The sequence below is a fragment of the Natator depressus genome, chromosome 12, assembly GCF_965152275.1.
Source record: "Natator depressus isolate rNatDep1 chromosome 12, rNatDep2.hap1, whole genome shotgun sequence".
Taxonomy (NCBI): domain Eukaryota; kingdom Metazoa; phylum Chordata; order Testudines; family Cheloniidae; genus Natator; species Natator depressus.
Window position 1 is genome coordinate 3,754,177 of NC_134245.1, and position 140,453 is coordinate 3,894,629.

Consider the following 140,453-nt stretch of genomic DNA (forward strand, 5'->3'; position numbering starts at 1 on the left):
AAGGAAGGAGATTCCACCACCTCCCTAGGTAACGCATTCCAGTGTTTCACCACCCTCCTAGTGAAAACGTTTTTCCTAATATCCAACCTAAATCTCCCCCAGAACCTAAATCTCCCCCATAATGCAGACCCCATCATTGTATACGTATAGTTGGGATGATGTTCTCCAATGTGCATCACTTTGCATTTATCAACATGGAATTTCATCTGCCATTTTGTTGCCCAGTCACCCAGTTTTGTGAGATCCTTTTGTAGCTCTTCACAGTCTGCCTGGGACTTGACTATCTTGAGTAGTTTTATATCTTCTGCAAACTTTGCCACCTCCCTGTTTACCCCTTTCTCCAGATCATTTATGAATATGTTGAACAGCACTGGTCCCAGAACAGACCCCTAGAGGACCCCATTTAGTTTTCTCCCTTCTCACCATTTATTCCTACCCTTTGTTTCCTGTCTTTTAACTGGAGTGCCTGGCAGTGCTTTCAGGATCATCTAACGAGCCTTAATTTAATATAATGACAAGCCTTTTGTTATCTTAATCACCCAGCCTCTGTGTATAAACAAACTCCCTGCCCCAAGGGGGAAGCCAGGAAGCAGCACAGAACTCATCACATATCACACTTGAGCTGTGTGGCAGTTATGAGCTCTCTGGGGCTAGGGCGTGCAAGGTGAGCAGACCTCCAGTCGGAAATTCAGGTGCGGGGAGGGTTGCCAACTTTCTAATCACACAAAACAGAACCCGGGGGGTGTCTCTGGAGCAGGCTCCTTGTCCATGGTCCCTGGGCTCTCTGGAGCTGTCAGGGTCCGGGTACCGGGGTGGGAGTGGGTTGAAAGAGGCTGCGTGGGGAGATGTGGAACTGGGGAGGGCTGACAGCAGCCTGCTCCCTCCTGCTCCTGAGCCAGGCTCGCAGCCCTACACCCTGCCCCACAAAGCTCCAGGTCAGCTCCGTGGGGTGAGTCTGGGAATGTAGCAGGACCCCCCAACCCTCTTTGGGTGGTTTCTGATCAGACAGTAACTACAAGGGGTCCCCCCAGGGCCTCCTGATGCGTTGGGGCAGTGGGTTAGGGTGTCTCAGGGAACACACACGCACACGCACCCAGCCACTCAGGGCAGCGCATGCACCCACCCCCCTCGGCCACGGCTCACCCCCCAGCCCCTCCCGCCCTGGCTCTGCAGAGGCCATGGCCTGGGCAGTCAGCTAACCCTTGCCCAACTGTTAGCGCAGGTCCTGCCAGGCAGTGTGGGTGCAGCCATGAAGGGCAGCAGGGGCCCCTGGCACCTTGGGCTAGCGGCCCGTTTGCCAGGCCCTCAGGTGGTAGCATCAGCCCCAGTTTGCAGGTGGGCAGTCAAGGCCCAGTCGGCCTGGCCTGGAAGCACACGGCCAGCTCACGCTGAGGGGCGGGGGGCGTGATCAGAGCAGATGGGTGCCGAGGTGGGTCTTGGGCACTACCCTGTCGATGGGCAGCGGTGCAGGGGCCTTGGGGCTGGAGTCAGCCAGCCCATAGGGGAGGAGGGCAGAGCGTGGCACACTAATCTGCTGCTGGCTCACTAGGAGTTCTGGGTCCTGTGCCGGCAATGGGGAGCAATGAGCGGAGAGGGCTCCTGCTGGAGACGTTACCGGTTTATTTTATGTTACTACGTATGAGAAGTCAAATCCCCAGTTGGCAGGTCCTGCTCTTCTGCCCTGGTGGGCTCACTGTGCTCTTGCTGCCCTAGGCAGATGCGGCGTCTAAGCCCGGGGCGCATACGAGAGCAGGGGAATGCAAGCTGGAGGGGCGGCCGGGACGGGCAGCTGGCGGCTGACACGGGACACCCTGGGGGCTCGTGCCCACGCTGGCTGTGTGCATGTCAGCTGGCCAGTGCCACCGCAGGCTGGGGAGCAGCTAAGCTACTCAGGGAGCCACCCTCAGCCCTGCGCTCCTAGGCACTGGCCATTGCGATTTCTCTGCCATCCACAGCCAGCCCCAGTGAGGCCGTGACATGCTATACGGGCAGGACACAAGGGGTGAGGTCTTTGCCAGGCGAAGAACAGGGGTCTCCAAAGAGGCAGCTCCCCCAGACGTTTGCTAGAAGCCAGCAGGGGTGCCCCAGACGGCTAGCTTGGCTGGATGCCCTGGAAGCCCCATCTCAGCTCTGAGGCGGGCATCTCTGCTGGAATGCGTGAGGCCAGCAGCTCGGGGGGCTCAGAACTCGTACTGGGAGATGAAGGCCGTGACCCTGAAGATGTGCTTCCCAAGAAGAACCTTCCGGGCGAGTTTGCTCATTTCCAGCTCCACCTCCAAGGTGGCCGGCCCCACCACCGGGCTGGTGAGGATCAGCTCGCCAGTGTGCCGGTCGGAGCGCTGCACGGCGAAGACGCCCTGGCCCCTGCCACCCACAATGGCGAAGCGCAGGCTGTTGCCCACCAGGTGGGTGGTGGACATCTTGAAGAGCACCCTGGGCACGGTGCGGTTGGATTGGAGCGGCAGGTAGTGGAAGGAGATGGAGTTGGCGGCCAACTGGCAGGCTCTGCTGTTCATGGGGCATGGGTTGCGCTCACACTGACTGGGGGGAGACAGAATCATAGAAGTGTAGGACTGGAAGGGACCTCGAGAGGTCATCTAGTCCAGTCCCCTGCCCTCCTAGCAGGATTGAGTATTATCTAGACAATCTCTGACAGGTGTTTGTCTAACCTGGTCTTAAAAATCTTCACAACCTCCCTAGGCAATTTATTCCAGTGCTTAACCACCCTGACAGTTTTTCCTAATGTCCAACCTAAACCTCCCTTGCTGCAATTTAAGCCAATTGCTTCTTGTCCTATCCTCAGAGGTTAAGAACAATTTTTCTCCCTCCTTGTAACAACCTTTTATGTACTTGACAACTAAACAACCCCAGTTTTTTTCAATCTTCCCTCGTAGGTCATGTTTCCTAGACCTTTAATCATTTTTATTGCTCTTCTCTGGACTTTCTCCAATTTCTCCACATCTTTCCTGAAATGTGGCACCCAGAACCAGACACAATACTCCAGCTGAGGCCTAATCAGTGCATAGTAGAGCGGAAGAATTACTTCTCGTGTCTTGCTTACAACACTCCTGTAACACTTACAACAAACCCAGAATGATGTTTGCTTTTTTTGCAACAGAGTTGCACTGTTGATTCATATTTAGCTTATGGTCTACTATGACCCCTAGATTCCTTTCTGCAGTACTCCTTCCTAGGCAGTCATTTCCCACTTTGTATGTGTGCAACTGATTGTTCCTTCCTAAGTGAAGTACTTTGCATTTGTCCTTATTGAATTTCGTCCTATTTACTTCAGACCATTTCTCCAGTTTGTCCAGATCATTTTGAATTTTAATCCTATCCTCCAAAGCACTTGCCACCCTTCCCAGCTTGGTATCGTCCACAAACTTCATAAGTGTGCTCTCTATGCCATTATCTAAATCATTGATGAAGATATTGAACAGAACCAGAACCAATCCTTGCGGGACCCCACCCGTTACGCCCTTCCAGCATGACTGAACCACTGATAACTACTCTCTGGGAACGATTTTCCAAGCAGTTTTGCACCCACCTTATAGTAGCTCCATCTAGGCTGCATTTCCCTAGTTTGTTTATGAGAAGATCATGCGAGACAGTATCGGAAGCCTTACTAAAGTCAAGATATACCACGTCTACCGCTTCCCCCCATCCACAAGGCTTGTTACCCTGTCACAGAAAGCTGCCCGGTTGGTTTGACAGGATTTGTTCTTGACAAATCCATGCTGACTGTTACTTATCACCTTATTATCTTCTAAATGTTTGCAAATCAATTGCTTAATTCTTTGCTCCACTATCTTTTCGGGTACAGAAGTTTAGCTGACTGGTCTGTAATTCCCCGGCTTGTCCTTATTTCCCTTTCTATAGCTGGGCACTAGATTTCCGCTTTTCCAGTCTTCTGGAATCTCCCGTCTTCCATGAATTTTCAAAGATAATTGCTAATGGCTCAGACATCTCCTCAGTCAGCCCCTTGAGTATTCTAGGATGTATTTCATCAGGCCCTGGTGACTTGAAGACATCTAACTTGTCTAAGTAATTTTTAACTTGTTCTTTCCCTATTTTAGCTTCTGATCCTACCTCATGTTCACTGGCGTTCACTGTGTTAGACGTTCCATCACCACCAACCTTCTTGGTGAAAACCGAAACAAAGAAGTCATTAAGCACCTCTGCCATTGCCACCTTTTCTGTTATTGTCTTCCCCCCCATTGAGTAATGGGCCTACCCTGTCCTTGGTCTTCCTTTTGCTTCTAATGTTTTCTTGTTTCCTTTTATGTCCCTAAATAGTTTGATCTCGTTTTGTGCCTTCGCCTTTCTAATTTTGTCCCTACAGACTTGTGTTATTTGTTTATATTCATCCTTTGTCATTTGACCAAGTTTCCACTTTTTGTAGGACTCTTTTTTGAGTTTCAGACCGTTGACAGTCTCCTGGTTAGGCCAGCGTGGTCTCTGGCCAGACTTCCTGTGTTTCCTACGCAGGGGGATAGTTTGCTTTTGTGCCCTTAATCATGTCTCTGAAAAACTGCCAACTGTCAGCTTTTGTTGATAGCACCTACCCAAGGGGCTTGCAGGGACTCGGCACTCCTCCCAGCCTGGGTGCCGCAGGGGAGCCGTGGGCTGCCGGCCTGCACGCATGGAAACACTTACTAGACGGAGGTCTTGACGTAGCTGGTGTTGAGCCTGGGCTGGGGGCACTTGGGGCGCACGCACCGGTAGCCCCCAAAGACATTGACACAGAGCTCGCCATGGCTGCAGTTGTGCTGATTGTCGGTGCATTCGTCCACATCTGGCAAAGCAAACAAAATTCCCCAGATCCTGGTGTGAATGCAACTGGTTCCCTTCCACGGTGGGGCCAGGGCCTCACCTTTCCCCGGCCTACCCAGCTGTGGCCACACACCCTGCCAGTGTCGTTTAACCCCCGGGTGCTGAGCTGGTGTCTGCCACAGGGGCAAAGATGGGGGCCAGTGGACATTTGCCTCTTCAGGATTAGGTTGGTGCCAAGGCAAGGGGTGCCCAGATACCCATGGAGCCCTGGGTCCCAAGGGGGGCACAGGTAACACTAGGCCTGGGTATCCTAGGGGGCTTTGGCAGCAGCCTGGCACTCAGGCAGAGGGGCAGAGCTGATCCCGGGCCCATGGGTACTGAGGGGGCTTTAGAGTGGGATGATGCCACAGAAGGGTCCAGACCTCCGAGTGGTGCCAGACCCATGCCCATGGGCACCCAAAGGGGCTTCAGCTCGCCATGTGGCTGAGCTGAGTGCACAGGCGGGCTCTGGGCAGGGGCAGGGCTGCACAGGAGCTCAGAGCTGGGTTCCATTTGCAAGCTGTGACGCGGTGACCCTGCAGGGCATGAGGTCTCTCTCCCCTCCCCTGATGCAGGTGCTGCTCACCAGTGCACATGTTCTGGTCGGCATGGAGCAGGTAGCCCTGGGGACAGACACAGTGGTAGGAGCCGGGCAGGTTGACACAATCGTGCACGCAGAGGCGGGTCTGCCAGCTGGCCTGGAAGAGCTGGCACTCGTCAACATCTGGCCATGGAATAGACAGTGGAGATTCTGGGGAGTGGGGGTTCAGGAAGAGTGTGACACCCAGACCACCCCCCAACCTTGGGCCCTCACAGCCTGGCCGGTGCTGGAAACCCCCCAGCCTCCACCCCACAATGGGTGGTCCAGGGTACCCCAGTGCCATGCAAGAGCCTCCCCTTGGGTTCCCTGGCTGGTGCTGGCCACTCCTTCATGGCTCTCCCAGGCCACGTCCCTGGGCCCCGGGGTGCTGACGCTGGGCGGGTCCCTTGTTGGGAGGGGCAGGGGCAAAGCTAGTGCAGGGCGCTGCTGGGGCGGCCTCAGTGGGGCTGGGCCTGCAGGGGGTTAGACACCGCCCCAGCCCGGTTTGCAGAGCGCGGCGAGGGAGCCAGGGTACCTTGGCACACGCCGCCGGCCCGCAGCTGGAAGCCGGTGTCACAGGTGCAGTGGCGTGAGCGCAGGTGGGCGTCTGTGCAGCGGGGCTGGCGACTGAAGGACGAGGGGCTCAGCGTCACCCAGGCTGCAGCGGCAGGGGGAGACAGCTGTTAGCTCCCCTGGTCGGCGGCAGGCGGAGCCCGGCCTGGGGCATGGCACGAGCTCGCTCATGTGCTCTGGGCGTCCCACAGCCCTGGGCACTGTGTGGGAGCCGCTCCTGAGGCAGGTGGCCTCCCACCTCCTGCACCACCCTGCCGTGGGTTGGGCAGGGAGCGGCGGGGTTGGCTAGGGGGCATGGGAGTTTGGGGTGGTGGTCAGAGGGTGGGGGTGTGGATAGGGGTCGGGGTAGAAACAGGGGGTTGAATGGGGGCAGGGGTCCTGGGGAGGGGCAGTCTGGAACGGAGGAGAGGGGGGTTGGTTGGGGCGGCGGGGGTGTGTGGATGGGGCGGGGTCCCGGGGGGGCCCATCAGGGAACGGGGGGGGTTGGATGGGGCAGGAGTCCGGGGAGGGGGGGGGCGGATAGGAGGTGGGAGCTGGGCCACGACCCCCTCCCCTAACCAGCCCTCCATACAATTTCCGAAACCCAATGCAGCCCTCAGGCCAAAAAGTTTTCCCGCCCCTGGTCTAGGTGGTGGGAATAAGGGTGTGTGACTTTTGTGGGGGTTGCTCCAGCTGCCTCCATGGATGCTATGGCTGCCCCTTCGTAACCTGAGACCCAGGAGGGGGATAGGACCAGGTGACTCTTGGCCCGGGAAGCGAGACACAGGCCGGAGGAGAAGCAACGGGCAGGGCAGGGACCAGGCTGCTGGCAGCGAGTCAGTCTCCGCTGGCTTGGGGCGCAGGGGGAGGGCCAGAGCCCTGGCTCTGGGCTCCCCTCCCCCCAAAATGGCCTTGGCTGAAAGTCACTTATTTCAGTGCTAACAAGTTCTGCCCTTCGCTGTGTTCCTGTCGACTAATAAACCTTCTGTTTTACCGGCTGGCTGAGAGTCCCGTCTGACTGCGGAGTTGGGGTGCAGGACCCTCTGGCTTCCCCAGGAGCCCCGCCCAGGCGGACTTGCTATGGGAAGTGCACGGTGTGGAAGGGGATGCTGAATGCTCCGAGGTCAGACCTAGGAAGGTGGAAGCTGGGGAAGCTTCTTGCCCTGGTGACAGTCTGCTCACAGAGAGGAGGCTCCCCCAGAGTCCTGCCTGGCTTCGTAGGGAGCAGTTCCAGAGCAGCGCCCCGGGACTCCGTGACACATGCACGCACACACAGCTCTCCCCTGCAGCATGCACTCCCACGCCCACACACTCACCCCCCCCTTTTCCCTGCACACACACGCGCGCACGCACTTCTTCCCTGCACCATGCACACATACACACCCATTCCCTGCATTGGGTGCACACACAGAAACCCCTTCCCTGCACCGTTTGCACACACAGACACATCCCTTCCCTGCACCGTTTGCACACCCCCCCTTCCCTGCACCATTTGCACACACACACCCCCTTCCCTGCACCATTTGCACACACACACACCTTCCCTGCACCAAACACACACATACCCCCCCCTTCCTTGCACATTGCACACCCCTCCCTTCCCTGCACCATGCGCGCACACAGACACCCCCTCTTCTCTGCATCGCAGACGTGTGCACACACACGACTGATCCTCTCTGCAGATGCCCCTTCTGGAGGTGAGAGGAGCGAGGGGCCGGGGCCTGGTCTGTACCTACAGGAGTAGATGGGGGTCTGGCAGTTACTGCCTGACCAGCTGCTGGGGCACAAGCAGGTGAACCGCCGCACGTCCTCCACACAGGTCCCGCCATTGGCACAAGGGCTGCGGGCGCAGTTGCTGGTAGCTGTGGGGAGAGGAGAGATGCTGGTTATCGATAACCTGGAACGTGAGGACAACGCTCAAATAAATCAACTCAGGCACAAACACTGGGATCGCTCAGTGTCATCTTTGACTCCTACTCACCATGCTACTCAGCTGTCCCCCCTGCCGTCCTGCCCCCCCATCCCCCGCCTCCCCCCGTCCTGCCTCCCCATCCCCCGCCTCCACCTGTCCTGCCTCCCCCCTCCCTCTATCCGTCCTGCCCCCCCATCCCCCGCCTCCACCCGTCCTGCCTCCCCCATCCCCCGCCTCCCCCCCGTCCTGCCTCCCCATCCCCCGCCTCCACCCGTCCTGCATCCCCCCTCCCTCTACCCGTCCTGCCCCCCCATCCCCCGCCTCCCCCCGTCCTGCCTCCCCATCCCCCGCCTCCACCCGTCCTGCCTCCCCCCTCCCTCTACCCATCCTGCCTCCCCCATCCCCCGCCTCCACCCGTCCTGCCTCCCCCATCCCCCGCCTCCCCCCGTCCTGCCTCCCCATCCCCCGCCTCCACCCGTCCTGCCTCCCCCCTCCCTCTACCCATCCTGCCTCCCCCATCCCCCGCCTCCACCCGTCCTGCCTCCCCCATCCCCCGCCTCCCCCCATCCTGCCTCCCCATCCCCCGCCTCCACCCGTCCTGCCTCCCCCCTCCCTCTACCCATCCTGCCTCCCCCATCCCCCGCCTCCACCCGTCCTGCCTCCCCCATCCCCCGCCTCCCCCCATCCTGCCTCCCCCATCCCCCGCCTCCACCCGTCCTGCATCCCCCCTCCCTCTACCCGTCCTGCCCCCCCATCCCCCGCCTCCACCCGTCCTGCCCCCCCATCCCCCGCCTCCCCCCGTCCTGCCTCCCCATCCCCCGCCTCCACCCGTCCTGCCTCCCCCCTCCCTCTATCCGTCCTGCCCCCCCATCCCCCGCCTCCACCCATCCTGCCTCCCCATCCCCCGCCTCCACCCGTCCTGCATCCCCCCTCCCTCTACCCGTCCTGCCTCCCCCATCCCCCGCCTCCCCCCATCCTGCCTCCCCATCCCCCGCCTCCACCCGTCCTGCATCCCCCCCTCCCTCTACCCGTCCTGCCTCCCCCATCCCCCGCCTCCACCCATCCTGCCTCCCCATCCCCCGCCTCCACCCGTCCTGCCTCCCCCCTCCCTCTACCCATCCTGCCTCCCCCATCCCCCGCCTCCACCCGTCCTGCCTCCCCATCCCCCGCGTCCACCCGTCCTGCCTCCCCATCCCCCGCCTCCACCCGTCCTGCCTCCCCATCCCCCGCCTCCCCCCGTCCTGCCTCCCCGCTCCCTCTACCCGTCCTGCCTCCCCATCCCCCGCCTCCACCCGTCCTGCCTCCCCCTCCCTCTACCCGTCCTGCCTCCCCCATCCCCCGCCTCCCCCCCGTCCTGCCTCCCCATCCCCCGCCTCCACCCGTCCTGCCTCCCCATCCCCCGCCTCCCCCCGTCCTGCCTCCCCCCTCCCTCTACCCGTCCTGCCTCCCCATCCCCCGCCTCCACCCGTCCTGCCTCCCCCTCCCTCTACCCGTCCTGCCTCCCCCATCCCCCGCCTCCCCCCCCGTCCTGCCTCCCCATCGCCCGCCTCCACCCGTCCTGCCTCCCACCGGGGCGGGTGTGGGGCAGGGATTGGGGCGGAGGCGGGGCAGAGATTGAAGTGGGCATGTGGGTGGGGCTTTGGGGCAGGCGTGGAATGGAGATTCGGGCAGGCAAGGGGGCAGGGATCGGGGCAGGCATGTGGGTGGGGACTCGAGGCAGGCGTGGAGCAGGGCAGGTGGGGGGCAGGGATCGGGGCAGGCATGTGGGTGGGGACTCGGGGTGGATGGGGCATGGGGCGGTGATCAGGGCGGATAGGGGCATGGGGCGGTGATCAGGGCATGGAGCAGGGATCAGGACAGGCGTGGAGCGGAGATCGGGGCAAGAGTGTCTGTGAGGATCGGGGTGGATAGGGGTGTGGGGCAGTGATCAGAGCGGGGGGGCAGAGGGAATGGGGCCAGCATGTGGGCGTGGACTCGGGGCGGGTGTGTGGGTGCGGACTTGGATCGGGGCGGGCGTGTGGGTAGGGACTTGGGGTGGATGGGGCATGGGCAGTGATCAGGGTGGGGATCGGGGCAGAGGTGGGACGGGGATCAGGGTGGGCATGTGGGTGGGGACTCGGGGCGGGCGTGGAGCGGAAATGGGGGCGGAGGTGGAGCAGAGATTGGGGCGGGCAGACATCGGGGCGGGCGTGGGGCGGGGATAGGAGCATGCGGGGATCGGGGCAGGCGAGGGGCAGGAAGCGGGGCGGAGGTGGGGCAGGGATCGGGCCGGGCATGGGTTCTGGAACAAAAGGTGCTGGCAGTGGCAGCTCTGCCCAGGATGGCTGCCGCAGTCCCTAGCCGTGGCTCCGTCCCTTTGCCAGTCCCTGGAGGCCCCTCGGCCCCTCTCCCAGCGTGGGGCTCTGCCCGCCCGGCGCGGCCCCGCAGCCGTACTCACTCTGGCAGAAGGGCTGCTGGCCGCTCCACGTCCGGTCCTGCAGGCAGGTGCGGGACTCGGAGCCCACCAGCCGGAAGCCGGCCTCACACAGGAAGTGCACCTCGTGCCCCACCGTCGCCTTCTCGCCCAGCTTCCTGCCATTGAGGGGTGCCGTCAGGTGGGGACAGCTGTCTGGGGAAGGGGAACGGGAACAGGGTTAGGGTTAATCCCCTGTCAGCGCCCTTCAGCATGCTGCAGCAGGGATCAGACACCGCAGGCCGACTCTTGCCCCTTTCCCAATACATCCCACCCACCCTGGGTGAGCAGAGTCAGCAGAGCCCCATGGCACGCCACCAGCTCCACCCAGTTAGATCTGAGTGCTCAGCTAACCCCAGCTGGCCAGCTAGCCCACGGAGAGCTAGGCAGGATCCAACCCGATGATGGCTGCAGCTCACCACGGCCCCTTTGGCCTCAGCCGCCCCGGTCTGGAGAATTCTTTGCCAACCTACCTACATCCCACGGGGCACGACGTGTTCACAGCCTCGAGCGATCTACCCGCTCCAGGTTGGCCTAATTTTTAGGCGTGGCCCAGGCCTCAAAGCAGTAGGTAGGGATGGAGCTGGCAGTGCAGTAGAGAGCCAGAGAGCGAGGGACACCCGTGCCCCAGGTGCAATGCAGGGGTGTGCTGGAGGCAACCGGCTCAGGGCAGCCCCACAAAGCCAATGTCCGCAGTGCAGCACCGGGGCACCCAACAGGGTTGCCAACTTTCTAATTGCAGAAAACCGAACACCCTAGCCCCGCCCCTTCCCCAAGGCCCCACCCCACTCAACACATTCCCCCTCCCTTGGTGGCTCACTCTCCCCAACCCTCACTCACTTTCACTGGGCTGGGGCAGAGGGTTGGAGTGTGGGAGGGGGTAAAGGCTCCGGCTGGGAGTGCAGACTCTGGGGTGGGGCTTGGGATGAGGGGTTTGGCGTGCAGGAGGGGGCTCCAGGCTGGGGCCGAGGGATTCCGAATGTGGGAGGGGGCTGCGGGTTGAGGTAGGTTGGGGTTGGGGTGTGGGAGGGGGTGAAGGCTCTGCGCTGGGGATGAGGGGTTTGGGGTGCAGGAGGGGGCTCCAGGTTGTGGGGTGGGGCCAAGGGATTTGGAGTGCGGGAGGGGGCTGCGGGTTGAGGCAGGGCTTTGGGGTGCAGGAGGGGGGTATGGATTCTGGGCTGGGGGTGCGGGCTGTGGGGTGGGGCCGGGGATGAGGGGTTTGGGGAGGCTCAGGGCAGGGGCAGGGGGTTGGGGCTCAGGCTTACTGTGAGCGGCTCGCAGTCAGCGGTGCAGCAGGTCTAAGGCAGGCTTCCTGCCTCTCCTAAGGCAGGCTAGTCCCCACCTGTCCTGACACCGCGCTGCACCCCGGAAGCAGCCAGCAGGTCCGGCTCCTAGGCGGGGTGAGGGGAGGACAGGAGGCTCTGCACGCTGCTCTCGCCCGCAGGCACTGCCCGCCCCAGCACCCATTGGCCGCGGTTCCCGGCCAATGGGAGTGCGGAGTCTGTTTTTGGGGTGGGGGCAGCGCACAGAGCCCCGTGGCTCTTTCCCCGCCCCTCCGCCTAGGAGCTGCTTCCAGGGCACAGCGCGGTGTCAGGACAGGTGGGGACTAGCCTGCCTTAGCCCTGCAGCACCGCCGACCGGACTCTTAACAGCAGTGCTGACCGGAGATGCCAGGGTCCCTTTTCGAGCAGGCGTTCCGCTCGAAAACCGGACACCTGGCAACCCTAGCACCCAGTGCCACCCACCAGAGGCGTTTGCACCAGCTCTGCCAGGGGAGACCGGTGCACCACAGCTTGCATTACCGTTGCGCTTCGTGGCCTGCTTGTGGATGTTGCTTTGCAGGACCGTGAGCTGCTTCTTGAGGCTGCGCATCCCCTGCAGCTGGATGGCCTCCTGCGTGGACAGCAGCTTCTGCATCTGCTGAATGGTGCTCAGCACCTGGCGCTTGCTCAGGCAGTCCTGGGGCCAAACACACGTGTCCCCCGGGGTCTGGCTGCGCTGCAGTGCAAGGCCAGAGTAACAGAACTCGAGTCAGCAGGCCCCGGGCATGCTAACCTAGGGTGTGAACAGCTATACCCATTTGTAACCCCACAGAGGAACTGTGGAACCCTGGGTCCCAACCTGGGGCACTGCCTTACATGGGCCCACATCCAGCCACCCATCTCCCCGACTTCCTAGCGCCCGCTCAAAACATGGCCCCTGGGCCCTTTGCTCGTGGTGCGGTGTCGGGAAACATGACAGTCCAGAGGTCACCGAAAGTCGGCCCACGGGATTGTGGGATAAGTTTGCGGGACATGAGTCCAGTGCGGCTGCATCTACACTGCAAAGCAAGAGGGTGCGAACCCTGGGTCCTGACTTGACACAGGTTTGGACCCTTCATCCTCTTGGGGTCCTGGGACCCTGGGTCTGAGCCTTGGTTTAGCATGATTTGTGTGTGGACGGAAGAAGGATAAAGCCTGAGTTCAAGCTCCAGGCTTACAGTGCAGTGTAAACGTACCCTTAAGGGCCAGTCCTGAGTGGAGTGCACAGAAATCTCCCCAAAGGCTGTAGCCAAATGCTGCTGAGTCCTGGGAGACGCCCCTGGAGCCAGGGCCCGTCCCCATCACCTCACACCCTGGAAAACCCCATTTATTGGAGCGACAAACAGCGGAGAGGCGAACAGAGGGAGTTTGCCTGGGATCTGTCTGAGAGGAGGTACGTTAAGGGCTGCATTAGGGAGGCTATGTTAGTGAGTATCTGAGTGTCTGTTGTGGGGACAGTTTGACCGTGTGCTTGATTGGTGGTTTGAAAAGTGTGAATTGGGAGTGCTTTGTTCCAGGTGAGCCCTGAGTGGGCCTGACTGCTCTAAAAAGCCAGTCAGCTGCGGACCAGCTGAGCGGCGAACAGCAGAGAGGCGAACAGAGGGAGTTCGCCCGGGGAGAGCCCACTGAGGCTTACATCTTGCCGGCTTCTCTGAGTAGTTACTACAACTCCTGAGGAAGCTCGTAGAGGGAAGGTAATATGGATGGGGGGTGTTCAGCTGTTGTGACCTGCACTGGACGTGCCACGTTTGGCTTTCTTCCACAGGACAGAAGAGACTTTGTCTGTACAAAGTGCAAGCTGGTCTCCATATTGGAAGAGAAGTTTCCAGGTCTGGAGCAACAGGTATCGACCCTGCGTTGCATAAGAGAAACTGAAGATTTCCTGGACAGACGTCAGGATATGCTTCTACGGGCACAATGTTCTGAAGATTCAGAGCAGGCTGCGCAGCGGGGACAGGAGGATGGTGAGGAAATTTGGCAGCGTGTGATCTCCAGAAGAAGAAAGGGGAGCGTCCATGTACCAGCAACGCAGATACAGGTAAGCAACCGTTTTCATGTTCTCTCCACAGGTACTAATGCAGAGAGTGGACTAGATGATATGTCTGAGGGAAGGGAGCAGAAGGAGACTCCGCCAATTGGAAGGCATGAGATGCACTGTCCTAGGGATGGGGGTTCCATGACCACCGCTCCCAAGAGGAGGAGGCGGGTGGTGGTGGTCGGGGACTCTCTCCTCAGGGGGACTGAGTCATCTATCTGCCGCCCCGGCTGGGAAAACCAAGAAGTCTGCAGCTTGCCAGGAGCTAGGATTCACAATGTGAGGGAGAGACTGCCGAGACTTATCAAGCCCTCGGATCGCTACCCCTTCCTGTTTCTCCACGTGGGCACCAATGATACTGCCAAGAATGACCTTGAGCGGATCACTGCGGACTACGTGGCTCTGGGAAGAAGGATAAAGGAGTTTGAGGCGCAAGTGGTGTTCTCGTCCATCCTCCCTGTGGAAGGAGAAGGCCTGGGTAGAGACCGTCGAATCGTGGAAGTCAACGAATGGCTACGCAGGTGGTGTCGGAGAGAAGGCTTTGGATTCTTTGACCATGGGATGGTGTTCCAAGAAGGAGGAGTGCTAGGCAGAGATGGGCTCCACCTAACGAAGAGAGGGAAGAGCATCTTCGCAAGCAGGCTGGCTAACCTAGTGAAGAGGGCTTTAAACTAGGTTCAACGGGGGAAGGAGACCAAGCCCTGAGGTAAGTGGGGAAGTGGGATACCGGGAGGAAACACGAGCAGAAGAGCGCGAGAGGGCAGGGCTCCTGCCTCATACTGAGAAAGAGGGACGATCAGCGAGTTATCTCAAGGGCCTATACACAAATGCAAGAAGCCTGGGAAACAAGCAGGGAGAACTGGAAGTCCTGGCACAGTCAAGGAATTATGATGTGATTGGAATAACAGAGACTTGGTGGGATTACTCACAAGACCACCGGACCAGTGGGATGAAGTGGATGAGGCTTTCTTCTGGCAACTCACGGAAGTTACTAGATCACAGGCCCTGGTTCTCATGGGAGACTTCAATCACCCTGATATCTGCTGGGTGAGTAATACAGCGGTGCACAGACAATCCAGGTCGTTTTCGGAAAAGGTAGGGGACAATTTCCTGGTGCAAGTGCTGGAGGAACCAACTAGGGGCAGAGCTCTTCTTGACCTGCTGCTCACAAACCAGCAAGAATTAGTAGGGGAAGCAAAAGTGGATGGGAACCTGAGAGGCAGTGACCGTGAGATGGTCGAGTTCAGGATCCTGACACAGGGAAGAAAGGACAGCAGCAGAATACGGACCCTGGACTTCAGAAAAGCAGATTTTGACAACCTCAGGGAACTGATGGGCAGGATCCCCTGGGAGAATATGAGGGGGAAAGGAGTCCAGGAGAGCTGGCTGTATTTTAAAGAATCCTTATTGAGGTTACAGGGACAAACCATCCCGATGTGTAGAAAGAATGGTAAATATGGCAGGTGACCAGCTTGGCTTAACAGTGAAATCCTTGCTGATCTTAAACACAAAAAAGAAGCTTACAAGAACTGGAAGATTGGACAAATGGCTAGGGAGGGGTACAAAAATATTGCTCAGGCATGCAGGAGTGAAATCAGGAAGGCCAAATCACACTTGGAGTTGCAGCTAGCAAGGGATGTTAAGAGTAACAAGAAGGGTTTCTTCAGGTATGTTAGCGACAAGAAGGTGGTCAAGGAAAGTGTGGGCCCCTTACTGAATGAGGGAGGCAACCTAGTGACAGAGGATGTGGAAAAAGCTAATGTACTCAATGCTTTTTTTGCCTCTGTCTTCACGAACAAGGTCAGCTCCCAGACTACTGCACTGGGCAGCACAGCATGGGGAGGAGGTGACCAGCCCTCTGTGGAGAAAGAAGTGGTTAGGGACTATTTAGAAAAGCTGGACGTGCACAAGTCCATGGGGCCGGATGCGCTGCATCCGAGAGTGCTAAAGGAGTTGGCGGATGTGATTGCAGAGCCATTGGCCACTATCTTTGAAAACTCATGGTCATCGGGGGAAGTCCCGGATGACTGGAAAAAGGCTAATGTAGTGCCCATCTTTAAAAAAGGGAAGAAGGAGGATCCGGGGAACTACAGGCCAGTCAGCCTCACCTCAGTCCCTGGAAAAATCATGGAGCAGGTCCTCAAGGAATCAATTCTGAAGCACTTGGAGGAGAGGAAAGTGATCAGGAGCCGTCAGCATGGATTCATCAAGGGCAAGTCATGCCTGACTAATCTAATTGCCTTCTATGACGAGATAACTGGCTCTGTGGCTGAGGGGAAAGCGGTGGACGTGTTATTCCTTGACTTTAGCAAAGCTTTTGACATGGTCTCCCACAGTATTCTTGTCAGCAAGTTAAAGAAGTATGGGCTGGATGAATGAACTATAAGGTGGATAGAAAGCTGGCTAGATTGTTGGGCTCAACGGGTAGTGATCAATGGCTCCATGTCTAGTTGGCAACCGGTATCAAGTGGAGTGCCCCAAGGGTCAGCCCTGGGGCCGGTTTTGTTCAAGTTTGCACATGACACTAAACTGGGAAGAGAGGTAGATATGCTGGAGGGTAGGGATAGGATACAGAGGGCCCTAGACAAATTAGAGGATTGGGCCAAAAGAAATCTGATGAGGTTCAACAAGGACAAGTGCAGAGTCCTGCACTTAGGACGGAAGAATCCCATGTACCGCTACAGACTAGGGACCGAATGGCTAGGCAGCAGTTCTGCAGAAAAGGACCTAGGGGTTACAGTGGACAAGAAACAGAATATGAGTCAACAGTGTGCCCTTGTTGCCAAGAAGGCCAATGGCATTTTGGGATGTATATGTAGGGGCATTGCCAGCAGATCGAGGGACGTGATCGTTCCCCTCTATTCGACATTGGTGAGGCCTCATCTGGAATACTGTGTCCAGTTTTGGGCCCCACACTACAAGAAGGATGTGGAAAAATTGGAAAGAGTCCAGCGGAGGGCAACAAAAATGATTAGGGGACTGGAACACATGACTTATGAGGAGAGGCTGAGGGAACTGGGCTTGTTTAGTCTGCAGAAGAGAAGAATGAGGGGGGATTTGATAGCTGTGTGACGAAGCGGGACTGTTCTTAATGTTTCCTCTGAATATTGTCGGGGTGCCTCAGTTTCCCCTGGGCAGTTCTTAAGAATCTAGGTGGTGGGATAAGGGTGTATGATCATTGCAGAGCCCTAGAGGGCAGGTGTGTGCAGGGGTCTGGACACAGAGAATGGCCGACACCCTGTTTCCTGGCAACTGATGGCCTGGGCCCTTCCCCCCCCCCCCCAAGGTGAGAGCTAAAGGGTTGGAGAACAAAGGAATCAGGTGATCTCGTGGCCCGGGAAAGGGACAAAGTCCAGAGGAGGAGGGGCTGGAGGGAGTTTCAGTTTGGGGCTGGCTGGGACATGGAGTGAAGTGCAGACGTGGTTTTCTGGCTCACTGCCCCCCAAAATGGACCCAGCTAAGGGGTCCTGTTCTCTGCACCTGCAAGTTCTGTTTTAGACCATGTTCTTGTTGTGTAATAAACCTTCTGTTTTACTGGCTGGCTGAGAGTCACGTCTGACTGCGGAGTTGGGGTGCAGGACCCTCTGGCTTCCCCAGGACCCCGCCTGGGCGGACTCGTTGGGGGAAGCGCACGGAGGGGCAGCTGAATGCTCTGAGGTCAGACCCAGGAAGGTGGAAGCTGTGTGAGCTGTGTGCCCTGGAGACAGGCTGCTCACAGAAAGGAGACTTCCCCAGAGTCCTGACTGGCTTCATGGGGAGCAGTTCCAGGGACTCCGTGACAAGCTGCTTTCAACTACCTGAAAGGGGGTTCCAAAGAGGATGGATCGAGACTGTTCTCAGTGGTAGCTGATGACAGGACAAGGAGTAATGGTCTCAAGTTGCAGTGGGGGAGGTTTAGGTTGGATATTAGGAAAAACTTTTTCACTAGGAGGGTGGTGAAACACTGGAATGCGTTATCTAGGGATGTGGTGGAATCTCCTTCCTTAGATATTTTTAAGGTCAGGCTTGACAAAGCCCTGGCTGGGATGATTTAGTTGGGGATTGGTCCTGCTTTGAGCAGGGGGTTGGACTAGATGACCTGAGGTCCCTTCCAACCCAGATATTCTATGATTCTATGAACAAGGGAAAGGCAGGATGTTGGGGCAGGATCCAGGCCCGTGACTGAGATTTTCAGCAGGGCTGTCAGAATGCTCCGGCCCAGGCAGGCAGCCAGGAGATTCAGCCTCTGCCCTAGCATCACAGGGAGCAAAGACAGGGACATGGGGCAGGATCGGGGGCACTGCAGAGGCGTCAGGGAATTTCCTGCCCTGATTTCAGCAGGCTGCAGTTCAGCATCTCTTAACACCTCTTTACGCACCAGCATTGAGTGCCGGGGGCACCCTGATGGGCTGAGAGGCAGGACAACAAGAGCCGGCCCTCGGGCCAGGTTATACCTTAGAGTCCGTGGGGCAGAGACACAGGTGTAGCTGATGCAGAGCTGGAATCCGCAGGCTGTGTTTTCTGAAGGGCGACTCCAGAGATCGCTCAGATACTTCAGCCAGGTAACTATTGCCCAGAGCCCCCAGAGCCCTGCATTCGAAGCCTGAGCTCGGCTGTCGTTTCAAGGGCTGCCAAGGCTTGCTGCGGGGCGGCTGGGAGCCCCTTTGGGGACGCTGCTGGTTGGTGCTCCTCATCACTAGCACAAAGCCCACACGGCCTCCTCCGTCTGATTGTCCTCTCTTCCGCATCGGATTTAAGACACTTCACAACTGTGCTTCAGGCCCACGTGCTCCAGGGATCCCCAGCTCTCCAGACCCACTGTCTGCGGCACATTCTTGGGACTGCTGCAGACAGAGCCCCGCTCCATAGCGAGGTCCTTCCTCGGGTGGGCTTCCTGCAGCCCGCTCCCCTCCTGCATACTGCGGCCACAGCTGCTGTACAGCTGCTCCGCAGGCCATTCCCCAGGTGGGGGGAGGTGTATGCGGACTGTAGTGCAGGGGACAGGGTGTGTCCTAGGGTTGCATTAGCCTTTTTCATGGCTGCATCATGTTGGCGGCTCATGCTCGTCCTGTGATCAACCAATACAGCCAGGTCTTTCTCCTCCTTTGTCACTTCCAACTGACCAGTCCCTAGCTTAAAGCAAAACTGCTTGTTTGTTGTGAGTCTCTGAGTGCATGACCTTGCATTTTGCACTCTTAAATTTCATCCCATTTCTATTACTCCAGTTTTCAAAGTTCTCCAGATCTTCTTGTATGACACTCTGGTCCTCCCCCGTACTGGCAATACCTCCCAGCTTTGTGTCAGCCGCAACTTTTATTAGCACACTCCCACTTTTTGTGCCAAGATCGTTAATAAAAATGGTAAATAAGACTGGTCCCAAGACGGATCCCTGAGGAACTCCACTGGTAACCTCCCTCCAGCCTTACAGTTCCCCCTTCAGTGTGACCCGTTGTAGTCTGCCCTTTAACCAGTTCCCTTCCCATCTTTCAATTCTCAGATTAATCCCAGTTTAACTAATAATTTCCAAAGTGGAGCTGTATCCAGTGCTGTACTGAAATTCAGACAGACTAGATCTAGTGCAGTTCCTTCATCTAAAAACATCTGTTCTCTTCTCAAAGCAGAGCAGGTTGGTCTGGCACCATTGTAGACCTGTGTTATATTTTATTCCAATTACCTTTCACATCTACGTCCTTAACTACTTGCACTTTCAAAATTTGTTCCAAGACCTTGCATACAATTGAGGTTAAACTAACGGGCCTGGAGTTTCCCGGATCACTTTTTCCCCTTTCTTTAAAAGCAGGGCTTTGTTAGCAATTCTCTGGTCATTCTCCTTACCTGGGTGCTGCTGAGTGGCAGGTGCAGGACACACAGGGCCACCAGGGCCTGCACCACAAGGAGCCACATCACGCGGGAGCTGGGCTGGGGGTGAAGATCCTGTGACACCCAGGGACAGCTGAGGGCTGGCTCCTTCCTGGCAATGGCTCAACCAACTACACAGATGGGAATGAGAGAACACACACAGTAATGGGGATAGCAGCTCATGGACCAGGGTCAGTTCCACTGGCCCCATCTGCCCTGGCACCAACCCCCAAGCTGAGGAAGGGGTGCAAGGAGAGGGAGGTGGGCCCTGGTCTTTCCCCCAGGTTTCCCTGTGGTTTGCATTGTCACCTGCTGCCCAATGCCCAACCCATCATCCCCATCCCACTGCAAGCACCACACCCTTCATGAGGCTTCCCCACCAGATGGGCCTTCAGAAATAACCTGCTGGAGGCAGAAAAATCACAAGAACCCCCGCCAAATACTGCTCAGAATTGACCAACCAGCCAGTCCCTAATGACATCCCCCCGGCAACCACCCCAGCGATGGCATCGCCCTGACAATGTCCCTGACAACCCCCCCCCCCCAGTGATGACATACCCCCGGCAATCCCTTGCGGTGGTATCCCCCCAGCAACGCCCCCAGGGATGGCATCCCCCTGGCAACACCTCTTGCAATGGCATCCCCACAGCAACCCCCAAGACAATCCTCCATCCCGTGTGATGGCATCCCCCTGGCAACACCCCCTGTGATGGCATCCCCCTGGCAACCTCCCCCTGGTGATGGCCACCCCCCTGTGATGGCATCCCCCCCAGCATTCCCCCTGTGCTGGCATTGCCCTGGCAACTGCCCCCTGCAATGGCATTCCCCCCCGGCTACCACCCCTGCAGTGGCATCCACCCAGCAACTGTCCCCTGTGATAGCATCCACCCAACATTACCCCCTGCCCGATGGCATCCCCCAGCAAACCCTCCCTCTCATGGCATCCCCCAGCTATGCCCCCTGCAACATCATCCCCCCCGGCAACCCCGCCTGCAATGGCATCCCCCGGCAATTCCCCTTGCAATGGCATCCCCCTGCAACCCCCCGCCCCATGATGGCATCTTCTCGGCAACTGCCCCCTGTGATGGCATTGGCCCAGCAGCCGCCCCCTGCGATGGTATGCCCCCAGCAACCCAGCCTGTGATGGCATCCACAAGGCATCCCCCTCATGACAGCATCCCCTGGAAACCCTGCCCCACGATGGCATCCCCCGGCAACCCTCCCCTGTGATGGCATCCCTCCCTGGCAACCTCCCCACCACGATGGCATCCCTCTGGCATTCCCGCTGTGATAGTATCCCCCTGCCATCTGCCCTGTGATGGCATCCCCCCAGAAACCACCCCCTGGTGATGGCATCCCCCTGGCATCCCACCCTTGCCATGGCATCCCCCCCAGCATCTCCCCCTGCGATGGCATCCCCCCATGAGGGCATCGTCCTGGTGAACCAGGAGGGTGGCCAAGAGCAGCCTTTGAGGAGCTGTGGCCCTTTCGCTCCATGCCCTCCACCCACCCCTGCTGCTGTCCCAGCCGCCAGGGCCTGTGGGAGTCTTCAGGGCAGTTCTCGAGGACCGGACCAGGCTGGCATACGGCAGAGGTGCTAGCACCCCAGTGCGTGGGAACAGCTCTGTTCCTTAGAAGGAGCCGGCACGGGGAAGATCCCAGCCTCCCTCCCCTGTCAGCGGCCATGCCCGCTGCATTGCTCCCCGAACTCCAGCCAGGCTAGGAGCTGCCCCCCACCGGGCCAGTGCCCCTGCAGACCCAGGAGGCCCCTGCACAAGGAGGCCTGTCTTCTCTCTCTCAGAGCCCTGCAGGGAGATGCTGCGCTCTGCTCCCATCCCTTGTGCCTGGGGCCCCTGCAGACCCTGCTTTAGCCAGTGGCAGGCAGACAGACCGAGCAAGCTGTGGCGGAGTCTCCGGGAAGGTCTGGCTCAGAGCCTCCTGCAGCCCCTGGGCTCTCTGAGAAGGGAGAGCTCCTGCTGCAGCAGTGGGGGCCTCTCCCTGGCACAGGGGAAGGCCAGCCCGCGGGCGGAAAAGCAGAGGTTGTTTGTAAGATGCAGGTTCCTGGCTTGCAACCCCTTACTCTTGCTCCTGTCCTCCACGGGCTGCAATTTATCCTCCCCAACCATGTGTTTGTTGGTTTTTCCCCGGGCTCCGGCGGAGGGAGGGCAGCGAGTGGTAGGAAACTTTTCCCTTGGCACCAGCACTCCCCCCCCCCCCCCAGCTAATGGTCACGCAATCAGCATATGCCGGCTTTGCCCGAGGAACTCAGTGCTCTAGGGTCCCTGGGCAAGGTGCTGTTCACGCCAGTGCTTGCAGCTAGAAAGCAGGGCCTGGGCTGGGGCATTCTTTGGGGCCATTCCCCGCGCTGCCCCTTCCCACGCCCTGATTTCAGGGGCAATTCCCACATCTTCCTAGCCCAATAGCTCACCCCAGCTCCCACCGTATAGCTGCCTACTGGGATCACACTCGGAGCTCGCAAGGCCTTCAAGGCAAGGACACCAGCTGTTATTTGTCTGTATAGTGTCATGCACACACAGTGCTGTATAAATATTGAAGAACTGACTTAAACAACAGTACCTCCCACTAGGCTGTGAGCCCCCAGGGAACCCGCTAGAGAACTGCAGGGAAACGATACAGGCTGCAGAAACGCAGAGCAAGTGAATGCAAAAAAGGGCTTTTACAAATATACCAAGTGGAGGCGGGGAGACGCAGTCAAAGGAGATTGGGTACTGAATAAATGATGAAGGGGGTCAAGTTAGTGACTCAGAGGTGGTGAAGGCACCCAGCCCCCATCTAAACTCTGTCCAGCAAGACAGAAAAAGGGACGGGGGTGGGGAGTGTTAAGCAGGAATGGACCCCCGGGAGCACCCCTCACTCCCAGGGGAGAGGCATAACTCATTATCGAGCTAGGGACCAACCCCAGCTAGAGTGTCACAGCTTTCATGAATTCCCTGACTGGCTCAGTAGCAGAGTGAAGGAGGGACTGGCCATGTGGGAAACCATATGGGCTGCATGGAAGCCCCAGGTTAGCCACTAATTAGGCCTTTTCAAGAAGTGGGCATAGAGGCCCCCAAACAGCCGTTTGGCACGACTGACACCCCTCCTCCAGCAGACACACTCCTGCCTATTCAACAGCCATAGCTGGGCAGCACCCCTGCGGGCAGCTGGCTCTCTGGCATGCCAGCATCCCCTCTGCAGCTGATTGACCAGGGCACAGTGGGTTTTCCGGAGTGTCTCCCTTCCATGTAGTGTCCAGCTTGGAGCCTGCTTAGCAAGCATTCAGCAGCATATCCCTAGGATGGGGTGGGTTTGTCAAGTGACCATGATGGTGTCATAGGGCTTGGCTGCCCCATAGCGCCCCCGCTGGCCGAGTATGGCTCTGCCTCAGTTTCCTCTCACCCAGTTCACAGCAGTTTTCCATCCTGTAACTCCCCTCACTTGGGGTTTATTGGCAAAACAATCTTCCAGGCACAATCCCCAGAGAACCCACTCCCAGCCCTTTCTAGCTGGAGTCCTTTCACAGGCCTCTGCCTGCCTTGTCTACCTCTAGCTCCAAGAGGCCAGCAGGCAAATGCCCTCTGCTGCTCTCCTGGCTTCCCCCGGTTTCTCAGGGTCTGACTTGCAGGCTGACTCCCTAGTGACCTTCCCCATATCAGCCGCTCTGGGCTGCCTTTGCAGCTTCCAGCCTCTGGGACAGGGCAGCTTCTTCCAGGCCTCCTGCAGGGCCTTCCACAGGAACTCCCTGGGCTTCCCCTCCAAACTAGGGTCTCTGCCCAGGGGTTTATCAGGCCATTACCTGAGCCCAGTTAGTCCTGCCCCGCTCCTAGCTAAGATTCTGTTAATTAGCAGAGGTGGGACTGATTGACAGGGCTAGTGGGAAATCAGGAAAGAGATCTTGGAGTCATCGTGGATAGTTCTCTGAAGACGTCCACGCAGTGTGCAGCAGCAGTCAAAAAAATGAACAGGATGTTAGGAATAAGAACATAAGAACAGCCAGACTGGGTCAGACCAAAGGTCCATCCAGCCCAGTATCCTGTCTGCCAACAGCAGCCAACGCCAGGTGCCCCAGAGGGAGCAAACCTAACAGGTAATGATCAAAAACCGGGAAATGACCGGGAAAACCGAGAAGTCTGCTGCTTGCCAGGGGCTAAGATTAGTGATGTGACGGAGAGACTGCCGAGACTCATCAAGCCCTCGGATCGCTACCCCTTCCTGCTTCTCCACGTGGGCACCAATGATACTGCCAAGAATGACCTTGAACGGATCACTGCGGACTATGTGGCTCTGGGAAGAAGGATAAAGGAGTTTGAGGCGCAAGTGGTGTTCTCGTCCATCCTCCCCATGGAAGGAAAAGGACGGGGCAGGGACCGTCGAATCGTGGAAGTCAACGAATGGCTACGCAGGTGGTGTCGGAGAGAAGGCTTTGGATTCTTTGACCATGGGATGGTGTTCCATGAAGGAGGAGTGCTGGGCAGAGACGGGCTCCATCTTACGAAGAGAGGGAAGAGCATCTTTGCGAGCAGGCTGGCTAACCTAGTGAGGAGGGCTTTAAACTAGGTTCACCGGGGGAAGGAGACCAAAGCCCTGAGGTAAGTGGGAAAGCGGGATACCGGGAGGAAGCACAGGCAGGAACGTCTGTGAGGGGCGGGCTCCTGCCTCATACTGAGAATGAGGGGCGATCAGCAGGTTATCTCAAGTGCTTATATACGAATGCACAAAGTCTTGGAAACAAGCAGGGAGAACTGGAGGTCCTGGTGATGTCAAGGAATTATGACGTGATTGGAATAACAGAGACTTGGTGGGATAACTCACATGACTGGAGTACTGTCATGGATGGTTATAAACTGTTCAGGAAGGACAGGCAGGGCAGAAAAGGTGGGGGAGTGGCACTGTATGTAGGGGAGCAGTATGACTGCTCAGAGCTCCGGTATGAAACTGCAGAAAAACCTGAGTGTCTCTGGATTAAGTTTAGAAGTGTGAGTAACAAGAGTGATGTAGTGGTGGGAGTCTGCTATAGACCACCGGACCAGGGGGATGAGGTGGATGAGGCTTTCTTCCGGCAACTCGCAGAAGCTACTAGATCGCACGCCCTGGTTCTCATGGGTGACTTTAATTTTCCTGATATTTGCTGGGAGAGCAATACAGCGGTGCATAGACAATCCAGGAAGTTTTTGGAAAGCATAGGGGACAATTTCCTGGTGCAAGTGCTAGACGAGCCAACTAGGGGGGGAGCTTTTCTTGACCTGCTGCTCACAAACAGGGAAGAATTAGTGGGAGAAGCAAAAGTGGACGGGAATCTGGGAGGCAGTGACCATGAGATGGTTGAGTTCAGGATCCTGACGCAGGGAAGAAAGGTAAGCAGCAGGATACGGACCCTGGACTTCAGGAAAGCAGACTTCGACTCCCTCAGGGAGCGGATGGGTAGGATCCCCTGGGGAACTAACATGAAGGGGAAAGGAGTCCAGGAGAGCTGGCTGTATTTCAAGGAATCCCTGTTGAGGTTACAGGGACAAACCATCCCGATGAGTCGAAAGAATAGTAAATATGGCAGGCGACCAGCTTGGCTTAATGGTGAAATCCTAGCGGATCTTAAACATAAAAAAGAAGCTTACAAGAAGTGGAAGGTTGGACATATGACCAGGGAAGAGTATAAAAATATTGCTCGAGCATGTAGGAATGAAATCAGGAGAGCCAAATCGCACCTGGAGCTGCAGCTAGCAAGAGATGTCAAGAGTAACAAGAAGGGTTTCTTCAGGTATGTTGGCAACAAGAAGAAAGCCAAGGAAAGTGTGGGCCCCTTACTGAATGAGGGAGGCAACCTAGTGACAGAGGATGTGGAAAAAGCTAATGTGCTCAATGCTTTTTTTGCCTCTGTCTTCACTAACAAGGACAGCTCCCAGACTGCTGCGCTGGGCATCGCAACATGGGGAGTAGATGGCCAGCCCTCTGTGGAGAAAGAGGTGGTTAGGGACTATTTAGAAAAGCTGGACGTACACAAGTCCATGGGGCCGGACGAGTTGCATCCAAGAGTGCTAAAGGAATTGGCGAATGTGATTGCAGAGCCATTGGCCATTATCTTTGAAAACTCGTGGCGAACGGGGGAAGTCCCAGATGACTGGAAAAAGGCTAATGTAGTGCCAATCTTTAAAAAAGGGAAAAAGGAGGATCCTGGGAACTACAGGCCAGTCAGCCTCACCTCAGTCCCCGGAAAAATCATGGAGCATGTCCTCAAGGAATCAATCCTGAAGCACTTACACGAGAGAAAAGTGATCAGGAACAGTCAGCATGGATTCACTAAGGGTAGGTCATGCCTGACTAATCTAATAGCCTTCTATGATGAGATTACTGATTCTGTGGATGAAGGGAAAGCAGTGGATGTATTGTTTCTTGACTTTAGCAAAGCTTTTGACACGGTCTCCCACAGTATTCTTGTCAGCAAGTTAAAGAAGTATGGGCTGGATGAATGCACTATAAGGTGGGTAGAAAGTTGGCTAGATTGTCGGGCTCAACTGGTAGTGATCAATGGCTCCATGTCTAGTTGGCAGCCGGTGTCAAGTGGAGTGCCCCAGGGGTCGGTCCTGGGGCCGGTTTTGTTCAATATCTTCATAAATGATCTGGAGGATGGTGTGGATTGCACTCTCAGCAAATTTGCGGATGATACTAAACTGGGAGGAGTGGTAGATACGCTGGAGGGCAGGGATAGGATACAGAGGGACCTAGACAAATTGGAGGATTGGGCCAAAAGAAATCTGATGAGGTTCAATAAGGATAAGTGCAGGGTCCTGCACTTAGGACGGATTAACCCAATGCACAGCTACAGACTAGGGACCGAATGGCTAGGCAGCAGTTCTGCGGAAAAGGACCTAGGGGTGACAGTGGACGAGAAGCTGGATATGAGTCAGCAGTGTGCCCTTGTTGCCAAGAAGGCCAATGGCATTTTGGGATGTATAAGTAGGGGCATAGCGAGCAGATCGAGGGACGTGATCGTTCCCCTCTATTCGACATTAGTGAGGCCTCATCTGGAGTACTGTGTCCAGTTTTGGGCCCCACACTACAAGAAGGACGTGGATAAATTGGAGAGAGTCCAGCGAAGGGCAACAAAAATGATTAGGGGTCTGGAACACATGACTTATGAGGAGAGGCTGAGGGAACTGGGATTGTTTAGTCTGCAGAAGAGAAGAATGAGGGGGGATTTGATAGCTGCTTTCAACTACCTGAGAGGTGGTTCCAGAGAGGATGGTTCTAGACTATTCTCAGTGGTAGAAGAGGACAGGACAAGGAGTAATGGTCTCAAGTTGTAGTGGGGGAGGTTTAGGTTGGCTATTAGGAAAAACTTTTTCACTAGGAGGGTGGTGAAACACTGGAATGCGTTACCTAGGGAGGTGGTAGAATCTCCTTCCTTGGAAGTTTTTAAGGTCAGGCTTGACAAAGCCCTGGCTGGGATGATTTGATTGGGGATTGGTCCTGCTTCGAGCAGGGGGTTGGACTAGATGACCTCCTGAGGTCCCTTCCAACCCTGATATTCTATGATTCTATGATTCTAAGTGATCTCTCTCCTGCCATCCATCTCCACCCTCTGACAAACAGGCTAGGGACACCATTCCTTACCCATCCTGTCTAATAGCCATTAATGGACTTAGCCTCCATGAATTTATCCAGTTCTCTCTTAAACCCTGTTATAGTCCTAGCCTTCACAACCTCCTCAGGCAAGGAGTTCCACAGATTGACTGTGCGCTATGTTTGTTTTAAACCTGCTGCCCATTAATTTCATTTGGTGGCCCCTAGTTCTTATATTACGGGAACAAATAAATAACTTTTCCTTATTCACTTTCTCCACACCGCTCATGAGTTTGTAGACCTCTATCATATCCCCCCCTTAGTCTCCTCTTTTCCAAGCTGAAAAGTCCTAGCCTCTTTAATCTCTCCTCATATGGGACCCGTTCCAAACCCCTAATCATTTTTGCTGCCCTTCTCTGAATCTTTTCTAATGACAGTATATCTTTTTTGAGATGAGGAGACCACATCTGTACGCAATATTCAAGATGTGGGCATACCATGGATTTATATAAGGACAATAAGATATTCTCTGTCTTATTCTTTATCCCTTTTTTAATGATTCAGAGAAGGTAGCAGGTTTAAAACAAATAAAAGGAAGTTCTTCTTCACACAGCGCACAGTCAACCTGTGGAACTCCTTGCCTGAGGAGGTTGTGAAGGCTAGGACTATAACAGGGTTTAAAAGAGAACTGGATAAATTCATGGAGGCTAAGTCCATTAATGGCTATTAGCCAGGATGGGTAAGGAATGGTGTCCCTAGCCTCTGTTTGTCAGAGGGTGGAGATGGGTGGCAGGAGAGAGATCATTTGATCATTACCTGTTATGTTCACTCCCTCTGGAGCATCTGGCTCTGGCCACTGTCGGCAGACAGGATACTGGGCTGGATGGACCTTTGGTCTGACCCCGTACGGCCATTCTTATGTTCTTACGTAGTGTATCCAAGTGCAGTTCATATAAAGCACTACTCTAGGCCCCAAATACAGGGACATGAATAGGGAAGTATCTTCCTCTTGTGGGCATGAATTGGGGGGCTTCTGGGATCTGACACCTCTCAAGCCAGGCTGGGGGATCCCTGCATGATCAGAGTCCAGGCAATCATTACACTGACCCCCTGCATCCCAGACTGAAAACATTCCAGCTTCATCTCAGTGCCAACGAGCACTGGACAGGCACATGGGATGGGGGGGATTCAGCCAGGGTGTCTCGCCCAATGCCCTCTGGGTACTGCTCACTATCTAGTCAATGGGAAATAACTAACACGTCCACAGGCCGCTCAGGTTGCGTCTGGGCAGCTGCATGTGGTATAGGAGAGAGAATAGTGCCCCCTGCAGGTGCCAGAGTGCCTAACACAAACTGGACACAAGCCGGTGTTGGTGTTCACGTTTTCAGTCTCCATGGCTTAGCCGTGGTACCTAAGAGCAAGGCCCCCTGCACGCTGTGCAGCAAGGGTGATGCTCCTTCTGCACCAGCCAGTGAGGGAAATGTCAATTCGGTTCCATCTGAAAGTTAATGCTACAGTCAGCAGGGTCCCCCTCCTGTTGTTTAATCTGCCACCCGAGTCGACTGGTTTCACGCTGCCCCGTGAATTTGAATTTGCCAGGGGCTGCAGAATTGTGCATTAAAACACACCACGGCCTTCCGGAAGCCGACAGGGGTAAGCTGGAGGCTTAGGGAAACAGCTAGTTCTGGCCTCTGGCCTTTGGGACTGTGAGATAAGCACATTGGCTGGATCGTTTGCTAAAATGATCAACAGGGAAACAGCTAACAGTGTTGGCATCAGCCACAAGAGCTAGAAAGGTAGGCCCGACACGCTGCTGGGCTACGGCAGCCTAGCATCGGCACCAATGGAGCCATGCCAATCACCCCAGCTGAGGAGCTGCCTAGCATTTCTTGTAGAGGAGACATTAGCTTCCGGGGCAAATTCTGCAGCAAGGGATGGATTCTTTGGCAAATGCTACAGCTTCGGGGACCTGCAGTGCCTGGGGCCCTGGGTAAAACAGGTCACCGTATGGACATGGACGTGTGGCAGCACCTGCTTCATGTCTTCCTTCTCTTCACACAGCACTGTGGCTGGGAGCCGCTGCTGCAGTGGAATTGGTTTTCCCTGGGAGAATTAAGAGAAAGGAATTGGTGATTCAAGGTGAGGCAGGGCATATCTGGAAGGAGTGTCATCTACAGGTCGTAGAACCCAGGGGTAGGAGTCAGGACTCCTGGGTTCTTTTCCCAGCAGTGCCACTGACTGACTGCATGGCCTTGGGCAAGTCACTGAGCGCTCTCTGCCTCAGTTTCCCTGTCATTGAGATCTTCAACTCAAAGGCACAATGGTCCTCGCAGTGGGCACAGGTGCCAGGGTGTAATGGAATACCCGGGGTAGCTACATTCTTCCCTTGTCGACGGGCACTAGGCAGGGTGCCATGCAGCTGTCTGCCCGGGGGCAACAAAGCAGCAGGCAAGGTCTGAGTCTGATAGGGAAACTCCATTGCTGTCCCTATGGTAGAGAAGAGGCAGGGCTCAGCTGCACTGAATGTTACAGGGACCCAGACAGACAGCCTGGTTCTCTTCGGCTAGACATGGAGTGCTGCCATGTGGGGCTCCCAGCAGGGCTGCTCACTTCATGACCCTGTCACTAGGCGTTTGTAGCCATTCTTGCTGGCCGGGAACACGGAAGCCACCCCAAGGTTAGTAAAGCCCCGAGGTGACCGGCCACGATGGCTCTGAGTCTGAGAGATGTGCAGAGTGTATTTTAGAACAGGCTGTCACGTGGGCACCTGTGGGGCAGCTGAGGCTAGACCCCGGGCTCCTGCCCACCACCCTGAGCCAAGCCATTGGCAGCCCTCCTGTGTGCTGGTGGCCCCCTCATCCCGTGCCGCGGGGAACCCCCTGCAGCATGAGGGCAGCTCCATAAGGAGGAGCAGAAATGGGCAGGCCCCAAGCCCCATTCTGTGACAGGATGCCCACGCGTCTCTGCCAACCCTGCGTTCCCAAGCCTGCCATGGGATTGCCCGTGCTTGGCAGAGACACAGGGCCATTTGCTGCCTCTGTCCCTGGCCTCCGGCGGGCCATCAGCCTTGCTCTGTCATGCTGCTGGGGGCCAGTCTTGCTGTGGGATGCCCTGTCAGTAGGAGCTGGCTCCGACCCAGCAGGCGCTGATGGGCAGTGGATGAGCACGCGGGGGTGGGGGTGGGGGTGCAGCTCCCACGCCAACGCAGAAGACCTTATCGCGCAGACTACCACTGGGCCTTCAACACCCTGACACCCGGGAACGTCAAAGGAGCTGCATCTGAACCCTGGGCTCCCTAGGGCCAGCTTGTCGGCTCCTTGCCCCTGTGAGCGAGGTGGGGTGGGAGCTGCGGGGGGTGGAGCAGGGGGCAGAGGAGCCGGCCTGAGAGGGAAGACGAGAGGTTCTGTGCTGGGTCTAAGGCGGTGGGACATGCAGGGCTTGCGGTGGGAAGGGAGGAAGCTGGTTTGGGGGAGGCTGCATGGAGGTGGGAGCTGGGGGACAGGAAGGGACGGGATCAGTGCCTGCGGCCAAGGACAGAACCTCTCGTCTTCCCTCTCAGGCCGGCTCCTCTGCCCCCTGCTCCACCCCCTGCAGCTCCCGCCCCGCCTCGCTCATGGGGAGGCGGTAAGGACGGAGGGGAGCATGGCGGCTGTGTGACCGAGGGACAATTGCAAGGAGCCGACAAGCTGGCCCAAGGGAGCCCAGGGTTCAGATGCAGCTGCTTTGACGTTCCCAGGTGCCGGGGTGTTGAAGGCTCAGTGGCAGTGGGTGAGGGGGTGCCCCAGGGGCGCGGCGTCTCTCCTAGCCCTCTGCCCTCTGATAATCACAGAACCTTGTGATCGAGGCCTCAGGCTGGGAGTCAGGAGACCTGGCTCCGCATGGCCTGCCCACGGGATGCTGGGGGGATCACGGAGGCCAGCGTCTTCAGTGGTGGCTTCTGACTCTGGGGGTGCCAGTTCACTGATGGCAGCGTGGACCTGATTTTGGAGGTGCTGAGTAGCTCTCTCTGCTGACAAGCACCGCTGGGAAGTCAGGCCCTCAGCGTCTCCTCCCCCGGCCAGTGGAAATCTCAGGGGTATTGTAGCCCCATTGGGCCCCTTCTCTCCTTGTGCCTCCATTTCCCCATCAGATTCCCCCTCCCACGGCGGCTGGGCAGCTTCGTTCTCCAACGCTTGGGTGGGCTGCCGAGCCCGCTGGAGGCAAAGGATGAGGTGATAGTTATTGCTTCCAAAGAACCAGTGCTGTGGGCCAGTGACCTGGGCTAGGACTCAGGAGATCTGCATGCTATGCCAGCTCAGCCAACCTGCTAGGCGATCTTGGGCATGCCCCTTCCCCTCTCCATGCCTCAGTTTCCTCTCCCACGCTTTGTCTTATTTATTTTACTTGTAAGTGTAACTCCAGTGGGCACTGTGTGTTACAGCACCCCGTCCGTGCTGAGCCACACAGGATGTGACTCCCAAGGATGGGCTGAATTCCCCACTGCGTGTGGAGTACTAACCAATTGCTGGTTGGCAGCCCCCTGCCACCCTGGGACGTGTCCCTGGGGGATCTGCACAAAGGGCATGTTATTTTAACAGATTCTCCCCTCCCCACCTGTGTCTCGTCCCAGCAGAGCACGTCCCCTTGGCCTGCAACCGGCCTTTTCCCAAGTAACCTCTCTGCATCGCCATGGCTTCCTGCCATGGGCCACTTTCCCAACAGTGTATATTACAGCTCCAGCAGGTTAATTTATGGGGCAAAACAAGGGCACGGGTGAGGCTTCCAGGAAACAAACCAGGTCCTACATGAGTGGGAGTTGAGGGCCCTCAGCCCCAAGCAGGATCATGATAAGCCCCATCCCCTGGAGTCACCCAACTAGTCACTGACTAGAGCATGGGAGGGGTAAGGGAAGGGGGAGGCACATACACCCTGGGGGGGCGGGTTGGTGGTAAACAAAGCTGCATGAGCTGAGAACAGCGCAGCATAAAGGGAGAGGAGATTCCCATTCATTAATCCGCCCCTTTGGAATGTTCCCCGGCCCAATCAGCCTGCCCCCGCGCGGATCAACGCGAAGAATAATGCTCCAGTGATCAGCAGGGCCTGCACAGCGCCAGGGCTCAGGCCGGGGGGGGCCTGTGAGGGAGGATTGCACAGGAGCTGTCTCTCCTTTCATGCCAGCGAGCAGTTGGCGGAAGAGTCTGGACAGAGCCATTACTCACCAGTCCCCCTTTTGTTTAACCGCCCAGCAGTGCTTGTCTGAAGTTTTGAATAGGAGCAAAACTTGGAAGCAGCCAGAGAGAGACACATCCCGGAGCCCGGGCTGCAGGAGCCCAGGATAACTGCGTGGCACAACACTCCTGCTTCATGGGGATCCGCCCCTTAACCTGGCAGAAGAGAGCACAGAGCCATCTGCATGAAGGATAAACGGATGCTGGCGTGCCAGCTCTTGGCACTGGCTTGCAGCTTGCTGGACTCTGCTTTGGGGGAGTTCTGGGTACACCAACACCCTGAGAAGCGGCCCCCCCTGGTGCTGCTGCAGCAAGGTAACTGACAAATTCCACTGAAATAACTGACTAAGGGGCTGGTCAAGATTTTCCAGCACCAGCTAAGTTGGTTGTGGGGGGCACATATCTGATCTCGGACCTGGGGAGCCATCGATATATATCCTTGCAGCCAGTGCTGACCCAGTGCTCATTACGCCTCCTGGTGCACCCTCCGCCTCTACGGAAGCCGATGGGAGCTGAGGGCACTCAGCACTCTCCAGCATCAGACCCCCACTCTGCTGGGCCAGGTGATGTAAATCGGCGCCGCTCTGGTGGCCTCTATTTACACCAGGGAAGGGTCTGTTGCACAGTGAGGTTAATGGATGGTTTGTTGGTGGGAGGGAAGGTCTTGGAGCTGCTGAATGAGGGAAGCAGCACACTGTAACATCTGTCGTTGACGAGAGTCCAAACCTCAGGCCAGCAGAGAGGCAGGGGAAATCCATTCCCTCGTGGGGGGAGTCAGGGCACGGCCAGGGTTTATCTGGGCTGGAGGAGAGTCCCCAGCCTGTCTCTCCCCAAACAGATCATGGGTTTCAATCATTAGCATAAAATATTATTTTCATTTTGCAATCTCTTTGCTCCCAGGGTCTGACTGCCACATTGCAGGGCAGTTAGCCACATGGCCAGGCCCAGTCAAGGGGGCCACAACCGGGGCCAGATTTTTTACCCAGCAGGTGCCAAGAAAAAGGGAATGATTTTCTAAAGGGTGCTGCTAACCAGGTGGAGCCATCCTGCCGGGACTTTTCTTTGTGCCTGAGATACAGCAGGGATACAGAGCTCCCCCTGCCCTTCCCGTCAGCCCCCCATGGACCTTGTGGGTGATCCCAGAAATGCCCCAGCAAACTTGCTGCGAGAGCACCCAAGGACGCCACTAGTTCTCCCTTTTCTCTAGCTATTCTCTCCCGCCCCCGCCCCTTTCATTGTGGGCTCTCAGCACTGCCCTTTGTCAGTTAAAGCCAGGGGGCCAGAGCCTGGTGTGGATCGCCCTATTTGTACCCAAGCAGCGAGACGCCCGGGCTGGCTCTGGAGCTGGTGTTAGTGGCTTGCAGGCCTTGCCTGCTTTGTATTCCACTAAAAGCCAGGCTTTCTGCTCTCCCCGTGTCACCATGGAGACCCGTATCCCTTCCTTGGCTGTTTGCAGGATTACCCTCCAGCCAGGGGCTGGGGCCGGGCTTGGCTTGGATTCCTGAGCTGCTGCTGATGGAGGTGTCCTGGGCCAGGAGGCTGCAACTCCCAGAGTTGACTGCAGGATCCCAGCCCAGACATGCTCTGCTGGGGACCGGGGGGTTATCTCGAACTCGTGTTCCCTGACTCCCTGCTTTGCTCCCCCTGCCCAGCTCCAGGCGTGAAGGAACGTTTCCTGCTGCTTTCGCTGCACAACAAACTGCGGAGCAAAGTCCAGCCGCCCGCTGCCAACATGCAGAGGATGGTGAGTCCCACTCTGCCTGCTTGCCCCCGGCCCCATGGGTCAGGCTCAGCAGGGGCCCAGCAGGGTCCTGGGTCAGGCTGCTGGTGATGGAGACGCACTGAGGTAGAACAGGGGACCCCATTGATCTCCTCAGGGGAGGGTGCAACTGCACTTTGGGGGATCCTCTGGAGAATGCAGGAGCCAGATCAGCTCCTGGCACTGGGCAACAGCTGAACCCTTCTGGCTAGTGCTCACACCCAGAGTCCCAGGGCGGGGCTGTCCATGCCCGCCTGCGCTCTCCCCAGTCCCTGTCGGGCACTGCTATGCCCAGGAGCATGAGACAGAACTGCAGAGTGGACCTGGGACTCCTGTGGGTCCCAGGGACCTGCCAGTCTGGGGCCTGGGTGGGGTCGGGCAGGGCATGGCTGAACCCTGGTGTGGGGCACAGACAGGAATCATAAACATCCCCCCCTCGGCCACCGTGTGCCAGCCTGCACGGGACTCCACGGAGATGTGGCTGAACTGCACAAGGTCCAGGGCTTGCCCAGCCGGCTCACCTCCCATTGAACCCACAGCTCCGGGGCAGGCAGGGCAGCAGAGAGTCAGGGCCAACAGCGGAAAGAGGGAGGGTCTCTGTGCTGCATGATGTCCCGTCCCCTCCTCCCCCCCGCTCCCTTCAGCTATCACAGACCCCCCCTCCAGAGGTCTAGCCCCTTGGCCGGGAGGCGTGACCTTCCCTAGGGGGCCCCACACAGCCTTGCCCTCTGCAGCCCCTTGCCAGCACCAGCTCTCTGAACTGATTCCCTGCCCACGGTCACCTCCAGCTAGTGCCACCCGCCCACACAGCTCCTGGCAGCACGGTTGGAAATAAAGCTGCACATTTCAGACCAGCCTGTTGATCAGCTAGATACCACGGGTGCATTCATGTGCAGCCTGGAGGGGTGACCCTGCTCAAAGTGGTACCAGGACACACACAGGCACACATCCTCACAGACACAGAGTCAGACAGACACACAGAGAGACAGATACACACAGAGTCTAACAGTGACTCCAGAGCAAACGAGCTCAGATAGCAGCTAGCAAGGTCGTTTTCTCCACCTGGCAGCCCGACAGACTCAAGCTGGGTTCATTCCCAGACTGAATAAATTGCATGTCACAGCCAGCCCCATGGACCATGGACTAGGCTCCCTCCCGTGGCTGGGCTGGCCCCGTGGGACAAAACAGCAAACCTGTCTCAGTCACTTAGTTGCGGGCTCTCACTCTGGGTTCCGGGGAGCAGGCACTGGCCAGACTAGAACCATGCGGATGTAGCCGGCATTTCTCAGGGGCAAGATGTCAGGTGTTGGGCCCTCTCCTGTGGCTCTCCTCTGCCCCCCATGGCCGGGGGCTGAGGCTGCTCTCCCTGCTCCTGCATGGGGCTCACTGCACAGCGGAGAGGCTGGAGCTGGGCCGAGGGGGATGCTCATTGCCCTAGTCCAGGCAGGAGCACTACGTGAGGGCACCAAACTGTATGCAGCATTTTCTGTCTTCCCCTCCCACCTTCCCGGACAGCACCAGAGATCACTGATGCTGTCACTGCTCGGGCAGCTCCAATGAAGCAGGGCACCAGGGCAGGGTTGCAGCTAGCCATGGTCTCCCAGGGAGCCGTGGGGGCGCCATCCACTTTGGGGGTGGCTCTTCTATGGGCAGCACCCTCCCTTCAGCCAGCAGGGACAATGCCCTGCTAGGAAGCAGAGAGCCATTCCCCACCTCCGTGGCTTTGAGTGTGGCTGGGGACAGTCTGGTCCAGAGGTCTGCCCGAGGCGGGGCTGGCCTCCCGCAGGGAAGTTGGGGCGCTGGCCCAGGGCTGGCTTCCCGCAGGGAAGCTGGGGCGCTGGCCCAGGGCTGGCCTCCCGCAGGGAAGCTGGGGCGCTGGCCCAGGGCTGGCCTCCCGCAGGGAAGCTGGGGCGCTGGCCCAGGGCTGGATTGCTACAACATGCAGCAGCTGCCTGTGTCTAGCCCCCATGACGGTGCCTGTCTACCAGTACGTCTGGGATCAGAACCTTGGGCCCGGTGCAATGGAGTGTCTAACATCCACCTCCATGGGACGCTGCAGACGGGAACTGTCCTGGTGCATCTCGCTCTTGCCTTCTCCTTCCTCTGCAGCACCAGGCCCATCCCCCCTCTGGTGGCACATGGGACTAGGGGCCTCTCAGGCTGGTCCGCTGGGGCAGGAGGTGGGCCCAGGTGCACCCCTGGGCTGACTCAGTGGGAGGTAAGGTCCTGCCAGCAGGAGGGAAACGACCCATGGTACATCAGCTGCTACTAGCACCGGCTGAGTATGTCACTTGCAAGCCCTGGGGCAGGGAACTGGGTGCCTGGGGCACTGGCTGGCGAGGGTGAGGTAGTATCTGCCTGGCCAAACACCTAGGATGCTTGCAGGCCTGGCTGATGGGCCCTGGGGAGACCCGTATTTGACACCTATTGGGAGGTGTTCTGCCCCCCACTGCGGCCCCATTTGTTGCTCAGCTGAGGCATAGGGGATGCAGATGTCCCACAAGGGGAGGGGGAGAATCACCCCAGCATAGGGCCCTCAGACGGAAGGGGTCATTTGGCTGTCACCCAGGCAGGGCACCACCTTTGGCAACCTAATTCAGCAACAGCAGGAAGCAAATCCAAACAGTAGCCCTGCCCCCGGCCATCTCCCCTGGGGCAGGTTCAGGCAGCCAGCCCTCTCTACCAGCGCCCCAGGCCCACCTGCCTGCTCTCACAGGGAGAACGTGGACACTGGAGCTGGGAGGGCCATGTCATGCCATGTTGAGCTCCCAGCAGCGGCGTGTCTGCCACTTGGGCAGCCAGCCTGAGCCATGCCCATGCCCTTGCGGACACCCAGCTGTACCTCACAGCATGTACCCCAGCATGCTTTGGGGCTATAAGGTAGATTTCCAGAAGACCCCAGGGCCAGACTTCCAAGTGCTCAGCTCCCACAGGGTACCCTCCTGCACCTGCCTCAGTTTCTCCTTCTGTTTGCCCATGAAAGGAGCGGTCTCTCAGTGCCAGATACAAAGCCCACCTTGGGGTATAGTCTATTCACATGCACCAGTGCAGGAATCCCCCCAAATCCAGCCAGTAAAAGCATTCTCGATAAACCCACAGGAACCATATAAAGGTACAACTGTTCTTCCCATTTCCCTCTCAGGGTCAGTGCCTCCCGCTCCCCAGTGTGCACAGCCGCGCTGCGTTCCCAGTTCCTTGAGCCCCATCCAGGCCCCCCTCTCCAGGCCTCCCTGCGGACAGTGACCAGTCTCCTGACTCCATCACAGCCCCCAGGGCTGGTATCCCACAAGAGAACTCCCCAAATTTTACTCTCGAGCCCCCCTGCCTGGGAGTCCTATGCCTGGCCAGGACACGCCCGTCCCCTTGCATCCAGCCTTGGCTTCCCCTGACCAACCTGGATCCTCCCTTTTGCTCAGGGGCAACTGCCCAGGCCGTCCACTCAGCAGGGCCCCAGCTTGGGGCACTTCTCCCCAGCGGTTCTGTGCTGAACCCAGCTCTCTCCACCAGGGCCTCCCAAGCAGCTCTCTGCAGCTGTCTCCGTCTCCGCTCAGGCTCTGGCTCTCCTGGTCTCAGGCCCGGGTCCTCTCTCTTTAGCCCAGCTGGGAGGCAAGTGACAAGTCACAGGTGCATGGGGCCTCTCCCCAGCTCTCCTGTGACAGCACCTAACGAAGGGTTGGATTTCCCAGCCTGCAGCCCGGGCTCACAGCGAGTGTGATAACCTGGCCTCCAGTGGGGATGCCAAGCCCCTGACAAGCCCAGCCACAGCCCGTAACGTTTAATAATAGTCCCATGGCAACATATCAAACTAGAGCTGGTCCCGTTTCCAAAGCCCAGGGGTGCTTCAGCCTGGTCCCAGGACTTGGTCCTGTCTGCACCGGGGGCCAGAAGTGCCGGGGACTGACGGAGCTTGGCTGGCTCTGAATGGTGGTAAAAGGCCGTTCTGCATGCACGGCCTAAGGTTCCCCGTAGGTCGAGCCATAGGCCCACACCAAGGCTCTTACCCGCTGCACCACAAGCCTTCCTGGCCTGGGCAATAGCACCCCGCCCCGCCCCCCCCGCCAGCGGGAGGGAACCAGCAGAGAAAGGGCGAGCCCACAAGGCCCTGGCTGAGGCGGGGAAGGACTCTGGATCCAGTTACTGTGGCTGCAGCATGCAAGGCAGCTCTATCCTGGTCACGAGCCCAAGCCAGGTGGGCTGCAGTGCGTGGCAGAGGGTCTGAACCAAGGGTAGGGGCAGGTGCGTCACTGCTCTGGTCTGTATCCTACTGGGCTCGGGGAGCAGTGGGACTCAGTCACACAGGATGACTCCAGATCCTGGTTGCTCCAGCATTGCAGGATGGGCAGATCTGGATTCCAGACTCCACCGGCTGCACCGCCTGGTGCTGGGGTTAGCTCTGGCCCGTCTCTGTCTGGCATGGGGCGATCTTTAAATGCAGACCCCTCCATGAGGGAGGAGAGCTCTTACCAGGCGGAAGTTCCTGGGCCCCCTAGCGGCAAGACTGGCCCCCCATTCTCTTCCCCCCAGGCATGCTGCAGGGGGTGGCAGGTGGAGGGGGCGGTGATGCGTGGGCAGGGCTGTGCCTGGACTGAGCCTGCCAGTGCGAGGGAGTAGCACTGGCTGGCCAGCACTGCAGGGTCTAGCGGGGGAGACAGACCCAAGCAGGGGACTCCCAACCTCCTCTTTAGCTTGATTCTCAGAATTGTCCCACCCCCCAAAAATGGGGCAAGACAGTGGCAGCCATCCCCAGCCACCGGCACAGCCTGGCAGCTGATTTGTCCTTACGGAAAAGCAAATATTCCATCCCCCTGCGCCTGCAGGGTGGTTTGGCCCCTCACCGGCGTCCCAGCACTGCCCTTTGCCCGGAGGCACTGAGCGACTTTCGAGAGCAGAGGAGCCCAAGCCCAGTGCCTGTGGTTTTATCTGGAGGGGGCTCAGAGACCCGGCGGGGCTGGGTCTGAATGGTGCCACGGGTCACTAAGGGTCAGATTTTCACGAGCCCAGCATGCTAAGTGCTGAGTGCTTGTAAATCCGTCCCTAGGTCTACGATGGGTCCAAGCAAGCCCCATCTCTGAACACCCGATCTCTGGGGAGGCTGAAATCTGGCTCCAGCCCCCTATTCCTGACCTCTCCTTGCTCCTCAGCCAGGGTGCTGCTTGGGGCAGCCAGGGGTGAGTGGGCAATGGGCAGGGAGTGCGTGGGGGCTGCAGGCACTGGGACGGGCACAACTGGGCAGGCCAGGGCAGCGCTCTGGAACAAAAGGCCATTAATCTCATTGTCCTCCCAGCCTGGCACCTCGTTAGCAATAATTAATGGAGCTGGTTTAATTTAGGCAGCGGGGAGGGGAAGTTTGAGCGGTGAGTGGGTGGGGGTGCTTTACAGCTGGTTTCTTGAAGGATAATAAACTCCCCCAGTTCTCCACATGGGTCTAGGGAGGAAACGGGCCATCACTCCAGCCCGGGTGGTCCCCTCTCCGCCTGGCGCGCCAGGAGATTTTCCCCACAGCTCGCTTCCCCGCCAGACCCACTGGCTGCTGCTCTGGGCTTCCAGAGCAGGCCTTGTCCTCCTGAATGGCTCTGCATAAATTCGCAGGGCACCCGGAGGCAACCATGGCCTGTTTCAAATGTCGCACAGGCCACTCCGCTCAGTCTGTGCACATGGGGCATGGGTGGGTCCATCTTTCATGTAGAACAGGACGGCAAGGGGTCCCAGGCAGGAGTGGTGAGGTCCCTTTAAGGATGCACGGTGGCGTCTCATGGCTCAGTGACAAGCTAGCAGGAGCCAGGCAGGTTTAATAGGTGGCTTTGTTCAGCCTGATCCTATTTGCATGGCAATAGCTGGGAGTTTTGCCATTACTCTCAACGCTGGCAGGAGCAAACCAGCAGATAGCTTGGCTGTTTGCTAATGGTCATTTAACCGAGCTGTTGCTAAGAAATGAAAATTGCCGCCATTTTTGTAGGACCTACCAAAACAAGCATCTGGGCTGCTTCCCCTTCTGGCTGTGCCCGGGGGGATGCTGAGCCCAAATCCGCTGTCATCTAGGATGCACAAACCAGGAAGCTAACGCACATCTGGGTGATTCTTAGCATTGCCAGCCCCTAGCTTTCCAGACTCAGGAGTCTAACCTCAAAAAATCATGAAATTGGCTTAAAAGGCAAGTGATTTTTTAAAAAGCAATAACTGGTAGGTTCTGTTTCTTTGCTGTCTGGTGTTGGAGACGCTTGCGGTCACCCGCCTCCTGTTTTCCAGCTTTTCCCCACAGCCAGCTGGGCTGGAAACATAGTTTTTTCAACGCAAAGCAAGAGTCTTAATATAGTCCCTGACTCCAGGGGCTGGAGCTTTCAGCTAACCCCCAGACATCGGCAGAGTCGCTAGGAAGTTGTTGGGGGCAGCAGCATTGGGCTCTCCTTCCACATTAGGAGCACACGGGCCAGGGCAGGGGGCAAGGATGAGCTTTCGGTAAATGGAAAAGGGAAAAGCAAGAGTGTCAGGGAGCCATGCCTTCCCAGCGCTGAGGAGAGGGGCGAAGAATATGGCGGTTCCCCAGGATTTAGTCCACGGCTAGCCCTTTAAAACTCCTGTAGCTCTGCATGGCAACTCCACTGACTAGCACTGTGCCCGCAGGGGGTTCAAAGGGCCAGGACTGAACTGAGCAGGCGCAGTTAACTCCAGTGCGCTAGCACTGCCCTGCCATCCGTCCCTGGAGAACTCTCCTGCTTGCCACCCTTCACCTCGAGGGTGTTCTATCAAGCCCCCCGCCCACGCCCAGCTCTGTGGCTGAGGAGCGGGAGCGTTTCCCAGCAGAGCCTTTTAACCCACCCCCTACCCCCCAGGGTCAGGTGGAAGGGTCCCACGGGCTCCCCATGTGCCATTCCCCGTCCCGGGGCTGGGAGCCTGGCATCTCTGCTGGCAGTGGTGTGGGAGGGTGACTCACCGCAGCTCCCATGTACGGCGCTTGGCTCCTGGCCTGTGAGAGGCTCTGTCATTTCCTCCTCTCTTCGGCTGCCCTGAGAGCCATGGAAATTGCAATTTTAACCGTCTGGAACAAGATGTTTTTCTGCCTGGGAACAAACAACTGCCTGGTCTTCCTCCCACCCCTGCGTGCCATCCTCCTCCTCCCACGCAGGCAGGGGCCGCCAGATCCAGCCCACTTTGGGGGGTTGGACATTGAACTCACTGATGCCAGGGCTAGACGTCGTCCCTGCCCCACTGCCCACAACAGCCCCTGGAAAGCCGCCACGTGCACGTCCTGGCCCTGCTGTGTCCCCTGCCCATTGCGTGGGCACAGAGGGTCAGATCCTCAGCAGGCCCCAGGTGGATCTCAGCTGCCTGGCACCTGCTGAGCTCTGGCCCTGAGCTCCTGCTCAGAGCCATCAGCAGTTGCAGGGGCACAGCGGTGCTGGCGAGCCCGAAGCCAGCGGGAGAACCTGCTGCTCAGTGGCTACCGCGGGCAGTCTCAGGTGGGCAAGGGCCCGACCTTGGTGTTGAAGAGCCACGCTGCTCTGTGCCGCCTGCTGCAGCAGAGGGAGATGGGGCACGTGGCGCCCCTCGTGGCATGGACTGAGGCAAGCGGTTTGGAAAGGAGCATGGCCTGAGCCACTGAGGGTGTGGTCTGCAGAGGGGATATGAACCTGCAGCTTCCTTTCGCAGCCAGCCAGCGGTGCTCCCCCTTTGCAGCCAGCTGGGGGGGGCGCTCCCATTCACAGCCAGCCGGGGGCACTCCCCTGTGCAGCCAGCGGGAGATGCAGGTGTTTCAAGCTGGGCCCCACATACCAGTGCCCACTTCTGTAAACGTGGCCGCACTCATCTGGTTTTGCCTCCCCCGGATCTGATCAGCAAGAGCCCGGGCTCTCCTGCCAGCTGTGAGGAGCAGCTCGTGGTGGAACAGGACTGATACCCAGCCTCAGTGCAGCAGATCCGAGGTCCAAGTGGTGGTGGGAGCGGGGCAGAGATCTGGGCCATCTCCTTTCACCGGTTATTAAAATGGACCCAGCGCCCGAGGCCCCCGCGGAGACCGTGCTGGCCAGGCCCTGGCGCCCCCGGAGGCTCTGCATGCTAACCCTCACTTTCCGCGCTGACAGGACTGGAGCGAGAAGCTGGCCCAGCTGGCCCAGGAGCGAGCAGCCAGCTGCCTGGCGGGGGCCCCGCCCCACCCTCCGCACCACGCCCGGCACGTGGGCTGGAATGCCCAGCTGCTCCCTGCCGGGGTGGCCAGCTTTGCCGCCGTGGTGGAGCTGTGGTTCAGCGAGGGACAGAGCTACAACTATCATGCAGCACAGTGCATGGAGAACGCCACCTGCAGCCACTACACCCAGGTAAGCCAGCAAGGGGCCCAGCTCTGTCTGCCCCCCCGGGCGCCGGGCACCAGCAAACGCCCCACAGGACCGCAGAGTTTGGTACAGTGAGAACAGTTCCCTGTGTGTATCAGAACCTCCACCACATGACTGGGTGCCACTGGGCCGCTCCAGGTAGCCCAGGGCTGGAGGAGCAGGCGGCCTGCAGGTCAGGATGGAGGCACGCTGGCAGAGCTGTGTGTGGCGAGCCACTGCTGGCCGCAGGGATTCATCGCTGCCCAGGATCCGGCCCCATGGCTGCCAGGGCCATGAAAATGCACCTATCTCTGTTTGTCATTGTCTAGTAACCATCACCGCCTGCTGTCCTCTGTCACAGGGAAAGCCAGCAGGGCCTGAAGGGCCTGGCTGCTCAGAGACAGGTGGCGCTGGTAATGCTGGGCCTGACAAAGAGGCCTCCAGCCCTGCCCATGTGGGCGAGGCCCTGTAGGAGGCCTGGACCCCGCGTATGCCCACATCGTCCCTGAGGCAGGCAGGGGGAGGGAATCGACCCTCCGGCAAGCAGCTGGGGATGGGACTGCTCGTGTGGGATGGCTGGGCCCAGAGCTGCAGGGCCTGGGGGAGGCTGGGCCATACCTGGGGATGCCCTACCCCTCCTCAGCCAGGGTGTGGGCAGGGCTTTCCCAGGCCAGGGGAGGGAAGGGAGGTAGGGTTGCCAACTTTGGTTGGACGAATTCCTGGAGATTTCATCACATGACATCGTCTTTAATTAAAGATTACTCTTTAATTCCCAGAGACTCCAAGACAATCCCTGGCAACCCTAAGGGAGGGGAGCTCTGTGGAACAAGCCGTGGCTGGGGTGGATCCAGCCAGGCCACGGGATTCCACTAGTGTGACCAGAGGGCCCCATATTAAGGGCTTCGTCTTACACAGGCACCAATTATCCCCCATCCCGTCCCGAGACGATTGTTCACACTGGCGGTCTGGGCTCCCTGCAGAGCGCTGGGCTGAGACTCTTTGGCCTGCCAGTTTAATAGTGGCAGGGGGGGTGTGGGGGGGAAATCTCCCCATAGGCCTTTCCCAGCCCTTCGCAATGTGACCCGGTGGGCAGCGATCACCAGCCCTACAGCCACCCTGCAACAGCTGGCAACTTAACGAAGCCAACTGCCAACCCCCACGCAGCTGGCACTGTGCCCGCAGCCCTGGGGAGGGGTGACCCTCGTCATGGCGGGCACAGGCTGGGCAGGCAAGCTGAGGCCTGCACCGTGTCTCTCTTGCAGCTGGTCTGGGCCACCTCCAGCAGGCTGGGCTGTGGGAAGCATGCCTGCATCGAGGGCCGGGAGAGGAGAGAGGCTTTCGTCTGCGCCTACTCCCCGGGGTAAGGCCTCTCGGCGTGCGCACGGGCAGCCTGGGCGGGGCCTGCCACCCTTCCCGCCGGGCAGGCACCTAGGCCACGTGCTCACCTCCCTCATCTCCCCCAGCAGCCCCAGTGAGCCCACACCACAGCCCCCACCCCCACCCACGTCGTCCACCCCACCCCGGGCCGCAGGCCATATGAATGCCATAGAAACTTGGTGGGTGGGGCTTATAATGGCAGTAGGCAGGGCTTTGCAGCACGGCAGCGGACAGTAGACGGGGCTTATAATGGAACATCAGAACAGCCAGACTCCTGTCTGCTGACGGTGGGCAATGCCAGGTGCCCCAGCGGGAATGAATAGAACAGGAAATCATCAAGGGATCCATGCCCTGTCGCCCATTCCCAGCTTCTGGCAAACAGAGGCTAGGGACACCATCCCTGCCCATCCTGGCTAGTAGCCATTGATGGATCCATCCTCCATGAACTTATCTAGGTTTTTTTTAACCTTGTTATAATCTTGGCCTTCGTAACATCCTCTGGCAAAGAGTTCCACAGACTGACTGTGCGTTGTGTGAAAAAAATACCTCCTTTTGTTTGTTTTCAACCCACTGCCTATTAATTTCATTGGGTGACCCCTAGTTCTTGTGTTATGATAAGGAGTAAATAACACTTCCTTATTTACTTTCTCCACACCAGTCATGATTTTATAGACCTCTATCATATCCCCCCTTAGTCGTCTCTTTTCCAAGCTGAATAGTCCCAGTCTTATTAATCGCTCCTCATACGGCAGCCGTTCCATACCCCTCATCATTTTTGTTGCCCTTCTCTGCACCTTTTCCAATTCCAATATATCTTTTTTGAGGTGGAGCGACCACATCTGCACACAGTATTCACACTGCACAGTGTGGGCATACCATGGGTTTATATAAAGGCAATATGATATTTTCTGCCTTATTATCTATCCCTTTCTTAATGATTCCCAACATTCTGTTCACTTTTCTGGCTGCCGCTGCACATTGAGTGGATGTTTTCGGAGAACTACCCACAATGATTCCAAGATCTCTTTCTTGAGTGGGAACAGCTAATGTAGACCCCATCATTTTGTACGTATAGTTGGGATTATGTTTTCCAATGTGCATCACTTTGCATTTATCAACATTTAATTTCATCTGCCATTTTGTTGCCCAGTCACCCAGTTTTGTGAGATCCTTTTGTAGCTCTTCGCAGTCTGCCTGGGACTTAACTATCTTGAGTAGTTTTGTATCATCTGCAAATTTTGCCACCTCCCTGTTTTCCAGATAATTTATGAATAAGTTGAATAGGACTGTTCCCAGTACAGACCCCTGGGGGACACCACTATTTACTCCCTGCATTCTGAAAACTGACCATTTATTCCTACCCTTTGTTTCCTATCTTTTAACCAGTTACTGATCCATGAGAGAACCTTCCCTCTTATCCCATGACAGCTTACTTTGCTTAAGAGCCTTTGGTGAGGGACGTTGTCAAAGGCTTTCTGAAAATCTAAGTATACTATAGCCACTGGATTCCCCTTGTGCACATGCTTGTTGACCCCCTCAAAGAATTCTAGCAGATTGGTGAGGCATGATTTCCCTTTACAAAAACCATGTTGATTCTTCCCCAACAAATTATGTTCATCTCTGTGTCTGACGATTTTGTTCTTTACTACTGTTTCAACCAGTTTGCCTGGTACTGAAGTCAGGCTTACCAGCCTGTAATTGCTGGGATCACCTCTGGTGCCCTTTTTAAAAATTGACATCTGTCATGGACTCACAGGACTTGTGCCCTCTCTCAGCTCTGTACGGTCCCTGGGAGGAACCTCTTTCAGTGCAACAGCCCTTCTCGGGGTCCACCCTCTCTTGGGGGTTAGGCCGTAGGCTCCTCCACCTTCTGGAACCACACCTCTCTGAGCCTCCAGCATGTCTGTCTCTCGCCGTTGGCCCCCTCAGGGAGTCCACTCACTCTGGACCCCCCGGCCTTCACTCCCAGAGGAAATAATGCAACCCCGATCTCTAGACTGGAGTGACTCTCAGCCAGCATAAAACAGGAGAGTTTATTGAGCATCTGAACACAGCATGGGAAACTCTCAGGGCCTCAGGCCTAGCCTCCTTCAGGACAGTACATCTAGGTCTCTCCAGCCCCCAGGTGGGCTCTGGCTGCTCTCCCCTCCCAGCCCTGAGACCCCCTCCTTCCAGGTGGGCACCCGATATCACCGTCCCCCAAGTCCCACCTCTGTCCTTTGTCTTCTGTCCCAGGTAAACAGGCCGTCTGGGCCTCCTCTCCTCTCAGCCTCGCCTCTCATCCGCCCTTTGTTTTCCCTCTGGCTGGAACCGGCTGGTCAGGTCACCCGGGTCCTCTCCCTGCAGCCCATTGTTCTACCACTGGCCAGAACTGGCTGTGACTCCCCAGCGGTGCCTCCCGGTCACCAGGTCACCAGGCACTGGGGTATCCATTCTCCAGGCCGTTCGCTGGCCCTCTGTAACAACAAACTCCCTCTCCCACCACCTCGTTAAACCAGTAACACCCAGGAAAACTGAGTCCCACACCCTCTGCATGCAAACCATTGAAAACAACAAGAAAACCCCCCACTTCATCACATCTTTCCCCCCTTCGAGTCTGAACTGAGCGGGGTCACTTAGCTAGTGACCTGGGGAAATTCAGGGCCCCCGCCCTGTAATAAAGCATTGGCTATAACATTGGCACTGCCCCTCACATGGACCACCTCCATGTCATAACCCTGGAGGAGCAGGCCCATCTCAGGAGCTTGGCATTAGCCCCTTTCATTTGGTGAAGTCACGTCAGGGGCGATGGTCAGTGTTCACAGTGAAGCACTTCCCAAAAAGATACAGCTGCAGCTTTTTAAGGACCCACACCATGGCCAGGCATTCCTTCTCTATGGCCGCATAGCCCTGCTCCCAGGGCAGCAGCTTCCTGCTCAGGTACATGATGGGGTGTCTCTCCCACTTAGTATCGGTTTGCATCAGCACTGCACCCAGCCCGGGGTCTGAGGTGTCAGTGAACACCAGGAAGGGTTTGTCAAAGTCTGGGTTTACCAGCACCGGGCCTTGGATGATTGCCTCCTTCAGTGCACAGAGAGCCCCCTGGCACTGCTTGGTCCAGACCACCTTGTCCAGCTTGCCCTTCCTACAAAGCTCCGTGAGGGGAGCTGCCAGGGAGCTAAAGTGTGGCACAAACCTCCAGTAGTGCCCCGCCATCCCAATGAAAGCCTGGACTTGTTTCTTAGTCTGGGGAACGGGCCAGTCCGTGATTGCCTCCATTTTGGCCAGCTCTGGATTTAGGTGGCCGCTCCACACCTTGTGGCCCAGGTATGACACCTCTGCCATCCCCTCCTTGCACTTTCCAGCTTTTATTGTCAGTCCTGCATCCTGGAGGCAACCCGGCACCCTCTTCACCTGAGACACATGCTCCTCCCACTTCTGGCTAAAGACAACAGATATCATCAATATACGCTAGAGCAGGGGTGGCCAACCTGAGCCTGAGAAGGAGCCAGAATTTACCAATGTGCATTGCCAAAGAGCCACAGTAATACGTCAGCAGCCTCCCCGTCAGCTCCCCCCACCCTACCCCCAGCTCCCACCCTCCAGCAGCACCACTGATCAGCACCTAACCCTCCATCCCTGCACATCCCGCCCGCCGCGATCAGCTGTTTTGTGGCGTGCAGGAGGCTCGGGTCCGGGGAGGAGGAGGAGGAGGAGCAAGGGCGCAGCAGACTCAAGGAAAGGGGCGGGGGCCTTGGGGGAAGGAGTGGAGTGGGGCTGGGGCCTGGGGCAGAGCCAGGGGTTGAGCAGTGAGCACCCTGTAGCAAATTGGAAAGTTGGCACCTGTAGCTCCAGCCCCGGAGTTGGTGCTTGTACAAGGAGCCGGGTATTAACCTCTGAAGAGCCGCATATGGCTCCGGAGCCACAGGTTGACCTCCCCTGATCTAAAGCAAAGTCCTCCATCCCCCTTAGGAACTGATCCACCAGACGCTGGAAGGTGGCCCCCTGAGGCTGAAAGGCAGGACCAGGAACTTGAAGAGCCCTATTGGGTGGTGAAAGCAGACTTCGCCCTGGCCTCTGGGTCCAAAGGCACCTGCCAATAGCCTTTGGTGAGATCCATGGTAGTGAGGTACCAGGCGCCCCCCAACTTGTCTAGGATCTCATCGATCCTAGGCATGGGGTAGGCATCGGACACGGTGATGGCATTGAGCTTCCGATAGTCCACACAGAACCAGATTGACCCATCCTTCTTGGGGACCAGCACCACGGGAGAGGCCCAGGGGCTGAAGGACGGCTGGATCACCCCTAAAGCCAACATGCCTCCGACCTCTGTCTCCAGGTCCTGGGCTGTTTTCCCAGTGACCCTGAATGGTGAACACCTGATGGGAAGGTTGGCTCCCGTCTCCACCTGGTGAACGGCAAGGTTAGTGAGCCCAGGCCGGTTGGAAAACAGCTGCCGGTATGAATGCAGCACCCCTCTGATCTCAGCCCGCTCGGCAGGGGTTAGCTGGTCAGAGAGGGGAATTGATTCCAGTGAGGGGTGCCACCCATCTCAGGGAAGAGGCCCACCAGGGGATCTTCTCTCTTCTCCTCCCGCTGCCCACACATGACCAGTACCAACTTCTCCCTGTCCCAGTACGGCTTCATCATGTTGACATGGTACACCCGGTGGCTGTGCGCCTGGTTGGACAGTTCCACCATATAGTTCACCTCATTTATCTGTCTGATGACCTTGACGAGCCTGTCCCAGGCAGCTTGCAGCTTGTTCTTCCTCATGGGGATGAGAAGAATCACCTGGTCCCTGGTGGCATAGGAGCGGGCCAGCTCTGAGCAGTCATACCGGATCTTCTGCTTCCTTTGGGCTCTGGCTAGGTTTCCCCTGGCCAAGCCCATGAACTCAGTGAGCTTTTCCCGGAAAGTCACTACATATTCCACCACCGATTCTCCATCGGGAGAGGCCTTCCCCTCACATTCGTCCCTCATCAAGTCCAGGGGTCCCCTCACTCTCCTCTCAACTCGAACAGGGAGAACCCTTTGGATTCCTGGGGCACTTCCCTGTATGAGAACAGCAGGTGGAGTAAATACTTGTCCCAATCCTGTGGGTGCTGGTCCATAAATGTTTTCAGCACCATCTTTAGGGTTCCATTGAACCTCTCCACCAGCCCGTTGGACTGAGGGTGATACACTGAGGCCCAGGTGTGCTGGACCCCACACTTCTCCCATAAGCACTGGAGCAAGGCTGCCATGAAGTTGGACCCCTGATCTGTAAGGACTTCCTTGGGGAATCCCACTCTGCTGAAAATGGTCAGCACCGCGTCCGCCACAGTGGCTGCCTCGATTGAGGACAGAGCCACCGCCTCAGGGTAGCGCGTAGCGAAATCCATCACCACCAGAATGTATTTCTTCCCAGCCCAGGTTGCCTTGCTGAGAGGCCCCACTATGTCCATGGCCACCTTCTCAAAAGGCTCCTCTGTGATGGGCAATGGTCTCAGAGCTGCTTTACACTTATCCCGGGCCTTCCCCACCCTCTGGCAGGGGTCACAGGACCTGCAATGCTGTTAGGCTGCGCCAAAGACCCCAAGCCAGTCAAAGTCCTGCAGCAGCCTCTGCCTGGTGGCGGATGCCCTGATGCCCCGAAAGGGAAATATCGTGGGCCAAATACAACAGTCTGCGGCGGTACCTCTGGGGAACCACCAACTGCCTCCTGGCTTTCCAAGGTTCAGTTTGCCCTGGGCCAGCCCATTTCCCATACAGGAATCCCTTCTCCCACAGGAATCTCTCCCAGTGGTCCTCCCCCTGGGATCCGGCAGCGCTGTGGCCAGCCAGGGCCCTCAGCTTCTCTAAGGAGGAATCCTCCTACAGCTCCTTCTGGAATTCTGCTGCAGGGTTTGGGGGCCACAGCCCTGGCTGGCTGTGCCTCGGTTTCCCCACCTTGGGACAGAGGTTCAGGCCCAGCCCTGTCGAGCCCTATCCTCAGTGCTTCGCTTCCCCCAGCCCTACACTGCTGGATCGGGACAGGGTGTCCCTTGCTGGCTCTGGCTCCAGGTAAGGACCAGGGCTCTCTGAGTGCCATCTGGCCAGTCCTCCAAGTCATTACTCATTAGTACCTCCATGGGTAGCTGATTGTGCACCCCAACTTCATTGGGGCCCTCTTTAGCCCCCCATTTCAGATGTATCCTTGCTGCAGGCACCTTGATGGGGGGCCCGAACACCCCTCTCAGGGTCAGGTATGCATCAGGCACTAGCTGGTCTGGGTCCACCACCTCCGGCCAGGCCAGTGTCACCTCTGGGCCCGTGTCCCAGAACCCCTGGACACTCCTTCCCCCCACCTCAATGGGGATGATGTGGCAATTGTCCCCCAGGGCCTGTCCCACACTCACCTGATGGATTGAGAACGGGCGCCCTGAAACTGGAGCCCCACCTTCTCCTGCTGGCCTGGCCTGGTGGTCCCCTCCCACTGGCCCTGCCATGTCAACTGCGGCCCCCTGAACTGGTGGTGCCCCCTCTGGGTGGGCTACCACCCAGTTGACACTTCCAGGCTTGGACAACATTTCCTTCATCTTCAGGCATTGCGGCACCTTGTGTCCTTTTTGGTCACAGTGATTACATTTCAGGTCCTGCAAATCCCACAAGGGGGGTCGGCCTGCCCCAGCCTTCATGGGCACCCCTGAGTTGGGCTTCCTGAAGTCCCACCTTTGAGAAGTCTCTGGGTGACTCCCCTTCTTAGTCCCCGATGTGGGTCTCCCTCCTCCCCCCAATCTGCTGTCCACAAACTCATCCGCCAGTGCACCTGCACTGCACACATCTTTAGGCTTCTGGTCCACTAACCACATCTTAAGGTCTGGAGGGCAGATGTCCTACAGCTGCTCCAACCCCACCAGGTGATACATCTCCTCTGCATGTCCCTGTGCCCTTCCCCCACTTACGGAGATATTCCCCCAGCAGGTTGGTGACCTCCTTGTAAGTGACACCTGGGGTCTTGCATTTCCTGATTTAGTTTAACTTCCACTTTTTAAAGGATGCCTTTTTGCCTCTCACTGCTTCTTTTACTTTGTTGTTTAGCCACAGTGGCACTTTTTTGGTTCTCTTACTGGGTGTTTAAATTTGGAGTATACATTTAAGTTGAGCCTCTATTATGGTGTCTTTAAAAGGTTTCCCATGCAGCTTGCAGGGATTTCACTTTTGGTGCTGTACCTTTTAATTTCTGGTTTCAGAGCAGCAGCCGTGTTAGTCTGTATTCACAAAAAGAACAGGAGGACTTGTGGCACCTTAGAGACTAACCAATTTATTTGAGCATAAGCTTTCTTGAGCTACAGCTCACTTCATCGGATGCATTCATCGGTGAAGTGAGCTGTAGCTCACGAAAGCTTATGCTCAAATAAATTGGTTAGTCTCTAAGGTGCCACAAGTCCTCCTTTTCTTTTAATTTCTGTTTCACTAACCTCCTCACTTTTGTGTAGTTCCCCTTTCTGAAATTAAATGCTACAGTGTTGGGCCACTGTGGTGTTTTCCCCACCACAGGGATGTTACATTTAATTGTATTATGGTCACTATTACCAAGGGATCCAGCTTTATTCACCTCTTAGACCCGATCCTGTGCTCCACTTAGGACTAAATCAAGAATTGCCTCTCCCCTTGTGGGTTACAGAACTAGCTGCTCCAAGAAGCTGTCATTTAAGGTATCAAGAAACTTTTATCTCTGCATCCCACCCTGAGGTGACATGTACCCAGTCAGTATGGGGATAGTTGAAATCCCCCATTATTATTATTATTGAGTTTTTTATGTTAATAGCCTCTCTAATCTCCCTGAGCATTTCCCAGTCGCTATCACCATCCTGGTCAGGTGGTCAGTAATATCTATCCCTACCTCTACATTCTTATTATTAGAGCATGGAATTACTATCCATAGAGATTCTGTGGTACAGTTTGGTTCATTTAAGATTTTTACTTCATTTGATTCTAAGCTTTCTTTCACATCTAGTGCCTCTCCCCCACCAGCATGACCTGTTCTGTCCTTCCGATATATTTTGTACCCTGATATTACTGTGTGCCATTGATTATCCTCATTCCACCAAGTTTCAGTGATGCCTATTATATCAATATCCTCATTTAATATGAGGCACTCTAGTTCACCCATCTTATTATTTAGACTTCTAGCATTGGTATATAAGCACTTTTAAAAGTGTCTCTTTTTAGCTGTGTGCCATTACATGATGTAATTGAATGGGATTTTTTTTCATTTGACTTTCTCATCAGATCCTACCTGTATTTTATCATCTTCCATCCTCTCCTCCTTACTAGGACATAGAGAATCTCCATTAATAGATCCTCCCCTAAGGGATGTTTCTAACCGAACCACATGCTCCTCCACACCTGTCGACTTTCCCCCAGCGCTTAGTTTTAAAACTGCTCTATGACCTTTTTAATGTTAAGTGCCAGCAATCTGGTTCCATTTTGGTTTAGATGGAGCCCATCCTTCCTGTATAGGCTCCCCCTTTCCCAAAAGTTTCCCCAGTTCCTAATAAATCTAAACCCTTCCTCCCTACACCATCGTCTCATCCACGCATTGAGACTCTGCAGTTCTGCCTCTCTAACTGGCTCAGCGTGTGGAACTGGGAACATCTCAGAGAATGCTACCATGAAGGTCCTGGACTTTAATCTCTTACCTAGAAGTCAAAAATTGGCCTCCAGGACCTCTCTCCTATCTTTTCCATGTCATTGGTACCTACATGTACCATGACCGCCGGCTCTTCTCCAGCACTACACATAAGTCTATCTGGATGTCTAGAGAGATCCGCAACTTTTGCACCAGGAAGTGGGAGGACCTTGGCCCCAGGGAAGTAAAAGATGGGTGGGGTTTACAATGAAAGAGGTGGGTGGGTCTGTCAATGGAAGTAGAGAGTGGGTGGGGCTTATAATAGTAGGCGGAGCTTGGTCCTACAGAAGTAGAAGGTGGGTGGGGCTTACAATGAAAGAAGATAAAACTTGGCCCCTGGGAAGAGGATGGTGGGTGTGGCTTATAATTAAAGTAGGTGGGGCTTGGGAGCAGAAAGTGGTGCGGCTAATCAGCTGGCCGGCCTTGCCTGGGCAGAAGATGCTATACTCCCTTCTGTTAAGCATTAGGGGCCAGTTGCAGCTCACAGGCTGGTCGCCCAGCTCCAGTGGTGAAGCAGAGGAGGTGGGAAGTTGTGGCCGAACCTCCAACTGCAATGTGGGCTCTTGCATATCATAGGGCCAGCTGCCTGGGGATAACCCACATGGCCCCTGGGCGGGGCTGGAAAGGCAGAGCGCCCCGGGGCCTACCTGTGACAGTCGCTGGGGCCCCTGGCCCTGCGGCTCCATGCCTGTCTGTTCCGCCCCCAGGGGGAACTGGGAGATGAATGGGAAGATGATCATCCCTTACAAGAAAGGAGCCTGGTGTTCGCTCTGCACCTCAGGATGCTCCGGATGCTTCAAGTCGTGGGATCACAGCGGAGGACTGTGTGGTGAGTGCCAGTTCTCCCCCTGCCCTGCTCCTTCACTTAACTTAGATTATGCTAGTCACCCTGCCCTGCTGGCACAGTGGGGCCCTGGGCACTGGCTGGCACAGCTGGGCACCTGCCATCTTACAGCCGCCTTGTGCCTTTTGTTTGATCAGAGGTCCCCAGGAACCCCTGTCGGATGAGCTGCAGGAACGATGGGCGGTTGAACATGAGCAGCTGCCACTGTGACTGCCTGCCAGGGTACACAGGCCGGTACTGCCAAGGTGAGACAGCTGGCTGCCATGGGTGTGTGCAGGGTGCACAGGGATGCCTCTTGCCATCCGCACCCAAGGTGAGACGCCTGCATTGCATGGTCATTGTGTTGCATTACAGTCTTGTATGTGGAGTGCTGTGGGGCTGCGTGGGGCTGCACAGCAGAAGCATTTTCAGGATGAAGTGGCAGGGATGGGATGAGCAGCACTGGAGCTCAGAGGCTGATGTCTCTCCAGGGGCAGTTACAGGCTTTTGCCTGCCCTATCTGTGCAGTTTGCTCCTTCCCTCTGGTTTTCTTTCTTCTTAGTTTACCATCCCCTGAGAAGTATCAGGGGGTAGCTAACATTGGCTTTGCCTTGAGAACTGCAACAACATCCTTGTAGGGCTTATTTCCGTGTTGCAGGGAGAGTGGGGCAGGGAACCCCTGCGTGGGGCCAGCGGAGCAGCCTGATGTGGTGAAGGGAGACACTCCTGCCCCACTTCCCTGTACCCAAAAGCCTAATTAGCCTCCTCACCCTTTGCTAGCTCAAGAACCCGCTACAGTCTCACCTCTTCCCCTTGTGAAAGGTGGCCCCTTGAGCACCCTCCAGCAGCAAGCTGCAGCATGACGGAGGGGCCTGCCTCAGTTTCCCCTTCATCCAGCCGTGCAAAGAAATATTGTGTCTCTCAGCAGCAAACTGAGCCCCTTTAATTCATATACAGAGCCAGTCCACAGATCCCTCGTGGTACAGACAGGCCCTCCCCAACCCCAGCGCCGACCAGGGTTACCACGCAGCAGCCTTCACTCCCGTTCAGGGGTTGCTGTCCAAGGTCACCACCCAACAGTCATGAGCCCCCTGCCCCAGTTCCTTAGCTCCTATTCCAGGGCCCCACCCAAGAGCTCCAAGCCCCACGTCTCTCCTCCAGCCCCATGTCAGTGTTCCTGGGAGAGGCTCCCTGGAGCGTCCTACTGCCCAGTCTCCCTGCCAGTGAGCCCTAACCCTGCTCCTGGGCACCCCTCTGCAGAGGCAGCCCCTGGCTTCTGGGTCCGGCTTACCCTCACCAAGCTGGAGCCTCCACTTGTTCATAGGGGCCACTGCACAAGCTTTCCTGCAACTGGGCCAGGCTCCCAGCTCGAGCCAGACCTCACCGGCCTTCCCCGCACTCATCGCCAGCAGCGCGCAGTTACTGCTCTCCTGCTGCTTCCTCCCTCCGGCGTCTCTCTGCTGCTTCTGCCCCCTGTCCTTCCCGACCAACCAGCTGCCTCAGTTTCTCCTTGCTGTGGCCTCTTCTCTCTAGCCCTACTGGGAGGCAGCTGGCCAGTCAGTCACAGGTTTACCAGCTCCCTTTTAAAGGGGCCAGTCACCCTGGGACATCGCCCAGGTTTTCTCATCCTGAGGGTTTCTGCAGGGAGCCTTGAGAACAGTAGCTATCAGGCCCGAGGCGTCCCAGGAATCGTGGAACTGGCTTATCTAGCCCAGTCCCTTCCTGCTCCCTGGATACGTTTCTGCCGCAGTACAAAACCCACGGCAGCAAGTCTCAAAGCCTGGGTCAGCTGATTGGGCTGCGGGGGATAAAACAGCAGTGTAGCTGTTCCCACGCAGGCTGGAGCCCGGGCTCCAAGACCCTCCCCAAATGAGTCCAGGCTCCAGCCCAGGCAGGCACGTCCTGTCATGGACTCCCAGGACTCGTGCTCTCTCTCGGCTCTGTACGGTCCCTAGGAGGAACCCCCTTCACTGCGACTGCCCTTCTCAGGGGTTAAGCCGTAGGCCCCTCCGTCTCCTGGAACCACATCTCTCTGAGCCCTCAGCACGTCTGTCTCTCGCTGTGGGCTCCCTCAGGGAGTCCACTCACTCTGGACCCCTGGAGCCTTCGCACACAGAGGGAATAATGCAACCCCAATATCTAGACTGGAGTGACTCTCAGCCAGCATAAAACAGGAGGGTTTATTGAGCCTTTGAACCCAGCATAGGAAACTCTCAGGGCCTCTGGCCTGGCCTCATTCCGCACAGTACACCTAAGTCTCCCCTGCATCCAAGTGGGCTCAGCTCCTCTCTCTCCCCAGTCCAGCAGCCCTCTCCTTCCAGCGGATTGTCCAATATCATCCCCCCCAACAGCTCCTCCCCTCTCCTTTGTCTCCCATCCCAGGTAAACAGGTCACAAGGGTCCTCTCTCCTCAGCCCTTTGTCCTCCTATAGCCCAAGCTGGGATGAACCTCTTGGTCACCAGGTCACCAGTTGCTAGGGTACCCCATCTCCAGGCCGTTGCCCGGGGGTCCCGGTTGCTAGACGAGGTCACACCCGGTCCCCTGTAACAACAACCCCTCTCCCACCACCTCATTAAACATGCAGCGCACAGGGAAACTGAGGTGCACGCACACTATTAACGTAAAACACTACAAAAATCCCCAACTTCGTCACACGTCTATACTGCTATTAGCCCTGCAGCCTGAGCCCTGCAAACCTGAGTCAGCTGACCCAGGCTCGGGACTCGCGGCTCTGGGTCTTGTCTTGCAGAGTAGATCTACCCTCTGCGGCTCCCGGCAGGTGGGTGACAAGTCCTAAATAACCCTCCCCTGGAATGGCTTGGGACGTGACACCGCCCCATGCCAGTGGCTGCATCTGAGCATGAGGGCTGGGTCCCAGGGACCCATCACCACTGGCCACATGAGGGCCAATATAGCATCTGCACTGGGGAACCTAGGAATGCACAGCAAATACACGCCTAGATCCCAGCAGCTCCCAAATTCCCAGAGAAAATCCCACCCAGGCCCTGTTTGAAGCTTCCCAATGTGCAAACCCATCAGCTCAGCTCCCATCCACGGTGGGCACAAAGGATGGAAATATGGCTTGGGATGGAAGTCCAGGCTCAGCCTTGGCTATGGAGTGGCTACCACTGCCTCCATAGTGCTGTGTGTGTGTGCATGGCCCATGCAGTGTGCGTGTACGTGTCCCTTGCAGTGTGTGTGTGCACGTGTGTGTGTCCCATGCAGTGTGTGTGCGTGTCCCCCTTGCAGTGTGTGTGTGTGCATGGCCCATGCAGGGTGCATGTGTGTATGTATGTATTCATGTGTCCCATGAAATGTGTGTGCGCATGTAACCCATGCAGGAGGTGTGTGTGTCCGTCCCCCCCACCATGCAGTGTCTGCTTGTGTGTCTCATACAATGTGTGTGTGTGTATGTGTGCAGACGTGCGTGACCCATGCAGGATGTGTGCGCGGACATGACCCATTCAGGGTGTGTGTCCCATGCGGTGTCAGTATAATGCACCTGTGTGCATTGCAGAGCCCTGCAGTTATGTGTCTGTGGTGCTTGCCGAGGTGTTTAAGAGCTTGTGTTGGCTCCACTGGGAGGCTGGCAAGGACTGGGGAGCCAGCGCCAGGCCAGGATGCAGACTAACTGCCTGGATCTCTTGCAGTGAAGTGCAGCATCCAGTGTCTCCACGGGAGGTTCAGGGCAGAGGAATGTTCCTGCCTCTGTGACATCGGCTACGGCGGAGCAGAGTGCGGCAGTGAGTTCAGCTTCTGCAGGGGGTGGATGGTTCCCCCTACGGCCTCCGGAAAGGGACAGCTGCAGTCCCAGCCCAGTGCAGCCCCACACTCCCTGCCAACAGGCACAGGAAGCCAGCTTGGCTCCTCTCCTCCCAGGCTGCGCCCAGAGGCCATTCCCAGCTGGGCACAGGCCGCTCATGGGGCCTCAGAGGTGGTTGCTGACCCTGTTTCACAAGCTGGTCACTAAGGGAGGCTGCAGTTCAGCCCAGCCTCTGCTTTCAGCATTCAGCTCCTTTGCTGGGGGTCCCAAGCTCCCTGGGGGCCCGGGACTCCAGGCAGCTTTGTCGTGGCATCAGTTGTGCCCCTGCGTGGTTCTTTATATTTCTTTAATCTCAGGCTGAGCAAGGGGCACCCCAGTCCATTGCACCCTGTGTCTGGCTGCCGGGCAGAGTCCGGAGCTGGCAGGGTGTGGGAGGCCTGCCGAGATTCAGCATCGGGTACATATAGCTTTAGCCATTGTTTTGCCCCCAAATTCAAACTCATTTTCAGCGGCTGTTTATAATCAGCCCCTGCCCCAAGAGCTGCCAGGGCCAGACACGGATCATGGCAGAAGTCCCCCTGGCCCAGGCGAGAGGGGTTCCAGTGGGTTCCCTACGTGGCTAGGGTTACGAGGAAAACAGACGCTAGAATGGGGAAGGCCTGGTTGGAGCCCGCTGGTGCTGGTGGGGGAGCGTAGCCCAGGATTGCCGTGTGCTCTCCAGTGCATGGCCAGGTGAGCACAGAATTACTCCAGGGATGGGGCCCTTGCTGCTCTTGTCTTGTTGGCATCAGTGCACTGCCAGGCTTGGACCCCTCCCGGGGCCCGATCGCCCTGGTCAGCACCTTGTGTCCCAGTTTGCATGGCTGCATGGGTGAGTGTTAAATGCCCTTGGGGGCAGGGGGTTGCCCGGTTCGCCCCTCACTTTGCAAAGGTGTAAATGACAAGGTGGGCTGGTTGGTTGTAATCTGTTGCTCTTCTGCCCATCCGTCTCAGTTCTGGAGACGGCTGCTCAGTGTCGCCTCCTGCCTCCTTCCCGGTCCCAGCTGCTGGCTAGAAATGAGACCAAGTTGCAGATGTGATGCTCCCCAGCTGTGGCTGGATCTGCTCAGGCTAGTTGGCCCATCACTGGCTGGGTCAGAGGCGGAAGATCTTGATGCCATTCAGTGCATGTTTGGAACCAGCGAGACTGGGGCAGTGCCCTGTGGGAACCCCAGGCCTCTGTGCAGGTGGCACTGGGGATGAGGGCAGAACTGAACAAAATAGTCCAGGGGATACGTGCTGCTGTTAAATGAACCCCCCTGGCTGCCCAAGGGGAGGGGCTGAATGGTGCCACACTTATGGGGAGTCCGAACAAACTTCCCCCAAACGTCTGAATACCAGTGCGGGCTCCTTTAAGAGTTGCTGACCTGCCTGATGCAAAGGCTGCTGGGCCGGAGTAATGCCTGGTGTAACAGTGACACCCTGGGGGAGAGCAGAGCAGAGCATGAACTTAATCCTTCAGGTTCCATTTCCTGCACCCCTGGGTTGCTGGGCTGAGGAGAGTTACAGGGAGGGTGGCCAATTTTGGTTGGACATGTTCCTGTAGGTTTCATCACATGACATAATCTTTCATTAAAGATTAATCTGTAATTCCTGGGGACTGCAGGCCAATCCTGGAGGGTTGGCAACCCTAGTTACAGGTGAGAGGCTGCCTGGTGAGTGACTGGACTGGTGCGTATAGAGGGCTCTGCTTCCTCTCCTGCAGGCAGAGAGTTCCTGGGGTTAAAGCAGGGACTGATCCTTCCCTCTCTCTCCTCTCACAGCGAAGGTTCAGTTCCCTTTCCATACCTGCGACCTGAGGATAGACGGGGACTGCTTCATGATTTCCTCTGAGGCAGACACGTATTATGAAGCCAAAATAAAATGCCAGGTAACCCCCATCAGCCCTTGTGCTGCAGTCAACAGACCCAGTTCACAGAGAGAGCCAGAAACCAGGGCTAGACCCTACTCCTTCCAGTCCCAAAACACAGGCTGCAACTGCTTGAACTAAAGGAGAGCTCCTGAGCTGCTAGGGGTAGTAGGTCTCTTACTTTTTCTGTGGGGCATCCAGTAGCGGGCAGCCTCACTCACTCATGCTCACAGAGCCAGTGTATTGCTTAGGAAGCCACATTTGATAATATTTCAGTCTAGGGACAGGGGAACGAAATCCAGGCTGGGATTCACCTGCACAGCACTGGAGCATGTGCTAAAACCCTCTGGGGAGGGAGTTTCCCTCTTTCCCACCAGCCCTGGGGTCTCTTCAGTCCCCAAGGGCCCACGTTTTATAAGGAATGCAGGGATCTGGATTCACTTGGGACCCCGGGCGGTCTCCAGCGGCTCCTCAGAACCACTATGGCACGGGCCGAGCGCGTGGTGGGCACGATACAAACTGTGGTTTCTGAAGTGCCGAATTCTGAGCAAATGTTACACGATGCCCCGGGGCGGATGAAAGAGACTGGGGTGCAGGCAGTGTGGCCTGCTGGTCACGGCTGGGCTGTGTCCACACGCTAAGGACAGTCACGAGACGCTAGTCAGCAAGCAGGGATCGGAGTAATCGCCAAGGTCAGTAAGAGCAAGGGTCGGAGCGAAGCTGGGTCAGAGACTGGAGAGCAGGCAACGAGATGGGGTCTGGAGTCACAGCAGGCCAGACGGCCTGCTGGGGCACCCTCCTGGGTTACACAGTGCGCGTGGGCCCATCAGAGGCTGCAGGGTGCTGTCACTTGGGCGGTATTTCCTGCAGTGCCTACTCTCGGCAGTGCTCTGGGACTGGGCTCTGGCTGGCCTAGCAGTGGTGTGGGAGTGGCAGCCGGCCCAGGTTCTGTAGACCCTGGTGCTAGTCCCATGGGTCCTGGCACAAGGGCTTGAACCAGGGGCCTCTGGCTCAAACAGCCTCTGCACTGTAGCTAAAAGAGCCCCCCTTGAGCTGGCTTGTTAATGGCTTTCTGTGAGGGGACAGCACACCCCGGAGGCAGGTCTGGGTGTCACGAGCCCCCTGGCATTTCAGAGCTGATCATCAACCCTGCCGAACCAAGGGGACAGGCCGTAGGAAAGGATATCTGCGAGGGCGGCCGGGTGCAGCACACAGCGAGACGGAACATGCCAGCCCTTCCCCCGCCCCTCGGGCCATTCCACTGATTTCACTCCCGAGTCGCCCCAGGGGAGCGTCCAGTCCTGTTTGGATGCCACATGTCGCAGCCTGAGCCCTCTTCCATGGCAGGGGTTTGGGAGCAAACAGCCCAGGCCAGCTCCTGCCACAGCATTGGAAGCCGAAAGCCACCTCGTATGTGGCTGGAAATTTCCTCTCCATTTGCAGGCTGGGTCTTGGCTTTGACCCCCGAGGCCAATGTCCAGAGCGATTCGTGCACACCTGGTGCAGGCGACAGACTGACTGCACTGGCTCGGAGCCCCGGGGAGTTAATCTGCCCACAGGGGTGATGATCAGCTGGGAGAGCAAGTGTCGCTCAATCGAGTGTCCGTTCCATAAGAACAAAGCCTCTGGGCTCCCATGGGCCATACGGGCCCCATTGTTTTCACGCCCACGCAGCTGGTGGGAGCTTTCAGTCCCTTCGTTCCCTGTGGAAGAGAAGACGCTAGGGAACTGGACTCCTCTGCCTGCCTGGAATGGATTCAGGATACATCTTGGTGGGGATGCGGGAAGTGCTCAGACGGGGGACTGGCCCGTCTGGGTTGCAGGGACTAAACTGTGGATGAAGGGAAGGGTTAGCCTGTTGTGCTGGCTGGCTGGATTTCTTGATTTGGGCTGTCTGGGTCTGATCCCCTGCAGGAGAAAGGAGCCATGCTGGCCCAGATCACAAATCAGAAAGTGCAGGATATTTTGGCCTTCTACCTGGGGCATTTGGAACCCACCAATGAGGTGACAGAGCCGGATTTCGAGACCCGGAACTTCTGGATCGGTGAGTGACTGCAGTTTTTGCTGCCAAAGGACAGCTGGAACCCCAGGGCTCGGTACAGGACTTTCCAGAGGCAAGGAGGAGGCGATCGTGGCTCTAGAGACCTTGCAGGCTGGGTCCCGGCCCGGAGGATGATGCAATCTCTCCTAGTGCTGCCGGCAGAGAGTGTAAGGTCCTCCTGGCGCTCCCCCGCCAGCCCCAGGGTTGCGAGGTGGGCGCAGAGCTCTGTGCTGGAGTCCCGTCATTCCAGCTTTGAAAAGTCCTCACTCCGATTGTAGAGCAGCACCTAGGTTACAGTAAAATTCAGCCCTGCTTTCAGGATCACAGTCCTGGCATTTCCACAGAGCTTGTCATCTTCAAAGTACTCTGCAGACAGGAGCTAATTAATGAACTCGGTTGTTGTTGTTTCCTAGGTGCAGGGCCGCTCATGGGGTACTGCAGGGTAATGTTCTCCCTCAGGCTGCTAATGGAAGTGCTGCTGTTCTGATAATACTTAGTTCTTCCGCAGAGCTTTAACCCTCCCCATCCCCCCAGGAGGGAGGTATCTGTGATTCACAATTGGGGAAACCAAGGCACAGCGGGGCCATGACTTGCCAGGGGTCACACCGGGAGTCGGGATTAGAACTCAGGACATCTTGACACCTCAGCCTGTAGTCACTGGCCAGACTATGCTGCCTCGCTGTTTGGGCCTGGGTCGAAGTTACTCGCTGACTGCCTGGGGAGATGGTGGCTCAGTGGGAAGCGGGGTGGTGGATTGGAAAGGGTGTGTGAGCAGCAGGGACAGCTGCAGGAGTTTGGCTCGGGTGGGAGGCTGGGAACCCCCACCCAGTTACAGCTGCCACAATGTGCCCTCTGTGGGGGCTGGCCTGTGGGGCATTCGCAGTGCAAAGCCCTCTGAGCATGAGGGAACTGGACTGTGTCGGGGCTCGAGATGGGGAGGGGGGGATGGGCCCCGTCTCTCTAGGGGCTGGACACAGGGCATTGGTACCTAGCTCAGAGGCTGCCCCGTACAGCGAGGTGTTTCGCTCGCTAAGAGGCATTGAGCGTGCGGCCCCAGCTGCTTGAGTCAGGGGAGCCCATGTGCAGCTGCGCAATGCAGGCAAGTTCAGAACTGGGCGTGTGATACAATCTTAACTTGCTGATGGCAACAGGGAAAGAACTGATCCCACTGCTCCAAAGTCACCTGGGCTAATGGAGACTCGCTGCTAGCAGCATGAGGCTCATGACACACAGCTCAGCAGCAGGGGTCCAGATCCCTTGTGGTTCATGGCCCGGCAGTTGCTGTGGCCACTGACTCACACGGAAGGCCAGCCCTGCTGCTCGGCTGAGATGCAGCCAATGAGGACCTTTGTGATGAGACTCAGACCCAGTGCTGTGGTGGTGTACGGCATCCGCTTTGCCCATGTGGACTGGAGCCCAGGACATCCCCCTGCTCTCTCATTTAGGTCTGACCTATAAAACGTCCAAGGATTTGTTCCGGTGGGACACAGGCGCCCAGTGCTCCTTCACCAGCTTCGCGTTCGGCCAGCCAGACAGCCAGCGGTAAGTGACGAGGGCAGGGGCACGGAGACCCATGGTTATGCCGCTCCTGCTTGGTCCCGAGGCCCGAAGACCACAGAGCCCACCGGCGGCACCTGTCAGTATTGATTAGCTGTGGTGCAGGAGCACCTAGAAGCGCCAGTCATGGCCCAAGACCCCAGTGTGCCAAGCACTGTACGAACACAGAACAAATAGCTGGTCCCTGCCCCCAGATTTATCATCCTTGTATAGGGAGCTCCTCCCAAGGGGGCAGGGCAGCCTGGGGAAAGCACAAAGGGGCTTGTTTGACAATGTCACAGGTGGGCGATGGAGGCTGGTGTCACAGTCTGATCAGAGGCAAGCGTGGACAGCTCCACAGCAAATGAGAGAGGACAGGCCGGGAGGGGCCCTGAGAGTGAAGCAAGCAGTTGACAGATGTGCTAGAGAAGGGGGAGCTAGGGGAGGGATGCGATGAGAGGGGCCGAGCGCCGGGCTAAGAGAAGGATCTTTGTAGCACATTGGGAATGGATCTGAGCAGGGAAGATTGCATTGGTCAGAGCCAGAGAAAGGAGGTCGCAGTGATCCAGCCCAGAGATGGTGCGAGCGTGGATGGCAGGTTGCACTGGCAATGGCAAGGAAAGGCTGTGGAGAAGTGATGCAGAAAGAATCTGCAAGATGTAGACATAACCTGGCTGTGAGGCCCTCCAACCTAGGGCTGTCCCCCACCTTAAAACCTCACATCTCCTGCACCCCATGCACCCCCATAACAGACTCACAGGACTCGTGCTCTCTCTCGGCTTCCTATGTTCCCTGGGAGGAACCCACTTCAGTGCGACAGCCCTTGTCGGGGGTCCACTCTCTCTCAGGGGTTAACCATCTCCTGGAACCTCACCTCTCTGAGCCTCCAGCACGCCTGTCTCTCACAGTAGGCCTCCTCAGAGAGTCCACTCACTGTGGACCCCCGGGGCCTTCACACCCAGAGGGAATAATGCAACCCCGGTCTCTAGACTGGGGTGACTCTCAGCCAGTGTAAAACAGGAGGGTTTATTGAGCATCTGAACCCAGCACAGGAAACTCTCCAGGCCTCAGGCCTGGCCTCCTTCTGCACAGTACATCTAAGTCTATCCTGCATCCAGGCGGGCTCAGCTGCTCTCTCTGCCCAGTCCAGCAGCCCTCTCCTTCCAGCAGATCATCCTATATCTTCTCCCCCAACAGCTCCTCCCCTCTCCTTTGTCTCCCATCCCAGGTAAACAGGTCACTGGGGCCCTCTCTCCTCCGTCCTTGGTTCCCCCTCTGGCTGGAACTGGCTAGTCAGGTCACAGGGGCCCTCTCTCCTCAGCCTTTTGTCCTCCCACTGGCCAGACCCGGCTGCCTGCCAAGCTGGGGTGGGCCTCCTGATCTCCAGGTCACCAGTTGCTAGGGTCCCCCATCTCCAGGGTCCCCCATTGTCCAGGGTTCTGGCTGCTAGGCGAGGTCACACCTGCTCGTCTGTAACAACCACCCCTCTCCCACCACCGTGTTAAACAAGCAGCACATGGGGAAACAGACCCACACAGTATTCATGCAAAACTCTAAGAAAATACCCGACTTTATCAGTTGCTCCCAGGCCAGAGACCGCTCTCCTCTCTGCTCTGGGACTCCTCCACCGCGTACTCCCCTCCCGGGCCTGGAACCGTTCTCCACTCTGGGACTCCTGCACTACGTGCACCCCTACTGAGCCTTGGGCCTCTGTCCTCTGCTCTAGGACTCCTGCATGCCCTGCTCCCATGCTCCCCTCCCGGGCCTGGGACTGCTGTCCTCTCTGCTCTGGGACTCCTGCACCCAGTGCACCCCGCCCAGGCCTGCAGGACCGCGGTCATCACTGCTCTGGGACTCCTGCCCACAAATTCCCCTTCTTGGTGTGGGAATGCTCTGTGCCACTCTGGCACTTCTGCACCCCCTGCTCCCCTCCTGGGGCTGGGACTGCTGTCCTCTGCTCTGGGACTCCTGCAACCCCTGCTCGTTGTCACAGAGTCACTGGGCGATGCTCTGGAACTACATACGAAGCCAGTCAGGACTCTGGGAGAAGCCTCCTCTCTGAGCAGACTGTCACCGGGGCAGAAGCTTCCACAACTTCCACCTTCCTGGGTCTGACCTCAGAGCATTCAGCATCCCCTGCCCCACCGTGTGCTTCCCGCAGCGAGTCCGCACAGATGGGACTCCTGGGGAAGCCAGAGCGTCCTGCCCCCCAACTCCGCAGTCAGACGGGACTCTCAGCCAGCCAGTAAAACAGAAGGTTTATTAGTCGACAGGAACACAGCGTAGGACAGAACTTGTTAGCACAGAAATCAGTGACTTTCAGCCAAGTCCATCTTGGAGGAGGGGAACCCAGAGCCAGGGCTCTGGTCCTCCCCCTTTTCCCCAAGCCAGCCGAGTCAGCCAGCCACCTGGTCCATGCCCTGCCCGTTGCTCCTTCTCCAGCCTTTGTCTCACTTCCAGGGCCAAGAGTCACCTGGTCACATCCCCCTCCTGGGTCTCAGGTTACGAAGGGGCAGCCATAGCATCCATGGAGGCAGCTGGAGCAACCCCCACAAAAGTCACACACCCTTATTCCCACCACCTAGACATTGGTGCAATACACAGCGAAACTGAGGCACACACAGCATTCATGCAAAACAGGAAGATTCACATACAACATAACAGGCAATCCCCACTACGTCACACTCCCCAACTGGCCCTGGGACTGCTCTGGGACTCCTGGACCCCCTGCTCCCCTCCCGGGCCTGGTACCACTGTACTCACTGCTCTGGGACTCCTGCACCCCCTGCTCCCCTCCCAGCCCTGGGACCGCTCTCCTCTGCGTCTCAGGTTTGGGAACTGCGTTGAGCTCCAAGCGTCGGCCGCCTTCAACTGGAATGACCAGCGCTGCAAGACCCGAAACCGCTACATCTGCCAGTTTGGTGAGTGGCACAGCTTCACTCCTCCCTGCTCGCCCCGTGACCTGGGAAGTCCTCATGCCTGCTCTGTGTCGAGAGGGGCATGCAGGCATTGGGCCAACTGCTGGCTAGTGCTAGGGTGGCAGGCCTAGCGTGGGCAGGTGCTGCACGAGCTCTGCGAGTGCACCTTAGCCCTGACCTGCAGCTCCACCGATGCCCCTCGGTCCCAACATACAGCCCCTGCTGTTCCTGTGCTGGGCTCCCCACACTGACCGCTCTGCCGATGCCCTTCCACCCGAAAGCACAGACTGTGCAATGCCAGCCGTGGGCTCCCCACACACAGCTCCACCGATGCCCCCCATCCCAACACGCAGGCCCTGTCCTGGGCTTCCAGCCCACACAGATCTGCTAATGCCCCTCATCCCTGACCTGCAGCCCCCAGCTATTCCAGGCCTGGGTAACCAAGGGCTGCACTCTGGTTAGTGGTCTCGGCAGAGAATGAGCCGTCTCTTACCCTTAGAGTTGGTCCCTGCAAGATAAGGGTGAGCCGTGGTGGCCAGGCAGCATGGAAGTAGTTTGCATGGCTGCTGCCCTTCCTGTGCCCAGTCTGGTTAACAGGCCCGCTGGGGCTGGCACCGGGCCTCTCTGCCCAGCACCTTATTCACCAACAATTCATTTCAAAGTTTTAAAACAACCCTTTTCTGGATCTGAATTGTGCCATGGGAACTGATGCACGTTGCCCAGGTCTAAGGCTGGTTCCCAGGAGGGCGAGCGTGGCTGGGTGCCGGCTGGCACACACCTGCCCGGTCAGTCCCCATTACATAGCCTGTGTGCGCTAGCTGCATAGTCCCCAATTACCATTTTATCTAGGGCAGAGGTTCTCAAACTGTGGGTCAGGACCCCATTGTAATGGGATCACCAGGGCTGGCTTAGACTTGCTGGGGCCCGGGACCAAAGCCTGAGCCCCACTGCCCAGGACCAAAGTTTGAGGGCTTCAGCCCTGGGCAGCGGGGCACAGGTTACAGACCCCCTGCCTGGGGCTGCAGCCCTTGAGCTTTGGCTTTTCCCCTGCAGCGGTGCGAGACTCACCCTTCCAGCACCTCCTGCTGGTCGTCCAGGGAATTAGTGTTCCAGCCTCCAGAGCGCCCTCTGCAGGCCAGTGTCCTGCTTGCCACTGGTCCCCAAGTCCCTCCTCAACCCCGGTGCCCCCTTTCACGCCAGGGTGCTGCCACCTGCAGTACCCTGCACAGATCTGGGTCTCCCCTCCCCAGGGAACCCCCAACCTCACCTCAGTCTATGGCCACTGCCAGTCATCACCTAGCCCCCATTCCCTGAGGCCAACTGCAGCGTAAGCGCCAATCATCACAGGCAAGAGGGGTTTGGACTTGCTGCCTCTGCCTACCCCTTGGGCTGCCCCCAGTACCTATTTGGCCTTCCACTAGGCCTGCAGCCTGGGGGGTTTCCAGGCCGAAGCTCCCCAGCTCCTCTGGCCTTCCCCCAGCCCTGCTCCACCTCAGGTACTTGCTCAGCCTCCAGGCAGCCAGGCCGTTTTCCCTCAGCAAGCCAGAGGGAAAGTCCTCTCAGCTCCTGGCTTCTCTGGCTTTTATAGGGCCCACTGGGTCTGTCTGGGGCGTGGCCCCAGCTGAGGCGGCTCCGCCAACCAGCTTTTCCCCTGCCCCAGCCCTCTCCCAGGGCTGTTTTAAGCCCTTTTAGGCAGGAGCCGGTGACCACCCCGCTACATCCCCCCTCCCCCCGGGGTGGTGGGGCTCGGGCTTTGCCCCCCCCCACACACACACACATGACACGGCAGGGCTCGGGCAGGCTCAGGCTTCGGTCCCCCCTCCTGGGGTCACGAGTAATTTTTGTTGTCAGACGGGAGTCATGGTGCAATGAAGTTTGAGAATCCCCGATGTAGAGGTAATGTGTGCATTGTGCCTCCTCAGTGGCTAGTGCACATAAAGGATAACAGCTTACTATTGCTGTTAGCTCATGGAGTTAGCCCTCTGGCTCACCTAGTAAGGAGCTGTGTTTTGGTGCTTATCACCCTGTATTGCTCTGGGGATTTTGTCCCTCTGGGGCCTGGCTGGCTGGCAGTGGGCTGTGGTGGCCGAGCCTGGCTGGGTAGCACTAATGCTGGCTGTGATCCTTTGCAGCTCAGAAGCACATCTCCCTGTGGCAGCCAGAGCCCTGAGCCTGCACAACTTCCTGCTGCTGAGTTGTGGGCGCAGCATCCCCGCCAGCCCGCATATGGCTTGAGAGAAAGAATCTGCTGCCACTGTTCTGCCAGGTCCTAGAGCCCAGCGCTGCTCAAGCTATCTGATGGGGGGACCGGCAATTATTTTCCCAATGTGCGCACAGACCAGCAGCCGATGGCTCGCGGACCAGCACCAGTCCGCGGACCACCACTTTGAGTACCACTGCTCTACAGGACCCCCGGGCGCTCCGCCCATCCCAGCCACGCTGACACCTCTCCCTGAGGGCCGGGGCCCAGAGGTGGCACCAGGACCTGCCGAGCACTCAGGGAGAGAGCGCTTCCCAGGCTGCCCTTTCAGGCTGGAGCAGGGGGGTGGCGGGGCCAGATCAACCCGCACAGCTGCCCCGGGGGCTTGACTCCACCAGAGCCATCGCAGTCGAGCCAGGTGGGGGGTCCCTGGGGTGCATCCTAGCCCCTTGTCCATGGAACAGCCCCGAGCTCCTGTAAAATAGCCCCTCCCTCACATGTGACCGCTGGGGCAGGGGCAGCTGCTTCATGTCCCCACTCCCTTCCTCCGGGGTGTGATGGCACATCAGCGCGGGGAGCCCCTCGCTTCTCCCGGCTGTGCCAGAGGGAGCAGGGCCCCCCCAGTGGTTACCCCCAGTCCGTAGCTCTGCGGCCCTGACACGGATCAGGGCTGGCTTAGTGGACTCTGTGTCCGCGCTGGCAGGCGTGGGCTGGGGAGCTGAGTGGTGCACAGCAAGAGGGTGACTGTCCCACCTAGAGCCAGCGGTGCTTGGCCAGGGCTGCGGGGTACAAGGGGGGTGCTGGGGCCCCAGGAATCACAGCTGAGACGTGCCCTGCCAAGAAAACAGATGTGGCTACTTGGTCTAGGACTCGGTGTCCAGTTGCTAGCCAGGGCCGTCCCACCGCGGCTTGGCTGTAGGAGGCAGCCTTCCCCGGGCAGGCAGGTGCAGCATGCGGTGTTCTCAGCCCCATGCCCCTTTGCTGTGCCAGTCAGTGCCACCACAGCTCAGCACTAAAGAAGCCGTCTAGCTCTGGTACCAACCCGCGAACCTAGCAGAGCAGGGCTCTGAGCACCCGTTGGCCTAGAGTTCAGGCCTGTTCTTTCACAGAATCACAGAATATCAGGGTTGGAAGGGACCTCAGGAGGTCATCTAGTCCAACCCCCTGCTCAAAGCAGGACCAATCCCCAATTTTTGCCCCAGATCCCTAAATGGCCCCCTCAAGGATTGAACTCACAACCCTGGGTTTAGCAGGCCAATGCTGAAACCACTGAGCTATCCCTCTCCCCTTTCGCCCTGTGTAGCATGCGCTCCGGCCCAGGATCTGTCTAGGACAGTGACACGAACTCTTCCCGCAGTTTGAGAGTTGGGGCTGTTCTAATAAAGCTGTCTGTCCCTCCTGCTGCTCATGTCCCTTTCTCCAGCTGCGGGGCTGTCCCGGGTGAATGGCTGGGAGCCACCCTCCTGGGCGTGGGGCAAAAGGAGGAGAAAAATGGGGAGTGGTGAAAGCAAAAGCCAGGGGCCCTCCTCAGCCTGTCCCCTGCTCCCTGCTGCAGTCATCTCTCCTACTACTTCCCCTGGCATCCTACGCTGGGACAGGGCTCCCCTCCTGCCTGCCATCCCAGTCCACTCTCCTTCCCCCTAAGCTGCTCTCTTGCACCTTGTCTGTCCTAGATGGGCAAGGAACCGCTCTGCAAAGAGCTGTGTGTGGCCAGGGCCCCAGGGAATATTTGGGTAAGAACTGGGCCTCTCTGATGAATGGGAGGGCTCCAGAGCGCAGCAGACCTCAGTTCGACAGTCCAGCTGGGAGATTGTTAGTGCCCTGCAAAGTAAAAGAAAGCAAGGGGGCTTGGGCCATTTTCTGCTGCTGTGGGTTGGAGGGGCTCTGCTTGGGTTTTATACTGGAAATTCAGAGCCTGTCTGGCCAGGAAGACTCGCGGGCAACTGGGGAGCTAGTGTAAACGAGGGAGGGAGGGAAAGATGAGTTTTAGTTATTAGCACTGGGTGGGGGTGTCTAGGATCAGGCCATGGTGCAAGGTGCTGTACATACACACAACTGAAACAGCCTCAGCCCCAGGAGCTCATGGTTGAAGGTTTTAAAACCACTGGTGTTTGCCACCAGCCACTGCACTCACTGCCTCGGGAACGTTTTGGAGAGGCTGTTTTGGGAGAGATTCACTGCACACACTGCATATCCCCAGGGACAGCCAGCAGCTCCTCCGGCCAAGCTAACCCTGTCACCCCACTATTTCTAAGAAGGAAAGGGCCTAAAGCTCAATTAAAAAAACAAACAAACTAAACCCTCTATCCCATTCTCTAGCCTAACAAAGCACTGAAGAGCCCCCAGCCCTGGGTTAGAATGTCTGCTACAGGCCCCGTGAAGGGAGCTAACTGACATCAGCATGAGGCCAGTCCAGTGCCTGGCTCACTGCCCGGGGCTAGGATCCCGCGGGGTGGGCATGTATATGATGATGTTGTGGGTAGAGTCAGGGGAAATTCTTTTCATCTTAAACTTTTTTCCCCTCTGAAAAATGCAGCTTCAGGCCAACCGAACCATTCGGCAAATACCCAGTGAACCTGCTGAGTCAGCCCGGGGAAAAGCCCCAAGCCCTTGGCAAAAATTGCCAAAAACGTCACAGCATCTCCCCCGCGTCAACATGCTTTTTAGATGAAATTTCCTTCTATGGTATTACAAAAAATTAAAACCCTTTGAAAAGGTTCATGAAATAAATGAAACATTTTGTTTGGACTGAAACAACTGCTGCTCTCCCCCCCCCCCGCCCCCCGGGGCAACTTTCCATTTTGGGTCCCCCTCCCCCCAGTTTTTGGGACAGTCAGTGAAGAGGAAAATCAGTTATTTGCACAGCTGGAGTTGTTGGGCTGGCTCTGGCAGCCTCTGGAGTCCCAACCTGCCCCCCACTCCGGTGCTTAGGAACCATTTCTGTATTGCTCTTCTCCTTCTTCATCGCCAGCGGCTGCCCCTCACCTCTTCTCCCTTCCAGCAGGTGCCAGCCCCCCCTGCAGCCAGGCTGCCCCCTGCATCTCTGCAAGGACTCTTTGCGAACACCAGCACTTCCCCATTTAGAACACGCCGCACAAACGTTAACCAATTCATTCTCTGTCATTTCCATGATGCTGCGTCATCTGGGCAGGGAGCTAGGCAATGCTGGGCCCAGAGGCTGGATCTCTGGGGAACACTTGGGGGAGGAGAGGCTCCTCCCTGCCCTTGGGGATTGAGAACAAGGGCTGGCATGGCCCACCCCACAACCCCCCATAGGCCTTGCTGTCAGTTCCCCTGGCCCCCATGGTGAGAACTGAAGTGATTCTCCAGGCAGGGACACGGCCCCGCCCAGCTGTGGTCAGGGACTGAGCTGGAGGGGCAGGGAGTGTCTGACCGGTGTGAGCGCGATACACCGACGGCCTGGGGGCAACACCCAGAGCGCCCCAAGGTGGGGGGAATGCCCCAGGGAGGTTATGCCCAGCCCCTGCTCTGACAAGCTGTGGGTAGTTTGGGGTGGGAGCTGCTGCCCAAGGAGAAGCTGGGCCACCAGATCACGGAAACAGCCCGGCTTGTTTGTCCTTCTTCTACACTGAGCATCATAGGTTGCCCCCTCCCAACTCCCCACAGCACAGCCTGGGCTCTCCAAACACCACAGGATGCCGAGGGGGCGCGGCTGGGGCAGGGTCACCCATGAACCTGATCCACATCCCTCTCTGCCTTCTTCCTCTCTCCCCGCACCCCTGGCCAACACTCCTGGTGCTATGGAAGGACCCACGGGGCCCAGTGCAGCCACCCAGTGCCGGATACAAAGCCCACCTCGGGGTATAATCTATTCATATGCACCAGTGCAGGAATCCCCCCAAACCTGGGCAGTAAAACCATTCTCAACAAACCCACAGGAACCATATAAAGGTACCACCGTTCTTCCCATTCCCCTCTTCAGAGCCAGCACCTCCAGCTCCCCAGTGTTCACAGCCACGCTGTGTTCCCAGATCCTTGGGCCCTGTCATGGAGTCCCCGGGGCAATGCTCTGGAACTAATCCATACAAAGCCAGTCAGGACTCTGGGGGAGCCTCCTCTCTCTGAGCAGACTGATGCCAGGGCAAGAAGCTTCCACAGCTTTGACCTTCCTGGGTCTGACCTCGGAGTATTCGGCATCCCCTTCCACACCATGTGCTTCCTGCAGAGAGTCCACCCAGGTGGGGTCCTGGGGAAGCCAGAGGGTCCTGCACCCCAATTCTGCAGTCAGACATGACTCTTAGCCAGCCAGTAAAACAGAAGGTTTATTAGACGACAGGAACATTGTCTAAAACTGAGCTTGTAGGTACAGGAGAACAGAGAACAGGACCCCTCAGTCAGGTCCATCTTGGGGGGCAGGGAGGCCATGGTGCAGTGGCCCTGAGGATGGAGCACATTCCCTGATCTGACACTCACAGACATAGCCACTCCATGGCCCTGCAGGCCAGGGGCTGATGTCAGAGCCCAGATGTTCATGTCAGCCACCTAGGCGCTGGCCACATGGCCAGGACATTTCAGGAGTCCTCTGCCCTGTGATGGGAAGGATGGGATGCTTTCCACTCTCCAAATCCCCAGAAGTCGATGGGGTCACTGGGATTCCTGGGGCCCTGCCCACCCCGGCTCCCCTGGGTAATTAAGCCAGACTCTCATTGGACGATGTCACGGAGTCCCTGGGCGATGCTCTGGAACTGCTCCCTGTGAAGCCAGTCAGGACTCTGGTGAAGTCTCCTCTCTGTGAGCAGACTGTCTCCAGGGCAAGACGCTCACATGGCTTAGAATCATAGAATCTCAGGGTTGGAAGGGACCTCAGGAGGTCATCTTGTCCAATCCCCTGCTCAAAGCAGGACCGATCCCCAATTTTTGCCCCAGATCCCTAAATGGCCCCCTCAAGGATTGAACTCACAACCCTGGGTTTAGCAGGCCAATGCTCAAACCACTGAGCTATCCCACCCTCCACCTTCCTGGGCTTCCACCTTCCTGGGTCTGACCTTGGAGCATTCAGCATCCTCTGCCCCTCCGTGCACTTCCCACAGCGAGTCCACCCAGGCGGGGTCGTGGGGAAGCCAGAGGGTCCTGCCCCCCAACTTCACAGTCAGATGTGACTCTTAGCCAGCCAGTAAAACAGAGGTTTATTAGATGACAGGAACACGGTCTAAAACAGAGCTTGTAGGTACAGAGAACAGGACCCCTCAGCTGGGTCCATTTTGGGGGGCAGTGAGCCAGACAACCACGTCTGCACTTCACTCCAGGTCCCCAGCCAGCCCCCAAACTGACTCCCCCTCCAGCCCCTCCTCCTCTGGGCTTTGTCCCTTTCCCGGGCCAGGAGGTCACCGGATTCCTTTGTTCTCCAACCCTTTAGCTCTCACCTTGCAGGGGGGAAGGGCCCAGGCCATCAGTTGCCAGGAGACAGAGTGTCAGCCATTTACGTTCCCTGGCCCTGTGCTCTGCAACAATCACACCCCCTTACCCCACCACCTAGAGACTTACGAACTGCACAGGGGAAACTGAGGCACCCCTACAGTATTCAGAGGAAACATTAAGAACAGTCCCTCTTCGTCACAGAAGAGGCAACATTTTAACTATCTCACTTGGAGGCAAACGGGGGAGGAAGGTGCGAGGGGGAGGGGTGCAGTTTACTGAGGCACAAAGCCAATGACATTAGGGCCGTCTCCAAGGAGTCTGTAGCATGTTGCACAGCATGTGTGCAAGCCAGGGGGCTGCTCCCCAGGGGGCAGGCTGTGGGAATGAGGGTGACCGGAGGCCCATTGCCTGACATGGCCCTGCACGGACAGGAGCTGCCATGGCAAGAAGAATTACCAACCGCTTTGAAGCAGAAAATTCCTAAGCACTTTATTAGGGAGGGCGCATCTCATTATCTCCCTTTTGCAGACGGGGAAACTGAGTCACTGCGCTACGGGATGCCCCGGTACATCTCTCCCGTCATTGCTCCAGAGAGTCAGACATGCTTTATGCAGTGGAGAGTCTGTTTCATTGGGTCTGTGGGTTATTTTTATAGGCTGGAGGGGGTAGCTAATGATTCTCAGGTCATTTCTATTGGTGGGACATTGTCTCAGTCAATACATGGTAAGCATGGGCTGAATGGCTTTGTTCTGCCTTTTGCAGCAGCAGCTGAATTAAAGGCGTTTGTGGCTTGAGAAATTTCTACTTATTTTAGAGTCTTGTCAGTCTAAGAATACTGCCGCACCGAGCCAGCACGGCCTACTTCTCTCGTGGCCCGTTGGGACGTCAGCAGTAGCACAAGGATGAGCTGGGGCACCAGCCCTTGCTTTTAGGAACATGCATGTTTATTAGCCAGGCACAAGAATACAGCTCAGCGCTGGAGGGTCAGAAAGGCAGCAGGAGAAAGAAGCTGTGTGCTGGGGAAGCACCAGAGGGGGAGTCATTGGAGCTGGGTGGAGAAGAGAGAAGGGAAACAGAGTCACTGGATGTGGCTGAGGTAGGGGTGGGAGTGAAGAGCAGTGACAGGCCCTGGTGCCTTAGCAAGGCCCTGCCTGGGACAGTGGCTAAGCTGAGGCCCGTGAAAGCATTAATGGCAGCGCATGGAACTGTCCTGGTTTTGTTTTCACTGCGTTGATCTGCTATGGGAAGCGGGGGATCTGCCTCCCTGCCATATAGTGAGGCAGAGTTAATGCAGCATGGTGGTGGAGATGTACACACTGTGCTCTCTCAGTGAGACTTTCCTATCAGTGAGAACTGTCATTCAGACTGAAAGCACATGGCTGCTCTCTGGGTCTGGAGAAAACACCTCTGCTGGGGCCCTGCAGGAGCAGGCTTGATTCTCCACCTCCAGCTTTAGCGTGTACATTTGATCTTCTGGCTCCTCCTTGCATCATGCTCTGTGCAGGCATCTGTTTTCCAGTCCTTTGTTCTGCAGTGGTTGTGAAGCGTTCCCTCCTGTGCTGTCATCTCTTCCCTCCTGAGGCTGTTTATAGGCACAGCTTCAGGCTCTGGAACAAGATGTCCAGATCCTGCTGTGGAAGTCAGAGGGATCTTCCAACCCTCATGGGCCTAGGCTCCTCCAGATCTGAGGACAGAAGATAAGGAAATAAGATTCTCTTTGTTTAAGAGATTGTGTGCGTCTCCAGGATGGTGAGGGGCAACATACGATCCCACTGCAGGGAGTGGCCTCAAAAACCTTTTGTAGTTCCTTAATTTCAATTTGGGAGAACATTCCATCTCATGTGTGCACCTCACTTATGGTAGCAAGGCACAAATGGGGCCCAGAAGCATTTCTTTACAGGCATTCATTGCCAGCACTCCTGCAAAGCACATCAGCTTTATCACTTCCATTTTACAAAGGCAAAACTGAGGCAGAGGAAGATTCAGTGACTTGCCAGGGTCACCAGGGAGCCTGTGACAGAAGTCAGAGAATCATATGAGGGCTGGAAGGGACCTTGGGAGGTCATCTAGTCCAACCCGCTGCTCAAAGCAGGCCCAATCCCCAATTTTTGCCCCAAATCCCTAAATGGCCCCCTCAAGGACTGAACTCACAACCCTGGGTTCAGCAGGCCAATGCTCAAACCACTGAGGTATTCCTCCCAGTCAAGGCTCCCAAGTCTCCGCCTGACTCTCAGAACACACTTCCTCCTCCAGGAGAATTCTGTTGGAATCAGCTGGCTTTCAGGCCATGGGTTTTGGAGATTTATCCATTTGAGTTCAAATGTGGCTTGAGTAATAATCTATTCATTACAAGGGAACTGCGCACACACACACACACATACCCTGAAATAATTTAAAACAGTTGTGCAACAAACAACCCCCACCTTTGTTACTCTCTTGACATGTGAATTAGCCTCCCAAATAACTGCACAATAATCCCACTGTCCTTTAGCCCAGCCCTTCCCCCACCCCCACACAGCCTTGCTGCACTATTATCCGCTCCAGCTGTTCTCATTTTCACTGAGACTATAAAATCTTCAGGGCACAGGATGTATCTGACTCTCTGTCATAAAGACCCCTGAGCAGCCTTGGTGCTCTATAATCAGAAATAAATAGCAAGCGGGCCATGGGGCAATCTGCCGTTGGTAGGATGCTTGGGGGTCCTGGTGATGGGCGATCCTGCTGCCACCCCAATGAGTTCAGCCTGGAGCTGGTTAGACGGGGGATCGCTGCTGCCACTGTCAGCCATGGGGCAGCTCAGTTATCCTGTGGTGGTAGCAGAAAGGACATGCAGTAGAAACAAGCAGCGGCAGTCTGACAGCTCAGACGCTGGCTGCCTAGGCTTGGAGACAGACCAAAGCAAAGATAAACCCTTACCTTCCTTCTGTGTCCTTGCAACTCCTGTGCATGAGCAGGGAAGGATTTGCTGCACTGGTTATGCCTGGCCTGGCCTCTGCTTTCACATGCTGGGACCTTGCAGAGGAGCTAGTGGGTTAGAGCTTGTCTAGTGATTTCCATGCACAGCCAGGGCCAGTGTGAGCAGGCTTCTGCCCTTACCAGAGGCCTCTTCCACCAGCACCACCGCAGCAGCTGCAGCATCCGAGCTGCAAGTCAAGCAAGAGGCAGTAGGGAAGGACTTGACTTTACTAACCAAGGGATCTAGACTGTCAGCAGTGGTGGCAGCTGACAGAACAAGAAGTAAAGGTTTCAAGTTGCAGTGGGGGAGGTTTAGGTTGGATATTAGGAAAAACTTTTTCACTGGGAGGGTGGTGAAGCACTGGAATGGGTTACCTAGGGAGGTGGTGGAATCTCCTTCCCTAGAAGTTTTTAAGGTCAGGCTTGACAAAGCCCTGGCTGGGATGATTTAGTTGGGGATTATTAGGTCCTGCTTTGAGCAGGGGGTTGGACTAGATGGCCTCCTGAGGTCCCTTCCAACCCTGATATTCTGTGATTCTATGACCCTGCAGTACCTGAAGGCACAGTCAGCCTGCCACGTGCAGCGCCAGCCACACTCAATGGCATCCTCACCAGCCACGCTGGCGCAAGAGCCCACATGGCTGCTGGCTAGTGATTAGGGCACTGGACTGGGACTCAGGAGACCCGATTTGCCACTGATCTGCTGGGTGACCTTGAGCAAGTCGCTGCCCCACTCGATACCTCAGTATCCCCTCCCACTGCTGCTCTATTTAAGTTTTAAGCCCTTCAGGGCAGGGTGCGTCTCTCTGTGCAGCACCTGGCACTACGGGCCCTGAGCTTGGTCAGGGCTCCAGGCACTACTGTAACTAGTAATAATAAATAATTCATGCCACTCACTGGGAAGAGCCATCAAGAAACCTGCCATGACCAGTCACTTCCCCCACCCTTGTTCTCCAGGATGTTTGCTCCTTCTCACCCACTAGGCCCTGCATCATGACGACGCCTGTATCCTGGTTGCTGTTACTGGCTCAGAGTCAGAGGAGGGGGGCCCAAAACCGGACGCAATACTCCAGATGTGGCCTCATGAGTGCTGAATAGAGGGGAATAATCACTTCCCTCGATCTGCTGGCAATGCTCCTACTAGTGCAGCCCAATATGCCGTTAGCCTTCTTGGCACCAAGGGCACACTGCTGACTCATATCCAGCTTCTCGTCCACTGTAATCCCCAGGTCCTTTTCTGCAGAATTGCCACTTAGCCAGTCGGTCCCCAGCCTGTAACAGTGCATGGGATTCTTCCTTCCTAAGTGCAGGACTCTGCATTTGTCCTTGTTGAACCTCATCAGATTTCTTTTAACCCAATCCTGAAATTTGTCTAGGTCACTCTGGACCCTATCCCTACCCTCCAGCATATCTTCCCCCAGGAGAGTGTTATCAGCAAACTTGCTGAGGGTGCAATCCATCCCATCATCCAGATCATTGCTTCATGCACACCTGGAAGCCATGGTGTGCCATGGTGCCCAGAATAAAACTTGAACAGAATCATTTGGGGCCCAAGCAAGGGACAGACTGCTGCAGGAAGCTGATTAATGAAGATGTTGAACAAAACTGGCTCCAGGACTGACCCTTGGGGCACTCGCTTCATACCGGCTGCCAACTAGACATGGAGCCATTGATCACTACCCGTTGAGCCCGATGATCTAGCCAGCTTTCTATCCACCTTATAGTCCATTCATCCAGCCCATACTTCTTTAACTTGCTGGCAAGAATACTGTGGGAGACCATGTCAAAAGTTTTGCTAAAGTCAAGGAATATCACGTCCATCGCTTTCCCCATATCCATAGAGTCTCTGTAATAATAACATAATAATAACATCATATGAAATTCACCAAAACTTGGCTGATCATACAGTTCTCCTACAGGACCTCTCTGTCCAAGACCCTCATTTCCTCTGCCCCTGAGAGAAGCTCCAGGCCCTCTTGTATCTTGGATGGAGCTTGCTTGCAGTATACTCATGGCTCCATCTCAGCAATGAGTATACTGCACCCTCATGCCACCATAGCACCTGATAACAGGATGAATCACCAGAGGAGCCCTGAGCCCACAGGTAGGTTCCCAGAGTCTGCCTCCCTACACATCCCCATAGCAGTGCACAAGGCAAAAAGAGCCTGCAAAATTACTGCTGGAGAGGGAAGTGTAAAGTGAGTCCTATCTTTCCAGACAATCTGGCTCCTGGTGGGGGGCGGCAGGGGGGTCTCCATGGGCTGCCCTCGCCTACAGGCACCACCTCCGCAGCTCCCATTGGCCGGGAATGGAGAACTGCAGCCAATGGGAGCTGCGGGGGTTGTGCCTGCGGGTGGGGGCAGCATGCGGAACCACCTGCCTCTCCCCCACTAGGAGCCACAGCCAGACATGCCAGCTGCTTCTGGGAGTGGGGTGGGGCCAGGGCAGGCAGGGAGCCTGCCTTAGCCCCGCTACGCCACCTCCCGGGAGCCGCCTGAGGAAAGTGGCACCTGGCCAGAGCCCACACCCCAAATCCCTCCTGCACCCCAACCCCCTGCCCCAGCCCTGAACCCCCTCCTGCACCCCAACTCCCTGCCCCCTGCACCCCAACTCCCTCCCAGAACCTGCACCCCCTCCTGCACCCCAACTCCCAGCCTCAGTCCTGAGCCCCCTCCTGCACCCCACAGCCCCTCCCTCACCTCACCCCCTCCCAGAGCCCGCATCCTGCACCCCCTCCTGCACCCCAACCCCCTGCCCCAGCCCCTTCCCAGAGCCTGCACCCTGCACCCCAACCCATTGTCAGAGTCCTGAGCCCCCTCCCAGAGCTAGCACCCTCCTGCACCCAAACTCTCTCCCAGAGCCCACACCCTGAAACGCCTCCTGCACCCCAGCCTCCTGCCCCAGGCTCAGCCCAGAGCCCCTCCCACACTCCAAATTCCTCGGCCCTAGCCCAGAGCCCAAACCCCCTCCCGAACCCCAACCCCCTGCCCCAGCCCAGTAAAAGTGAGGGAAGGTGGGGGGAATGTAGTGAGTGGGGCGGGGCTGCAGAGAAGGGGCAGGGCAGGGCGTGGCCTCAGGGCAGGGACAGGGCAAGGGTGTTTGGGTATGTGTGATTATTGTTATTTCTACGTTTTCTTTGAGGTAGATCCTGGGTTCCATTTAAATTCAGAAAGTGATCTTGTGCTTAAAAAGGTTGGAGACCACTGGTCTAGGGCACCTACATTAAGGGTTTACAGCTGTGTAACTCCACTGATGTGGGAAACTGCCCTCCTCTAGACAAACCCCCGTCTATAGGATTAGCTCTGTAACACACCTGCCCCTCTGTGAGAGAAGTTCGCTGCGTTGGGATCCAGTTAGCGCGAGCTCCTTCATTCCGAGCAGTGAGACTCTCGAGCTGCGGGCTTTCACCATGTCTGCATGGCCTGGGTATCCACACAGCACTGTCTGGACTCCCAGAGCCCTGCCCAGTCAGGTACTGGGCTCCCTGTAAAACCAGGGATAGATTCCCGTCCCTCAGCCATATGGAGGGGGCATCCCCAGGCAGGGCATGGGGCTTTTGCCTGAGCAAAGACCACATGATTTGGCCCTGTGGCTTTTACCATCACGTCTTTAGATGTCCTGTCAAAATAAGAAAGGTGTCATGAAATCAGGAAGGTTTCATGACCCCAAGTAGAGCTGGAGTGAAGGTGAGACCTGTCCCACCCCTCAGTCTAAATGCAGCTGAACCTAACGCAAGGAGATCAGCATGACCTGGCAGCAAGGACTCCAGGGTTCCACTCCTGGCTGCCTTGAGCAAGTCATTTCACCTCCATGCCTCAGTTTCCTCCTTCTGTAAAACGGTGAGAATGATCCTTACCAACCGCACCGGAATGGCTGATAGGGTGAAGGAGTTAGGGATTGTGCAGTGCTTTGGAAATCTAGAAGACTCACACCCCACTGTAGATCAGCCGCGGGCAGTCCAGGGTTAGTACACGCTGAACAGCAGGTGACACTATACAGGTGGTATTTATCAAAGGAATATAGACAACTCTCTCTCTCTCTCTCTCTCTCTCTCTCTCTCTCACACACACACACACACTCACACACACACGCCATGGTGCTTGTGATAGTGACTTGCGCGAAGGAGCATCCAGGTGCCTAGGAGAATGGATTTTGGTGCAAAACGGTGATGCAGGTCACAGCTTCCATTCTGCTCTGTTTCCGTTTTCTCTCTAGCCTCAGAGGTGACTGCGCAACTTTCCCTCAGTGGAATAACGAATTGCAGAGCTCAGAGAGAGGCTGTAACTTGTTTCCAGCGTTGGCTGTCTCCTCGGAAGCATCACATGCCCATAGAAGAGACATCTGCAGACGGGTGCTTCCACCTGCTGCAATCAAACCTGGCACCCCTCAGTGACTTCCCTGGCCGAGGCGCTGAATACAGAGACAGGGAAAAACACACTCAGACCCTCAGGCCACACCACCCCATTTCGGCTCCAAGGAAGAAGTCACAGATCATCAAGCAATTTGTTTTCTAACCATCTCGCAGTGAGTCTAACTGGGAGGAAGAGTGAAAGTTTCTATCCCAGGACAGCAGCAACACAAGTGTCTCCGGTACCTTGTGATGCTGTATAAAAAGGAAAAGAACTAGTTACACTAATGCAATCACCCTCGTTACAAAATTGCAGTAAGTCTTGTACAAAGTGCAACATGTAAGGGTTCGGTGGAAAAGTTATAGTCTGTTAAGAGCTGTAGCTCACGAAAGCTCATGCTCAAATAAATTGGTTCGTCTCTAAGGTGCCACAAGTACTCCTAGTCTGTTAAGAGTGATTATCCTGTTTATATTCATGTATCACCATTGAATCTGACATGATGAATATTGGCTATGTATATATGTGTATATGTCTGCGTTGTTTTCTTGAGTGATGCCCCAGGACAGAATTGCATCAAGACTAGCCAGCTTGCTTGCTGGCCCATCAGGGACAATCAGCTCACCCGTGAGCCCCTCCTGGAGACAGACAGAGCCAATGGCTGCCCCGTGACTCAGAGGCATGTAAGGACGTGGGATCTTTTTGCCAGTAACTTTCCAGGCACCTGGGCTGAAAGTATAAAAGGAGACTATGACATTGCTGCTTTGTCTTCATTCCTGCTCCACATACCTGGACAGGATTTCTAACAAAGGAGAGCTTTGAACAAAACACTGATGACCCCCAATCTAATGGGTGAACGAGAGAGACGTGTTACAAGCTAGCAGACTTACCATTACTGCTATTATCCTGACCTACAGACTCTGAAATCTCTTGTAACATACATGATTTCTTTAGCCATTTAATAACTCTCTTTTTATTAATAAACCTTTAGTTACAGTTTTACTAAAGGAATTGGCTGCAGCCTGGGATTTGGTAAGATCTAAAGCAGGGGTCTCAAACTTCATTGCACCGCAACCCCCTTCTGACAACAAAAATTATTACACAACCCCAGGAGTGGGGATGAAACCCAAGCTTGCCTGAGCCCTGCCACCCCAGATGTGTGGAGGTGGGGGAGGCAAAGCCAAAGACCAAAGGTTTCAGCCCCAGGCAGGGAGCCTGTAACCTGAGCCCCACCACCCAGGGCTGAAGTCCTTGGGCTTCGGCTTTGGCCCCAGCCCTGGGCCCCAGCAAGTCTAAGCCAGCCCTGGCGACCTCATTAAAATGTGGTCCCAACCCACGGTTTGAGAACTGCTGATCTAAAGTATATATATTGACCTAGGGGAGTGGCTGATCCTTTGGGATTAGAAGGACTTTATGTATGATGAATCTGGTTTTCACTAACCTCTCATCGTAAAGACCAGCTGTCTGGGTGGTGGCAGGGGCTGGAATGCCTAAGAAGACTGTGGTTTAGCTTCTTGTTAGCCAGTGTGGTGGTACAGGAGTTCACTTTTGTTACTAGCTCGGTGAACACTAATGTTAGAATAACGGCCAGTTTTGGGGGTAACTGCCCTGCTTTGTTTTATCAGGCTGTCCTGCCTTTGGCTTTCTCAGCCGTGATCCACACAAGGCATGGTCCCGATCCTGTCCTGCAGTCTCACTTGGCCACAACGGCACTGAGGCCAGGAACTTCTTGTCGTTAAGCAGCGCTCACCTGATGAGTCGTTTCCAGGGAGGCTGGCACAGGCTGGCTTGGAACCGGTGACCTAGAGTGGGGAGTTTCCATTGCCCGATGCAGCACCCAGCCTTCTACCCAAGCTGCATTTCACAGGCTCACGCACCACAACAGGCTGCTTGTCTCATGGCCGTGGATTTCCAGGGGATACAGCCCCCTTTTTCTGATAACAAAGCCAGGCCAGCTTCATGGCAGCCTGTCCCTGCCCACAGCCTCCCTGACCTCTCTGCTCACCCCTTCTTCTCGTGGCTCTCCGACCTTGATCATCTTTTCACCTTGGAAAGCCTGGCGGGGGAGATCCTGAGAGTTCCCCAGCAGAGCAAGAGTTCTCTGGCTGCATTTAGTATAGTCTGTTCCTTCCCTGCCCCATCCAGCCAGCCAGGAATGCTGCTGCCCAAAGCTAGCCCTGAAAAGCCAACTGAGAGCTCTTGGCATTATTAACCCAGATTGCGCCTGGTGAAGATGGGCCCCTAGCCGCCGCCCCTCCTCCTCAGTAAGCCCCAGTAGCTTTTCATTTAATCTTCTTTTTCCTTTTCAATTTTATTTTTTGTGTCCTGCTCAATTGAGCCTTCTATACACAGAGTGTGAAACTCCTCCCCCCACCCCGGCATGGCTTCATTTGTTGCCTTCCAATCACCTAGCTCTACACAACTGACTTGGGGCAGTTATCTGTGTCAGAGTCACCAGGTTCCCTGGGAATCAGCAAGCCAAGATCGGGGCAGATAGCTGTGGGGCAAGATCCTCAGGATCAATGTGCTCCTTGCACAAGGAGCATTTATTACTGAGGCAGGAAAACAAGAGTAGGTTCCCCACCCCGGGTCTGTGGCTCATAGCCCCCACTTCTCCTGTTGCTTGTAAGAATTGGTGTCATATCAACAGGATGGGAGAGGCTATGCAAATGAGATGATGCAATAGTGGCATGAATGTAGCTATGCTAACACCCGTGCTTAGTCAGCAGGGAGCAACGCTGTCTCAAGAACTGACTCTAGTCCACTTAAGGCAGAGAGCAAGTTGCCCTGCTGCTTGCCACAGCTCCCCCCAAAAAAGCCCCATCACAAAACTAACAATAGCACAGTATTCCGTCCAAGACTAAAACTTACTCACATCTCACATGTAAACAAAAAGAACTGTAAGAGAGCACCATCTGGTGGCCACTATCATAACAATATGTATCAGATAAATTTCCCTCTGGGGAGAGGATGGGAGAAAAGAGAGACCTATATATGACAGGTGTTAGTCACATTGCTGGAAGGTGCCCACTTACCATGGTGCCCAGAATAAAAACTTGAACAGAATCATTTGGGGCCCAAGCAAGGGACAGACTGCTGCAGGAAGCTGACTTAAACCATTACCTGCACCAGAGCCAGAGCCAGTGCAATTGGTGAGATGAAGATTTGGGCCCCAAGTGACCAGGGACAGAGCGAGCAGCCAGTCCATGTGGTACCAGATAAAAAACAGAACACTAGAAATGAGGGGAAACAAAAGAGAGGCAAAGACTCTTGGACCCCTGATGTACTTGAGGACACAAGCTGAGGAACTGCCCAGCATTGTGTCAAATATGCCATACACACAATAGAAAAGATCGTGTGCAGAAGGTGCATTGCCCAGTTACAGCCAAGAATGGCTGTGACATTCTCTACCTTGGGGGAGCGTACTGTAACCCTCATATTCCTCATTTTCATGTAATCATGATCTTACATATAAAGCATGCCTTGTAAGATATCAGGGAAAGGTTAAGATCTGCTGAAAGTCACTTCTCTATTCATATATGTGTATCATTAATGCATATGGAGTTATGAGAATTGAGTTGTATGGTGGTCACTAAATCATGCTGTAAGTTGGGGAATCAGCCAGATATTAGCTCCCCAGAGGCAACAGCAAGGAAAGTAACCAACACCCGGGTAGGGTGTCAATCAACCCATCAACAATCATTGTCCAGCAAGGGAGCTACAATGCAATGACTCACCTGCAGGAGGCCACACCAGGGGAATTGGTCAACCTTGCCTGGAGACTCAGCAATGCCCACCCAGACATGCCTGGATTTGTGTTGTGGACATGGACTGAGGATATAAAACTGAATTGAGGGGACTGGCATCGGGGTGAAATATGTGTACTATGAACTGCAATATCCAGTGGGATGAGAAAAACTGCTAAGTCTAGCTGTTGCCCAGTCTAATAGGGTTGAGAGTTTAGACTGTGCGCTTATATTTTATTTCTGTTGGTAACTAACTCTGACTTTTTGCCTATCACTTGTAGTCACTTAAAATCTATCTTTTGTAGTCAATAAATTTGTTTTACTGTTTATCCTTTACCAGTAAGTTTCTATGAAGTGTGGGGCAAATCTGCTCATGTTTTGCAAAGGCAGGTGTATGTCCACTTTCCATTGATGAAGTGGTGAACCAATTAATAAATCTGCATTGCTCATCTTGAGCAGTGCAAGACGGCATATTCCCGAGGTAGAGTGCTCTGAGCTGGGGGGATTTGGCTGGTGCCTTTCTCTGTGTGATTCATGAGTGGCTCTGGGAGCATTCATGACCAAAGGGCCAAATACAGGATAGAGAGTAGTTGATCCATGTGATTTCAGTAAAGCCATCAAATAGGAACTTTATCCCATGGAAACTCTTGAAGTGGCAGCTAAACTCTCAGAGGCAAAACATTTTTGGTATTAGTGCATTTTGACACTAAGTTAAATGAGAGGAGTCAAACACTAAGCTGATGACTTTTACCCCACCACCACTGGGTTGTTAGAAATGTAAAGGAATGCCTTTTGGCATTAGCTTTGACCCGGAGGTATTTGAAAGAGTAGATGCACAGATCTGGAATGGGTTACAAGCTGGTGAAGTTATAACCGACGACATTTTAATTTTAACTATGAACATTACAGAGCACAGTCAAAGACTTAGGCACATTGTGTAATGAAGAGAAAGAGACATAACATTCAATTAGTTAAATATTGGCACAATAAACATTATGGTCTTGTTATTATTGTGGTAGCACCGAGGGCTCTAGCTCCATTATGCTAGGCACTGTACACACACACGAGATATGGCCCATGCCCCAAAGAGCTTCCTGTCTAGTGGCAGATTATATCCATGATGGCGCTATGACCGTTGACACCAACTAAAGATCTGCCTCGAAGAGCTGACAATCTACATGGGAAATAGATTGAACAAAGATGGTTTAATTGCCGACCCAGATAGAAAACCATTGTTGAAATGCCCATTCCACAATGTAAAGCCGAACTGCAGAGCTCTAAGGGAGAGACACTATTTGGCAAAATACATTTCAACTCTCTGTGGTCACTTGAGCCTCTTCTCCTGCAAGTACTTGGGCACATGCTTACCTCTAGGCCTGTAGTAGCCCACTGAAGTCAACAGGACACCTCACAGGCTTAATGTTCAGCACTTGTGTAAGTGTTTGTGGGATCAGGGCCCACCTCCTAGAGGGTATTGCTGGGAAATGACCTTGTCTGGCACTGGGGAGCTAGGTGCAGACTTGCATTTGAGCAGTTAATAAAAACACTGATCGCCAGTTTTTAAATATTATGATTTGACTTAACCAGTTACCAAATGGCCACTGTGACACCATGCCCAGATTGTAAAAGAGAGGCTGGCAACAGAGTCTGGCTGCTTCACACAGACGTAGGGCTTGTCTACACTGAGTTATTCTGGAATTGCTATTCCAGAATAACTCAGTGTGAACACTCTTAGTCCAGAATAAGAATGCCTTTTTCCTGATTAACAATGGAATTTGGCCAAACTCGGCTTGTGCTGTATCTCCTTTGGGCCCCTCTGCGCTGCTTCCCCGCAGATTCTGCCCAGACCTCAGCCTGGTTGCAGTGACCACCAGTCACTGTCTGTTCTCATGAGTTTCCCCAGCTCCTGCCAGCTCTGAACAGGTTTCCTCCCCACGCTCTCCCCTGCATTCAGCTTCCTCTGCTGCTCCTGGTTTCCATGGGGCTGCTGCTTCCGCAAGTGCCAAGTTATTTCCTGGGTCTGGGTCCTCCACAGAATTTCTACCCATTCCACCTATTGGTCAGGGAAAGGGGATGTTTCAGCATATCCATCCTGGAGGGTTAGAGCACAGCAGAGAGAGGGTTGGATGGGAACAGTAGTTTGCTGTTTAGCCAGTACATCTCAATACGTAGGTACAGTACAATGCCCTTGGCATGACAGTCAGACCAACAGGACCGCAAAGTGATAGTGACATATCTGACTTTTCTTGATAATGGTAATAAATAAATGCTGGCCACACCCACAATGTACTAGACACCAGCCAGACACCCCAAGGAAGAGACGTTCCCCAATCCAAAGAGCTTACATCTGAAGCATCAATCCTACAACAGAGAGCACAATGGCACAACAGTCTGCCCACACTTCGTCCATTGCAGGATCAGCGCCTGCAAAAACAGGCAACTTATAATGGGTGGGGGAAGAGATACAACCCAATGCTGCAGACACCCTGGTGCTTACATTTACTCATATGAGTAGTGCCATTGACTTTATTGGGACCGCTCACCTACATAAAGTTAAGCGTGTGTGTAAGTGTTTGCACGATCTGGCCAAAAATGTACAATTTTTATATACTGTGCTTTAAAAAAAATACTACTAAATAAATCATATCCCGTATCCTGCCCCTCCAGCTATTTATTGTTATCTGGCTAATTTCTTGTAGACCTCATGGAAGCAGTGGGTCTTGCTGAGGGATCTGAAGGCTAGTTAGCAGAAATTCATACAGACACGGAGACCCAGTTTGCCCACAGAGACAGCAGAGTGAGACAACAGATTGAGATCATGTTGGCTACCTAGGGAAGTAATTAATAAAGAGGCCACTTGTACTTCAAGGAGAGATTGATCATTCCAGCACTGCTAAGAAAAGAAGTGCTCACTAAAATACACAGCATCCATTGACTCCAACAACGGGGGTTGGAGAAAGCTCATGGACTTTACAAATGGAAGCATGGGTGAGAGGTACTTTGGGAGAAGAAGCAACTCCTTAGCATTGTCCAGAAACAGCCTGGCTCTAGCTCGGTCCCTTGTCATGGCTGTATCTGTAGTGTAGACAATCCAAAGAATCAGTGTCCTCCCTTCCCTTGGACTGATGCAGTTCAAGTTTCAACGTTCTTCTGTGATGACCCTGCGACATTCTATATCTTGGGGGAGCATCCTGTAACCCCCATATTTCTCATTTATACATAATTGTGATCTTACATATACAGCAGGCCATGTGAGGTATCGGGGGACAGGTTATGAACTGCTGAAATCCACTGTTCTATCTAAATATTTGTACCATTAGTGCATATGAAGTTATGAGATTGTGTTGTATGGTTGTCAGTAAGACATGACAGGTTTCAGAGTAACAACCGTGTTAGTCTGTATTCGCAAAAAGAAAAGGAGGACTTGTGGCACCTTAGAGACTAACCAATTTATTTGAGCATGAGCTTTCGTGAGCTACAGCTCACTTCATCGGATGCATACTGTGGAAACTGCAGAAAACATGCTGTAAGTTGGGGAATCGGGCAGATATTAGCTCCCCAGAGACAACAGCAAGAAAAGTAACCAACACCAGAGCTGGGTGTCAAACAACCATCAACGGCCATTGTCTAGCAAGGGAGCTACAATTCAATGACTCACCTGCATGAGGCCACACCAGGGCCCAGGCAATTGCTCAGTCTTGCCTGGGGACTCAGCAATGCCCACCAGACAAGCCTGGACTTGTGTTCTCCAAGCACAAGGGACTAAGGGTATAAAACAGAACACAGGGGCCCCATGCTTGGTTTTTCTCCTGCCCCCTCCTATGCTGCAAGCAACAAAGACACTCAGAGGAGAAGACTGAAGACTCCAGCAGAGGAGGCTGGCCCAGGTTTATGGGACAAACCTGTATATTAAAGACTGCAATATCCAGTGGGGTGAGAAAAACTGCTTAATCTAAATGTTGCCCAGTCTAATAGGGTTGAGAGTTTAGACCGTGCGCTTATATTTTATTTTATTTTGGTAACTTCTGACCTTTTGCCTATCACTTATAGTCACTTAAAAGCCATCTTTTGTAATCAATAAACCTCTTTAATGTTTATCTTTACCAGTGAGTTTGCCTGAAGTGTGTGGTAAATCTGCTCAGGGTTGCAAAGGCTGGTGTATATCCACTTTTCAGTGATGAAGTGGTGAACCAATTAATATATTTGCACGGCTCGTCTTGTTTAGATGGTATATTCCTGAGGTGCAGTGCTGGAAACTGGGGGAATTTGGATGGTGCTTTTCTCTGTGTGATTCATGAGTGGCTCTGGGAGCACACATGTAATCTAGCTGGGTGTGGGGCCCCACATGCTGTTGTGCTGAGTGGTAACAGCACCTGGAGGGGTTTGCTGCTGGTCACTAGCAAGGCATTGTGAGAGACAGCCCAGGCTGGATTGAGTTCAGGGGGCACAGCGGTCCCACAGTCCCAGGCTGCACTCCGGGGATCCCGTCACAGTCCCATTCCTGGTTCCCCAGTTTGCCAAAGCCCTCCAGGAGACAATGCTAAATCAAACCCTGATATTTCTAATGTAAAAACCAAGCAGAAAACAATGTAACCCCTTCAAAAAATTGTCTTTGTACATCACAGAAACCAGTAAAAGGCACTATGACCGGGGGCACTCCCCTCCTGAGTGCCTCCCAGTGGTTGGGTGTGGTACTGCAACCTTTTCCCCATTTCTGGCACCCACTGTAGGTTGCCAACTCGCTAGGCAGGTCTTCAGTGGTTCAGCCCTCTGGCCAAGTCACACATTCAGAGCAGTCCCCTTCCAGGATAGCAGAGAGTTCACCAAACTGCCAGCTCTCACCAGGTCTTCAGCTCTCTGAGCCCTTTAAGTCCAGCTAAGGCTACTAAAGGAGCCTTGTCCCCTTCAGGGGACTTAGGCCACTTTACCCACGGCTGCTGGGGGAACCTGGGCCCACCCCCTACTCTGGATCCCAGCCCTGGGACCCTACACCCAGCACCCACATATCACCTAGTTTAAATAATTGTACTGTTTTCCCTAGGCCTTTTCCCACCTGGTTCCTTTATCTTCACCCATTACCTTAAGATTGCAGTTCTCAGGTCCACCCCCTCCCGGCTCCACCCCCCTCCCAGCTTTTAATCCATTGCACACCACTCAAGCAGAGCTCCCTTCCTCCCGCTCCAGTCCCAGCCAGGGGTCTACCCTGCTTAGCCCCTGCAGCAGCTGTTAGCTGAGCCTGCTGGGCTCTGATTGGCTATATCCATGCATGTCTGGAGGACCTGCCGTTGCTGCTCCTTTCCTGGGGCATGGTACAGGAGCACTGCAAGGCCTCAAGCCCAGGACCACAAAGGCCAGGTGTGCTCCATCACAGGCACAAACAACACTGAGTTTTGCTTTGCAGTTCATCTTTAAATAGAACAAAATGTGGGCCTACGTACCTGATCAGTGGCTCATCAATTCTACTGCTCTGCTTACACAGTTAACAATAATGCTTCCTAAAGTACCCCTCTGCCATGCAGCAATCCAGAACAAAATTCATGACGAGTCGGCCTTCTTCTTTATTACTCCTTCCTTTCCCCCTGTTTTCTGACTCGTGTATTGCCTAGCCTCCCCAGTTCTCATAGCTACTTTGGTCAATTCTTTGCATAACACTATCCACATGCTTGGCTGTATAGTCGACATACAGTAACAGGACCCTGCACTCTTTGATCTGAATGCTTAGGGCCGCCAGCTTACTCTACAAGATCATCAAAATGTCATGATGTTGTACCATTATGTTGTACAGTTCCGGTTAGTGCAGAGGTTCTCAAACTGTGGTCCACAGACCACCAGTGGTCCACGAACTCCATTCAGGTGGTCCATGGATAGTTCCCTCTAAGGCGTGCACCTGGGCGGCCACACACGAGAGAATGAAGGGCCGCAGGTGTGGCTCCACTAATTAAGTGCCTGGACCCTGGAGAAGACGCACATGTAAGGTGAGGTGGCGGCCTTGGGGGAAATAGGGGGTAGGTGGGAGGGGGCAGTGAGGTGAGAAGAGGGGATGAGGGAATTTGGGACATGCAGGGCTGCGGCGGCCAGAGAAGGAGGCGACTTTCCCCAGCTCCAGGGCTGTGGCTGCTGAGGAGAGACAGCCCTCCTTCCCGCCCCAGCTCTGTGGCTGCTGCAGTGGGGGAAAGACCCCCCTCCTTCCCAGCCCCAACTCGGGGACTGCCGTGGCGGGGGAGAGAGGGCACATCCATCACAATTAGAAAGGTAAGACTACTGATATTAAAATATGAGTTGTGTGCTTTTATTTGTAGAACAATTTTTTTTTAATTATTATTATTTTTTTAATATAGCGCTTTTATCCAAAGTGCTTTACCATACTTAGCTAATGGTACAAACATAGCAGTCTACAGGACCTTAGTTTAAAATTTGCTTTAAAAATGTTTTATTAGTGTGTTGGTGAAGATTATAAAAATCACATCTCTAAAAAATCCTTGCATAGATTTTTAGATGCACAGTCATCTTTAGCCTTAAATGCTTGGCTCTTCAGACATACAGTTTTTTAAAATAAATCCTTCAAAAGACCACCCTTATCTAAAATACACACCTGAATTACTATAGTAAAAAAACTTGCTTCCAAAGTCTTCCTGTCCTTTCTGTCCATCCCGTTCCGCCCCACCCCCCAGCTGAAGAGGTCCCTTTCCTTCCAGATAGCTGGACAAAGAGTTTCCCTTTCTTTACTTCTATCTGATGAACTAGTTTTAAGAGAACCCTCCAGCAAAATCAGTACCTTCGTAAGATATAAAACCCTTTGTTATGCCTAAAATCTTTGGAAACATTTTTCAAAGTTGGTGAAATTTCATAAACACGTCTACTGTTATGCAGAGCACCCAAAGTAAATTAGTGTTCCCTTTTTCCACAAGCAGTGAACATTGTTATGAACCTTTTTAAACCTCTGTGACTGATCAATTTAAAATAATGTCTTTGTTTCAGTGAGCTAAATACGTAGTAATCTGGAATGATTCTCTTATGAAGGCTTAAGCGTACATGTAAAATATAAAATCAGCTCAGAAATAGGGATGAAGAAAATGTAAGAGAGGCGAGCGGCACCCTGGACGCCACAGTGTTTAATGTTGTGTTCAGCCGGGCAGCTGACGCCCCCTTCCTAGGAAGGTTTTGCAAATAAATGTCTGACAGCCGTCAGGGCAGATCAAAAACCCTGTGGCCGACATTTTTTATTCCCAAGTTCAGGGCTTTTACTTGGGTCCCTTCCGCGGGAGGGAGCGGGTCGGGGGTCTCCGCAGCGAGCAGTGACTCTCGGCCACCGGCAGCGCCGGGCGCCTTGTGAGCCTTTGCAGCCCCGTCCCCCGCCGGGCTGCGGGTCCGGGCCGCCCTCGGGCCTCGGCCCCCCGCTAATACTGCGCGGGGCCCCAGCCCCCGAAGGCGAGCCCTGCCGCGGGGCCCCAGGCCGGCCGGGTGCGCAGCTCCCCGCCGCCCCTTCGGCTGCAGGCCCCAGGCCCGTCGCCCAGGGCGGGAGCTTTGCCACTCGCTCCGGTGGGAGCAGGATCGGGCCCTCAGACAGCAGCCGGCCGGGCAGCGCCGCGCTCCGAACCCCGGCTCCGGCGCTGCGCGGAGCCGGGCCCGTGGTACAGAAATACGCCCCCCCTCCCCCCGCCGCCTCGGAGATGGTTTGCTTCGCGCGTCGCGCTCCCCCCCCGTCACCACGAGAGGCGATGGTACATTCCGCGGGCACAGCCCTCAGTCCCGACGTCCGTTGGCGGCCGGGGCAGGAGCGGCTGCGAGCCGAGCGCGTGCGGGTGCCGCGCGCCGAGACCCCCAGCTGCCGCGGGCCCTGCCCGGGGGCATGACTCTGTTCGGCAGCGAGGACGGGTGCTGGAGGTGTAAGTACGGCCCGCGCCCCTGCCCCTGCCTGCGCCTGCGCGGGGTGCGGCCCGTTCCCCTCACAAGATGGCCCGGGGGGACGACGCCGCCGCGGCGGAGGCGAGCCGGGGCCGGGGCCGGGGCCGGGGCCGGGGCCCGTCTCTCCGCTGCCCCGCCTGGCGCCGGCTCGGCCGCGGGGGCCGAAGGGAGCGGCCGGGGCCGGGGCCGGGTTTGGGGGAGCCCGCGGCCTCTGACGCAGGGTGGCCGGGCTGCCCGAGGGCCTGCGTGGTGGCGAGCGCGGAGGGGCGGCAGCCAAGCCGGGCGGGGCGCCCCGCTTCCCCCTCCCGTGCGGGCTCCCCCCAAGGCTCTGGGTGTGGAAGGTGGCGGCTGGGCCGTGAGCAGGTGAGAGGAGCCGCTGGTAGCCCCTTGGGCCTCTGGTGGGCTCTGCTTCGCTCCCCTGCAGCAGGAAAGCTTTCCTAGGCGCAGTGGGTCAAGTTTCCTGGGACCGTACAGTCGGCCTGAGCTGAGGAAACCCACTCTCGGCATTGGTCTCGTATTTGGGCTCAAAAGGAGCCTTTGCTGCCATTCATCTGGGGCCCTGCCCTCCTGTCTGGGGCAGCCGCAGTAGGCGCCTTGGCCCCTTCGCCTCCAGGTGTGTCCTTAGCGGTTGACGTCCCCGGGGCAAAATGCCCCCGAAGGAACCGGAGGAAACACCGTCGGAGCTTGAGACACCAAGAAAGGAGGTGCTGGAAGCAACTGGGGAATTAAGGAGCAACAAGTCCCCAGGACGGGGTGGTATCCCCAAGAGTTCTGGAGGAATAAAGTGGCTGAACTGCTGATAAAATGTGCCGTCTCTTATGAATACTAGTTACTGGACTGGAGGACTGAAGGGAAGAAAATGTACCTGGAAGTAAAAGGTGGGGCGATTTTGGGAATTGCAAAGCAGTGAGCCTCACTTCTGTAACTGGTTGAAATAATAATTAAAATAGAATGGTAAAGCACCTAAATTAACATGCTCTGATAGGGATAAATCTGCATGGCTTCCGCAAAGGAATAGCGTGCCTCTGCAACCTATTAGAATTCAACAAAAGGGAGAACAGCTGACATGGTTTATTTGGAGTTTCAAAAAGCTTTTGACAAAGTCCTTCATGACAGGCTACTAAGGAAACTGGAGTCTGAAATAAAGAATTGGCATGGATCAAAAACTGGCTAAGTGACAGAAAAATGACGAGCAGGAATATTTTCAACCTGGCAAAAGGTTAACAAGGTTGTGTACTATGACCACAGTTTTTAATATATTTATCAATGATCTGGAAAAGGAGGTGAGGTAGCAAAATTTTGCAGGTGACACAGGACCATTTAGGTTAGTTAAGACTTGAGAAGACCATGAGGAACTTCAGACGGACCCAGTTAAGCTAGGTGAATGGGCAGCATGGTGGGAGGTGATATTTCATGTTGAGAAGTGCAAGGCAATGCACACAGGAAGAAATAATTTGAACTACTCTTATACCTTATTTTGTTCTAAATTAACTGTAACAACTCAAGAAAAAGGTCCTGGATGTCACTCAGTGAAAGGTGGCAGCAAAAGTCAAAAAACCAAAATGTTAGGGTGCTTAAAGAACTGAGTGGGTAATAATAAAAATATTATAATGCCAATTTATAAATCAGTGGTCTGGCTTCACCAGCAATACAGTATTCAGTTCTGGCCACTTCATTGCCAGAAGGATATAGCAATAATTGATGGGTTTCAAATATGGGTGACACAAATAATTGGTGAGGGAAGACGTCTGTGTGTGGCAAGATTGAAGAGATGGGGTCTGTTTAGTTTAGGGAGGGGCTGTGAGGAAGTATACAAAACATAGAGGAATACAAAATAATGAGTGGTCTAGAGAAGGGAGATTGGGAACTCCTGTTCACCCTCTCTCAGATTACTAGAACAAAGGGATGGTCAAATTGGAAGACTGGTTTCAGAGTAACAGCCGTGTTAGTCTGTATTCGCAAAAAGAAAAGGAGTACTTGTGGCACCTTAGAGACTAACCAGTTTATTTGAGCATGAGCTCACGAAAGCTCATGCTCAAATAAATTGGTTAGTCTCTAAGGTGCCACAAGTACTCCTTTTCAAATGGGAAGACTGCAAATGTAAAACTGTAAAAAGGAAATTCATTATACAAAGCATAATTTGGCTGTGGAACTCGCTGCCACAGGATATTGATGAAGCCAAGGGTCCTAAGACAGAATGGACATTTATATTGATAATGAGGACATCTGCAGCTTTTTCAGAAAGGATATTAACACCAGTATTTTTAGATGGAATGTGGACACTCCTTCAGGGCACAAGCCAAGTATGAAAGGATTTTGGGAAGACCCTTCCCCTAGGGACAGGTTATTCCATTATTGTCCACTAGGGGATTTCTTGCACATCCTTCTGAAGCATGTGATGCTGGCCACTGTCAGACACTGTCGGCAGAATGAGCATTGTAGTGTGTGCGGTTTTCTTGATGAAATCTGACTTTCGTTGACAAAAGTCTAGTGTAGACAGGGCCTTAGTGTTACTAATGTGCCTTCATGGAAGAGTTACTATGAAATCCCAAATCACTCCCATTGTCCACCCCAGTGCCAGCAGAAGTCACACCAGAGAGTACTTGGTTTCTCCTGTTATGTTGGTCAGATTTTGTGTGTGTGTGATATGGACACTTCCCCACTGTGAACGAGATGCAGTGAGTAGCATCAGCGGTTTGGTCTCCACCAAGCTGTGCTGCAGTTCAAATAGGTAACGATAGTTTTTGGAAGTCCTGGACAACTAGAGCATTATCTGGTCGACAGGGTATAGTAAAAGCTGTACTGATCTTCAAAAAAGGAAGCGGGACTGATCCTGGCAATTCCTGCCCTGGAAGTCTAATTTTTAACCTTAGTAAAATAATAGAACAAATATTAAAAGCAAAAAGAAAGCACTAATTCTTTGGAGGATAAAGGCACTATGAGCAATAATGAGAACAGGTTTAAAAAGATGAGTTCTAGCCAAAAAAATCTTGCTCATGCTTTTCGACAAAATTAGATATATTTAGAGGTTAGGAAAGTATTTGCCACAGTGACTCACAAAAATCATACCCTTAAAATAGATTCGGATTGGCTTTGATATGGACATTACATGGGCTAAAAATTGATTATTAAACCCTAACCAAAGGGCACTGAAAAGGAGGAGTTGAAATTGCAGGTGGAGAGGTGGGGATCCAAGTGGATAGGGGTTGGAAGAAGGTAAACCTCATGTTAGTTAAATGTGCCAGAGTCTGCCAGTCAATGGGATAGAGTGAGTTGCTATTCAACATAAAGAGTGGTTGAATCTGGCCTTAAATTTGCAGATGACACTAAATTGGGATAGTTGCCTACCGCAGAGAGGATAGAAATAATACTGGTGAATTGAGAGAAACTGGAAATATGGGCAGAAAATAAAATGAGATTCCTCTTGGAATAAAATGCACAGTGGTTTGGGGACAATATCATCCGATTTACAGATTTTCAAGGGAAGAGTGAAACCTGGAGGGCCGTGATGCTGAAAGAGACTGACAGATGACAGTAGAGGGCAAATTAGACACGAATGTGAAGTGTGATGTGGCAGCAATGCTCTTTTGGACAGAGGCATCACATCGCGGACAAGGAATGAATAGTCCTGATCTGCGTGACGCACCTAGAATAGTGTGTTTAGTTCTGGACACCTCGTTCCCAGAGGAGAGAGTGAAACTGGAAGGGATTCAGAGAAGAGCAGCAGAATGATGAGACAGACTGGTCGTGGAAGAGCTGAATATATAGCATGGCTAAGGTGGGGACATGACAACAGCCTGCAAATATGGAGCCTGTAAACACCAAGAAGGAGAAAGAATTATTGGCTGGTACAGAGCAGCGCAGATAGGAGCAGTGGGTTGGAGTGATAACGGTGTAGTGCAGGTTTCATAGTGCTGGAAGGAACCTGTTGCTTAGGGACAATTCAAACTAGATGGGACAAAGGCCTGGAGGATAGACTCTAGGGAACAATCCTGCTGTGGCAGGGAAAGGGGCTAGATGACCCAGGAAATGGCCTGAACCAAACACTCCAAACCTTGGATCCAGATCCCTGTTTTCACCTCTGGCCCTTCCTCTCTCATGCGCTGAGCCTAGGGCATGAAACTTTGGTTGTGAATCTCGTATTTTGGGCCATCCATGTTTCTTATTATTTTAAATAGACAAGGTAGAGGGGCCGTGACTTGCCAAAGGTGACAAAGATCAGAGAATAGAACCTAATTCTCCTGATCCCAATCCAGTGTTCTACCCATTAGACCACACTGCCTGCCAGCATGACCTTGCTGGAGTGAGAGTCTGGGAGCAGCAGCACTGCAAGGCAGTGGCAATGTGAAAGGTCTCCCAAGTATGCAAGCACATGAGTGGGGGTATCTTTGCATGGTTTCCTTCCCCCACGCCATTCCTTCTTAGCCGTGGCAGGCCATCTCTGCTGAGTCTGTTGTGGCTGAGGGATCTGTTGTTTGCCTGGGAACACCTATCAGCATTTCATGAATACTAATTCAGCTGGTACTTGGGCTCCGGGTGAAGCGTTCCAGAAGATGGGGCTCCAGGGATTACTGCAAACAAGAGGAGACAGTGTTCGTTGCACAGGTGATGATGTGCAGATGTGTAACAGGTGCAAATGGAGGGCCATGGAGAGAGTAGGGACTGTCGGAGCAGCCCAGACCCCTCCAAGGCACTGGCAGCTAGCATACTAGTGGAATCCTAAAGGTTACTAAAGACTCCCTGTCAAGATAAAGAACTGGCAATTACAGGAAGCACATCTGCTTGGCTGGGGCCCTGCCTGGAATTCCACAGCTCTCTATGTCCTATCTCAGCACGTACTGGGTGTTGTGTGGGCCCGTCTCAGCTGTTCTTGAATCCTGCTCTGGATCTCTGCAAAGCATTACACATGGACTCTGCAGGGGGACAGAGTAATGGTGGAGCCAGCATGATCTGCAGTTGCATGGTGTACCGTCACTACTCTTTGGATGCAGCAGCAAAGATATTCAGGTGATGAGTGCAGTCGGTACCAAGATAGATTTCCAGTCAGGGTGCTGGGATGTGCAAATGTGGATGGAAAGCAGGAGCTGCGCTGATGGGAATGGTGAGCTCTTAGTCTGGGCTTTTGCTCCTACTGCATGTAACCCCCGTAGGTCTGTATGCGCAAGGCGTGCCCGTGGGGAGGCTCTGTCACTCATTCTCTCCACCGTGGGAAGGCAGAGGAGATTTCACTTCCATGCTATTTCCTGCCAGCTCTAAGCCTCTGCACCCCTGATACTGAGCTCTGAGACTCCCCAGCACTGACTGGGGCTGGCACATGGGGTAGATGGACAGTGATGGTCCATGGCAGCTTTGACTGTGATGGTGGGATCAGTGGGTAATGGTCTTGCTTGAAAGGTTGTTGCATCCTCCCCAGGCTGCATAGGACCCTGGTGCCCCCTTTGGCAGGACCATCACTATAGGGGCTTTCCTTCTAGTGGGCTGGAAGAACATTAGTGTCCCACACTGAAAGGCACTAGGTATCAGCCGTCTGTGACATCCAGCTGAGTGACATCTTGCCAGACTGGCTTGGCCTCGTATTCTTCTGCAAATCTTGTTTCCAGACAGTCTTCTGGACCCAGTCAGCACAGTTCACACTCAGCTGTAGGCACACCAGGCAGCGACACTGGATGCAGACAGGGTTAGTGCACCGTGTTCTCTACCTGGACTGACCCGTGCAGTTCTTAAGCCAGGTCAAAACATTCTCTGTCCTGATCCAGCCCAACTTCACTGAACCTGGGCTCAAGCTCTGTGTGGTTGGGGCCACGTTATTATTGGTACTGCAGCAGCATCTAGAATCTCCAGCTGAGATCTGGTCCCCATTGTGCTGGCCTCTGTACGTATACGAACAAAGACTGTCCCTGCCCCAAAGAGCTTACAGGCTAAATAGACAGAGGAGGGGAAGCAGCTTGCTGAAGGCCACACAGTAGGTCAGTGGTGGAGGCCTCCTGAGTCTCACACTAATGCCTTATCTACTGATCCATGCTGTTACTAATAAATATGAGGCTTGAATCCATGACCCTGAGATTGAGTTTCATGCTCACCCAGTGAAGCCACCAAGCAAGGATGGCATCAGTCGCAGGAAATCATTTGCCGCCCTGGCAGTGGGCCCAGCAGCACTGCTTCTAGTGGAGCAGCTAGGGATGGGTTCCTCCCCTATGTTCATTCAGTAGGAGCAAAGATAAGAGCGTGGGCAGGATTCCTGTGCCCACCTGGAATGGACTTTGGATACAGCTCCTGCCGTGAGAAGAACCAGAACTGGATGTCAGTGGGCTACAAGGCCAAGCACAGCCCCTCACGTGGCTGTTTGCCTGCAGCAATAGAGGAACCTGAACTGTGGTGCTGGGACAATGTAACTTCTGCCATTGGAAGCTGGGAATCACCATCTGCTGATAGTGTCTGCAGAGAGGCTGCCTCACACAGGAGTCTCCTAAGGTGCCCCAGTCTGTTGAAGGCCCTTCTAAAGCAGGCCACCAGTCTGGGCCATGTCTGGCAGCAGCCAGGGTACCTCCTGGGGTAAGAAGAAAGGACTGAAATGAAGCTCTCAAACAGAGTAAGTGCAAAGAAAGTGCATTTGTGCCAATGGGAACATATGGCCCTCGAGTACACTGAGATTGAGACATGAGTAATTGATTTCCCCAGGGGCAACGTTTCTGATGGTCAGATTGCCTTGTCTTTTGCTGTTCACCCACCAGGCTTTTTATAAATCCTTTGAAGACTCCAGAAACACAGCAGCTGGAAGCCCAGTGTGCTAAAGTTTAGCAACCTGCTAACTCTCACTCCCCCTAGCTGTGTCAGTGACCATGCTGTACATGCTGGTGCCTCTACCATGGGAGGTTACAGAGACAACACCAGCAGGGGGCACTGGCTCAGCCAGCCTGCAGACCAGTCACAGCTTGCCCTAGCTGCACCCCCTGTTCTGAAGCAGAGGTGAAGGGGCAGGCAGCTCCTTAGAGGGTAAATACTTTATCATCGTAGCAGGGCTTTCGTGTGGCTAACAGCACCCCGGCCTGTAGATGGCTTAATAACAAACAGTCCTCAAAGTCCCAGAATAGAGTCCATCAACACAACACAAAGCTTCTGCTCTGACATCTTCAGCCAGGCTTGGAGCTCTTCTTTTGTCCCAATCTGCTCTGCACCAAGCAGCCACCCCTGGCCAGAACTCCGCCTTCTTCAATTCTTCCTCTCTTTGGCCTAGAGTGATCAACAGGCAAAGCCCCTCTGCTGCTCTCCTGACCACTGTTGGTTAGTCTCCTTCAGGACCTCCTGCCCTTACTTCCCCAGCAGCTCCCTGACTCCATTGGGTGAGAGAGATCAATGGGTAACTAGCCTTCCCCTGCTGCTGTCGCCCTCTTTATAAGACCCAGGTTCCTTCCCTTAAGCCCAGGGGGAAGCTGGGCTGCCTCTTTGTTCAAGAGACCTTCAAAGAAGCCCAGCACTCTGCATGAGGAAGTGCTGGCTTGTCAGTGAGTGGCAGCATGGTGACAGGTAGGGTAACCATACGTCCCATTTTGGCCGGGACAGTCCCTTTTTTAAGCCCTGTCCCAGCGGTCCTGACTTTTTTGGCAAAAGTGGGCATTTGTCCTGTTTGCTCTTGTCAGCTTGATCAGTTGGCCAGAGCAAACCAAACAAATGCCCACTTTAAAAAAAAAAAAAAAAAAAAGTTGGGGTGCGGAGGAATGTGCTGGAGTAAGCAGCGATGCCAGTCCTGCACGGGGGGGAGGCAGGGCTCAGGTGAAGGCATGCTGGTCTTGGGCAGGGGGAAGGCAGGGCTCGGGCCAGTAGTGATGCCAGCCCCAGCCTTGCCCAAACAGCGATGCCAGCCCTGCATGGGGGGCTCACCCGAGTGGCTCAGGCTAGCCCTGTACTTGTGTGTGTGGGGGGAAGGCTTGTGCTAGACCCACATAGTGTCCCTTTTTCCCTTTGGGAAATATGGTCACCCTTGACAGGGGGCGCTATGACTAGCTTTGTGATGAGACCCAGAAGCAAGGTCCTGACTACTTGTGGTCATCAAATATCTCCTGCCACTGGGATGTGAGTGATGTTACTCTGGCCAAACTCTATTGTGGATAATCTCATTCTGCCTCCTCCAGCCCCCTGTCGTTGCAATTGGCTGTCAGTTTCCTCTTCACATCCTGTCCTTATTGCTTGTGTAGTTATACAGCACCTAGCACCACGGGGTCCAGTTCCTGGACTGGGGTTCCTAGTTACTACCATAATATACAGACTACCTCTAATAATAGTGCTGTTGTGCTCTCCTAGGGTCTCTCCCAGGCCATTTGCATCTCTGTCCAGGAACCTGTCCCCTTACCTGACCAAGAGGGACTGTGTACAGACAGGCCATCAGCCATGTTTTGTCACTGGGTTAAAGCCCTGCTCATTCAGAATGTCATCAGGCGTCCTAGGAGGTTGTGGCAGTCATTGGAGAATCTGGAAAGGAGGGTGCTTAGGTGGTGTAGGTTAGTGGTGGTTATGGTGCCTTTGTACCTTCAGCATGTGGAAGTATTGTGTGTGGAGTGTTGCATGATGGTTGCAACCGATGACTAGGAGTTAGGACTGCATTCAACTCATGGCTCTGATGCTAGTTTCCTTTTAGGCTAATGTGTTCAAAAGTGGCCTCTGATTTTGGGTGCTTAATATGAGCCTGGTTTTCTGACAGTTCAGGCACCCCGAGGTCCAGTTGAAGTCATGGGTACTGAGCGTCCCCGGCATCTCTGACAGTTGGCCCACCTGATCTCAAGTCAGGCACCAAAAACTCTTCCCTTCCCCAGTCAGAAGCTGTTTTTCAAAATGTGGCCTCTAATATCTCTGTGCCTTGGATCCCGTCAGTAAAATAGGGATCATGACACTGACTGACCTGCTGCGGGGGGATGAGGGAGTCACTGTGAAGTTCTTGGAAGTGTGACATGTGAGAGCCGCCCTGGAGGTCATTCATTCGGTCCCTATAATCACTCCTCTGGCTCTTGCTGCTTGTGGTTCACATTCAGAAAGGGGTGGGGTGGGGGGCCTTGAAGGCACCCGAGTCCCATTGAAATCAGTGGAAGTTAGGCGCCTGGGTGATTCCTGAGAGCCAATGGGTGTTGGCTGCCAGCTCCCTGAGGTGTTTTTGGAAACCCCACCCTACGGAAATATACGGCTGTTTCTTCTCATATTCCCCTTCCTTTCTGTTGACCGTTTCATCCCCTCTCCTAGCCCTGTCTCACTCCCCTGCTGTCTCTTCCCCTAGATTTGGACATGGCCAGAGAACCCAAGCCGAGCCGAGCCAGGCCTGGACAGAAGCGGCAGCATGGCGGCACCCTGTACCAGTGAGTCTGCGAGGCGCATTTTGTTCTGATGGGCGTGGGGGTGTTGTGCTAAGTGGTGCTTGCTTTTGGGGCTGGGGATTATCCTCAGTAGTGTTGGGAGAGCGTCAGAGTGTCTCTCGTGGGACAAGACCTCTGCCCCGATGGTCTCTCTTCTCCTGCCAGCACTCCTCCCCATATCCCATCTTCTTCTGCTCTTCACTCAGCCAGATCCTGCTCCCTCCCTTGAGCTCCAGGTTCTCCTTCCATAGCCCAGAAGGCCCCCTGGCAGGGCATTCAACTCTGTCTGTCTGCTGGGCTCTGGATGACGTCTCTAGTCGTGCCACAGGTGACTTCCAGAATGCACTGCATCCCACTGGGGGGCTGGAAGGGGTGGGGTGGCAGGTGTACCAGCTGAGATGGGGAGATCTGCTGACCTGCTGAAACGCCATGATGGCACGAGGCCTGCTGTCACAGTCACTCAGACTCATGTTTTCACACCTCAGATAAAGTGTCCTAATTACCCATGATCCTCTACTACACCCACAGTATCAGCCTTGCTCTCTAGTGGCTGGGGAGCTGAGTGACAGAGACTCTCTGTGAGCTCACGGGGGAGCTGGTGCTTTGGGCACCTTCATGTCCCAGTTGGGGCAGATTCCTTGCGCCGCTCTCCCCGGGGGCAGTTGGGGGGCGGTTTCCTTGCGCCGCTCTCCCGGGGGGTGGGGCAGGGGCGGTTTCCTCTCGCCGCTCTCCATGGCTGTCAGAAGGCTGTGTCTCGATGGAAATTAGAAGCTCTAAAGGTTAATCTGCTTTAGAAATAATATGCTGAAATTCATCATCCCAGCCTTGAAAATGATTTTCTGGAGACATTGGTCCCTCTGAGGAAACTGCAGGGAATTGAACTGAGGAACACAGGTATTGCCAGACTTGCTCAGACCCAGAGTCATAAGAATGGCCATACTGGGTCAGATCAAAGGTCCATCTAGCCCAGTATCCTGTCTTCTGACAGTGGCCAATGCCAGGTGCCCCAGGGGAATGAACAGAACAGGTCATCATCAAGTGATCCATCTCGCATCGCCCATTCCCAGCTTCTGGCAAACAGAGGCTAGGGACACCATCCCTGCCCATCCTGGCTAATAGCCATCAATGGACCTGTCCTCCATGAACTTACCTAGATTTTTTTTTTTTTTTAAACCCTGTAATAGTCTTGGCCTTCACAACATCCTAGGGCAAAGAGTTCCACAGGTTGACTGTGTGTTGTGTGAAAAAAATGCTTCCTTTTGTTTGTTTTAAATCTGCTGCCTATTAATGTCATTTGGTGACCCCCTAGTTCTTGTGTTATAAGAAGGAGTAAATAACACTTCCTTATTTACTTTCTCCACACTAGTCTTGATTTTATATTTATATTACCTTGCAACCTAAAGTTGGCCTCCAGGACCTCTCTCCTGTCCTTCCCTATGTCATTGATATCTACATGTACCACGACCACTGGCTCTTCCCCAGCACTATACATAAGTCTATCTAGATATTCTCGAGAGATCTGCAGCTTTCGCACCTGCCATCTAGTTCAATACCCTGCCTCCCAAGGTGGCCAGTACCATATGGTAGAAACCATAGCAAAGCATCTACCTTTCCCTCCCATGTCGTTAGGCCTTTTGCTGAAGGGGTAACTCCTACTGCAGCACCAAATTGACTGTAACAATTACTCCCTCATGGGAGAGCAGAGGGCCTGACACCAAGAGCCTGGCTCGACTCACCTGCAAGGAGACAGGCAAGTTGGGCAGCCACTGACCTTGCCGATTAAACTGCAACAAGTCAGCACTCTCCCTAAGGAGCAGAGCTGGGATCCAGGGAATGTAGCGTGTGGAGCGGGAGGGACATTGCCAGCTGGCCAGAGCTCTGTCTTGCTAATTATTCTGTCAGTTGCCATGGGGATGGAGCCGCAGCCTGCTGGGATGAAGGCAAGGAGGGGGACCTCCCTGGCCACACGAGATCCATTGCTGCTGCTTGCCCCCCATCCTCAGCTTATTGCTCAGCAGGCTGCGTCTGGGGCACCCCACTTTGAGGAGCTCACAACATGGCTCACAACATCCTGCTCACAACATGGCTCATTTATAGTGCAATACAGTGGCAGGTAGCACTCGGCAGTGCCTTGTACAGATGAGGAAACTAAGTCAGAGAGGGGCCAAGGGACTTGCCAAGAGCACAAGTCAAGTCAGTGGCAGAGCCAAGGGTAGAATCCAGGTCCCCAGGCTCATGCCCCATCCAGTGGCTCATACTGGCTCCGTATGCTGCATTTCAGTGGGGCAAGTTGTGTGGTTGAGTGTTTGGGACCCAGGTCTGGGTGCTGGCTCTGCTGCTGTGTAACTGTGGCTGAGCAGTTGCCCCTGTTTCCTCTCCCACCTATGCAGAGCTCGTCTCTGCAGATGGTAAGCTCTTTGGAGCCAGGCCTGTCTCTCATTGAGTTTGTACAGTACCTAGCGTGATGGGGCCCCAATCTGGCACAGGGCCTCTAGATGCCATTATTATTCAGTACGTGAATCCTATCGCTGGCTACAGTAATGCACAGAGCACCCCCAGTTTGTATGGAAGGACACTCCAAACCTTGCAGCTCTCCTGAGATAGCCACTAACCTGTGCATGTTACCTCTCTGCAGCTCTTAGGGAGCCTGCAGAAACATCCGGCCTTTTAGGGGCCTATGCGCACTGCCTACACTTCCAGGCCTCTCACTGATTCATTATTATATATCGAGAGTCGCCCAGGACGCTTGCCACCGTACCTACAAGGAGACACAGGCCTGCCCCTGGGGCTCCCGAGCTAAGTCAGGCAGACAGTATAGTTTGCCCGTTGTGCACGTTGTGAAGCATGTGATTGTCTTACTTCCCTCTGGGGGTTAATGCTGTTGACAGCATGAAGCTGAATGAAGCAAAATACTCTGCGCGGGGGGAATCACTGTTGCATTAACCAGGAATCGAACCCAGGCCTCCCACATGGCAGACTTATACTGCTGAGCCAACAATGCTGAGAAGCTCCCACTGCTCCCACCTCGCCCAGCCATTCTTTCTCTTGTGTAGTACCAGTCTGTTTGCAGCTTTTCACATCAGTCCACTACCATGTGGGTGTCCGTTTCAGTAGCAGAGGGAGTGGGAGTGTTGGAGCAGATGGGGGAGAAAGAATGGCCAGGAGAGGTGCTGAGCCAGAGAGACTGGAGTAATGCAGCTCTAGCATGCTCCTGGTTTGAGAGGGTCTCTCCCCTGCCCCCTCCATTTCAGGAGTGTGTGTGACTGCAATCAGTCCAGTGCCACTGAAATGACATCGACAAAGTGATGGGGAATTTTAGCATGCAGAGCTATTCCAAATTGCAGTGGTAATTACCACTCCACACATCACTCCCCTATGTGTCAGGCAAGGAAGGCACTACCAAATCCCCAGTGCTCCCTGCAAAATGCCCCATGTTTCTGGTTGCTGTTTTTATGAGCTAAAGCAGTGGTTCTCAAACTTTTGTCTTGGTGACCCTTTCACATAGCAGGCCTCTAATGTGACCCCCCTTATAAATTAAAAACACTTTTTAATATATTTAACACCATTATAAATGCTAGAGGCAAAGCTGGGTTTGGGGTTGACAGTTCACAACCCACTGAGGGGTTTGAGAACCCCTGAGCTAAAGGAATAATCACCCACAACCTCACCCTTTGCCCTGAGTCTCACATTTTCTTTCTTTCTTCGGGTTCCTTGCCCACTTCTCCCTTTTGACAGGCCTTGTTGTGTCTGTCAGAATTACAGATTTACAAACCCGTTATCCAACTGAAATCCTCTTTAGATGCTGTTGCAAAATGCAGCCACCTTTTTTTCCTGCACTTTTAAAAAATTAAAATAGGGTGGAAAAAAATCAGCACAGGCATTGGCTGGGAGTCAAACCCAGGCCTCCTGCAGGGCAGGTGAGAATTCTACCACTGCAGGAGCGGGCTGACAGCAACCCCAGTGCTTAGCCGGGAGGATTTATATGTTCACAATTTTTGTCCAGCTCAGCTGCAGTGATGCTGTCACTCCAGCAGTAGGGCTAGGAGCTGGGCTCTTTGTGAGGGGAGGGAGAAAACGTATCGTTCCATTTAAAGTACCCTGTTTTGCTTGTGCTTGTTCATTCTCAAGGACACAGGCTGCTTGGGAAGTGGCTCATGGTACAGCGAGCCCTGTAAGAAATGGCCTGGAGGGGAGCCTGAGGAGAGGCAGTTACTTGCGGGTTCTGCCCTGTTTTACTGCCGTTTGACAAAGCAGTGTTGGGATTACAAAGAGCTCCATTTTCTGGGGAGCAGATTAGAGGGGGTGGAGTTCTTTCTTTTTCTTTCTTTCTTTCTTTTTTACAAAAATGATTTGGCTGCTGTTGCTTTACTGGGTGGCTGCTCTGGGAGGACTAGGTAGGGGCAACAGGGTGGGTTTTCTGTACACTTCAAGCTTGTGCTATCTCCAGCCAGCTGTGATCTAATCACGCAGCAAATGGAATGGCTGTCAGGCTCTGGCCTGGGAAGCTACATTGTTGTCTTTGCTGCCAGACCTGTGTTTCAGCATGGTGCTGCAAGGGGCCTGCCCGGCTTTCCTGGCCAGTGTGATAGAATCATAGAACCACAGGGTTAGAAGGGACCCCAAGGGTCATGTAATCTAAACCTCTGTCAAGGTGCAGGATTTGTTGTGTCCAAACCATCCTTTTGAAAACCTCCAGTGAAGGAGCTTCCACAACCGCCTTAGGCATCTGTTCCATTGGCCTACTGCTCTTACAGATTCAATCTAAATCTGCTGTGCTGTAGTTTGAACCCATTGACTCTCGTCCTGCCCTCTGGGGCAAGAGAGTACAATGTTTCTCCATCTTTTTATGGCAGCCTTTCAAGTATTTGAAGACTACTATCATGTCCCCCCTCAATCTCCTCTTTTCCAAACTAAACATACCCTGTTCCTTCAGTCTTTGCTCATAGGACTTGCATTCCTTCTCTTTGAACATCTTTGTCGCTTACCTCTGGATCCTTTTCAGTTTCTCCACATCTTTTCTATACATTGGTGACCAAAACTGGACACAGTACTCCAGCTGAGGCCTAACCAGCACCAAGTAGAGTGGTACTGTCATCTCCCATGCTATGCCTCTGTTAATGCAACCTAAAATTGCATTTGCTTTTTTTGCCACAGCATCACATTGCTGACTCATGTTGAGGTTGTGATCCACCACAACTTCCAGATGTTTCTCAGCAGTGCTGTTGCCAAGCCAGTTATTCCCCCTTTCTGTATTTGTGCATTTGGTTTTTCTTCCCTAAGTGTAGCACCTTACATTTGTCTTTGTTGAATTTCATGTTTTTGTCTATAGCCCAGTTCTCCAGTTTATCAAGACCTCTCTGAATTTTGCTTTATCCTCCAAAGTGTTGGCAGTTCCACCCACAGCTTTATGTCATCTGCACATTTGATCAGTATGCTCTCTATTCCCACATCCTGGTCATTTAATACAGATGTTAAACAACACCGAACCCAGAACAGATCCCTGTGGAACCCCACTTGAGACCTCCCTCCACCTGACATCATTCCATTAATAGTTACTCTTTGTTTGCAGTTGTTTAACCAATTATGTATCCACTTAATGTGAGTTCTGCTAAACCCGCATTTCTCCAGCTAACTTATCAGAATGTCATGTGGGACTGTGTCAAAAGCCTTGCTGAAGTCCAGGTATATTATGTCCACCGCATTCCTCCTATCCACCAAACCGGTTACCCTGTCAAAGAAGGAAATCCAGCTGGTTTGGCATGATTTGTTCTTGGTAAATCTGTGCTGGCTGCTAGTGATCACCCCTTCGTCCCTCCGCTGTTGGCAAATGGAATGTTTTATACATTGCTCTAGTAACTTCATAGGTATCGAGGTCAGACTGACTGGTCTATAGTTCCTTAGCTCCTCCTTTTGCCCCTTTTTAAAGTTGGGCACCACGTTAGCCCTTCTCCAGTCTTCCGGGACCTCTCCTGTCATCCAAGAATTTGCAAATATTTTTGCCAGTGGCTCCGAGATTTCTTTAGCTAATACTTTCAGTACCCTCGGGAGAATAGCATCAGGCTCTGCTGACTTGAATTCATTCAAATTGGTCAGAAGATGTCTGATGTGTTCTTTACTTATCACTTGGTGAGGGATCACTTGATGATTACCTGTTCTGTTCGTTCCCTCTGGGGCACCAGGCATTGGCCACTGTCAGAAGACATGATACTGGGCTAGATGGACCTTTGGTCTGACCCAGTATGGACTTTCTTATGTTCATATGTTGTTGATCTGCATCTTATCATCTTCCCTTACCAGGTCACCTTCTCCACTGAGCAGCGGACCCACACCGTCCCTGATCTTTCTTTTTTCTCTGACATATTTGAAGAACCCCTTGTTGTCTCTAACATTCCTTGCTAGCTGTAATTCATTCCTCACCTTGGCTTTCCTGATTTTGTCCCTTCTCGCTTGTGCTATTCCCATGTATACTTCCTTGGTGACATGCCCCTCCTTCCATTTCCTGTATGTGTCCCTTTTGGTTTTTAGATTGCTAAAAAGCTTCTTGTGCAGCCACATTGGCCTCCTGTGGCTTTTCTTATCTTTCCTCTGCGTCGGAATTGCTTGATGGTGAGCCTCTAGTATTACATCTTTTAAGAATTGCCAGCCCCCTTTGACTCCTTTTCTTCCTAATTGGTCTTTCCATGGGACCTTGCCTACTATTTCTCTGAGTTGGTTGAAATGCACTTTTCTGAAATCCAATGTCCTTGTTTTGCTGGTCTCATGTCTTCCTTTCCATAGGATCTTGAATTCTATCAGAGCATGATCACTTCCTCCCAAGTTCCTGACCACCTTCACAACTAATTAATCCCTGTTGGTCAAAACTAGATCCAAAATGGATGGACCCTGTAGTAGTTTCCTCAGTTTTCTGAGTCAGAAAGCTGTCTCCTGCACAGGCTAAGAACTTGCAGGACATACTATGTTTTTCTGTAATAGTCTTCCAACAGATATCCAGGAAGTTAAAATCCTCCATTGTTGCTAGCTCATTGTGTGTTAGCTAATCTTGTTACCTGCTTGTAGAATGACTCATCCACTTCCTCTTCCTGACTGGGTGGTCTATAATAGACCCCCCCCCGCCCACCACATCACTACTGTTCTTTTCCCTTGTTATCCTCACCCAGAGACTCTCAGTAGGTCTGTTGCTCACTTTCCCTTGGACCTTGGAGTAAGTGGATACACTCTTGATGTACAGCGCAACACCACCTCCTTTTCCCCCCATACCTATCCTTTTGGAACAAGCTATGTCCCTCAATGTTGGTACTCCAGTCGTGGGAGTTGTCCCGCCAAGTCTCTGCAGTGCCGATTAAGTCATAATTTTCTTCATATACCATGACTTCCAGTTCATTCTGCTTGTTTCCCTTATGCCTCACATTTGTGTGCAGATATTGAAGATATTCTGCAGATATTCCCTGTTGCTTTTCTTTTTGCCTTTTTAATGCAGTTATTATATCTAGTTCTTTCTCCAGAAATTAGCTCCTTCCCCTCGTTGTCATTACTTGAGCCTGGATGCTCATTGCCGGGGTTTTGTCACCATCCCCCACAGGACCACGTTTAAAGCTCTCCTTATTAGGTTAGCCAGACAATGTCCAAAGATGGTCTTCCCAGCATTTGACAGATAGAGCCCATCCCAGTACAGAAATCCTCTTTCCGGGAACATCAGCTCGTTGTCGAAGAACTCAAAGCCCTGACATCACCTGTGTAGCCACGCTCTTACTTCCACGATTTGATGGGCCCTGCCCAGGCCTTTTCCTTCAATGGGGAGGATGGACGAGAACCCCACTGGCACCCCAAACTCTTTGATCCTTCTTCCCAGAACCACATAGTCTGCAGTAGTCGGTGCCTTAGATTGCTGGCATTAGGATAGAGCGGCCCAGCTATCAGCAGTGTCTCCTCACTGGCCACCCCTCCATCTGAGAGTGAAATCACTCTGGCTGCTGCATAAGCCAACCCATTGCCAAACTCCATTGCAGAGCTGGGGGCGACAATGGTTCCCACTTCCCTTTAGCAGTGTTTGTTCACTGTAACATGTTGGTTGCACTGTGTAGCTACAGATGGGCTTTCTGGGCTCTATCCTACAAAGCGCCGAGTGCTCGGGCCCCGATCCTGCGGAGGGTTTAAGCACATGCACATGGATGGAGCCCTCGAGCAAATGCTTTGCTTCTGGGCTACTCCAACAGGAGGCTCTGCAGAGAGTGGTTTCAGAGTGCTGGCTGGGAGGGAATCCAGCCACTTCAGTCCCAGCCTCTCTCAGCAGCAGCCGCTGGAGAGAATGCTGATGTGGGTCTGGCTCTGCAGTCACACAGCTGGAGGCAAAGTAGGAGATGGTATAGCAGATCAAACTAATGGAGCCTGTTGCCTAAGTGCTAGCAGGAGGTGCTGTAGACAACGGAGTAGCCAGAGGGAGTGCATGGGAGCTCCTGGCTTCTCGGTCCCCTCCTGTGTGACTCTAGCTTCCAAATAAAGTGCAATAAACTGTGGCCGGAACTCTAAATCCCAGGCTGCTCCCTGACCATGAGCACGCTTTCCCTTTCCTTCAGCCTGTTGGGAGAACATTACCGGGAGGTGGGACATGACTTTTTGGTAGAACTGGATGCTGTAGGCATGGATCTGAAGAACTAACTGTCCCTATAAGAACAGGCCAGAGAGAGAAGGGAGCGGCAGATCCCCCTGATGGAAACTTGGAAAACAAAAGGGCCTGAACAAAGAGTCCTGAAATAACTCCAGGTGCAAACAATAGCAGCAGTGGCAGTGTTTCCTGCATTCCTGGCGGCTGCTCTCCCCTCTGCTGCCAAAGAGTTGCTGTGCTGTGCCTTTAAAAGGAGGGCTGTTGCTATTGTTGTCTGTTGGACCAGCATGAACCATTCCTGAAACCCTCTAAAATACCACAGCCTCCTGCGACCTGAAATCCAGAACCAACCACGTCCTCTGAGCAAGGCAGGAAGGGTAGCCAACTGCTCCCTCCACCACAGGGTGCATTTGGTCGATGCACAGTGCTCTTCAGCTACAGAGCAAGCTGATCAGTTCTCCAGGGCTGCTGTACGTACTCCAGGCTGGGCTCCTAGGGCTTTGGGTGATGGTTCTCAGGGAGTGGGGTTGATGAGTCTCCCTTTGGAGTCAGAGCCAAACCCGCTGCCCCCACCCCAGGTCGCTAGGGCCTGTTGGAGACACTGTCTTCTGGGCAAGGTCGTCCCCACTTGTGGTGATCAGAGGTCCCCTTGACACTTTTCCTGGAAGTCTCGGGGTCCAGGCCAAATGCCAAGGTAGTAACACCTGACACTTACATTGCTGTTGTCACCCAGGGTCTCAAAGCGTTTGACAAGGAGGAATATCATTATTCCTCATTTTACAAGTGGGAAAACTGAGGCACAGAGTGAGGCCAGGACGAGCCTGCCCAGGTCACACAGCAAGTCTGGGACAAAGCAAAGAGCAGACCCCAGACCCCTGGCTGCCTAGTTCTGTCATTTAACCATGAGATCAGGAATGGGCAACGGGTGGCCAAAGGGCTGCAGCTGGCCCCTAGACATGTTGTTTGGCCCACCAGCTAAGAGAGGAGGCAGCACTACCATATCTGCCTGGAGGGAGGGAAGGGGTGAGAGGCTCTGCCAGCACCAAGCGGAAGACAGTGAAGGGAGGCAAGAAGTGACTTTTTTCCCACTGCCCTGAGCCTGCACCTGCTGGAGCAAGAGAGTGAGGCAGCTCCCAGGTCCCAGCAGGCTCCCTCCGGGATGGCCCGGGTGGACAGTGCCCAGGGGCTACCGGACAGGGGCAGGTCAGGGGCATGGATTCGTCCCCCTTCCCGAAATCAGGGAGCTGAACACAGGCTGGCTGGTGTATGTGACGCGGCTGCGGGACTTGCTGCTCTGGCGCATTGCCCTGGGACAGCACAGCTTGCTTCCTCCTCGACCGCGATAGCCCACCAAAGGTGTGAGTGGAGTTGACAGAACTAGGCAGCCAGGGGGCTGGGGTCTGCTCTCTGCTACCTTCAGGGTGCCCATCCCTGGACCAGACCATTCTGCCACCTTGGCAGCATCAGTAGAATGTTCTCATCTTCACATCCCACCCTACAGCTCAGTGCCAGGTGCCGTGATCCCTGCATCTGTCACTCGTAACATTTTGTCTGTTCTCCCTCTCTCGGTGCTCACCCATCTCATTGCATCTGTTCATGGTATCAGGCGAAGATCTGGCCCCAAACTCCTACTTCTTTTCATGCCATGAACCCTATGCATAACCTGGACCTCCCTCCCCATTTTGTCTGATGGGGCTGCAGCTCAGCAAGGTAGTGAAGAAAGGGTCCCATCGGTTGGATGCCACTTCAGAGCACACTCCTCTATGGCCAGTCTGCCATGTACGTTGGCCAAACCGAACAGTCTCTACGCAAAAGAATAAATGGACACAAATCAGACATCAAGTATTATAACATTCAAAAACCGGTAGGAGAACACTTCAGTCGCCCTGGACACTCAGTAACAGACTTAAAAATGGCCATTCTTCAACCAAAAAACTTCAAAAACGGACTTCAACGAGAAACTGCAGAACTGGAATTAATTTGCAAACTGGACACCATCAAATTAGGACTGAATAAAGACGGAGTAGATGGGTCACTACAAAAACTAATTTCCCCCGCTGATTCTCTCACCTTCTTGTTAACTGTTTGAAATGGGCCACCTTGTTTATATTGGCCTCATTAGCACTACAAAAGTGATTTTTTTCCTCCCTTGGTATTCACCCCTTCTTGTCAACTGTTGAGAATAGCGCAATTCCACCTTAACTGAATTGGCTCGTTAGTACTGAACCCCCACTTGGTAAGGCAACTCTCATCTTTTCATGTGCTGTGTATTTATACCACCCTACTGTATTTTCAACTCCATGTATCTGATGAAGTGGGTTTTAGCCCACAGAAGCTTATGCCCAAATAAATCTGTTAGTCTCTAAAATGCCACAAGGACTTCTTGTTGTTTTTGCTGATACAGACTAATACAGTTACCACTCTGAAACCTGTCGCTTTGTAGTGGAATCTCACAACTCTCTCTATGGCCTTGATGGACTCTCCTTTCCCAACTAGATGCCACTACAGGGGGATGCTTGGGGGGGTCAAATGTCAAATTTTCCTGCTGAAATATGGCTGTGCAGCTCATAGGACTCGCCCCAACTCCTTTGTCTTGATTTTCATCAGCAGCCCAAGGTGCTTGTTTCAAGCGATATTTTTGGATGCTGGGGAGGGGATGCCTGTGCACTGCCTGTGGCCAGGAGAGCCACTGGAGAGCCACGCAGCAGAGCAGGGGTGGGGAGAGGGGACGGGTCAGTGTGGGGAGGGTATCTGTCTCTTACAAAGGTATGTGAAGAATGAATGAGCTACAGAGCCACCCCCTGAATGCTAGAATTCAAGATCCTGAGCTGAACATCCCAGAATTTGGGGTTGTTCACCTTGGGCGCTTGGGCTTGGTCTGTGGGGAGTTTGGATCTGGAACCACTCTTCCGCTGGGTGCAGCGTAGTCTGGCTCTGACCCCATCCTGGTTCAAATGTTTCCCTCCCGACTACACAGATTGCGGGGGCGAGGCCTGGGAGGGTGTTTCCCCTCCCCCTGCTGGAAGTGCTTTGAAATGTGATTTGGAATTAAATTCTCAAGAAGGGGCCACAGGGCCTGAGGCGAGAACAGCTCAATCTAATCGGGCCCAGAGACAGAATATCCTGGCCCATAGGCATGAGGAGAGAACAGCTCAGTCTAATGGAGACCAGGCACAGAATGCCCTTGACCCATAGGCCTGAGGCACATGGTTTGCAGAAACTAAAGAGGAAGCCTCCTCGGATTCCTGGCTGTGTTTTGTCGCCATTGCTTGAATTCCTCAGCTACATTCGGGGGTGTACTGGAAATGAAATGGAAGGTGTCTTGTTTTGCTGTGTGTGCGCTCACATGTTCCAAGATTCCTTGCTGGCTGGGGAATTCCAGCTCTCATTGGCTGCCTGTAGCATGTGGATTAGCGTCCTTCCCGCACCCTGAAATAGCCGTTGGAGGCAGTTGGAGGCATAACGTCTAGGAGAAGGAGAGAGAAGCCCCTGGCACTATCCTGCTCTGACCTTGGAACACCGTGTCCTGGCTTCTCAAGCTTCCCCTAATGCATTGTGGTTGGGTGCGAGCGCTTCAGCAGCACTGTAGTGCAGAGGCTGCCTCTCCTGCCCTACGGGGCCAGTGCCTGTGTGACCAAGTGAGGATTTTCCCTTGTTACGTTGTATGTGAGCCTATGTGAGTTTTACTGTTTTGCATGAATACTGTGTGTGCCTCAGTTTCCCTCTGTGCTGCACCAATACATCAGTGGTGGGAATAAGGATGTGTGACTTCGGCTGAGATCTCTGGGGCAGGTGAGGCTGCTTCAGCTGTCTGCATGTATGCTATGACCAGTGCCCTTCGTAACCTGAGACCCAGGAGGGGGATGCAACCAGGTGACGACCAGGTGACTCTTTGCCTTGGAAGCGAGACAAAGACCAGGAGGAGGAGCAACGGGGGGTGGGGGTGGGGTGTCAGAGGTCGGGTCGCTGGAAGTGGACAGTCTGCTGTGGGGCACTGGAAGAGGGAGAGTCCAGGGTGTCTGGCCCAGGATTCTCCAAGATGGACTTGGCTGAAAGTCACTGATTTCTGTTCTAACAAGCTCTGTTCTATGCTGCGTTCCTGTCAACTAATAAACCCGTCTGTTCTGCATTCTGGCTGAGAGTCACTGCTGACTGTGGAGTTGGGGTGCAGGGCACTCTGGCTCCCCGAGGAGCCCAGCCCAGGTGGACTCACTGCGGGAAGCGCATGGTGGGGCAGGGGATGCTGAAGGCTCCAAGGTCAGACCCAGGAAGGTGGAAGCTTCTGCCCTGGCAACAGTCTGCTCACAGAGAGGAGGCTCCCCCAGAGTCCTGACTGGCTTTGTATGGAGTAGTTCCAGAGCATCGCCCCGGGGACTCTGTGACAGTCTGTCACTGGAAGCCGTCAATGGGTGACACGGCACATGAAGGATCAGGGATCCTGGATATCCAGTTGGGATTTCAGCCATAAAAATAGTTCCTTGTTTACAGCTCCTAAAACCGGCTTGCAGGCCCTGTGACTTCTAATAGACTCAAAGAAATTAGAGATGGAAAAATTCTCTTAGCTCACCGGTGCCTCCTGGCTGTGGCCAATGCCTGTTTTAAAGGTGGGGGAAACTGAGGCACAGTGACTTTTCCAAGCTCACCGATTGCGTCCGTGGCAGAGGCAGGACTAACCTTCCCGCCTCTCATGGCCTAGTACAGGGGTGCGCAAACATTTTGGCCTGAGGGCGACATCGGTGTTGCAAAACTGTATGGAGGGCTGGATAGGGAAGGCTGTGCCTCCCCAAACAGCCTGGCCCCTGCCCCCTATCCCCCCCCCCACACTTTGCACCCCCTGACTGCCCCCTCCTGGGACCCTTGCCCCAACTGCCCCCAGGACCCTACCCCATATCGAACCCGTCCCCTGACTGCCCTGACCCCTAACTGCCCCCCCCGCCCCCAGACAGGCCCCCCAGGACTCCCATGCCTATCCAACCCCCCTGATCCCCCCCGCACAGAACCTCCGCCCCATCCAACCTCCCCCTGCTCCCTGTCCCCTGACTGCCCCGACCCCTAGCCACATCCCTGCCCCCCAACAGTCCCTCCGGGACTCCCACGCCTATCCAACCCCCCTTGATCCCCATACCCTGACTGCCCCCCAACCTCTGCCCCCATTCAACCACTCCCTGTCCCCTGACTGCCCCTGGGACCCCCTGCCCCTTTTCCAACTCCCCCGCTCCCCTCCCCTTTACCATGCTGCTCAGAGCATTAGGAGCTTGCAGCCCTGCTGCCCGTCCGGAGCCAGCTGCACTGCCCGGCAGGAGCAGTGGGCCAGAGCGCTGGCGGTGCAGCAGGCTGAGGCTGCAGGGGAGGGGGGACAGCGAGTGAGGGGCCGGGGGCAAGCCTCAGGGACTGGGCAGGACGGGCCCATGGGCCGGATGTGGCCCACGGGCCATAGTTTGCCCACCTCTGGCCTAGTAGATAGAGGAGGGGCTCAATCCCAGTCTGCCCCGACCTGGTGGGTTACTTTCTCTCTCTGTGCCTTTGTTTTCCCCTCCTTTCTGTCTTGTCTAGTTTGTCAGCTCTTTGGCTCTTGCACTGTGTTTATATGGTGTGATGCTGTGATAGAAAGGAAATAATCTAAATAGACAACAGGAGGCTAACGACCCCCATTTTACAGATTCGGAACTAGCGATGGTGCCATTAAGTGACTCGCCCAAGGTCACACAGAGATTCTGTGGCACAGACAGGAGTTGAACCCGCTCTCCTGAGTTCCAGGGGCCCACAAGGCTAATTCTGGCAGAAGGGTGGAGTAGCACTCGGGTCCCTGTGTCTTTCAATGCAGCATGTGTGTTCTGATGGCGGTAACTCATGGGTAAGGCTATGTTTTAGTCCCGCGTATTTTTAGTAAAGTCATGGACAGGTCACGGGTCATAAACAAAAAATTCACAGCCCGTGATCTGTCCTTGGCTTTTACTATATACCTCTGACTAAAACTTCTTGCTCGCCGTGGGTGCTGAGGGGGTGGTGGGCGGCGGCCTGGGACCCCCACTTGTGCTGGGGGAGGGGGGTTGGGCAGCAGTGTGTGGCCTGGGACCCCTGATCGTGCTGGAGGAGGGGGGTCAAGCAGCAGTGTCTGGCCTGGGATCCTCACTGGTGCTGGGGGAGGGAGTCCAGGTGGTGGCGCGCGGCCCAGGACCTCTGCTGGTGCTGGGCGGGGGGGAGTTGGCGGGGTTGGCAGGCTCCCTGACTGGCATGGCCCTGCAGCTCGTGGGGGGGGGGGCAACCCAGGGGGGCTCTGCACGCTACTCCCGCCATAAGCGTTGGCTCCAGAGCTCCCGTTGGCCGGGAACCACAACCAATGGGAGCTGCGGGGGTGGAGCCTGTGGGCACAAGCAGCATGCGGAGCCCCCTGACCCCTCCGCCTAGGAGCCCCACACAAGGTAAGCGCCTCCTAAGCCCCATCCCACACACCTAAGCTACTGCTGGCCGAGGGGCTGCCTGGCTCTTGGGCAGCCCCTGAGCCAGCACTGGCCGCTGCAGAGGTCACGGAAAGTCATGGAATCCGTGATCTCCGTGACAGATACGCAGTGTTACTCACAACTCCCCAGGGTGGCAGAGATACACAGCAGGGGCAGCGGAGGAGTGGGTGGCCTTTCAATCTAGAAGCACATTCTCCTGCCCAAGACAACACACTGTGTGTGGGGACCCCTAGGACAAAGGTATGCCTGTCTCTCCAGGCTTCAAAATGTGCTTTAACTGCAAAGAATCCATCCCAGTGACCGAGGGACACTCAGGCCATGTCTAAATTAGGTCAAATTTCTAGAATTCGGTTTTGTAGAAAGCGTTTTTATACAGTCGATTGTGTGTCCCCCCACACAAATGCTCTAAGTGCATTTAGTTGGTGGAGTGCGTCCACCGAGGCAACCGTACAGAGGCAACTGTCGACTTCCGGAGCGGTGCACTGTGGGTAGCTATCCCACAGTTCCCGCACTCTTTGCCGCCCATTTGAATTCTGGGTAGAAATCCCAATGCCTGATGGGGCAAAAACATTGTTGTGGGTGGTTCTGATACATATCGTCAGGCCCCCCTTCCCACCCTCCCTCCGTGAAAGCAATGGCAGACAATCGTTTCGTGCCTTTTTTCCTGGGTTACCCGTGCAGACGCCATACCATGGCAAGCATGGAGCCCACTCAGCTCACCATCACTGTATGTCTCCTGGGTGCTGGCAGACGTGGTACTGCATTGCTACACGGCAGGCGCTCATTGCCTTTTGGCAGCAGACAGTGCAGTATGACTGGTAGCCATCGTCAACATACTCCAGGGTGCTCTTTTAACCGACCTAGGTGAGGTCAGGGGCGCCTGGGCAAACATGGGAGTGACTCAGCCAGGTCATTTCCCTTTTAAGTTTCGTCTCATGGCGATTCAGTCCTACTGCACCATCTTTTAATGAGCAGCCAGGAGATGACAATGGCCAGCAGTCTGCTGTCAGCAAGATGTATAGAGATAGATGAAGTGGATCAAAACAAGAAATAGACCAGAATTGTTTTGTATTCATTTTCTCCGCCCTCCCTCCATGAAATCAACGGCCTGCTAAACCCAGGGTTTTGAGTTCTATCCATTCTGTTTCTCCTGGATTCAAAGCCACCCTCTTTGTTGATTTTAATTCCCTGTAAGCCAACCTTGTAAGCCATGTTGTCAGTCACCCCTCCCTTCGTCAGAGCAACGGCAGACAATCGTTTCATGCCCTTTTCCCCTGGATTGCCCGAGCAGACACCATAGCACGGCAAGCATGGAGCCCGTTCAGCTCACCGCAGCAGTTACGACCATTATAAACACCTAGCGCATTATCATGCAGTTTATGCAGAACCAGCACCTGAGAAACCAGGCAAGGAGGCGACGGCAGCGCGGTGATGAGGACATGAACACAGATTTCTTTAAAACCGCGGTCCCCAGCAATTTGGAGATCATGGTGTGACTGGGGCAGGCTCATGCTGTGGAACGCCGATTTTGGGCCTGGGAAACAAGCACAGAGTGGTGGGACCGCATAGTGTTGCAGGTTTGGGATGATTCCCAGCGGCTCTGAAACTTTCACATGCGTAAGGGTACTTTTATGGAACTTTGTGACTTGCTTTTCCCTGCCCTGAAGCGCAAGAATACCAAGATGAGAGCAGCCCTCACAGTTGAGAAGCGAGTGGCAATAGCCCTGTGCAAGCTTGCAACGCCAGACAGCTACCGGTCAGTCGGTAATCAATTTGGAGTGGGCAAATCTACTGTGGGGATTGCTGTGATGCAAGTAGCCAACGCAATCATTGAGCTGCTGCTATCAAAGGTAGTGACTCTGGGAAATGTGCAGGTCATACTAGATGGCTTTGCTGCAATGGGGTTCCCTAACTGTCGTGGGGCTATAGACGAAACCCATATCCCTATCTTGGGACCGGACCACCAGGGCAGCCAGTACATAAACCGCAAGGGGTACTTTTCAATGGTGCTGCAAGCGCTGGTGGATCACAAGGGATGTTTCACCAACATTGACATGGAATGGCTGGGAAAGGTTCATGACGCTTGCGTCTTCAGGAACTCTGGTCTGTTTAAACAGCTGCAGGAAGGGATTTACTTCCCAGACCAGAAAATAACTGTTGGGGTGTTGAAATGCCTATAGTTATCTTTGGGGACCCAGCCTACCCCTTAATGCCATGGCTCATGAAGCCATACACAGGCACCCTGGACAGTAGTCAGGAGCTGTTCAACTATAGGCTGAGCAAGTTCAGAATGGTGGTAGAGCGTGCATCTGGACGTTTAAAAGGGTCGCTGGCGCAGTTTACTGACTCACTCAGACCTCAGCGAAAGCAATATTCCCATTGTTATTGCTGCTTGCTGTGTGCTCCACTATCTCTGTGAGAGTAAGGGGGAGACGTTTATGGTGGGGTGGGAGGTTGAGGCAAATCGCCTGGCCGCTGAATACGCGCAGCCAGACACCAGGGCGGTTAGAAGAGCACAGCAGGAAGTGCTGCGTGTCAGAGAAGCTTTGAAAACCAGTTTCATGACTGGCCAAGGTGCCGTGTGACACTTCTGTTTGTTTCTCCTTGATGAAAACCCACCCCCTTGGTTGCCTCTAAATTCCCTGTAAGCCACCCGCCCTCCCCCCTTTGATCACAGCTTGCTTGCAAAGGCAATAAAGTCACTATCGTTTAAAAACCATGTATTCTTTATTAATTGATTATAAAAATCGGGAGATAACTCACAAGGTAGCCCTGGTGGGGTGTGGGAGGAGGGTAGGAGGGAAGGAAAAGGCCACTTCAAAACTTGTTGAATGCCAGCCTTCTGTTGTTTGGGCTGTCCACTGGGGTGCTGTGTTGAATGCCAGCCTTCTGTTGTTTGGGCTGTCCACTGCCCCCCCACGTTCTTGGGCATCTGGGTGAGGAGGCTATGGAACCTGGGGAGGAGGGAGGGCGGTTAAACAGGGGCTGCAGTGGCAGTCTGCGATCCTGCTGCTGTTCATGAACCTCCACCAGATGCCGGAGCATGTCCGTTTGATCCTGCAGTAGCCCCAGCATTGCATCCTGCCTCCTCTGATCTTCCTGCCGCCACCTCTCTTCACGTTCATTGGCCACTTTCCTGTACTCTGCTATTGTGTCCCTCCACGCATTCTGCTGAGCTCTGTCAGTGCCGGATGACTGCATGAGCTCAGAGAACATGTCATCACGCGTGCGTTTTTTTTGCCGCCTTATCTGAGATAGCCTTTGGGACGGAGGAGGGAGGCTTGAAACATTTGCAGCTGCTGGAGAAAAAAAGAGAGTGAAGTATTTTAAAAGATACATTTTACAGAACAATGGCTATACTCTTTCACGGTGAACACTATTCACATTACATAGCACATGTGATTTTGGTACAAGGTCGCATTTTGCATCTTATATTGAGTGCCTGCGGCTTTGGTGTTACAGATCACACACGCAGTGCCAGGCAACAGAATTTGGCTTGCAGGCGGCCACGGTAAGCCATAGTCTTTCGGCTTCTGCAGCCCTCATAACAGCAGCGCCCTCCTTTCCCATACCAAGCAAAGCACGTTGCGTTGGCCATTTAGTGCTGCGGTTTTCCTGTTAACGTGCAGCAGCAAAAACCAAACTAACCCCCCCCTCCCCAGTCCAATTCTCTGGGATGATCGCTTTTCCCCTCCCCCCCACCGCCTGGCTGGTATCAGGGAAGATCCCTGCTAGCCAAATGCGAACAGCTTAGCGCCAATGCGCCTCCCCCCGCCCCCACTGCGTGGCTGACTGTGGGGAGGATTTCTTTTCAGCCACAGGCAAACAGCCCAGTAGGAACGGCCACCTCTGAATGTCCCCTTAATTAAATTCCCCTATTTCAACCAGGTTACCATGAACGATATCACTCTCCTGAGGATAACACAGAGAGATAAAGAACGGATGTTGCTTGAATGCGAGCAAACACCGGGACCATATGCTACCAGGCTTGTCATGCAATGATACCAGATTACTTGCTACTAGCATGGCATGGGAAAGTGTCCTACCATGGAGGACGGAATAAGGCTGCTCTCCCCAGAAACCTGCAAAGGCTTTTAGAGTACCTCCAGGAGAGCTTCATGGAGATGTCCCTGGAGGATTTCTGCTCCATCCCCAGACACATTAACAGACTTTTCCAGTAGCTGTACTGGCCACGAATGCATCCCAAGTCCTCAGGGCTACTTAATCATTAAAAAACGCTTGCTTTTATAACGTGTATTATATTTAAAAAGGTACACTCACCAGAGGTCCCTTCTCCAGCTTCGTTGGGTTGGTAGGGTATTTCAGTCAGGGTGATAAAAAGATCCTGGCTGTTGGGGAGAATGGTGTGCTGTGTGCTCTCCTCAAGCTCGTCCTCCTCCTCATCATCTTCCCCATCCGCAAAACTGTCAGGCATGGCGGAGAGTACCCTATCATCAGAGTCCACGGACAGGGGTGGGGTAGTGGTGGCAGCCCCCCCTAGAATTGCATGCAGCTCAGCGTAGAAGCGGCATGTCTGGGGCTCTGTCTCGGAGCATCTGTTTGATTCTTTGGTTTTCTGGTACGCTTGTCTGAGCTCCTTAAGTTTTACGCGGCACTGTGTTGCATCCCTGCTATAGCCTCTGTCCCTCATGGCCTCAGAGATTTTTTGAAATGTTTTGGCATTTCATCTTTTGGAACATAATTCAGATAGCACAGATTCCTCTCCCTGTACAGCGATCAGATCCAGTACCTCCCGTTCGGTCCATGCTGGAGCTCTTTGTCGATTCTGGGACTGCATGGTCACCTGTGCTGATGAGCTCGCCTGGCCAAACAGGAAATGAGGTTCAAAAGTTCCCGGGGCTTTTCCTGTACACCTGGCCAGTGCATCCGAGTTCAGAGTGCTGTCCAGAGCGGTCACAATGGTGCACTGTGGGATAGCTCCCGGAGGCCAATACCTTCGAATTGCGTCCACACTAATCCTAATTTGAAACGGCGATGTCGATTTCAACGCTAATCCCGTTGTTGGGGAGGAGTACAGAAATCAGTTTTAAGAGCCCTTTATGTTGAAAAAAATGGCTTAGTTGTGTGGATGGGTGCAAGGTTAGTTAGATGTAACGCTGCTAAATCCAACAAACCTGTGGTGTAAACCAGGCCTCACAGTGTGTTCACTGCCTGGGGGAACAGCACAATCCACACAAGTGTGGTTGGTGCCAGCAGCTAAAACCCATGTCCAGGAAGGGCAGAGAGTTCAGGCTTAGGCTTTGTCTACACTACCTCGCTTTTAGCGACAGCCGTACTGCTAAAAGCTGCGCAGTGTAGCTGCTGTTTGTCGGCAGGAGAGAGCTCTCCTAATGACAAAAAACTTCCACCCTACACCAGCGCCAGCGGCTTTGTCGGCAGGAGAGCGCTCCTGCTGACAAAGCGCTGTTCATACCCGCGCTTTACGTCGGTAAAACTTTTTTGTCATGTTGGGGGGGGGGGGGTTAACACCCCTGAATGACAAAAGTTTTGCTGACGAAGTTCCAGTATAGACAAAATCTCAAACTCCTGCTCGTGGAGTCAGCCCTTCAACCACTGGAGTCCTGGCGAGAGCTATCACTTCAACCTTCTACATTGAAGGCAGGCGATCCCAATGAGATGAACCACTCACTCAAGACTGCTAAGAAAAGGTCTATGAGTCCCCATAGCAAGCCGCAATCGAGCAGCAAATGACCTCGAGCTCCATCAGTAGCATCGCTACTGACAGCACCGAAGCTGTGTAAAGCTGGTAGCCAGGGCCTGTGCGGTACCGAGCCGACAGAGCAAGTTGGGCTGCACAAAGGCCCGATGGGCACGGACAAAGAAGTACTGGTACCGCGGGAGCGTGAAAGCATGGAAGATCCACCCTGGGGAAGGCTATGTCGATGTGGTCATTGACACTGGCACCAATCCTGGTGAACGTGGCACTGATGGACCGTACGATTAGGTCCGTGTCTCCAATTCCGTCGGTACGAACCTCTTGGCACTGACAACCACCGGTACCGTTGCCATCCACGCTGGCGGATTTCTGTTGCACCACGGATCTCTCAGTGTCTGGCACAGTACCAGGGCTCCTCCTCAGTACCAGGGCTCGGCTGCCGAGTTCTCCCAGAGCACTGGACTCAATGACAGCTCCATGCTATGCACCACCTTTCTCCACATCAGAGTCAGATAGTGAGCAAGAGCACTTGGGTTCCCACTGCTCGTCCTACCCGCCATAGGGGTCCCAATTTCATCAGGGACACCAAGTGTACCGCCCGCCCAACCCTCAGCCTCCATGGTTTGGGCAGGCATGGTACCAGCCACTAGCCCCTTACCCTCAAGGGCCGTACTGGGACCCCTGGCAGGCCCCGAGGCAACAAGCCTCCCATGCCCCTAGTGTGGTATAACAGCGGGCAAGAACCAACTCAAAGGGTTCGGAACCTCCTGAGCACCTAGGGGAGGAAGTTGCAGCTGAGGCAGAAAGGGAAGACACCCTTCAAGCTCGTCTCTCATGGTCCTCACCTGATGAGGCAGTGATGCCCCCTCCGCCATCCATGGTGGATGATTTTAAATCATTCCAGGACTTACCTCAGGGCATGGCAGAAGCCCTGCAAATACAGCTACACCAAGTGACTGAGCCTCACCACAAACTGGTGGACATTCTACACTCTTCCACTTCTGCCAGAGTGGCTCTCCCAGTTAAGAGGCGCTCCTGGATCCTGCCAGAGTTATGTGGCAGACCCCTGTGTCCATCCATTGACATGCAAGCAAGCAGACAAAAAGTATTATGTGCTGGCATAGGGCACGGAATTTCTATTCTCCCACCTGCCTCCCAATTCCATCATTGTGGATGCAGTTAATTCTAGGAGCTGCCAGTACCAGTTTAAATCCACCCCTTATGGCCAAGACGGGAAATGCTTGGATCTGTTTGGCAGAGAGACATATTCATCAGCCACTCTTCAATGCCTGGTGGCTAATTACCAGGTCTTGTTGGCCAAATATGACTATCAGAATTATGTGAAACTAGGTTCTTTTATTGATCAGCTCCTGGACTCCCACAAAGACCAATTTATGGCCATAATTAACAAGGGCCAGCTGGTGGCGAAAAAGTCTCTCCAGTCCGCATTAGATGCGGCACACATGGCGGCATGTTCAAGTTCCACGGCCATGATTATGAGAAGAGCCTCCTGGCTGCAGTTGTCTGCTTCCCTAAAAAGGTCCAAACCACGGTGGAGGACTTTCCCTTTGAGGGATTGAAGCTGTTCACTGAAAAGACAGATGTGTCCTTTCACACACTGAAGGATTCTTGGGCGACCCTTTGTTCCCTAGGGATACACGCCGGCCTACAAGAGAAAATACAGCCCTCAGCCGCTGTTTTAAGTCCCGGTCATCACAGTACGCGCCTCAGTGCTTGTCACAGGGATCTTGTGAGCCACAGAGAAAGAAATCAAGGTTCCCCAAGTGAAAGCAATCGGGGCCGCAGCTGTCTTCCTCTCACCCTGCAACCTCCAGCTGGCAGTTTTGATGGGTTGGTCGAGGCGCTTGTAGAACACTCTTCTCACCACCTTACGCTGGGAAACCCCACTCTTCCTTTTGGAGACCGCCTTACCCCATTCTGCAGTATCTGGGACCGGGTAACTTCTGACAAGTGGGTGCTGGAGATCATTCAGAATAGATATGCTATCCACTTCTCCTTTCCCCATCCTGCTTCAAGGACCCTTCTCACAAGAGTTTGCTACGTTAAGAGGTAAACCATCTCCTCAGAGTAGGAGCTGTAGAACCTGTGCCCATGCACCTCAGAGCCAAAGGCTTCTACTCTTGCTGCTTCCTGATACCAAAATAAAAGGGAGGCTGGAGACCCGTACTGGACCTCAGAGCACTCAACAGATATGTCAAATTCAGGATGGTCACCCATCCGTGTTCATTCAGCGTTTGAGGAAGGAGATTGGCTCTCGGTCCTTGACCTTCAAGATGCATACATTTCTATCATACCACGTCACGGGTGTTACCTCAGATTCACGCTGGGCTAAGACCACTACCAGTACAGAGTACTCCCTTTTGGCCTCTCATTGGCCCCCAAGGTGTTCGCCAAGGTCCTCTTGGTAGTAGCGGCCCACTTATGCTCTCAGGAAGTAATGATTTATCCCTATCTGGATGATTGCCTTCTCAGGGCACAGTCCTGCACAGAGGCCCAATGAGTCACTCAGACCACACGGGACCTGTTTCTGAATCTTGGCCTACAAATCAACGAACAAAAATCAACCTTTACACCAGTACAGAGGCTAGAATTCATAGGAGCTGACCTTGACTCCACTCAGGCGTGGGCGCTCCTCCCACATCACAGATTTCTCAGTCTCTCCTCGTTGATAGAGACAGTGCAGTCCAGCCCCCAAATCTCGGCCAGGCACTGCCTTCAGCTTCTGGGCCACATGGCCGTGGGCACATCAGTTAGTGCTCATGCCAGACTACACATGAGATGCCTTCAAGCTTGGTTTGGCTCAGTTTACAAGCTGAACAAAGACAACATAGGCAAGCGTCTATCACTGCCCACCAAGGTCAAGCAATCCTTAGACTGGTGGAAGGACCTGATAAATGTGTGTACGGGAATCCTGTTTTCTCAGTCTTCCAGATCCCTTCTCCTGACCACCCACGCATCCTTCATAGGATGGGGAGTGCATCTCAATGATCGCACAATACAGGGCAAATGGTCTGTAGCGGAGACAGGCCTCCATATCAACCTGCTCAAGCTCAGAGCAATCAGAAATGTGTGCGCTCACATCCTCCTGCTGATCAGGGAAACGCACACAAAGGTCATGACAGACAACCTGGCCTAATGTATTACATAAACTGGTAGGGAGGCGCCAGGTCTCATTTCCTGTGTGTAGAAGCACTGAAGCTGTGGAACCAGTGTATCTTGCATAACACCCTAATGTCAGTGACCTACTGTCACAGAGTCACCAGGGCGCTGCTCTGGAACTGCTCCATATGAAGCCAGTCAGGACTCTGGGGGAGCCTCCTCTCTCTGAGCAGACTGTTGCCAGGGCAAGAAGCTTCCACAGCTTCCACCTTCCTAGGTCTGACCTCGGAGCATTCAGCATCCCCTTCCACACCATGTGCTTCCCGCAGCAAGTCCGCCTGGGTGGGGCTCCTGGGGAAGCCAGAGGGCCCTGCACTCCAACTTCGCAGTCAGACGTGACTCTCAGCCAGCTGGTAAAACAGAAGTCGACAGGAACACAACGTAGAACAGAGTTTGCTATCACAGAAATCACTGATTTTCAGCCAAGTGCATCTTGGGAGGAGGGGAGCCCAGAGCCAGGGCTCCGGCCCTTGCCCTGCGCCCCAAGCCATCTGAGACTGACCCGTTTCCACCTGCTGCCCTCTGCCCTGCCCGTTGCTTCTCCTCCGGCCTGTGTCTCACTTCCAGGGCCAAGAGTCACCTGGTCACATCCCCCTCCTGGGTCTCAGGTTACGAAGGGGCAGCCATAGCATCCATGCAGGCAGCTGGAGTAGCCCCCGCAAAACTCACACCCCCTTAATCCTACTACCTAGTCATTGGTGCAATACACAGGGAAACTGAGGCACACACAGCATTCATGCAAAACAGTAAGACTCACATAGGCTCACATACAACATAACCAGGGGAAATCCCCACTTTGTCACACCTACCTACCGGGAATACACAACACGAGGGCCAACAATCTCAACCGCAAATTCCTGTGTGACTGTGAATGGGAGATAGAGTCAGTGATTCTACATGACATATTCCAACAATAGGGGATGCTGGTAATAAATTTGTTTGCTGCTCACCAAAACAAGAAATGTCAACAGTACTGCTCTGGGGGGGATTGGACGACACTCCATGGTAAATGCTCTCCTTCCTTGGGACAAAGGCCTTCTTTATGCCTTTCCCCTATTCCCTGTATTACTGAAAGTCCTGTTGAAGATAAAAAGGGAAAAAGCAAACATCATTCTGATTGTCCCCATCTGGCCCAGGCAGACACGGTACCCTTACCTGTCACAGCTGGCATTATGTCTGCCGATGACTCTACCATCTGTCGCAGAATGAGGGTCACAGCCTCCACCCCAATCTGCAGATCCTGTGATTCAAAGCCTGGCTCCTTCATGGTTCCAGCACATAGAAACATCTTGCTCTGAGGAGGAACAGGAGGTGCTATTACACAATAGAAAGGGCACTGCTTGTCATACGTACCTTCAGAAATGGAAGAGGTGCCAGCCCAAGGGGGTCACCCCAAATTCAGCCACCCTACCGGTGGTCCTAGACCACCTATTAACCTTAAAGAAATCAGGTCTCTCTGTTAGCTCGCTGAAGGTTCATTTAGTATCAGTTGCAACCTTCCACTAGGCAGAAGACTACTCAGTCCTTTCCCATCCAACTACTAAGATATTTCTTAAAGGCAAAGCAAACCTCTTCCCACAACCCAGGCCCCCATTCCCCAACAGAACCTCAACCTAATGTGAAAATGACTGACTCGACGGCCACTTGAGACCATGGCCTGTTGTTCACTGACTCAGAAGGTGTTCCTCATTGCCATCATTTCAGCCAGGATAGGGGAAATACAAGCTTGGATGGTGCATCCCCTTGTACTGTGTTCTTCCCTGGCAAAGTTACACTTAGACCCCATTCAAAGTTCACCCCCTAAAGTGACTTCTGCAGCTTCCAACATTTTATTCCAAACCTCCTGAGGACAATAGGGAAGCCATCCTCCATATGCTTGACGTGAAAGAGCCTTGGCCTTTTATTTGGACAGAACAAAAACCTTTAGAAAATCTCTGAAAGTCTTTCTCTCCATTGCGGATAAATCGAAAGGTGTATTGATCTCAGCTCAGCTGCTCTCCAAGTGAGTCTCTGGCTGTATTAAACTCTGCTACCAGCTGTGTGGGGTAACACCCCCATCTTCAATATGCACATATTCCATGAGGTCAGTCTCCACTTCAATCACCTTCTCCAAGGTCCCCATATCAGAGATCTGCAGAGCAGCTAGCTGGATATCTGCGCATACATTTGCATAGCACTGTGGGGGATTTGGCTACAAATGCCCAATTCGGTGCCACAGGACTGTTCTCTATATCATACTTGACTCCGAAGTCCCAGCCTCCTGTGGTGGGTACTGCTCAGGAGTCACCTACATTGGAGCACCCATAGGGACACTACTCGAAGAAGAAGATACTCCCCTTGTATCCTAATGATGGTTCTTGGAGATGTGTGACCCTATGGATGCTCCACGACCCACCCTCCTTCCCTCTACTTCAGAGTTCCCTCTGGTTGACTCTGTGGTAGAGAAGAAACTAAGGAGGGAAATGCCCGCGCACGCTGGCAAGACTTGTGGTGAGTGAGGCAACGCACATGCGGGACAGGCTGCTATTGAAATTCTCCAATCAGCAGCGTGGGGCACACACACACTCTGACAGTGGAGCACCCATAATGGGGATACATCTCGAAGAACCCTCATTACTGCTCAAAGTGAGTAACTTCCTCTTGCTAATGGGGGAAATGCATTCTGAAAAGATCAGCTCAGATTTGGTTCTGTTGTTTATTGAACTGAATAATGAGTCAACAAAAATATTCACTCCTGTGAATGCTTTGCCTAGTTGCAGCCAGCTGTTGGGTGGTGGTTGGTGCAGGAGTGGAACATGTTCTCTCCCAACTCTCGAGGATGTGTCCCCTATGTCGCCAAATTTGCCCGTTACTTTGGGGTTCGCTTATTTATTAGGGTTACTCTTCTGGGGTGGGGGGGTGTTCTGTAATTCTATCAATGTACTGCTTGTGTCACTTGTGTTCTCACACGGAGCTCTACTTCTGCAAGTCCCCTCCCAATGAAGCTGTCCTGCAGGACCTAGGTTCCAGCGCTGGGTTCTTCCAGCGCCAGAATCAGTCAAACACACACATTAACAGAGCACATTTGAGAGGACCGGGTTAATCAGCACTCCCAAGCTGACCCCTTATATGTCCCTGGACACAGTAGTCTGGGTCAAGCAGCATTTCCAAGCTGCCACCCTCATATGCCCCAGGTTCAGCCCGTCCCTATCCCCACTTTCATGTTACAATTGTTCTGGTAGTAACCCACTTAATGAGCAAACCCCACAGGATTTTTGGGTGCTGCAGGGATCTTTAGCTTAGATATGAGGAGCGTTGCTGCAGAGCAAATGAGGAAGCCAAAAAACACCCATGGGGTTGGGGGGGGGAGAGAAGCAACCAGCTTAACCATGAAAATTATTTATTGCCAGGTAATAACCACAGGGGAGCCAAACAAACAAAACAGTTATAATATTAAATCTAACTTAAATTTGATTATAAAGGTCAGGTTTAGAAAACTAAAACTGATCACACAAGTCAGGGTCAGGCGGCTGTACCGAGAGAGAGCTGGGTTCTCACCACTCCGTGAAGCTGGAATCGATCAGGGGTCCCAGGTGGTGGTGTTAGCTGAGGGTCCGGAGTGCTGGGACAGGCAGAGCCCCCAGCACAATCAGTCAGGAGACGATGAAGTCCCAATAGAACTGATTCAGATTTTGGATCCTGGCATCAGAACACTTGCACGTGGGTAGGGGTTTTTGTAGGGAAAGAACAATGTTTAAGGGAGAACACTAGATTTGTTTATGGGTAAACTGATGGCTCAAGGGAGTATACCAGAGTTGTTTTGTTCAGGCTGGACAATAGGAACTGATCATCCCTGGCTATGGGTGGTGTTCCTTGGAGGGAGTTCACAAAGCAGTTAGGCAGCTTCAGTATTTTGCATACCAATAAAGGATTTATTACTAGTATTGGGCTGATAACTACTGAGCTGGGTATGTGCAGGCGTAGGTTCATTAACAGCTGGAGTAGAGATCCCCCATCATGCAGTGCTTCCCTGCTTTTCTGGTCCCAGAGATCCATGCGGTTCTTGCCTTGGAATCTCTGTTGTCCATTCTATATGCTAATGGAGATGCCTCCCTGTCCCATCTTTGATGCAAATGAGGCTAGGGGAGTTTCCTTAATCCTGTCACCCTTGTCTGGAGGGGTTTAGGTGTGTCTCCCACTGCCTTTTCATTGCTTTTTGTAAGTCTTTCTTCTGATCGGCTTTGGTTCAAGCAAAGGCTGGGGGAAGGGATGGTCTTTCGTGAGCCAGACAGGCTGGGTACTGCACCCTGGTTCCCCAAGAACACAGAGCTGACAGGTAACATCTGTGCCCAGCCGGAAGCCTCCTGCATTCTCACTTCTGGTCCCCCAAACTTTTAAACCATGGTGTCACCTCTCATCCTTTGACCTTTGCCCTTCACCAGCCCCTTCCAGCCAAGGGTCTCCAAAGCACTTTCCAAACAGGAATGAACTAAAACTCAAAACCATTTTTCTGGGTGAGGTAAGGATCATTATCCCTGTTATACAGAGAGGGAAACTGAGGCAATGAGATGGGAACTGACTCCTCTAAAATCATACAGCGGAGCTATAGGAGAACTGAATTCAAATCTCCTGATTCCCAGCCATATGTCTTAATCACAAGCCCTTCCTTCGTCTCAGATGTTTCTGCTGATGTAATAGAAACACTGGACCCCAGGAAAACTTGTCATGGACTTTTGCATTCTTCCCCCACCCCTGGCACCCTCACAGAGTGGTGACACTTCAAAGTAAAGCTTCACATTAGTATTAATCTAGCAGCTACTGACTCTGCAAGAGCTGAAGCAGCAGAATAAGCTTTTACAGAATATTTTATTACATCCTTCACACAGACCCCAAACTTCTGGTTCACTGTGCATGATTTATTACAGGCATGCTGGCTTCTTGCCTTGGAGATGCTCTCCCTAACAGATTGCTTCTTAATTTGGAGCTGAAAGACCAGATAGTGTGAGCACGAAACCAGAAACCATGAAATTTAACATCAGAAACCTATAACTGCAGATTCCCAGATAACAGGTCCTGCTTAGACTGCTCAAAAGGGGGCTCATCTCTGTCTAAACTCCCTGCTGAGACACAGACATGCTCAGTAATAAACTTCCTGGAGGGAGCATCGAAATGCCCTGAGAATCCAGAGTGACCCTCGGTGCCGGTCTCCCCCATAAGGCCTTTCCTTTTCAATTTTTACTGAAACATTCTTGGGTTTTACAAAAGCCATAATTCCATTTTTACTGATTTCCCCCCTAATTTTGGAAGTGCTGGAACACGCTAGATCCAGCTCCCTGCTCCGGAAGGAGAGCTGGGTGTCCCAGGTGACCTAGCCATCATCTCCCCTTCCTGAGTGGGGAGCTGGGTCAGAAATACCGGAAGCACTCGAGTGCTGGTAATCGTCGTGTCATCAGTTTCGCATTCTCCACATACAAGTACCAGCTTTACAGACAGCATGGAGAGTTGTGACAGGGTGCTGGGCATGAACTGCTGAGCCAGCCCTCTGTCACACCAGCTCCTATTCAGGGAGATAAATTGGAGTTGGCTAGAGAAACCTGCGTCTGATGGGCAAAAGGGAAACAGGTGCCAGCCTGATTAGTTGGGGGCTTCATAAAAGCCTCAGGGGACGATAAGGGGCGGCAGACACAAGAGGGGAAGCCAGAGACTGGAAGGAGTGTGGCAACTCTTCTGTCCTGCCTGTAGAGGCTGGGAAGTCCTTCAGACTGAAACCCCCATGCTGTATATGGTGACACGGTGGTGAGATTGCACCCTGTAAATAAACTGCAGTGGTGGTTGCTGAACTTGAGGGTCTGTGAGTGGTTTTTGGAGAAAGCAGAGCAGAGGCAGGACCAAGGGGAGCCCTGTTATGCTCTGTTACACATGGGGGCCTGTCCGGGATCCTGAGCCAGTGCCAAGTTTGGTGGCCCAGAGATGAAAGAGATGCTGCAGTGGCTGGTAAGGCAGCAGGAGGACACGCAGAAGGCTATGCAAAGCTTGCAGCAATCCCCCCAGGTGAAGAGGCAGGGTTTGCTTACCTGGCAGGCCGAGTTGCAGAAGAGCCTGCAGGAGCAGGCCAGCGTACAGCAGGTCCTGCAGAGGATGGCGAGTCCCATGGTGGGGGATGGCATCTGGGCACAGGACGATGTGATATGGGCCCGGCAGGTGACCCAGTTGCGTTCCTCCCCACTTTCGAGCAGCTAGCCATGGGGACTGGATGGGATAGAGCAACCTGGGCCCTGTGGCTCGCACCCTATCTAGCAGGCAAAGCCCAAACTGCCTAAATGCTCCTGAGTGAGGAGCAGGCCAGGAGGTACGAGGCAGTAAAGGTGGCTGTCCTGGATTGGATGGGACTGTCCTCTGAGAAATACTGCCAGAAGTTATGGTCAGCAAGGGAGTTGGGGGGGTTACGGCCCCAGGCGTTTGCCCAAAGCTTAATGGGCTGGGCCACCCACTGGCTGAGACCCAGCACCCAGACAATGAGGGGATTATGGACGCATTGGTCCTAGAACAGCTCCTACAGGACCTCTCCGACAACATATGAGTGTGGGTTAGGCGGCATCAACGGAGTATAGTGGCAGGGGCCGTGAAACTGACCAAGGAGTATGCGGAGGCCAATTTCCTCAGAAAAAAGGGACAACAATACAAAGATTTGGAGTCTGGGAGAAAGCCCAAGAACCCCCACCCAGAAAGGGCCCAGAGAGGAAAAGGGAAGACACCCGGGGAGCTCCACCTGGGGCCCGACTGATCATTCGAGGCAGTGCAGGCGACCGGGACATAAAAAGGGGGACTGCTCGTACATGGAGTGTGGATTTGCCGAGTTTTGTGGCTGGACTAATGCTGGAGGGAAGGGGCAGAGACTGTCCACCGTTCTGGTGATGGTGGGGAGGAAACCACAGAGGGCCCTAATAGATACAGCCTCAGCCTGGTTTCTTATCCAGAGGTGGCTGGTAAAGCCACACTGGATGATTCCCGGAGCCAAGATGAATCTCGAATGTGTCCTTGGGGATAAGAGACAGTGGCCTATAGCCCAGGGGCCCCTCAAGGTCCAGGGCAGGTTCCAGTGGAAATGGGTTGGGGTAGCAGAGGGGCTGCCTTTTCCGGTGGTGTTGGGCATGGACTGGGACCCCTTCCCAGGAGGGAAAGGAGGCAGTGGGAGGAAGCCACCATGGGGAAAAGGGGAGGCCTCCCGATGACGGAGGTAGAACCACCTAAATCACGAAGCCCCAGTAGAGAGGGAGACCAATCCCCTTAGGAAATTGCAGTGAAAAGCCTGTCAGGAAGGAAGATGGGGGAGACATCCCGCCCAAGGCCCTGAGCAGAGGAGAAAGGCCCACCGGTGCTCCCTACAAGGGTGACCCCCAGGAGAAGAGGCCCAGGCTCGGTGGGTTTGAGAAACCTGAGGCCCTGGGTGTCCAGTGGGAAGTAGGGACCAACCCCGAACTCCTGCCAGAAGGGAATGGGGGAAAAGGACAGGGAACACACCCAGGTGTGTGTGTTGCAGTGGACCTATGGGGGTATCCACCCCCCCACACAGTGTAATTTCTGTGGGTGGGGGGTAAATGAATCCCACAAGGAGGACCTGGGGGTCACCCGAAGGTGGAAGGAGAACTCCCCTGTAGTGCCCAATCCAGTAGAGGGAAGAGGGGACGGGGAAGGATGAACCTGGCGGTTAGATAACGGGGGGAGGTGTGTGACAGGGTGCTGGGCACAAACTGCTGAGCCAGCCCTCTCACTCCAGCTCCCATTAAGGGAGGTAAATTGGAGCTGCCTAGAGTAACCTGTGCCTGATTGGCAAAGGGGAAACAGGTGCCAGCCTGATTAGCCTGGGGCTACATAAAAGCCAGTCTGAAGAAGGGAAGCTGGAGAGTGGGAGTTCCTCTTTCCTGGTGGCAGAGGCTGGGAAGTCCTTCAGCCTGAAACCGCCATGCTGTATATAGTGAGATGGTGGTGGGATTGCATCTTGTAAATAAACTGCACTGGTGATTGCTGAACCTGAGGGTCTGGGAGTGGTTTTTGGAGCAGAGGCAGGCCCAAAAAGGGCCCGTTTATGCCCTCTTACAAGAGTTGTCAACATTCAAAACAAATAAAAGTTGGGCAACTGCTTTTCATGCTGAAGTGGGTTGAAAATGAAAAACTGTAGCTTACTGTGTTTCCAAACATAAGGGTTTTTCTGACAGCTTACAAAACCAAAAGCAGCAGAAGACAGTGATCCTTATCCTGATATTTATCCAGAAAATGGCAACATTCATTTCTTGCACCAATTATCCCCCATTCTTTGTAATTGATATTATAAAAATTAATTAGATTCCCAGGAAATTTTAAATAAAACAACCCCCCCCCCCACACACACACAACAAAGGGCCTTATAACCCAGCCAGCCCCTCTGTACTGTTCCTCCGAGCTAATCCAGAGGAACCCACAATTACAAATGTCACAGTGACCTTGCAGATGCCGCTCACTGCTGATCCCTCCCTGTGATGCAGATATGCCCCCTACACCTCATGGTGATCCCCACACTGTGCAAGCAGAGAAATCTCACAAAGTAAGCATGGCTGCATCCTCCTGGGAGTTCCCAGGCTCTGTGGCTGAGTGGCATTGCTGGGATGGGGGCACAGGGGAGGCATGGCTACCATCATGCTCATCACTGTGAGTGACTCACTCTCACCTCCTTTGCTACTTTCTCTCTCCTTCTGCAGCAGTAACTGTGACCTGGACTATGAGCTCTACAGGGACGATTTCCCATACAGGTGAGCGATGTCTGGTCCCTGGGCACCTGCCAGCTCTTCCCCCTTTGGTGTTTAGAGGAGGAGGACTGATGAAGCACTGTTCGAATTCCTTTCCCGCCCTGTATCCCAGCTCTGAGTGCCCCAGAACAGAGGGGGCCAAGTTTCATTTACCTAAGGGTATGTCACCATGGCAGAGGAAGAGCTGGTTGTAGCATGGGCTAGGCATACCCATGCCAGCTTTAAGCTAGCTAGCGTGGATAGTGTAGACATGGCAGCACAGGCTAATAACCTGAGCACAAACCTCTGGGGGAGCCTGGCTGCGCCCTGGGGTTGCTAGCCCACACTGATGCCCAGGCTGCCACATGGTCACTATTATTGCTACCCCTGCTAGCTAGATCGAACTAGCCTGAGCTTGCCTGTCTGCTGCAATGACACCTTCACTTGTTAGGATAGAGATACCCTAGACACGGACTGTCAGCCAGTGCCTGGGAGCTGCAGGAGGGCCCTGGGGTTCAGCCGTGCAAACGTGGAGTAGAAACTCTGCTGCTGGTACCCACTACCCCAGGAGCCTTTGCAGTCAGGCTCTGTTCTGGAACAGCTGGTGTCGGGTGAGGCAGCTCCTTTGAAGTCAGTCTGCGCTGTGCTGATTTGCACCGGCTGAGGATCTGGCTCAGATCTCATCATTATGCCTTTATTTAATAGCAGCTGATTAGCAGAGAGAGAGTCCCTGGCGATTAATATCCACGAAACCAGATTGTTTCTTCCGTCAGTATCAAACAGGTTTTGCTGCATCGGCGATGGGGCCCCATCCCTCTGCACTGACAGTCAGTAGGCAGCGAAGTGCACTGGGGGCTGGGACGGGATGGTTTGAGGCACCTGTCCATCTCAGCTGCACGACTCCTGGTAACACTCAAGGAGGTTAAAGAGGAAGGGGTTGCCCGTTCAAAGGAGCTGAAATCCCCTGGTGAGATATGTGGTGCCAGGCGTTTTGGAGACTAGCCTGGGGGCACCACATTTCACCCATCGCAGAGCCAGAAGGGCAGCTTGCCAGGACCCCCGTAGGCAGCAGCACTATCAGTAATAGAGCAGGGCTTCATGTCCCAGCAGGCCGTACGCCGTCTGGATCCCAGTGGGTGCTGTGCAGGAGGCATGCTGGGGCTGGGGCTGCCCCGTGCATTCGTGCGCAGCTCCAGCTCTGCTTCCTTCATTCGGGGCTCAGCATGTTTGGAGCCATGTGCCTCTAGGCCACCCACTCACTGAACGCCATGGGGAGGGAGGAATTGAGCAGGGTGTCCCAACTGCACCTGAGAGCATGCGCTGCCCTGAGGCTGGAGGGCTTGTGCCAGACCACTGGCCCCTGCTCCCCTCTGTAGCATGCTGCATCCAGTTCTTGGGCATTCAGGCCTTATGATTTCCAGGGATAGCAGCCCCCCAGCTCCCTGTCCCCAACTCCTGCTCCCTGCTGGCATGAGTGGGGCTCAGCCCCCCTCTCCATCCTCCCTGCTCATCCTGGAGACCCCTTCTTCCCCCGAGGACAGTGCAGTGCTGGTGACACTTAGTGCAGGGGATCCTGCTAGGGCCCCCGCCCCGCTCCTCACACGGCTCTGTCTTCCCCTTGCAGGGTGTACGAGTACCAGAAGATCCCGCCCCTTATCAATCGCATTCCAGTCAAGACCAGACGAGCCCACGTGGGGGCAGGTGGCAAGAGCAGCCTGATCCCCCACCCGGGGCCAAGAGGCAGCGGCAACGCAGCACTGGGTCGGACTAAGCGTAAGCGTCACGGATCGTGGGGGGGCGGGCGGTGACTGGAGGGGATGCTAGGGGCACTGAGCGGGTCACTGCTCTAGGTCGTGGAGAGTGTCCCGGGGAGGGTGAGGCACAAGGACAGCGTGGCTTGGGCAGAGCGTGGCTCAGGTGGCTACTCAGGGCGGGGGCTACTCCGCACTGCTTGCTATGTTCTCCATAGGAAGGAGCCTGCTGCCGAGAGCTCCCAGCCCGAGCAACGAAAGAACTCGGCCTTTAAATAGATTTTACAGGCTGCTGTCTCCAAGGGGACTCCCCAAAACTGCTAACTGGCCTGTGCCCATGCAGCTGCCTGGCGCGTGCCCCCACGTGTGAGTTTGACAGGCACAGCGTTTTCAAACATAGGTGCCCCCGAAACTGGGACCTTCCAACGTGCCAAGGGATTTAGGGAGCCTTGTGGAGGGGCCCTTAAAGGGGCCTGATGTTCCAAAATCCAGGCCCCTTCCAGGTGCCTCCAGGGGGGAAAAGCTTGGCCCAATTGCTGTGCATTTAGAAGAGGAAATACACAGCAGGTGCAAAGGGAGACAGAGACCTGCCCGCAGCTTGGAGGTTCAGACAGCAGCACCCAGCACTTAACTGATGCTTAACCACCAAGAGCCACAGTGTGCAGAATGGCTCTGAGGTGGGCCGCCCAGCCAGGCTGCCAACCCCGCCGGGATCACCCTCCCCATTGCTTCCAGGCTAGGTACGTCTCCATGGAGCCTAATGGCCTCTCCTCCTCCCTTGTGCAGTGCGTGCCGAAGAGCTGCATTCCATCAAGGGAGAGCTGAGCCAGATCAAAGCCCAGGTGGACAGTTTGCTGGAGAGTCTGGATCGGATGGACCAGCGGCGGGAGCGGCTGCCTGGGGAGAGAGGTAAGAGGAGAAGGGGTGGGTGGGGGAGGCTGTTACCCACACACGCACCACGCAGATGTGAGGGCCCAGCAGCTGGGCAGGAACACCCCCCCCGCCCATGAGACTGTCCACAGGGATGCCTCTGAACTGGTTCTGAGAGGACAGCTCCAGAGCTGGCAGGGGGGCTGCAGTGTGGCCCAAGGTGCGCTGTGCAGAGAGGATAGGTGCCATGCTCCCCCAGCTAAGCCAGCTGGTCTGTTGCCTCCTAGGAACCTCCCCCGCTGTGCTCGCTAGCAGGACACTGCAGCCTGCTTCGTGGAAGGATTAGGGGGTGACTATCGGGCTCCTGGCTGGCTGCCGCATGGTCCTGGTTTGGCCGTCACAGACTAACAGTCCTTTGGGATGGGGCATTTCCCTAGTGACTTGTGAGCACATCCCTCCCAGGCAGAGCAGAAAGCAGCCAGAGCCCTGGAGCTGCCGAAGGCCTCTGCTGTCTAGGGGCTGCTCTGATCTTGCAGGCTCCAAGGAGGGTGAGAAGAAGAAGAAGGCTCAAGCGAGCGAAGAGCCCTCGTACCCAGTGGGGGACTCGCTGCGGGAGCCACAAGGGAAGGAGACCCCAGCTGCTGACGCGCAGAGCGACCTGAGGGACATCGACAGTGAGGAGGAGAGCACAGACACCGAGGAGACGGTAGGTCCCAGCAGAGCGGCTCTGTCGTGGGTAGGATTGCCAACTGTCTAATCACACAAACACAAATCCCACCCCTTCGCTGAGGCCCCACCCTGCTCACTCCATCCGCCCCTCTCCGTCGCTGGCTCTCCCCCTCCCTCCCTCACTTTTACTAGGCTGGGGCAGCAGGTTGGGGTTTGGGAGGGGTGTGGGGTGCAAGCTCTGGGAGGGAGTTTGGGTGCTGGAGGGGGCTGGGGGGAAAGGGATGTGGGCTCTGGGAGGGAGTTCAGGTGCAGGAGGAGGCTTAGGGCTGGGGCAAGGGGTTGAGGTGCAGGAGGGGGTGAGGGTTGTGGGCTCCGGCCGGGCAGCGCTCATCTCAGGCGGCTCCCGGGCGGCGGTGCAGTGGGGCTAAGGCAGGCCCTGGCCCCGCACCACTCCCAGAAGCGGCGGGCATGTCCCTGCATCTCCTCGGGGGGGACGGGTCTCGGCATGCTCCCATTGCCCGGAAACTGCTGCCAATCGGAGCTATGGGGGCAGAGCCTGCCTTAGCACCGCTGCACGGCTCACCGGAAGCCACCCAAAGTAAGGGGGCCAGGGGGCTCCACACACCACCCTCTCCGCACGCCATTCCTAGACATGGCCGGCACGTTCCTGCGGCCCCAGGGGGGCACAGGGGGCCTGCCTTAGGTAGGCAGGGAGCCTGCCTTAGCCCTGCTGTGCTGCCAGACTTTTAGCGCCTAAAATCTCCCAGTTTGGCTTCAGTAGCTTCTGGCAGAAAGCTCCCATTCCAGGAGACTCCTGGCGAAACTGGGAGGGTTGGCAACCCTAGTTGTGGGCCCTGCATGGTGGAGGGCAGAGCCCAGCACCTAGGCAGGGAGAGAGCTTTTGGCTGCTACCCTTTCTCTGGGCTTTAGCCAAATGGTCCTCGCTTGCCTGCGTGGGAAATGTACTGGGTGTTCCCCTGAGCCACAGGAATGCTCATCTGCCAGCCCATTTGACTCGGCCTGCGTCCCCCCACTACCCAGTCGTCACGCCAGGCTCCCCTGCACACATCCAGCTGCCGTTCGCCGGAGCTGCACTATGGGAGGGGGAGGGCTGCTGAGTGCATGTAGCCATTGGAGTGGAATGCTGCTGGTGTGGGCATGCGGAGAGACGGGCACCGAGGCCGGGGGCATGGGATTGTGTGTGTTTAGTGCCATGAATTAGTCGCTGGTTTGTGAGCTGGGGGCCACCTGAGCTGAGTGCTGCTAGAACAGTTTTGTGAGAGGCTTGGGCTCCTTGCAGGACAGCAGAGTCCCCCTGGGCTGTATCCCTAGCCAGCCAGTCCCCCTTCAGGCCAGAGCTGGCATGCCCAGGACAGCGACACTGTAAACACTCCTGGAGCGAGGAGATGCCCAGGGAGCAGGCACTGCCTGATGCACACAACCCTGCCAAGGTGCCTCACCTGGCTGCATCATAGCTGGGTGTGTTGGTAGGCTCTCCAGTGATGCAGGTGAGCCAGTCAAAGTGGCAGCCCCCGCGGGACACTCATGGCATGACTAAGCAATTCAAGGGAACAGCACAGGGGCTGTTAAACAGTTTTCTAACAAGCAGGCTTGTAACAGAGCATCATGATTTTGAAACAAATCTGTCTCATTTACTACTTTAATTCATAAGACAAATTACTACTAACTTAATGAATCAGGGCAACTTTGTCAGCGATTGATACTGGGTACGCTTTGACTAACATTGTCCCATACAGGTGGAGCAGGGCAACATCAGAGCCCTGCCATTTCCCTGCCTTCACTGACCCACAGGTAGCCTTGTGCACACACGAGCAGGGGCTGTGCACAGGGACCCATAGGTAGCCATGGGCACACACGAGCGGGGCCACGTGTTTTGGTACATGTGGCTAATGCTGGCTGTTCTGGATGCATCCGATGAAGTGAGCTGTAGCTCACGAAAGCTTATGCTCAAATAAATTGGTTAGTCTCTAAGGTGCCACAAGTCCTTCTGTTCTGGAAATGTGGCCCACAAGGATGAGTAATGTAATGTAGTAATGAAATCTCTTTGCAGATGAAAAACCACACGTCAGACCCGGAGGGCAGCCAGTAAACGGACTGGGACACCACAGCCTTCCCCAGGTTGGCTAGCATTTCCTTTCCTGTGTTTGTATTTCTTTCAAGGCCGCCAGCTGGTGCCACCCATGACATGAGTGTACCTGGTCTCAGCGCTAGCACAACAAAGCCGTGTCCCACGCCACCTGAACTAGCGCCTCATCATTTCCGCCAGCACGAGACCCCCACCTTGCTGAGGGAAATCTCTGTGTTACGATTGTTCCTTTTAGCAGTGGAGGAAAAAAATGTAGGGGAAGGGCAGGTAGAAAGCCCCTGAGGAGCTAGACTGTCTGGACCCTGGTGGTGTATTTAAGAACCATGTAGAAATCCCGGCAGCCCTCGCTTTGTCCGCAAACTGCACTGTTGGAACAAGAGGGTTTGTTGTTCTGTTGGCTCCCAGGCCATGCCATTGCTGTACGCAGCCATGGACCACGCAAAGGACTGCTGTCTCCCACTGCAAGGCTTCCCGCTCCCAGACCCCACGGTACCCCTGTCCTACTCAGAGGACTAGCTGTCTAGCTAAGGCCATGTGCAGCATGGGTGCAGGACGGAGCTCCTGTCATTCCGTTTTTCCTGTGTGCCTCATTGTGGATTCTTGCCCCGCCTCTGGGCCTTGATTGGTTGAGAGACGCATGGCGCGACAGGAAAAACACCACAGCTTTGGGCACTCTGCTCGAATGCCGGCTTCATCCGGCGCCGAACAGGGACCTCCTGGGGACCCTTCCCATCGCCTCTCTGCATGCCCCACGTCCCTGAGCTCTCAGTGAACCTTGCAATGAAGCATGCCTAGAAAGAGCCAAAAATGCCATCCGCTAACGGGCACAGCGGGCCGACACTCTTGCCCAAGTCAACATTTAAGGCCCCATGTTCTCTGCACCATGTCGTTCAGAGCAGGATTTCCATGCCTTGAGCGGGATGGTCAGTTTCTGACAGTACTGAAGAGCAAGCAGGGAAGCAGCAGGCATTTATTCCTGCCTCAGTCAATGCCTAGCACAAGCGCTAGCACAGGGTGCTGACCGGCAGAGGAGCTTTTCAGACAAAACGCTCCAGGACTAGACTTGCTGCGACCTTGTGGTGCTCATGGAAATCTCACAGATGCAGAGCTCTGATGGGACAGAATTAGATGGTCAGCTACAGCTCATACCCTGGGGCCCATCCACATCCCCAGCGTTCAGCCCCCCAGCCAAGGCTGCAGCATCTGTCAGAATTGCTGCTCGCTCTGCAGAGG

At 54.6% G+C, this 140,453-nt stretch overlaps 3 protein-coding genes across 5 annotated transcripts in view; 2 read left to right on the forward strand and 1 right to left on the reverse strand.

Annotated features, from left to right (window-relative positions):
* Positions 1-1,617: 1,617 nt before the first annotated feature.
* Positions 1,618-32,386, reverse strand: LOC141996407 (fibulin-7-like). Its single transcript, XM_074968358.1, has 9 exons — positions 32,238-32,386; positions 19,459-19,613; positions 12,111-12,306; positions 10,294-10,464; positions 7,681-7,806; positions 5,928-6,050; positions 5,399-5,536; positions 4,657-4,795; positions 1,618-2,541 (listed from the first exon to the last, which is right to left on the reverse strand). Exons 2-9 carry the CDS (start codon positions 19,525-19,527, stop codon positions 2,181-2,183), a joined length of 1,323 nt encoding a protein of 440 aa, XP_074824459.1. The 5' UTR covers positions 19,528-19,613; positions 32,238-32,386; the 3' UTR covers positions 1,618-2,180.
* On the forward strand, positions 32,027-80,325 carry CLEC18C (C-type lectin domain family 18 member C). Of its 2 annotated transcripts, XM_074968356.1 has the most exons (12): positions 32,039-32,561; positions 33,899-33,990; positions 42,084-42,317; positions 43,574-43,671; positions 53,031-53,152; positions 53,305-53,412; positions 56,798-56,890; positions 58,713-58,819; positions 60,713-60,842; positions 62,285-62,381; positions 65,205-65,296; positions 67,426-70,147. In XM_074968356.1, exons 1-12 carry the CDS (start codon positions 32,432-32,434, stop codon positions 67,461-67,463), a joined length of 1,341 nt encoding a protein of 446 aa, XP_074824457.1. In that variant the 5' UTR covers positions 32,039-32,431; the 3' UTR covers positions 67,464-70,147. The 2 variants fall into 2 exon arrangements, with proteins under 2 accessions (XP_074824456.1, XP_074824457.1); XM_074968355.1 differs by lacking the exons at positions 65,205-65,296; positions 67,426-70,147 and adding an exon at positions 80,043-80,325 and having other exon boundaries at positions 32,027-32,561.
* Positions 80,326-91,647: 11,322 nt separating this feature from the next.
* The window catches only part of LOC141996408 (RNA-binding Raly-like protein), a 50,045-nt gene continuing 1,239 nt past the window's right edge, over positions 91,648-140,453 (forward strand). The window contains exons 1-7 of one of the 2 annotated variants that reach the window (XM_074968359.1): positions 91,651-91,805; positions 101,087-101,165; positions 133,797-133,847; positions 135,448-135,596; positions 136,361-136,483; positions 136,981-137,150; positions 139,185-140,453. The exon at positions 139,185-140,453 is cut by the window's right edge and continues 1,239 nt beyond it. In XM_074968359.1, the coding sequence (XP_074824460.1) occupies positions 91,769-91,805; positions 101,087-101,165; positions 133,797-133,847; positions 135,448-135,596; positions 136,361-136,483; positions 136,981-137,150; positions 139,185-139,223 (648 nt within the window). In that variant the 5' untranslated portion in view covers positions 91,651-91,768 and the 3' untranslated portion in view covers positions 139,224-140,453. Of the gene's footprint in view, positions 91,806-101,086; positions 101,166-133,796; positions 133,848-135,447; positions 135,597-136,360; positions 136,484-136,906; positions 137,151-139,184 lie in introns of those variants that run through there. The other variant, XM_074968360.1, reaches the window with a different exon arrangement.

Excerpts from the sequence above, each read along its gene's own strand:
- LOC141996407 (XM_074968358.1), bottom strand. The coding sequence starts at position 19,527 with ATGTGGCTCCTTGTGGTGCAGGCCCTGGTGGCCCTGTGTGTCCTGCAC. Across the intron at positions 7,807-10,293 it reads CCAGCAGCCCTTCTGCCAGA|CTACCAGCAACTGCGCCCGC; the intron begins GTGAGTACGGCT and ends CTCTCCCCACAG. Across the intron at positions 6,051-7,680 it reads CCAGACCCCCATCTACTCCT|CCTGGGTGACGCTGAGCCCC; the intron begins GTAGGTACAGAC and ends CTGCCGCTGCAG.
- CLEC18C (XM_074968355.1), top strand. The coding sequence starts at position 32,432 with ATGAAGGATAAACGGATGCTGGCGTGCCAGCTCTTGGCACTGGCTTGC. Across the intron at positions 53,413-56,797 it reads CACAGGCCGGTACTGCCAAG|TGAAGTGCAGCATCCAGTGT; the intron begins GTGAGACAGCTG and ends GATCTCTTGCAG. Across the intron at positions 58,820-60,712 it reads AAGCCAAAATAAAATGCCAG|GAGAAAGGAGCCATGCTGGC; the intron begins GTAACCCCCATC and ends GATCCCCTGCAG.